Below are 144179 nucleotides of genomic sequence, written 5' to 3' on the forward strand. Positions count from 1 at the left end.
CATAAGGTAAATCATGTTTGAGCTAAGAAACTCCTACTACATATCCAAAACATTTATTTAACTGTGCTACTAATAAGTAGGTTTTTTGTAAAAATACAAATACACATTTACATGAACGAAAATACTACATCTATTTAGGAAAAAGCTTTTGAGAGCTTTCAGGTAAATACTATGTATGTTTTCCCATTCCATTAGGGTAATATATTTTCTTTTTTCTTTTTTAGAATAAACAAAATACAAAGGTCCAAATTCATCTCTGCAGTAGTTCTATTGACTTCAACTGAGTTTTACCAAAACCAGGAAGGCAATTTCACACAAAGGGTATCACAAAAAAACTCTACTGCCAATGATTCAAAGGACCAATTTGCAATGTGTTGTGTGCAAGCAGTTCTTCCAAATCAGCATGAAACCCTTCAGCAGCTTCAGAGGAGTTGAATTGCACATTAGGCAATATTCACATTTCTAATGCCAAAACCTAGAAATCCATAGTTACTGTAGATCCACAGAAATTCATAGATATCATTCATAGATTGCAGTAATAATAATAATTAGAGAAAAACTGACATTCAAGTTACATATGAAGAACCTTTCCTCAATAAAATAGTGTATTAAAAAAACTCTGTGGGGGCACATCCACAGCCAGTGTGACTCTGCGGTCTTCAATTCAAAGTTAGCCAACTCCTAAAGAATAAAAAAGGGGAGAGAAAGCATGTGAGTGATGTACAGTTTTATGCCTCCCAAACTAATAGCTGTGCAGTGAATTAAAATCACATAGTCTAGGAAATCAGTCACTGTCACGGAAACAGTCTGCTAATTTATTTGTTTGTTATTAGTCTATTTTCTTATTTATTTATTTCTTGCCAATTCTTAAGGATGCCCAGTAATGCAGTGAGTATAATGCAAACCCCAGCAGTATCCCTTTGGCCTGAGAACCAGACCTTTTTAGGTAACCAGCATGACAACCTAGTGTAATGAAACCCTATGTTTGCGCTAGATGAAGCGGTTCCTCAGCTCTCTTCACACTTTTTATTCATTCTGCATAGGGGAGAAAACTGGTCAGAGATGATGGCTGGAACTTGTTTTTCAGAGCTGAGCAATGTCACTTCCATCAGTGACCACTTGGGCTCAGCACTTCTACCAGTATATTTCATCAATGTGTTTTTCCTGTCCCTATGTTGTGTTCCAACCAATGTGGATTTAAAGGCATGAAAGAGAGGGAGCTGTGCCTGTTCAGCATTAGGAAGAGAGGGGAGCTCATCAATATATATAAGTATTTGAAGTGGGGATGTCAAGAGGATGGAGCCAGGCTCTTCTCAGTGATGCTAACCAATAGGACAAGAGGTAACAGGCAGAAACTGATGCACAGAAAGTTCCACCTGAACATGAGGAAGAACTTCTTTAACTGTGCAGGTGACTGTGCTCTGGAACAGATTGTCCAGGGAGGGTATGGAGTCTCCCTCACTGGAGATATTCAAGAAACATCCGGATGCAATCCTGTGCAATGTGCTGTGGGATGACCCTGCTTAAGGGAGGTTGGACCAGATGACCCACTGTGGTCCCTTCCAACCTTACTCATTCTGTGAGTCTGTGAATACCATACATCAGCATGGCACAGAGTAGGAAGGACTGAGGTTTGATTTGCTGGGGCCTTGAGTGGTTCCAGTACTGTAAGTCCACATTATGGCTTCAATGGCAAGGAGGTGTGGATGAGGTTCCAGTCCCAGGCACACACCACCTGTGCACAGAGGACAAACTGGTGGAGGATCCTGCAACCATGCTGTAGGTGGACCACACAGATTTTGTCACTGTGTCTTCAAATTCTTCCAGTAAAAAGGGAAACTTCAAGTGTAATAGTGTGTCTGAATGCATGCTGTATTGCTCCATGTATAGTCATAAGGCAAATTTACAGCCAAAAGGAGCCCTCCCATTTACTATATTGACAACTCAATGGAGATTTTAACCTTCTCCCTTCTTTCTTCCCTACTCCTGGTGCTGGTTCTGGTATGGTTGTAGCACCAGATGATTTTCATGTGTTGTGCTGCTCTATTTCTTCCTTAAATCCTTCATCCCATGTGTGAGACTTGAGAAGACAGAGAGAAGCAATGCACAAGGGTGAGAATAAAAAAGCAGAAGCTTCTCCCTGACAGGAGCCGTGCCATGTAGACCAGTCCCCTTCACATACCTCTCTACATTTCACAGGTACTAATTTTCAAAGCTCATTCAAACTACACTTGACTTTCCAAAGTGAATAATAAATTCTGATCTGAATGAGAACTGCAGTGGAATGACTTCAGTCACAGCTGAACTTGAACCAGAAGTATGCTAATCCATATCCCTCAGTCTCCTTTTCTTGGCTTGCCTTTGTTTTCTCCTTCCTCAGGTGAAGTATTTCATCACATCTCTACATATTTGCTTTCAGTTTTCTATCCCATTTCTTAATCTCAAAAAAACCACAACAAACCAAACCCCCAAAATAGTACATTATTCTAATAAGTCTGGAGATCTCAGAGGTCTTTTCCAACCTAACTGATTCTATAATTGTGTATTCCACAGCAAAATATACCGGTCCCTGGGACTCTTCTTTCTTCCCCTTCCCCTTTTTGCAGTGGGGAAAGATGACTGATCAACTGAAAAGCACAAAATTAACAGGAGGGCCAAAAGTGAATGGAGATGACAACATGGAACTGCACAGCCCAGAGAAGAGAAAGCAGTTCTAATCCAGTGATCTGAATCTTACACAGTTTTGGTCCTGAGCTTAGTGACTAGGGAAAGGCAGCTGGGTGCCTGAGCTCCATTGGGCCATGGGAAGATCTGAGATGTTAAAAAGGAACTGTGCTTTGTCCTGTCAGATCCAGCTCAAAGTCTGGGCAGGCTTCAGTCTCTCAGAAAGATCAGACAGACACATTCCAGTGGTTTCAGAATGGCCCTTGAAAGCCTGCTATTTTCATCAGCATCATAAGAAAGATTGGTATTTTCATCATCTGTAGTGACTCTTTTTGCACAGCACTTCTATCTGAAAGCAAAGTAATAAGCAGGTGATAAGGAAAAAAAATTAAAACCACCATTGCTTTGTGACTGAAGGTTCTGTTGGGTCAGTCATGTTTAAAAGGTACCAATGAACACATCTTACATAAAAGCCTAATCTCTTCTGAAAAAAAAAACCCACAAATAAAAATGCACCACTTTTTAGTGGTTTATTCACAGCCTTGGAGCAATGAGTTCCACAGTTTAAATATGTCTTTTGTTTTAATTCTGCTGCTTGACTTGGGAGTCACTCTTACTCTTTGCTTTTGGTTAATCTTGTCTTCTTCCTTGATCTCACTATAAACCCAAATATTTTTCCCATTTTAAAAAAACCCCTGCTCTTCAACTGTCACCCTATTTCTTTCTTGTCTCTTCCATTTCAAAAATCTAGAGTTTTTCCTGTTCAAAAATTTTTCTGCATCCTGCAATCTGACTTCCACACCACTAAGGCTGGAAAATTGCCCTTGAATCTCCCACAAGGCTATTCTGACCACTGAAGCACTGTATAAAACAGAAGCAGTGGCATGAATTCCTTTTCCAGATGTGCTTTCTGTGGGAACAGCAAATTTTCACAAAGCTGCACCTTATTATTCTCTGCACAGCCAGCCTAGAATTCTCCCTTTTTTTTTTTTTTTTGGTGAAACCTACAGCAAACAATGCTAAGACTGCAGCTTGTTTTGATGTTCCATTTAACTTCCTTACATCCATCTGCCATATATTCTTTCATCCTCTGAAACTTACTTTGAAACATGTCTTTTTGTTCTGCACTTGTGCCTCTCCTCATACACAGATCTCTGCTGTGCAGATGAGACTCCCAGATACTGCCAAGCTGCAAGCAGCACTAATAACTTCACATCCTGAAATCATTTTTTTGAATGTGGAACATGTACAGATTTCCTCTTCATATGCAATGTGATTAAAATTTTGTCACAGGTAGAATGACACGCTTAAAAAAACGCCAGATACCTATTGGTAGGAAGTTTAGTATAAATGCCAGCATTTTTAAGAAAGTCAAATGCAAGGTGCTGCACCTGGATTACGGCAATCCCCAGTATATACAGGTTGGAGAATGAGTCGATTGAGAGCAGCCTTGCTAAGAAGGACTTGGAGGTGCTGGTGGATGAGAGCCTGGACACGAGCCAGCAATGTGCGCTCACAGTCCAGAAAGCCAAATGTGTCCTGGGTTGCATCAAAAGCAGTGTGGCCAGCAGGCTGAAGGAGATGATTCTGTCCCTTTACTCTGTCTCATGGGACCCCACGTGCAGTGCTGCATCCAGGTCTTGTGTCCTCAGCACAGGAATGACATCGATCTGTTTGAGTGAGTCCAAAGGAGGGCTACCAAGTTGACCAGAGGGATGGAACACCTTTCCTATAAGGAAAGTCTAAGAGAATTGGGATTGTTCAGCCCGGAAAAGAGAAGGCTTTGGGGTGACCTAACTGTGGCCTTCCAGTACCTGAAGGGAGCCTACAAGAAAGATGGAGAGAGAGTTACAAGAGCATGTAGTGACAGGACAAGGGGCAATGGCTTCAAAATGAAAGAGGTTTAGGTTAGATATTAGGAAAAAATTCCTTACTATGAGTGTGGTGAGGCATTGGAACAGGTTGCCCAGGGAAGCTGTGAATGCCCCATCCCTTGAAGTGTTTAAGGTGAGGTTGGATGGGGCTATGAACAACCTGGTCTAGTGAAAGGTGTTCCTGTCCATGGCAGGAGGGTTGGAACTGCATGATCATTAAGGTCTGCTCTAACCAAACCTGTTCTATGATTTTATTCCATTCAATCACTCATTTTTACAATATTTAAGCCCTCTGTTCATGAAAGGGATGAAGTCGAGATACTTTTCCTCCTCTAATAATTTTGGTGAGAAGTAAATCCACTTTTTGTTCTTGCTGCAAGTTAAGGGCATGGTCATTGTGACTGCTTGACTGAGGTTACCACCAAACCAGAGGCTGAATTAGGGCATATTGAGATGCTTATCATTCAGCCAGTTGTTGCCCCTCTATCAAAGAACAGTTGTCCCTTACCATGTACCAATTCTACTTTATTATGACAGAAGAAAATCAGGGTGCTTAAGACAACAGTGGGCCTCCAGTCCTTCATCAACTCTCTGTCACTGTTCTGTGGGCTCTACTTAGTCTCTAGAATGCCTAAGTTTCATTCTGCCTGATGCCTAATTTTGCTTATCTATCTGTGTCAGTTGTGATTGTCACAGACCTTTCTACTTGTAATGCATTTTATTTTTCTGTGAATTTGGAAAAGATTCAAATACAACCACAATTATCAGCTTTGCCCCCAAACACAGAAATAAATTTTATAAACTATTAGGTATTGGAACCACATTATTTACATACACACAATGAAATACATGTATTAATCTCTGAAGTTCAAATTCTACGTAAGCACAGAACAAGAGTAATAAAATTATATAATGAATAAATCGGGGAAAAGAAAGATGTAAATACAGGTGCGTGTGTGGGAATTTTTGACACTGAAACAAGAAAACACTATGAAGACTGCAGACATTGGTTTGAATAACTCAGGTCCTCTGTGTAAAGATTTGTTTCAGCACCTGAGGCTCTGAAACCAAAAACATGAATTTTCAGCTGATTCCTTTCCTTTAAGAAGCCACCATAATTAAGTAAAAAATGTGCTTGTAAGCATAGTAATACCATAAACATCAATGAATGCTCATTCAAGTTGGACTTTTAGTAATAGACTTGCAAGTCGCTGTCAGATGATTTGTTTCCATAAGATGGCTCATTTTTCTTACATAATTTAGGCAGCTCAAGGCATGAGCATTATCTTGATCTAAAAGGAAAAAAATCTCCATATACAGAGTTTTGTCTAATTCTGGCAAAACTCCCCCATGAAAGAACTGATGTGTTTCAAACACCCCACTAATGGTACAGTAAATTACATTTTCACATTTGGAACATTGTAATAGATTTCTCTACAGAGTGATTTATCATGCAACAATTAGGAACCCTAGGGAATTAGATGACCATTTTAAATTTTATCAGCTTGTTTCAATAAACTGTTAATGTGACCCTAATGTTTGGGAAGCACTTTAATATAATCAGATTTCAGTTGTTCAATCTACTGACATTAATGGCTACCTCATTAATCATAGGATTCTCACTGAGACCTCAGAGGCTGTGCTAAGTTCAGTGGACCAGTTCTTACAATAATAAAAACAACAGGCAATTTTCAACAGGGAAAAAATCTCACTTTAACTGCAAAACATTGGTTTTTGTTATCCTCCAGGAGTTGACAAGGTCATTTAATAACCCTGAAAGCTTCCAAACCCAACATTTTTGTCTAGTTCAGCTTCATTTGTAAATTGGTCAATTAAAAATTATACAGTCATGAGAACTGCAATCTCATGCAGTAAACAAACAGTGCAACCTAAGATGTAAAATACGGGAGGAAGACTATGTAATAGCCTGTGTACAACTGGATGTTATGGTGCAGAATATCTACCCCATGTACCTAGGGACAGTGATGTTTCCTCCCTGAAACAGTTGTATTCCACGGTGATGGCTCTCCCCTTGCCGAATACACCACTAATTACTAATAAAGCTTACCAATGTAAGGTATTAACAGAATACTGCAGTGGCTTCCCTGCCACTTGTTATCCTGAGGAGCTTGATGGAAGATCATACCAAAAGCTTTGTATCAGATAGGGTGTTAGAATTTGTGCCTCAAGGTCTAAGGAAATATTTATGACTGCCCTTATAAAGGCCTTGACTGCAGGTTGTCCTTATGGAATATATTAGGAAACACAGAGTGATATTTCAGTGCAAACCCTGAAGAGATATAGGCATGGTCTGAAGCAAAGTTGAGTTCTTTGCATGAACAGATAAAAAACCAAACACCAGAATACTTATTTTCTCTCATTCAAAATGTTGGTAAGAAAAAAGGGGTGGGCAAGGGATGTGAGGGGATATTAAAACAATTTCCGAGAAATCAAAACAGAGCAAAAATTACTAGTATAATAAAATACTGTAAACTCAGTTCAGTAGAAGGACCTTTTCCCTTCTAGTTGCACAAGCAGGTTTAGCAGCTGCTGACCTGCTTGTCAGCCTTCGATGGACAGCAGAATGGTGGAAACTTCCATTGGCTCTGAAAGAAAATATTTTTCCTAATAAAGTATCTTCTGGAAATGCAGGAGCCAATAATTGCTCATAACTCTAACACACAGTCTGAGAATGTCATACAGTAATCAGTAAGCACTGAAACAGTTAATTTTAAAAGCTGATTTTAATAGGTCTTGGTTTATTTATTGATAATGCAATCTAATTCTAACTTAGGTATATATAATTGATAAGTTATTCACCTGACAATCAATACAGTTAATGTGTACTGGTTTATTTGCTGAGTTAATCTGTCCAAAAAAGGAAAATGGTTGCAAGCCAAGAGGATATGTATGGTATTGATGTATTTATCTAATAGTTTTTTGGGGCTTCAATAAAATTAGTTTTACCAAGTTAGAGTGTCAGTTCTTTAGGACATTAGCAAGGATCATGTATTTTTATTCCTACTTTGTTTAGTAATGAAGTTAACAAAGACCACTAAATTAAGACTATTTTTCTAATGCATTTGAAATACAAAAATATGACTTTGATCTTATCAGATAGATGTGTTCAGAGCAGGAAATGTTACCAGCATTTTAAATAAACTGGAAGGCAGCAACACAAAGCCTTACAGCAGACGTGATTGTTTATTTAGCACCCAAGAAGGAGATGTAGCTTTCCCAGAAATGTTTTTTCAAGGTCAGTGAAAAAAAGCAAGGAACAGTAAAAATCCCATGATCACTAAGTCTACATCCTGGCTGTCACAAGCACCACACCAGGCCCTTTCCTTAATGTCTGTCTTAAATAGGGTCAGATTTCTTGCTACAAATGCTTCCATTGAAAGCTACTCCAGTCCTCCTGCTCTCAAATGATTAGAAATCTTCTTAATAACCAAATAAAAGTTATCTATGGTGAGTTTTATCATTGTATTACTCTTTCATAAAAGCATTACCATACTTTTTGCCATTTGACTAGCATTATCATCCAGCTTAAATGTTTTCCTACCAGGCATTGCCATTCCCTTTGCATATATCCCATAAAACTCCAAGTCTTCTGTTCCACTGCCATAAAACTATATTTCATCCTATGCTTTCCCTTTTCTATTCTAGATTCACCTAATTCTTCTGGAACACAGCTGACGAGTCTTGCAGAAGTGGTCTCATCAGAAGGGAACCTAATATTGGTGTGCAGAGAGCTATGACAAACACATAATGGAGTGGTGGATTTATAATCAGTATAGAAAAGAGGACTCTGATAGTAAAGACTGAGAACTGCTATTCTGAACTAGCCAGATACCCATACATGTGGCTATAGCAGAAATTGTACAAGGAAGACAATTAAGAAAAGTAAACTCATGAGGTAAGCTGTTGTATGACAAGCTCTCAAAAGCTTATCTTTTTTACTTAGGAAAAATCCTACAAAAAAAACCCTGATAAAATTTAAAAGGGACAACATGAATGAGTCAGGATTAGTGAGGGCAGAAGTATGGCAGTGACAGCCACCATTAGAAGCTCACTACAAAAGCTTGAAAGCTTCTGTAACACAGGACCTCTCTATAATGTGCAAATGCAGGAACAAAATGGAGGGAAAGAGCTTCATGAAGGAGACTGGGGAGGGGAAAAAGAACTATCAGAGAACACAGCACAACTGGAGGCACAGGAGATCAGAATGAAGATACAGGAAAATGAATGGCAGTACAAGATTCGGAGAGACTGAGTCATTTTAATTTTGATTAAAATCCTTATAAAAAATTTCAAGCCATAATCTGTTAGTGATTATATATGTGGCCTTGGCTGATGGTCCAGTGGAGGAGTTACCTGATGTATGGCTTTAGTGTGAAATGTGACATTTTTAGTACATGCTATCAGCAGTGATCCATCACAGCATAATATGTAAGATTACCGACTGGAACCCAGTATTTTTTCTTTAGGTGATTTTATTTATAGTTTTTGCAGACACAGATGCAGCAGTGAATCTAGGCTAGCATTGTAAGAGTTGAACAAATGAAGCACCTTCCTTCTTGATCAAGCTTTGAGACAGAGACGGTACTGTTAGTGGAGTATCCCACGCAGAAAAGCTACGGAAGGCTTTAAAGGGACACTTAACTCCAGGACACAGGTCTGGCTGTTTGCTCTGGGTTTTGAATAGGAGGGAGAATAGTTAGGGTTGGTGTTTCAAGGAAGGATGGCACTGCTTGTATTTAATTTATTTTGCTCTTTCTGATTGCTGTTTGAGAAGGAATGGCTTTGAACTCTTAATTGTATATTTTGTTTTTATCAGAGCACAGACCCATCCTGTCCTTCCTCACTCCCCTTTCCTTTCTCCTGCAGTCCTCATTTTACTGCTTTCTTCCTTCTCTCTTGCCTTTCATCTTCCACTCTGACAATAAACAGTCTGAAGCTGAATCCAGAACACAGAAATGGCTCTGATTCCCTTTTCATCCAATATGGATCCCAATAAAACTTTAAAATGGCATCCAGATCTTAGCTTAGGGTCTGCCTCTAGCAAAGAAGAAAGAAACACATCATGATTAGCCAAGGAGGGAGATTTTCCTTGAGTAATCTTCCACACTAAAGAAGGTGCTCCCATGTTAGTAGGAGTGTTTTTGTACAAGGAAATGAGCACTAGGAATGGAAGCAGCAGCGGCTTGGGAAGGGGTGGAGCCTGTGAAGAAAGGATGATGAAGATGCTAAGGATTAAGAGCCTGGATGCCTTATGATGCACCAGGTATTTATGTCAGTAATTCTCATTAAGTTTAATGTGAATAACAGTCACAAATCCCCTGGGGACCGAGAGAAGAACAGATTCCTTAATGTTTCTATGAGGAATACTTTGAAACCTTCATAAAACATTCATATTTGATGGAAAGGAAAACCTACTTTAATAAAACATGTTTACCATTATTATACAATCAGCAGTTGGTATTTTATCTAGTATTATCTTGAGTATAATGTATAACATACTTGCACTACCATTATATATTATTAGGTTAAGATTGCTTTACTTCATATTATTGGTTTGTTTATCTAACATTAACAGTTCATTTTACTGTAACCCCAAAATGGAGCATTTTAACTAAGTAAGCCAGAATGAACTCAAGTTGACACAACAGGTTTTTTTTTTCTTCCTCTAAGACCCTATTTCTGAATGTGGCTTCAAAGACAGACATCTGTACCACAGAATTGCTGAGTTCAAAGTTATTGTTTAAGGTTTATTTTACTGCCTTAAAGAAGGTCAGAATTAGGTTTGAGTCTCTTGTTCTGGGCACTGAATAAATGCAGCAGACTTTCAGAGGGCTAGCTTTCTGTCTACAAAGGCGTGTCCCAAGACACCTGATGTGCCCTAAGGTATTTCACTTGGCTGCTTCAGAAGGCAAAATATCCTACAGGTTCTGTTCCTTATGTGCCAGTCCTGAGGGGAGGCTCCTAATACACCACAGCATGCATTAGATGCCTATGTTCAGGCAACTTAATCCCCCAACTTTAAAACGTCTGCTGCTTCCAGAATACATCCAGAGACATTTTGTTTGTGACTGCACACCCTCAATGTCCTTTGACTATAGAATGGCACAGGACATCCACAAAACAAGGCACATAGCTTCTGAAAATACTCGGGGTTGCATATATGCTGGTACGGAAATAGATACAAACAATTCAGAGGACAGCTCCATAAAAACCTTCCTCTCTCCCAATGCAATTATCTTCATACAATATTCCAAGTCAAACTCATGGATATCTATTGTTAATGAAACATAGTTAGCATAGGTTAATTTTAACTCATGTGTGTACATTTTAGAAATTGAGGATAAAATCTGTTCAAGTTCCTGTGCAGCTGAGTAAGTACAGGTGTGTGATCCCCAGTGTTTTATATACCTTCTAATGATTGCTGGCATTTCAACCATTGTAAAAATAAGAGTAGTACACACTTAAAGCTTACATATCATGAGTAAAATCTGCAACACTTCTTGAGGAAATGTTAAAATGTTCAACATCCATGTTCTCAACAAGTAAATACCACATTATAGGGCTACATTATGACCAGATTATATCTATTAGTTACTGCTGTGCACCATGTAAACCTCCAGATTCCCCTGGGAAATGAGAAAAATCATTTCAGACTTCAATAACTAACAATCAGTTATTGCTCTGGGCAATAATAAAGCTGAATGCAATTACGTAAAGTGAAGTTAGCAGTGTAACAAATGAAATACAGATTTCTTTCTCTCCTAAAATAAATGTAGCATCTCCTCATCACACACTACTGCATGGTATAATAGGGTCTTCTAAACAGTGTTTTGTCTGAACAGCCTATTTCAGATTTGAAATATATGTAAGTAAAACTTATAAAAGTTACTTTTTATGACATCACTTGCATGATTAGTGCTGGAAAAAGACTAACGGCTATGAAACTGCAAAAGTAAAGCAGTCATTCTAGGAAAACAGATTTCAAAACAAGATTCTCTGCTCCGAGTAGTACTCCTCTTTGCACAGTAAAGACAATTTATCCCAGAAGGGAAGTAGAAAATTTCTGTTCATAAAATGCCTTTGATCAGATTTTTCTCAAAACATGTTAGAGCTGTAAATGCAGCATTTCAGTCTTCATACTTATCCTACTTCCTGTCACATTAATTTATTATTTATTCTGCTAACATGAAAATGTTCAGTCTGTCAAGGAGGAAAAAGCGTTTTTATTTTAAGCTGATTTTTAAAAGAAATATTTGAGAACTGAAGTCCCTAGAAGCTAGAACTTTTCTCAACTTAGCACTGGATTGTATAATATAAAGGACATACATAAATGTTTGCAGGATGAGGGGGTTTGCATATAACTCTGTAATGAATAATATTTTCAGCAAGAGTGAAGAGATTAGATACCGGATGGAAGAAAAATATGTACAAAAATATTAATAACTAAGAATAATACTGTTTACAGCTATATTACCTTTTGCCTTATTATGGAGAGTAAGTATTAATTCTCTATGCTGAAGTATTGCTAATTAATTATTTGCATGTACTTTCTTTTTGTCACTACAGAATTCAATTACTCTGGAAAAGATTTCCCAGTAGAAAGTTAATCCTAATTCCTGATCTTTTGAGAAACCAGCTTTTAATTTATAAATACAGATTGGGCTTGAACCAAGAACATTCCAGTTATATCGAGCTACTCAAGTTTTTTTTTTACACCTAATGTTGAAGAAATAGCTTCTTATTATGTAACTGCGTGATTTTTTTTTATACTTTACCCTAAACCGATGTTGACATCTTTTAGCAGATCCTTGGAAGCTGATAACCCCTCTTTCAAATTGTGTCCACTATTTTGTTGTTGCAAAGTAGCTCATTAGTGTTACACGAAGCTCATTTTCAGACATTTTCAGGCAAAGAATATCTTTCTTGTTGTATGTGTACATGGTGCATAGTTTGACATAGTATTATCAGTGTTAGTAACACATTTACAAAATGTGTTGAAGCAATTCTAGTCAGATCTGGCTGCCCTTGATTTCAGTATATGCTCTATTGGAATAAAGATATTGAAAAGATGACTCACTTTGGCTGTACTAATCGTGAATACCCTTTTTAAGTAATTTAGTTTATATTTAGATCATTCTGATAATTCTGATACAAATCTCATAAAAAAAAAAAAATTAAATCCAAGCAGCCATTAAAGCAAGGCAGCATCAAGAAAAGCCCTGATACAGAGCAGCTGGGATAACACACTACAGCAAGAAGCTGCATCATTTTAGTTCAGTATTGTCTCAGTTAACTGGAACTGCGTTTGGCAATTATTTGTAAGGTTTGAGAAGTTCCAGCTTCTTACTACTCTAGTCTTACTCAACCCTTGCAAAACAAGGAGGAGAATAGGGATGCTCTCCATGAATGCTGTCCATCATTATGAGCTTAAGATTCATTGTCCAAACTCTGGGTCTAGTAACATTTAGATAGTTTCCACAGGGGAGAGTGAAACTCACAAAGCCCTACTGCAGTGAAGGGGAATTAAAGAACTCATTACCATACATCTCTGGACTCTTGGCCAGCCAGGAAACACGGGTTATGCCTGTACTTACTTTAGTGGTTTGAAGTGCTGACAGAGAAAGCATCCACATTATTCTGGAATTCAGGCTGTGCAAAAATGCCATCTGCTTTTCCTCACAGGTGATGCCAGCATCTTTCTAGGAAGGATCCTTCTGTCTTGTGTCAATCATTACCAAAGGGAAAAGGTGCTGGGACGGACAGCCTTGCCAGGCACAGCATTCCAGCCACGTGGCTGCAGTGCAATTGCCATCTTTCCTCCCAGCAGCAAAAAAGGACCAGTAGCAAACACAGTCCAGAGGACAGTGTTGAGGTCGCTCTCACACTTCAGTGGCCTGTAGCCACAACGCATCAAATCAATTAGGCAAAGGCTGTCAAATTAAAAGACCTGCTCTCTAATTGTAAATTTGTTATTAAAATTATTAGGGAATTTTGGCAGTCCACTTGTGTTTGTGGGAAGAAATGGTAAAGCATAACTTTCTTAATAACAAAACAATAGAGCACACATTAAAGATATTAATAAATAGATGGTGAACCAAAAAAGTAGCTATTATTGAAGATACACTTTTAATGAGGTTTTTGCAGGGAATGACAGCAGGCCACATGTCCTTTAAGATTTTTGCCAAAGCCTCAGCTAGGAATATAAGTTTATTTTTGGACAAAAAATTAGAACAAAAAGGTTGGCAGATAGCAAATAACACTGAGGATGGAATTAATACAGTGGTAAGAATCTGTTGTTAATCTGGAACAATTAAACCATTTTTTAATGAAGTCAAACAAAGAATTATGACTGATACTTAGAAAGGTGGGAAGCTTTATTCTGAAAAATAATGATTTGAAACTATTAAGGTCACTGCTCCCAAATGATTCAAGGCAGTTTGCCAAAGCAAAGCTTTGACAAAGCACATACTTAGTTGCTGGATATAAAACAATGTAATAAAGTAATGGCCAGGGTTAATGATATGATTTAATTCTGAATTTGTCTGACTGGATCATTTTTTGAATAAATTATGTCTTCTATCATTTGTATTTTGGAAAGAATTTTGATAAATTAGACAAACCACAGCAGACAGCTGTAAAAATTATGTGAGAGCTGAAGGGAATGCCTAGCAGTAAAAAATCTCAGTAAAACTTCCCAAATCTCAGTAAGTATAATTTATTAAAAGGAGAGTTAGATTGTGGTCTGATTACAGTGTATAAGCACCTTCACAGAGAAAAGATGCACAAGAGTCAATGGCTGAAAGAGGGAATCAAATAGATTCAAATGAGATATTAGAAACAGCTTTCTTTGGCTGTTATTTATTGGTTTTTTGATCTTAATTATGAATGAGATTAATCATGGGAACAAACCACAAAAGTAGAAAAATGTCTGATTCTCCATCTCTAGACTTCCATTGCTCCTTCGCAGAGTGTACAACACATTTTGTTCAGACTTGTGTCCCTGTGCTCAGCAACCCTCAGCACAACAGTGAGTTGGCAAGTTTTAATAGCACAGGATATACAGACTGTGAGATCAAATAACCTAACCTTCTCTTTTCACTATAAACTATAAATTTGGGGAATGTAGACACCATTGTACACCTGTCTGTGACGAACTAAACTTTCTCTGAGATACGTGTAATTTGTCATGATGAGTGAGACAAACCTCTGCAGGAGACATACTTACTGAATCATTTAATCATTTCATTGAATGATCTTGTCAACTGTTCATAAAATTTACTGATTATATAAAAGTCTAACATTGTCCACATAAAACAAACATTAAGTGGGAAGAAATATTTATAAGTGGGAAGAAATATTTATAAGTAGCCGTAACCACTAACTATAATCTAAATGCTACTCTGCTGGCAGTAACCTTAAAGTAACAGAAAATCTTTTGTAAAAAAGAGATAAATGTCATTTATCCCCTCAAGGTGCAAACCTATACATATACAGAGTTTTACCACACAGTAAGATACAGAATTTCTGGCTAAATTATAATTTACTTACAAAAGCAGGGCTCATCCATAGGACACATAGTCCAACAGCTGGAGGAGGCTGCAGAGCAGGAATTGGCTTCGCCAGCAGGACCCAAAACCACAGCATCTGTCATGATGGGTGGATCTGGGGAGATAACTGGGTCTACTGACCATCCCAGACAAGGCAAAGCAAGGAAGCAGATCCACAGTCCTGAAAAGATTTTCTGTTTTTAACTTGCTGCCTGATTTTTTTTTTTATTTGGTGTCCTCTTCTTTTTTAGTTTTAGGAAGCAGCAAACAATTTCTCCTTATTTACATTCTCTGCAAACAATGACTTTGTTTCCCTCTCTCATGTTATCTTTTTTCCAGGATGAAGAGTGTTTATCAGTTTAATCCTCTCTTTTACAATAGCCAAATCTGATCATTCTTGTTACCTACCTCTGTAATGGTTTTATGTGTCTTTCCTGAGACAGGGTTACAAGATGTAGTATTCAAGAGGCATACTGTTGTATAGTAAGGACTTCTGTTTTGTTCTGTTCTCTGTTCCTTTCTAAGCAACTCTGATTATTTTATTTTGATTTTTTGACCTGTGCTAAGCACTGTTCCAATACTTTTAGATAACTATCTACAGTTACCTCAGGTTTTTTTTTCTTGACTGCTAATACAGACATAGAAATACAATGAACTCTGCCAAAGGCTGATTCTGGGCACTTGCATTTGATCATCTGTGTTGCCAAATAGCTACAAAGTCCCAAGCACAGCGTTGGCCTATGCGAGCCAGCTCTCTTCCAAACTATTCTCAAGCACGGTTCAAGTTTCCCGAAGCACAAGTCATCATCTAACAATTACTAACAGGTAACTGGCATTGGTAGCTGGTAGTGGACACACTGTTCTAGAGGGTTAGAGGGAACAGTATTATGGGCATGTGCCATGACCTCAGTGTTAAAGAAAAGTCCTGAGCAAAACTAATGTGCAAGTACGTTTAGGTGACAAAAGGAAGACTAGGGAAAACGTGGGCCCATTGCTCAGAGAGACAGATGCTGTGGTTACATGGGACATGGTAAAGGTTGAGGCACTGAGGGATGCCTTTGTCTCACTCTTTACTAGCAAAATGAGCCTGCAGGTCCCAGAGACCAGGGGAAAAGACTGGAGGAAGGAAAGTCTGGAGCATTTCTTCCCCTCTTTTTACTTCATTAGAAACAAAGACTAGATTTCAGGTCCCACCCTTGCTAGGATAGGGCCCTAAGGATTCTGCTGTTGGATAACTGGGCATATGACAAACAGCTCTCTGCTTATTCTGCTGGTGTGTTCAACTCTGTATTAGCTAATGGAACAGTACTGTATAAAGGGGGACTGCATACTTCACTTAAGGCACACATCTGGGATGGGGGAGAATTAAGTTCAACTCCAGACTTAACAGAATACTTTACTATTTGTACAGAATAGGGGAGAATTCTGTGGGAAACTGAGGAGAACTGCATCAATCTAGTAATTTGGGGCACTATCATGCAATATGGAGAATATGGATCTCAAATTATATTACAAATAATTTATAAAATTGTAAATACATTTTTGTTTCCTGGATGACCACACTAATATTTGGAGGCAGAGTATTTGTTTGGTTAATTTTGTCATCACAAATTCCATATTCATTGTTTGAAGCTGAGCTTTTTGTTTGATCGTATAATAGATAACTATTATGTTGATACCTTATGGGTTACCTTTTTAAAAAATTAACCAAAATAGCATCACAGTAATTTAAAAGATGTTATGTTTTTCCATAATGAAATATATCATTGTAATTACCCAATTAAATCAATAAATATGAAAAACTTATTCCACAACACAGATGACAGTTGCTCAGGTGTAAGAACTGTATGTATTACTCAGAATAATATTTTCAAGTACTGTATCAGAAAAAATATCATAAATTATAATGTTATCAGTCTTCAGTTGGTATTGGGACATGCTTACCTATCTATCTCCATATCTATATATATCTCTAAAATTATCATTTAGGTGAATGAGGAAGTCAAAGTGTTCAAATTCAGTTCATAAGAACAGAAAATCCCTATCATATAGGAAATCTGTTAATATTGTAGAATATAAATAAGGGTTTTTTCCTTTATTAATTCTGCAATGTCCCCAAACAAATTACAGCTCACCTCTGCCTTGTAATAGGGCCTGTTCCAAAGACCTCTGAAGTCTCCAATTGACTCAACAGGCTTTGGATCTGGCCCTAAAGTAGTAAAACCTTTGAGGAATGTTTATAGATAACCACTTAGTCAGTGCTGGCTTAAGGAAAGCAAAAGGAAATAAATTAAATGCATCTTCCAGTGACATAAGTCTCATGAAGAATTAACTAGGATAAGCACTTATTGTAGTTGGTGCACTGTCAATCTGAACAATGCAGACAAAAATAATAATTAAAACATAGTTTCATGCTGAGATGAAACTTTCAAGAGTGTCTACTGTGTTAAGCTTATGATTTTTCTGGTTTTGTATTTGCAAGCATAATTATGTCTCAGAGGCAACAGGAGCTAGTGCTTGTCAGTCCCCATTTACCCTCTGATAGGAGATTAATTTCTTTACACAGAAATCCAAAAGTTGATGTCAGAGCAATAATAATAATAAAGTAAACAAGTATTTTATTCTTTTAATCTGGAATGCATAATTTTAGGGCATAGTTACATAAATAATGAAAATATCACATCTACTTCAGACAATTAAGGGTAAACTGAAGGTAACATTTAATGTAGTATTGATTGACCATACCAACAAAATGACAGCAGACATCTGTATGGATGAGAGCAGTTAGGAAAATGCTACCAAGTCTATCAATACAGATTAAGTAGGGGTGGGATGGAGCAGACTTGATGGCTCAGAGTCCTGGTAATGGAATATGGAGCCTTTCACCTCCAGCACACTGACTTGAGCCAGCCTAGGTCAGTCTGTCACTGAAAGTCATTACCATCAGATGGTTCAGTGAAATGAGTTTGTCCTAATGGCAGGCTGTCTGTGTCACAAAATACACCATCTATCATGACTGACACCACGTTGAAACTTTCATCTGGAAGGCTGGAAGGAAAGAGGATGGGCTCCACATTCCTTCTATCTCTGTGGGAAGCACAGGACAGTTATCTGGGGGTTAAGAAATTTTGAGGTTTTAGAAATGTTTGATTTGAGAGACAGTGGTGCCAACCACTAACCTGACATAGAGTGAGAGGAAGGTACTTGTGCTGAAGAAATTGCAACTGAAATGTAAGACAAGACATGAACTAACAGGTAGAAATAGTAAATACGGGAGAAGCATGACAGGAGTCGGCTCAGCACACTCGCAGCATGAAGTTACAGTAGCTATCCCACTGTAGGTCTCTTTTGGATGGATTTGAGAGTAACAGTGTCACAGGGGGAAAGCAAAACAGGATTTTAAAAAAAAAAAAAAAAGTGCAATGAAAACCAGAATTCTACATTAGTCAGAGATGAAAAGCTCATATATAAAAACTAAGTGAAAACAAGAAGAGATAGCACTAATGGATTTCAAAATGAAGGTGAAGTGTACACAGAGCGGGCAGAGAGATGGGAAACACTGGATAGATGCAAAGTGAGGAATTACATGGATAAAGGGATGAGCTAAGGCGATTATTTCTTTCAGCAACAATTCTGGTTGGATATGAGAAGAGCAAGACTGTATCTGTCAAAGCCACCAGAAATTACATTGTTAGGAAGTGACAGGAGCATAAAGAGAGTTTTAGCTTTGTTGTTAGATGGGGAATATTGTACCTTTTAGAAGTTCTGGAGTAAGGTATTCCCTGAAAGATTTAATGATAGCCTGAACAGCAGTCCTAATTAAATAGCTGTTTTATTGGCAACATCCAGGCTACAGTTCTGGATGAGAGAAGGGGCAAAACTCTTACTCAGTGATGGCAAAATTAATAGAACAAAAATAATTAAGAACATTCTTTCACATCTTTGGGCTTAACCTGGTAGTTAGACGTACATAAGGAGACATCAGGTTAGACAGTAGACAAGTCGTTGCATTTTGGGGAGATAGTTTTCTGTATCTGTGTTGTCAACTTGGAACAAAGATGTTGAGCATCATTTTCCAACCTTTTGTCTAAAACTAACTAAACTCTAAAAGCTCAAGAACTGCTTCTCAGACCTTTGCAAAAGATAAATAAAGAAGCCTACTTTCAGTGGGCTTAACTGAACTTCTATTAAAAAATCACAAATCATAAACTTGGAAACCACTGCATACAAGAACAAAAAGGGACAGATTCTTGTCAAATTGTCAGAGTAAGCTGAAGATCTTGTGAAGGAATGAAAAATAGGGGGAAAACCAGGGAAAGAGTCACTGAAAACAATACCTGATACATTTTCTTCAAAATTTTGTGAGATAAAACCATTTAAGTTAAAAATACTTTTGGAGTTTTAAATTCATCTGCTCAAGGGATATGACACAAATTGATGAGTGTAGCAAGATCAATAAAAATTACTCTCTGATTGACATACACTTCAGTTATAGTTACATAATAGTAATGGTATCCATCCTGTATTTATACCTGTTAGAGAGATTAAAAATATTTCAAGGGACGTATACTTCACCCAGGCTGCTTCTTATCCCACAAAAAGAAGCAAGTCTGTTTGTAGTACTTCATCTAAATGTAAACTGCCATTCTGAACAGTGGGAATGCCTTCTCTGCAGAAGAAACCTTGCAATGGGAAACATTTTTCCCATAAAATGAAGATTAAGAATGAAGAAATGAAACAGTGAAACTAAAAATGAGAAAACTTCTCAGGAATCCTTTTCATGAAACTGTAATTCCTTGACTTCTTTATGGATTCAGTTTCGAGGCTGCTGGGCATACATAAGTTTATTACTTAGAAGAATAACTTGATGGTGAAATTAATAGTGTGATTAGGTGAAATGAATATTGTGACTAGGTGAAATTGTGTCCAGTTTTGGTTACCACAATATAGGAAAGATATTAAGCTATTAGAGAGTGTTCAAAGGAGGGTAATGAAAATGGTAATGAAAGGGCTTTGAGGGGAAACCATATGAGGAGTGGCTGAGGTCAGCTGGTCTGTTCAGCCTGGAGAAGAGGAGACTGAGAGGAGACCTTGTCGCAGTCTACAACTTCCTCAGGAGGGGAAGAGGAAGGGCAGGCACTGATCTCTTTTCCGTGGTGACCAGTGACAGGATGCAAGGGAATGGCCTAAAGTTGTGTCAGGGGAACTTTAAGTTGGATGTTAGAAAAAGTTTCTTTCCGCAGAGGGTGGTTGGGCACTGGAACAGGCTCCCCAGGGAAGTGGTCACAGCACCAAGCCTGACAGAGTTCAAGAAGCGTTTGGACAATACTCTCGGGAACATGGTGTGACTCTTGGGGATGGTCCTGTGCAGGGCCAGGAGTTGGACTTGATGATGCTTGTGGGTCCCTTCCAACTTGGCATATTCTGTGATTCTGCAAAATTAGGTGAAACTGAACTAGAACCAGATGTACTTTGCTACTAGAACTCACACAGACAAACACCTCAGCAGTGGTTTAGATAAAGCAAAATCATGTAACTGAAAACACGGATTCTGATATTTCTTCATATTTATTTACTTTGGTTGTGATTACGCAGTCAAAATTCATGTATTCCAGCTATTTGAATGTGATTGCCGTTTTGAACATAATGCTATATTCGAATATCCATGAGCATAATCATGACTTGAGTTTAATTGAATCATAATAAAACAATCAAGAAATCAAAATAAACTATTAAAATATTTTATATGTATATGATTCCTGGCTTACTATTAGGAGTATGAATGAAATAAATTATTGTTCAGAATTCTGAATACAGAAGTTAGAAAAATCAGAGGAGGTGCTCACAGTGGATGTGACAACACCAGTCCCAGAGGGGGACAAGATTGCTTGGGAAGAAAATGTAAGGTTGTGTTCAGTGAGCCACCATGTTCAAAGCAGCTAAACACCCTTAGTGTGAAATTTCTCGGCAAAAAAATATGTACAAGAACAATTTTGTGTCTCATCACTCAAAATCAGGACAGTCTATCTTTCTAGGAAAGCTGTATCATTTGAGCTATTTATTAAGCTTGCTACAGAAATGACTGTGGTTTGGTATGCGTGTCAGATACAAACTGAGTCATCAACTTTTCTGTAGGCTCGCTCTCCACTCTGTATGCGTGTCACCTAGAAAGATGGGAAAGTTCAGCTGGGTACGGTTTTCACTTCCGAACTTGCAGAGGTAAACAAATGCAAATATTTCTTTTTCGTGTATCTTTCCTTACAGGGGAGTGTTACACTTGGTTATCAAGTGCCATTTTGCAGGAACCAAGGCATGCACTAGCAATACTAATCAGTAAGCTGTTCCAAGAGTCAGTGGCTTGCTTCTTGCACCGAAGTAAAGCAATTATCTGTTGCAGAGGACCTAGCATCATCTCAAGGTGGCAAAAAAATTATCTGACAGGGTTCATAATTTGCCATGTGTTATGTTTTTATGACCTTAAGTTCCCAATTAAGTGGGCTTGTGATGGTGACCATCGCGGGATGAAACTAGATTATCTTTACGGTCCCTTTCAATCCAAACCATTCTGTGATGTTAAGGTGTTTAATTGCTTTTCACTCTACCTGTCTGGAGCAACAATTCGGACACAAGTAGGAAATAGCAGTAAAAGGCGAGCAGAGGGCGTGAACGGGGTATGCTGAAACACTCCACGGCTGAGCTTTCACCCTCCCCCAAAACACTCTCCCCACAAAATCCAAAGAGACAACCGAGGGCCGCAGGCAGGCGGGAACCTTCCCGTCGCCGCACGTGCCACGGAGCCGGAGCCGGGGCCGGGTCCAGGGCCGGGCAGGGCGGGCGGGAGCGGGAGGCGGGGACGCTGGGGCAGGACGCGGCGGGAGCCCCGCTAGCACAGGAAGTCGCTCCGCCGAGAGAGGAGGGAGGAGGCAGGAGGCGGAGCTGTGCCGCTCGGCCCGAGGTACCGCGCCGCGTCCAGGGCAGGGCGAGGGGCCCCAGTCGCCGGGCCCGCGGGGCTGTCACGGCGCCCGCCCCTCCCGCGCCGCGGGGGCGCCGCCATTGGCCCCGCGCACGGAGCGCCCGCCAGCGCGGCCAGCACGCTGACCGCCGCGGGGCTGCGCGGCCATTGGCCCGCGGGAAGCGCTCCGCGCCGCGATTGGCCGGAGCGCGCTGCCAATCGGGGCGGCCCCGCCCCCGGAGCGCGGGCTGAGGGGCCGGGGCCAGGGCCAGGAAAAGCTGCCGCGCTGTGCTGTCCTGGGGCTGGGGGTGCTGCCTCACCCGCAGGGAGCCTCTTTGGCTGCCTGGGCTGCTTTCCCCGTACCAGCGAGTGGTGCCGCGCTGGTCCCTCACCAGGCTACCTGGAGGGAAACAAACCCCCCGTCAGGGTCTCAGCGGGGCCTTGTTGCAGGCCTGGCCCGGGCCCGCCACTCTGGCCGAGCTGGCTGAAGCCCGCGATGCTTCCGTGGGAGAGTAGCTCGCGGTTTTCCCTCGAGAGCGCGACTCCGCCCGTGCTGACGACCAGTGGGGTGTGGTTGGTGTGAAACCCCGCCTGCCTGGGGTGTCGCGGTGGCTGGAGCTCGACAGTCCGCCGCTCAGTGTGTGCTGACCCCACGCGCTCAGTGCGGCCGGGACGTGCCGGAGCCGCAGCACGTGCGGTGTGTGGCGGTGCTGGGTGTGTTTGGCCGGCTGTGGGTGTGCAGTAAATCTGATACAACCCGGAGTTGCTGAGCTGGCTGTGTTTACCTTCCAGGCGTGAAGCGTTCCGGGTACATTGGGCTCCTTTGTATTTTCTGCAGAGTGCGCCGGTCATGGTTGCGCTCAGAAAATCCTGGACGGAATTATGTGAGAATATGTGAGCTGCAAAACTTCTGAATGTGAGGTGTTGGCAGGGGATTCTGCCACCGTGTTTGTGTGACTCGCAAGCTGCTCCACCTTCCATCAGCCTGCACAGTTACAAGGACAGAGCACAGCAGTACCAGAAAGCCCCTTTGAAAGACCTTATGGTGTAACTGGGCTGTATATACAGCACACATGTTCACACTCAGTAATTCAATTACATTTCTTGCAGGTTTTGAGTTCTACCCTGTTGGGGACCAGGCTCATTCCTAAATAGCTAATCAGAATGAAAGAGTACCTGTTACTAAAGATATATTGACTTTCATCCAACCTTTGCTACTGATATGTGACTTCTATAGTGGAAAACTGTATAAAGTGATTTTTAAGGGATACTCAAAATTCTACAAATACGGGGAAAATTGAACCATTTTTTAAGTATTGCTGTTTGGCATGTCATCCTTGGCTGAATCACTTCCTGTTGAATCACAAAACAGGCTAGGGACAAACTTCGTTGTTCAGAAAATAGTTTGTCTGTTCACATAAGGAAAAATTTGGCAGGTTTTTTTGTTGGAATGATCATCTTTGATCATGAATTAGTACTATTTACCTTGTGGGACTTCTTTTCTGTCTTCATGGAAGCAGTGAAGTTCTAAGTCTACTTCAGGTCAGTTCTGTGAGCATAGAGGAAACAAAGTGTTGACTTTGAAATAAATTAATACAAACAGTTGACAGTTTTTTAAAAAAAAGGTGAGTTGCTCACTTTTTTGTTATTTTTCCCTCAGTATGTAAATCCCTTTTGTAATTTATTTTCTAATTTGTAATTCTATAATTTATGTATAGTCTTCTAGCTAAACCTGTTTGAGCAGGGATAGATGAGCACAAATAGATTGCCTCAAGAGGTTCTTTTCAATATCAACAATCCTGTAATTCTGTGAATTTGATTTATTAATGTAGCCAAGTAGAGATTACAACAAGGTTCTACAATTGACTTCTTAGTCTGCTTAAGTTAGCATTTTGTATCTGCAAAAACAATACAGAAAATACTCAGTTACTGTTTCAACGCAGATGTGGGAGCTCTTCAGATATCTAGGTTTGGAAAGATTGCTTCAAATCAAATGACTAAAGCAGAGATTCCTGTTAACATTGGTAAAACTCCCCATATAATTAGCTTTAAATCTTGTATCAAATTACATACAAAGACGTATATGTCTTTCTGTTAAGTCACATAAAAACAGGACTATTTCAGAGGAGCAGCTGAATTCCAGAGTTTAATTACTGCATTACATTGAATGACCATGATTTTTCCATACATCTTTCCTTAAGAACATACTTTAGCAAAAGGTAATATGCAAGGGGATACATACTTTCTTCATAAAACCAGGAGTAAAGGCAGTGATTTTATTACTGGGGCTTTTTTGGTTGTTTGGTCTTTCTTTTCATAAACTTTAATGACACAGAATAAGCTTATATGCATTCGAAGGTTCCACACTGACTTCTGCCCGTCCTGTGACTTCATAGCTCTCGCTGTTACACTCTGCGGCCTTTTCAGAGATGGAAGTCAGTTTGTGTGCTAGTTTTGTAGCAGGTACTGGAAAATCCTCCCTGTTGGTCACAAGTACAGAACGGAGATTAGTCATGTAAGCTAGTCTGTCAACCTGTGGTACTGCCCAGAGTATCTTTAGGATTTACTTAATTCAAATATTTCGGCCAAATCCCACAGCCCAGTCTAAAGGGCAGCTTAAGCTCACTGTACTCTATTGCAGCAGCTCTGGGAAACCTCTAGTCTACACAGAAAACAAGACAAGGCTTTTATATTTTTTGCTGTGCAGTGCAGGTATTTTCCTTGGATTTTTCTGTGAAATTTGTTTCTTGAGACCATGAATTAATATTGGCTAGATAATTTTAAATGTCTTTAAAAATGAATCAATACCATCAAGATTAGTTATAGTTAATTGCAGTTAGATTTTTAGAGTTTCTGTGAGATTCTTCTCATAACTAGGAAGTTGCTTTGTGGGTTTTTTCCTTTGCAATATTTCCATATTAATCTAAATTTTTCATTAGGCAAGACAAGCTGTGAATTATAGATGAGGATAGGATACTTTGGAAAGTCTTTATATGTTGCTAAAGTGTTCTAATGTTACAAAATTAGGTTACTTGTTAAAAAACCCTAAACCAGTTGAATATCATCTTGAAGAACTGAGCCACCATGTTAAGTACTTAGGAAGAATAAGTGAATTGTTGTGTTTACACATTATGAGATACATAGAGAGATTGCAACATAGATGGATGTAAGGTATAAACAAAGAAGCCAATGATTTCCATTTGCAGTAGAAGTCTCCCTCAATCCTCTGACTCATACAATACTACTGTTGTAATGCAGTTACACCTGAGAAACAAGACTATGAATGTCAATGTTTTCTGACACAAATGCTGCTTTAAATTTTTCTGCTCTTGTGGATTTTTTCATTTGCTTGCAGGTTTACTTTTGATTGAGGAAAAAATGTGAAGAGATTTATGGAATAAATACTAACTGTCATTTTTTTTAAATAAAAAATGAAGTGTATTTCAGTAATAGCTATTCTCATTTCAGATGAAGTCTGCAATGATTAAATATTAAAATGATCCATGGTTCAAATTAATATAAAAACTTTTCAGGACATTATTACAAAGATTAACATTTTTAATGTTTTAATACTTACATAGTTTATCAATCACAGACACAGTGAAACTGTTTTTAGTTATGAAGCTGATGATTCCATATATTATTGCAGTATTATGTACAACATATCTTATGTATCTTATAGCTCTTTAATAACCAGTTTTATTCTTGACGTATTTTTTGACACACAGAATAAGCAGTAAGAATTTTTTCCGTTTTGAGAAGAAGATAAAAAGAAAGGGTATTTCCGTAAAAACTGTGGTGTTTGCCGTTGAGGAAGGAACTCTGTTTCACATAATGACAAACATAGATGGTCACTGGTACAGCAACAGAAGAAGAAAAAGTTCTTGCTTATGTTTCCAAATAGGTGTTGAATTAATACAGCTTTAATATCCCAAAATTATCTGCAACAGCCTATGATTCCTGATACATTTTTATTTGTTAGAGTTATGTTTGAAGGTCATGGGAAAATGTCAAGGCATCCCAGGTGCTTTTGTATCACTAGCTGTGCAAAGATGCTCCTGTAGTTGAGTAGGTTGAGTAAACACTTCAGGCATTCTTGACATGGACAGTGCTAATTCCCTTGTTTCTCATTTCTTTTGCATTTTTTTTAGCCACAGGGCTAAAAATCAGCATTAGTGATTTTTAAGTTTTATTCTGCCTCTCTAACTACACACTGCAGTGATACAATGGAGCTTTACACAATACAGTTTATTGTGTCCCAGGACTTTTTGCAGTTTGAAATATGATAATTCATACGTCAACAAAATATTGTTTATTCATGTGTTGTGATTGTTCTTGTCATCATCTTTCACTCAGTATGTTTTACCATCAAAAACAAGGCAGAATTGGGAAGAAACACTGTGGTGAATTAGCCAATGTAAACCCAATAGCAGTTGTAAAGAAGGATGGGAAATGGGAAAGGAAGGGAAGGGTGCAATAGAAATCCAGGAATGGATGTTGACCCGGAGAAGTGAATAAATGGGGAAAGACTGTTCTGACAGCAGAAACTTATGGTGGGAGAAGTCCTTTACAGCAGAAAGGACAAGTGTGAGAGAGGAAAAGAGCAGAGGTTAGCACTAATATTGAGAATAATAATTTAACATTGAGAATGGTATTGGGAAGTTAAAATCCAGAGGGTAAGCTGAAGCACACATTTTGTACACAAGTTTATTGTCAGCTATTAATTTTATTTCTAGTCTTAGGTAAGACAACAAAATAAAAGGTGGCATTTGTGTCATCTGTAGTTGGTTGCCTCTAGCCAGAAACCAAATTTATCCTCATGTATTTCTGTTGAAATCAAATAAATAATGGAACAAAATAATAACCTTTTATGTCATGAACTGGTTTTTATACTGGGAAAACAGATTGGGTTGGAAATGTAGTAGATTTCAAAGTTTCAATTGTTTTCTCTCCGGCTGTCTTGTGTGGTGTAAATGAAGAAAAGGTTAAGTCTACCCATGATAATTCCTTCTCACATTTATGTTATCAATCAGCCTTTGTATCTTTTTGTGCTTTTATCTGTTGTGTTTTCATTGTAATCTTTACATGTGAAGTTCTCAATTCTACAAACTCTTACACTGAAATTTATTCACAAATGGCTCTGACAGATGTGCTCTGGAAGCCTTAGATGCTGTGGTTTAAGATGCTGCCAGCTGGTCTCTTATCCCCACTCCTCAGACCGCAGTCTGTAAGGAAGTGCCAGCAATGTCTGTGCCTCAGTTCGCTTCCCTTGCCTGAACTCACATTTCTTTTGGGTGACTTGTGCTGATGCAGAGGCTGGGAATGGGATCCCAGGTCCTGGGGGCAGATCTTACACCTTCTTGTCCTTTCTTGCAAGTTACTCACTTCAGCAGAAAGATGATTAAGCACCTGGGTCAGCAACATCTTACAGCCTCTCAGACACTCAAAGTTTGTTTATGAGACCCCCCTGTATTTTTAAGTTGAACATGTTTAAAACTTTCTATTTTAAATTACCTGTATTTTCAATTTGTTACTGTACCAAGTCAGTGTGGAGGACATTTCCATACTTGGTTTTACCATACCAGTCTCTACTTAGTAAACACCCCATGGTTCTATCTGCTCTTAAAAGTGATCATGCCTAAAATCTTATATTAAAAACAACAGATCTTTCTTTCATATAATATGTATGCCATAGAAATTGTTCCGGTTTTAGTGTTGCTCTCATTGTGTGTGGAGCTGATTATGTTGCCTCCAATTAAGATTGCATCAGTTACTGCTAGACCAGTTTTGTATTACTTATGCTCTTGCCAAAAGGAAATAGTTAACCTGAAGCAGTGTTTTGTTTTGTTTTTGTGTGTTGACTGTCAAACTGAAAGTACATTATTTATATAACTAACATTTAAATTTGATTAGGTCCTTGATTTACTGTTACTCAACTAAAATTAATTTTAAAATTAGGACTGTACAGTAAAATAAAATGGATAAAGAGCTGGTGAGCTGCCAGCACTCAGAAATAATGGGTGGAAGGCCACTGTCGAAGGTTGAGAGTGTTGAGGACTTTCCCCAGTGTTTGTGTCAAGTGTGATGTGCTTTGCAGTTTTGGTCAATTGTCTGTGTTAAACATAAAAGCAATAGTGACAAACAGGGGATGGTTCAGTGATTGCTGGACTGATAAAAAAAAAGGTGTTTAAAGCAAGGCTGAGATCATGGTAACAGGAGTCTGTTAAAGTGCAGTTTATCTAGGTGTGTGGAGGAGCAAGGAACGCTGGAGGTGTGTGCAGAATGGAAGATTTTTATCTTGTAAAGCTGTGACTGAGGGAAGACTTGGGGGTTAGTGAGGAAGTTCCTGCAGCCAAAGGGGATTCAAGTGCAGGACAGTGTCAAGAAGAGCTGGTGCTGCCTAGTAGAGGTGAGAAGAGAGGTAGGAGCATGGTTTAAATCCCATTAATAAGACCAGGGCTGGAATGTTGCATCTAGTTTTATTTCTGTGAAAACCATGTCCTGAAAAATTTGAAAGCATGATGAAGGTCCCGAAAGACACAGACTTAGTTCTGTTAATAGCACTGCCCTTGGTAGGTGGGCTTGAGAGTGGGTTCTGGTTTGTTGTGTTCGTTCTGACCCCAGGTCTGCCCTACCTCACCCACTGTGGACCTCAGCAAGCTCTGTTACTTCTAGCACCCACCTGCCTGCTTCAGAGGCCCTCCTACATACATATTTTTGAGTGTCCTAAGTGAGGCTATGCTACATCTGTGTGAATTTATCGTTTCTTCCCTTTTTCAGAGGACGTGAAAAGCATTGTTTCTATTTTGTTGTGTATATATGTATATATATATATGCAGCATGGAAAGCTTTTTAGAATATGCGTTTCAACTAACTTAAGTATGGTTATAATGGAACCACTAAGAATTGCAGCAGCTGATAATTTAGTGAGTTTTTTAGTTCTGAAATCACAGGATGGTCAGAGCAAGGGTGGATGTTGCTTTCTTTGGAATTTTTTGACATGTTATTTAATTTATGAATGAATCTTTCTGTAAATTGGAGTGGAAAGGTTAATAAAGCATTCTTACTTTTTAAAAAAAGCTGCTTACTTTTTTATCTGAAAGATAAGATAATTTGAAAGCCTGTGTTATTTCAGTATCTTTCTGGGTATATGAAGCTAGAGACCAATAGGCTAAATAGGAAGAGGGTATTGGAGGAAAATTATTATAGAGACAAAATCTATTGAAAAGAGCTTAAGACTATTTTCATTTTAAGTACACCAGTGGGGTTAAATAATATTAGTAACTTCTATTAGAGTAACAGATCATAATAATTTAAAACAAAAGTTCCCAGCGCACTTGCTAATATCCTTTATGGCTTCAGTAAAACACATATGAAATAATTTACAAAGCAAAGCTTCTGGATGAATTCTTCCAGCTCTGCATGGAAAGAGTGCCTGTTTATCTTCATGCATGTTTATAGAGACCCGTGGAAATTATGATCTAAATGTGGGTACCGTACTAAAACATAGCCATATATGCAGAGTAAAGAATTCAAAGCACTTGCATTCTGTCATTTATTGCACACAAGTAATGTATATTGTATAGGCTTGGTTCAATTCTGTATTCTGACCATAGAAGGACTCTATAGAATATGTACTGTATCTTGAGAAGACCTTCAGGGGGATGGAGTGGTGTGTAGGAAACCGCTCAGGACAGTGACTCCCTGACCAAACTTGTTTTTTGGCTGATTTTGAGCCTTCAGACTTAAGCACTGTCATTGCTGAAAATAGTGAAGAGCTGGAAGGATGTACTAAATTGTTATACATTTTCATTTACTCACGGTATTAAAATAAATAAATAGATCAGTGTGGAAACAACTGGGACAGCTGTAAAGCTGAACGCATTGGATAAAGTATTTCAAAAAGTAAAAGTGGAAGCAACATAGCTAAAGTCCTTTTCAGAGTTGACCCAGCTCTCCTTAAACTTTTAAGCTTCGTTATGGAGCTGTACAGCTATTGGGAGAGTAGTGGCCAGATGGGGCAATTGTAGCAGGAAGAGAGCAGACCTGCAGTTTCTTGTGATGTTGGTGTGTTCTAACCAAAACCAAACTGAACTCATTTTACTGTATGCTCTAGAAGGTTTTTTTTGTTGTTGTTTTTATGTCATCTACAAGGCTAGATTTCAGGCACTGCATCCTCCTTCTCCTAATGTGCAGGAAATGTGCAAGTGGGCTTTTGTGATGTTTTTTTTGTTTGTTTGTTTTCTTTATGGCAGTGCTGAAGCATAAATACTCCTTTGACTCTAGCTAAAGGCATGTGCAAACTCCTAGTGCTTAGAGAGATGCACTCAGGAAATTAGAGCAAATGGAGTGGATTGTCATCTGCCTTTTTATCTCAGGCTACCGTTCCTGAAGAAATGCTTGCAAGCTACTCATTGAATAATCTCTTTTAGGAGTCCCATAACTATTCCATTCATAACTGGTTTGAGGTATAGGAATCTCTAATCAGAAGTATTTTTTTAGGCCAGAGGAGGCCAACCTTTCACATGTCAGAATCCAGGGTCTTAAAAAGATGTGCCATCTCCTAAAGCAGCAACCCATCAAAAAGTGTTCAATTTTGTATTTCACTAATACTTTTATAGTAAGTAGAATTTCATGTGTACCGTATGACTTGAAACATCCAAAGTAATATTTTTTTTTTGTCAATGTGTTTGTCTCAGTTGGTGTCATCCTTTCCTTTGGTGTTTTTCTGGACAATGAACCCTGCAGCAAAATGTCTTCCTTGTGACACATGCACACTGTTCAGGAGCAGAGGGAATAGATGGGGTCACAGTCTCCCCCCACCCCATTCCCATCAGTGGGAAAAGCCGTGAAAAGATCCCAAGCAGACATTTGCACAAATAGTTGCATCCAGCACCTTCAAACATTCATATGACATTCTGCTACTTCAACTGATACTTTTCTGCTGGTTGATAATTTTCATTTTCGCTGCCTTTCTTCCCAACTGCACTCCATGCTTTTCTCTGTCTTAAAATGAGGCAAGTAAGCACTTTACCAGACTTTCTGATGGCTATCAAAGCTTATTTTTTTCATTTGGTGCATAGAGGTTTTAGCCTGATTTTGATCCATGCCTTTAGTTCAATTTGTGTTCAAGATTCAGATTTTTGATGGATATGAATGATCTTACATTCTCCTCTTTGCCCAAATAGAATATAAAGCTCCCAAAAAGCTTACTTTATTATTTATTTTAAAAATCATTGCCTTTAATGGGATCTCTATGTAGGTTTCAGGAGAGCCAAGTCTTGAGCAATTTAGATATAATCTGCAGAGTGTGCTTGGCCTATTGTTTTGAACTACTTTGAAACTACTGAGCCAATATTATTTGAGCTGTATTAAACTCTTCACCCAATTATGGTGTAATCCTTCAAAACAATAGAGTAGGACTTGGTTTTGAAAATGCTGCTGCTAACATCTATGGGTCTGTTCACTAAGCCTGGCTGTTAAGCTCATTATTAAGTGCTGCAGGACTGAACTTTACATTTTATATGTTAACACTAAGTTAGCTACTGGTTTATCTACTGGTTTTTGCCTCAATTTTAAAGAAGAAAAAAGTACAAAAAAAAGATGTATCATGTTAATACCAATGAAATGCATGTCAACTTTATCTTCTGATCTTTATGGGGAAGATCTGCATCTGGACTCAATCCTGTGCCATGTGGTCTAGGAAGACCCTTTTTGAGCAGGGAGGTTGGACCAGATGACCCACTGTGGTCCCTTCCAACCCATTCTGTGATTAACAGGTTACACTATGTTTAGTCAGTTACTGAAAAATGGAGGAAAACATAAATGCCAAACCCACCAAACTAAAACTCTTTACACTTAATGTTTCTTTTGCCTTGTGACTAGAATAGATTTATTTTTTTTTAAGCTGAGTTGCTTGTCTGAACGCCTAATACAGCACGTGAAACAAAACATAATGCATAAAACTATTTTCCTTCCTTCATAGATCAGTCTGTTTAATACTTATTGAGCTGTAGTAGTTTCAGAGAAAGGAAAAAAAATGCGCATTCATTCTGAACACTGGATAGAAAGATTACCTTTTAAGTCCTTTTGAATACCAAGTTTAGTAATGGAACCAATAATTCAGTTTTGCTGAAGTGTTACGATTAGGTCTACGTGGACTGAAGTATTATTTGCTGCTGTCATTTGTAGTGTGCTTTCAACTTTTGTAAGCTTGCTCAGGCTAAGAAGTGTAGCAATCATTAGGCTATAAACATGATGACCAGTTTTAGCAATTAGAATGACTTGAAGTCACATGAGGGAACATTGTGTCATATTACAGTGGAATATGTCACAGAAGGGCATGTTTGTCTGTCTCCCACCTTTGTGCCTGTGTGGCTTATTTGTGGCTGTTTTCTCTTTTGGTTTTCAGCTATTAGGTTGATTTTATTTGCTGAGAGTTGGGTTTCTGCTTGAATGATAGACAAATTCAATGAAAATGGAGTCAAAATAGATGGAATATCAATATTAGAATTAATGGGGAAAAATTAAGCTGAAACTTAGCCTAACATACTTCAAAAAGCATTTTTTGTTAAAACAGCATGAGAAGAAAGGAAAAATTCCAGCAGTTTCAAACTGTCTTGTTTTGATGTATTACTTCTGAAAAACTACTTCAGCTTTTATATCATTCACTCAGAAATCTTGTGGTTTTAATAGTCCAAGATAATGCAAGGGAAAAGAAAGGCACAATATAAACAGAAAGCATGATCAATTTTTGTGTATGTGAATAACTTAAGAAGTTACAAGATTTATTCTCACTGAAGGTCGTTATCCCATTTTACAATATTGAAAACTTTGTGAAACTGACTGTCCTCTGGATGGTCGTGAACTGTAGTTTAAGATTAATATGCTAAAGAGAAGGATAATTATTCCCTAAGTATTTCTTCTCACTTAAGGAAGAATCAGAATTTCATTTCCATCAAAATGAACCTAAGCTTAAAAACCTACAACTGAGAAATTAACAAGTGTATATAATTAAACCACTCAGGCTTATAGCAAGCTATGTCTTGTGGCAGTCCCAGGAAAGAAGTATCATCTAGGAAAAATGGAATTTTTGTCAGTTCCCCGAATTAAAGGGAGAGGAGAATAGAGAAGTTATTTTCTCATTTAAAGAAGGGAAATCACTCTTTCCTTTCTATAACACCTTTTTTTTTTTTTCTTGGTTTGGAATAAGACTTCAGGAAAACCATGTAGGATTCTATTAAATTCAAGAATGGCAACTTCATAACATATTAGAAGTGAAGTGCTCAGCAGACTTAGCTGATTTTGAAATTTAAGGTCTATGACCTCTAGCTTTATACCTGTTATTTAAATTATTCCCTACTTCATCAAAGGAAATGAGTGCTGAAGGGGTGTATGATGGGCATCAGAGAGGGAGTAAAACTGCCTGGATTTAACTGAACTGCAGAATGTTCACTTTTGACGCTTCAGTTACTGAGGTGGAGCAAATAGTTGTTTCTCATTGTTGCTCTTGACTCAATGAACTTCTAACTCTGGAGGCAGAGGGTGTGTGCTTCATTTGTGTCTTGTGCAGTTGAGGTGGTGGTGATGTCCTCTGCACTTCCCCTCATACCACAGAGGTGGCTGTACAGCATCTGTGGTCGCTCCCATGAAAGCTGTATCCATGCTTGGCAGATGTGCCTCTGGGCATTGGGATAGTCTGGATGTCTATTCTCTTTCTACCCTTTTTAGCTCTGATTTCTACCATAGTCCTGTGTCTATCCCCTGCACCTTCTCCACCCTGCCCTGCTCCCTCTCATAAAAAGGAAGTTTAGACAGATTCTGTTATTTTGAAGAATGTTATTCTGAAATACTGCATATGGTGTCATTTATTGTGTAATTTTCACTTTAGCAGATATTGCTCTGGGAAGTACTGCATTTTGAACTGTCTGGCAAGGCAGAATTGAACCACATGTGTGCTTTTTTTCCTTGATGAACTTCTTTAAGGATATCTTCTTGAGACATCAGTGCCATCATAGATTCATAAAAATGAAAAAAAAGTTCATCCTTGAATGTTTGGAATTTTAAATTTGTTAGATGAAAATCTGTCTTCATATTAAATATATGTTTCACAGATGGTATAGCTCTACTCATATCTGAAGTGAGTAGGGAATTTTTTTCTGAAGACAAATAGCATCCTAATAATGAAAAATAAACATAAGGTACATAGAATCACTACAAGTAAGAATATTCTTCTGCAAAATGTCATGCTTTTTATTACAAGTATAACACCAATTGCTAAATAGGTATCTTCTGTATAAGTAATGTTTTTATTAAGTGAGTTTTGGCCTAGTACATTTTGATTCTTCTTCCTGTAGAAGCTGTGACAAACTATATTCTACCAGGAATGGAAGGAACCTTTTGACATTTTTAATAACCTATTTTTGCTTAAGAAAATGTAGTGGGTTGACCCTGGCCAGATACCAGGTACCCACTAAAGCCGCTCTTTCACTCTCTGAAACTGGACAGAGGGGAGAGAAAAAAAAACCAGCTAAGAATTCGTGAGTAGAGATAAGAGCTGGGAGAGATCAGTTACTGATTACCTTCACAGGCAAAACAAGACTCAGAGGGGGGATAATACTTATATTTATTACTAACCGGAGAAGAGCCAAAGAGAGAGAAATAAAACAGTCTTAAAAACACCTTCCCCCACCCCTCCTTCCTTCCATGTTCTCCCTCTTCCCCCCCAGCGATGCAGGGGGACGGGAATGGGGGTTGCAGTCAGTTGTTGTTTCTGCCGCTGCTCAGGGAGAGGAGTCCTTCCCCTGCTCCCATGGGGTCCCTCCCAAGGGAGACAGTCCTTGATGGACCTCTCCAGTGTGAGTCCATCCCTCGGGCAGCAGCTCTTCCCAAACTGCTGTCCCGTGGGTCACTCCTCCATGGGGTGCAGTCCTTCATGCATCAGCTGTACTGATGTGGGTCCCCCACAGGGGCCACAAGTCCTAGGCAGGAAAAACCTGCTCCAGCGTGGGCTTCCCTCTCCGTGAGCCGCAGGTCTCTGGCTGGACCCTGCTGCATCTTGGGCCTCCCGCAGGGTCACAACCTCCTTCATGCATCCACCTGCTCCAGCATGGGCTTCTCCATGGGCTGCAGGTGGGTCTCTGCACCCTGATGGTCCTCCATGGGCTGCAGGGGCACAGCTGCTCCACCATAGTCTGCACCACAGGCTGCAGGGTCCACAGCTCCCGTGCCTGGAGCACCTCCTCCCCCTCCTTCTGCTGCGGTCCAAAATGGGAAAAGGATCACACGACAGCACAAAGGGGTTTGAGCGAAGTAGAAGGTTGCTCTGAGCTATCACATTTTATTCTTGTCAGGAACTCACTTATGTAGGGTAGGATGGGGAAGGTTCCAGAACTGGGGGTGGAGACACACCATATATGGAAAGGGTAGGAGGGGCTCAGGCCTTATTAGGGTATAGGGGAGGAGAAATGTCCAAATACAGGCATTTAGGGGAGGAACAATACCATATAAGGAAATACTGCAATGCAGTAAATTCTAGCCAATCAGAAACAAGGAATAGAACATAAGGGAATAAACATATTAGAATTTGATAAAACTGGGGTACAAAGCTTTTCAAACCATGCATTAACAATTCTATAACTGTCCTTTGGTAAAGTTAGTTTCTCTTGTCTGTAATGACGAGGTTTTAAAGCATCAGCGAGGGTCCACATGCCTCTGTCATCTTTTGTACACTTCTCGCCATCTTTGGAACTTCTCCTAGTCTTCTCTTGTGCCCACTGCATCCTTCTGCACTGACCTGGGTGTCTATGTCGTTATTCCCATGTTCTCACTCCGCTCTTCCCTGGCTGGAATTTCTTCTGCACAACAATCTTTTGTTCTTAAATATGTTATCACAGAGGCATTACTATTACTTCTAATTGGCTCAGCCTTGGCCAGCGGCAGGAAGTCCATCCTGGAGCCGTCTGACATTGGCTCCACAGGACAGGGGAAGCTTCTAGCAGCTTCCAACAGAAGCCACCTCTGTAGCCCCTCCCCCTCCACACCAAAACCCAGCCACAGAAACCCACTACAGAAAGAAATTTTACATAAATACGGAGTCTTTTTAAAAAATCTTGTTCAGGTTTTGCAACTCCTAAAATTATCACTTTGTTCCTGGCTGTGAGCAAAGTTAATGATAATCTTTTCAACTCTTCAGGTGTTTAAAAACATTTAGCAAAAGTATGTAGATTTTTGGTAAAGGAGCAAATGCAAATATTTAGGCCTAAATATTCCCACCAAATTTTAGGCACCCTGAAGAGGTTTAGGAGCATAACAAGAAAGCAATATTGCCGGAGGTGATTTGCATTCCTTACCATTACATATCTTTCTTCAGCCATTATAAAGGGAGCAGAGGTGGCCTCCTGTATAACCTGTGTGTCTCATGTTCCTGAAATTTAGTGGAACTAATCAGGGCTGTTGATGAAATTTATTTTTCATAATATATTGCCTTAAGATTTTGAAACATTCAGGAGAATACACTGAAAATTCATATGAACCTGTGTATTACTTTCGTTAAAAAAGTGCAGAGCTAATTTCATGGGGTTTGTAGGTACTGTATAGCTATCAAACAACAGAGCGAGCTGCTTTCCCTAGAGTGCAAAGGGCACTTAGTGGAAGTGACAATATATGTTTTGTTCCTAATGCTTACGTGAAGCTGTGAAACAGCCTGATATATATCAGAATAAAAGTTATAGTTCCTTTGTGATTTGAATCTTGGGATGTGGTACAGCGTTTGTTGTCCTTGTGTAGAAAGTTAAGATTATTTTAATATCTGTTCCAGCTGGAGTTATGGATCCTGATTTTTTGATTAATTTTCCCAAATTTAATTGAATTTAAATCACCTCTGCTGCTTTCCAGATTAAATTAATAAATGTTAAATTCCTTTTATTAAAAGAAAAATAAATAAATCCCAAAATAAAGCAAAAGTAGATTCTGCAAGAGGCAACATGGGCAGGGTACTCTTTCCTTTGAAATAATAGTCTCATCCTTTGAAAGAGACTTTCCAGAGGAATGGTGAAGACTGCTGTAAGACTTATCAATAAAACATGAATTTATTTTATTTTCCAGTTTTTTTATTTGTGCAAGGTTATTTTAAGTAGTGGTGGTAAAGATTTCTAAATTCTTTCTCTTGGTTGAAGTATGGTTGAAGAATTCAACTGCATTGTTCTTGCAGTTCTAGTTGCAGGCTTCTTCCAGTGCTATACTGATAGACCTTAACTACTGTACTTCAGCAGTATACCAAAAACAAACAAAAAAGGAATTATTTTTAAGGTAGATAGCTATTTGCAATTAAGGATGAGCACATATAGAGATGCTGAAGACTTGGTACAATAGTGTTACATTTGTAGTGGTTCTTTTCTATCCCGAAGTTTTACTTGCTTTTCTCTCACTGACTAGTAATACTTCAGCTACAGAACCAGTCATTTCATTGATTATTTCTTTTACGTGCCCTCTGTTAGGTAACTTACTGTTGAAGAATACAGACAATACTATCAAATATCACTGCTAAGAAAGTTTGTGTGCATGAACATATGTATGTCTTTTGAGTGTTCACTGGTTCACATTTTAAGCTTTATCACTGTTATTAATCATTTGTATTGCACCAATGATGTTCAAAATGCAATCTTTGTGCTATATAGTTCCTATTCTTATTTTTATTAGTGTTTTTACAATCATTCATTATAAGTTTTCTATTTCATTAAAGAAATGCTTCTTCATTTTCTTTTTTTTTTTTTTTTTGTTGATGTACAAAATACTATGTATATATCAAGAATAGTGAGCTGGGATTCAAACACTCCTGTAGCCAGACCTTGAATGGACATTCAAAATTAGTTTTTATCTCACAAAATACTACTGGTAGTTGAAGGTGATAGTAGGCAAGCTATTATGTGTTTTAATTATTTTCAACCACTACTTAGGAATAAAAGAAGACAAAAATAAAATCACGTGTTTCCCTGAGAGTATAAACCTTTAAAGGTGAATTCCTAGAGGGGAAGTGAAAGGGGGTGAAAAAACAGTGAAGGGTACCACAAAAACAAAGATGTCTTTTAATCTCGTAGTATCTCTGAAGCCAGAAATAAAAAAATCATTCGTTTGGGCCTCACTTTATTTTCTTAAAACCATCTTATATAAAAGCTTGAAAGTTGAGGACAGCTCACGTTGCCTTCATATTGTCTGAAATTACTCTTGAAGTATTTTTAGTTGCCAGTAAAAGGAGCAGTGGCAAGCTCCTTATGTGTTTTTTAAAATTGTTATGTAGTCATTAAAATTTCAGGGAGTTGAAGGCTGCTTGGGATGCATGCAGCATGGCAGGCTGCCTATCCCTTTGGTTGGTGAAGAAATTCAGGAGAAGCCAGATCCTCCCCTTGCTGACGTCAGAGATAGCAAAATGGCCAGAGACTCGAGTGCAAATCTCATTTACAGTGAAGATGACCTATTATTCTAGAGTGACCACTGTTATTTTAAATGGGGAGAATTAGTTTTGTGACTCATAAAGGTTTCAGGCTTTTCCTTTATGTAAAAATGGTCAGAATGTTACATTGAAAACCACTCCTACAGCAAGGTTCATAAATAATAAATATTGCCTCTTATTAATCCATATTTTAGCTTAAGTCTGGCTCATGGCAAGTTGCTTCCTCAGGGAATACGGGATTCTTTACAAGAGAAGGTGATGAGCCATAGTCCCCAAGGAATTAAATTGTGAAAACAATCTCAGTTTTGTACATACTAATATAGATCCGTTATTCCCTTTCCACATCTATCACAACACGTTCTAAATTGTGGCTGATCTTTTATGCAAATAGCTGTCTTATTAGACATCGGGCTGCATGTGCCAATGTCTCCATGGGTTTCTCGGGCCTTTGCTATCTAACCATCAAAGCAGTGGAAATGAATGATGATTACTGCATCCCTTTGAAGAACAAAGAGTTGAGGTTCTAAATGTGGGAGTCGGTGACACTGATCCATGTAGACAAATGCGAGTATCTCTGTGGCTCATATTAAGTCATAAAGAAATAAGTCATTAAGAAATAATTTTTGCCTGTGTTTTCTTCTTGTGTTTTATTGGCATTACTAAAACTGCAAACGTCTTTCACAGCTGATGTTTTGTTACAAAACATTAGTAACTATTGAAATTGCAAAAGGCAAGTCAAAACAGTCTCTAACAGTGGTGTAAAAAGGCCAAGAACTAGTTTTACAGTGTAAAAATGTATCTGTTGTCTCCTCAATTAGCTGAAAGTTCAAATAGTTCTTTTATTAATTATTATGATGTGAACGTTATGTGCAAAATGCGGCTCAGTCTAGAGAATTTCTGGGAAGTGTAATAGAAGGAAAAAAAACCCAACCCAGTGGATTACAGTTCACCGCTTATGTGTTTTACATAAAACAGGGAGTATTCTCTGAATTCGACGAAAGTAATGTATGGAAACATTAGAACACTATAATTGAATTTTCAGTTCAGAATAAAAAATAGTAGCAGTCTTCTGTACCTTGCTATTATTCCTGAATACATTTAAAATGGTTGCTGACTTTGGAGCATCTAAGTTAATTCTATGCCCTGTGTCCCACATGTGAAATTAAGGAGCCTGGATTTGTTGCTTTTCATTAAATTCTAATAGTTACTATAGAATAGATAAATACAAAATAATAAACTTTGTGGTTTTAAAATGCACAAATAACTGGGCGAATCATTTCTGCAGCTATATTTTAAACCTTTTTTGAAGCTATGAAGGAGATAACGATGAATGTTTAAGCTTGGGATGCTGACAGTAGCCTATTCAGCAGTGCTGTGGCATGCTTTTTGGTTCATGATTTGGCATCTCAGTACCTTCAAGGGCTGCACTTCCCAGACAGCGTGCCTTGGCAGAGACTAGGGAAGCTTGTCTTGCTGTAACACGGCTGGTTATGCCTAACAGAAAAGTACAACTCTTGCAGATACTCTAAGGCCATATGTGCACAGTCTGCAGATGGTTTATGGCTATCCAGGGTGATTCAGCCAAAGTTTGCCCTTTGCATTGTGCTCGCCAAGGCTGGTTGGGAAAAGGCAGGGGTTGGCTGCTGTGCGTCTTTAGTGCTTGAACTACAAATCTGACACTTTTGGAAGATGTCAGTCCTCTCGTGAGTGCAGGCGTTGATGTTGGGACTTTTGTGTCATAGAGGCAGTCAGATGGTGGGGCTCATCATCACTGTGGTGCATAATGTCTTCAGCCCAGTCAAACTGGTTCAGTCTCAGTGTTTTGAGCAATAAGCCAGTTATTTCTTAATTAGGGAAAAAGAGGTGAAATTAGCGTGTTTGTAGGATCTTTCTGTATCCTTTGAGTGGCAACCTTGTGAGGGGATGAATACAAGACCATAAGGTTTTGCATGTTATAAGGTACATTGGAAATTTGCTAGAACACTATTCAGATGATGCTTTTTCAGATACATGGGTGGTGTGGGAGCACCATGTACCAAAAAGAGCATCTTTGGATGGATCAGAGTACACTTCTCTGTGCAATCCTAGTGTCACCTGCTTGCACTGTGCAATACGTGAGAAGCCCATTCAGGAGCTGGGATGGTTGTTATGTAAATGCACTGAAGATGATTTAAACTATCAATACCATGGCTGAGAGGTGTAAAATGGACACAGACCCAGCTCTCAGTTTTTGTTCTCCACTTTCTTTTGATTCACAGATATCTAGACGCCATGGCAGGAAGGTAGGAGAGTGTGGGGTTGCTGTGTTTTAGGTATCTGTTCCTCCCTTTTGCTCAAGGTGGCTGGAGGGATGTGTCTGCAGGTGGGTTTCCCGAGCAATTACATCTGTGGGCGCACACATGGCTAGTCCTGCCTCTGACTCCTGTGTGTAGTGCCAATATGTTTGCCAATAATGGAAACAACTCTCAATACTGCATTCACTCCCTGGTTTACTAAAGAAACAAATTATATAGGAATGTAATTCAGTGGTACCAAATGCGGAATTACAGTGCAATCAGTTTAAATCCTTTCTTTTTTCTTTATTTTTATTCAAACTAACAGGCATTATGTAATGTTAATAACCCATGCAATGGAGAAAAAGGTATGTTTAGAATGTATCTAATAGTCTTCAGAATAGTGATGATTAACTCCAATGTCTCATTGTACTCTGGGAAGGCTTATGTCTTTGTGTATAATCATGTAAATGTTGCTTGTTACCATTTTTTCTGATATTATAAGTAATAGATTTTCTTAGTAATTTATTTAGGAATAATGTTGTGCTTTTGTGGTTTTTTTGTTGTTGTTGTTTTTTCTAATGCAGTGATTTTTTGGATTGAAAACAATGGGTAGAAAAGATGCCTCTACATCAAGGACTCCTGTTGACCAGTACAGGAAACAGATAGGTAAGAGTTCAAAAGAAAAGTTTGTCTGCTTTAAAAAAAACTTTTTTTTTTTCCAGTCAGACCAGCTAGTTTAACAAAATGTATTACTCCTCTTCAGAAACTTAATTTTGCAAATGCTGTTGACTGATTCATTCAGTAAAACCTTTTATGAAGGCAGTGTTTTGAGTAACTTGATCAAGTTCATGCTCTGTGTTTGGAAATACTAGTGAAATACTGCAGTGAAGTGGCTTCACAATGTTTCTGAACTGTAGGAACTTTCCTTATTTTCCTGATTGTCTCTAATTTCAGATATGGGCATTTGTAACAAAATGCTCTTCCTCATTCATAACAATTTTTGAAACACTGAATGACACAGACCTTTACATTGTATAACTGCATTTATTCTCACATTAATGGAATACTTTAAACATGTTAATAATTTCTTTCCTTATGTCTTTTTCTGTCCTTACTTGTTGCATATGTAGGTAACATGTATACAGAGTACGCACATGCGCACGTGTACGCTCATATAGATACTTACATAGCAGGCTCAAATCCCTATTTCTTTGCTTAAATGCAAAGGTGACTTATTTCTGAAATCCATACATGAGGATTCTGTCTCTACGTGTTAAATAATATTATAAAGCAGTCACTGTATTTAAAAAGTACATATATAAAATGAAGTGCCTTTGTCTATACTCAGTTATTTAAGTAAATTACTTTGTTTTACAGTTGCTAAGCACACACATCTGTGTTTAAATATGCAGAAAATAGCAAGTGTCTGGGAAAAAAAAAGTTGTTTACAATGTACATTCTTATGGTGAATGAGCTAGGGTTATGTGAATAATTTTATTTTTATCATGTCTCAATTTTTTTAATGTTGCCTCATTATTTTAATATAACTCTTTTAGTGGTCTTTTCAACTTCCTGTGAAGTTGAAAGTAAGGGATTATTTTGTATTTTATTTGTTTTAGATAACTGTGAAATGGTCTATGTTTCTTAATCTTGGGCAGTTTGTGTGGCTGACTTCTTGGCTTATTCTCTGAGATACTTAGAAACATGGCTGAAAGCTTTTGAGTGCAGATAAAATGGAAAAATGTTTCAATAGATGAGCTCTCTGCTTTTGTGCGATTTAGATTTTTGTAGAAAACCTTGCAAGGAAACTGTTACCCAGTAGATGACACCACAAGTGTTTCACCCAAATGGGTTTGGTGAGAAATGGGAGCCCTGCAGCTCGTCTTTGGGACAACTCGTCCTGTGTAACTGGGTCATTTGAAAGAGGATGATTGTATCAGCTCTCTGACATTTTCTCCATGTCCGTTTCATCGCAGTCACTTCTTTTTCAGCCATCTCCTTTAGGGTTGCTTTTTTTTTTTTTTCTTGTGAATGCTTTCAGGTGACCATGGTTAGAGTTGTTTATTGAAGTCCTCTGTAGGGTGGCAGAGTCTGGTGATCAGTGGGATCACTGGAGAGACCCGGAGGATGTAAAGTTGCATCTGAGAGTCAAATAATTACCTCCTGCTCTTCCACAATGTAGTCTGTTTCTTGCGAATTGCTACCATGTGGCACAGTGGTTGGACATGTCACACCTGTGAGGTGCCAGGACTGATCAGATGTGCCTTGAGCAGGGGAGAGGACACTGTGCTTTAGCAAGGGGCTAAGAGTAATTGTATTGGGACCAAGCACTCAGAGGGACCCTGTTATGTTGCTGACTCAACAGTTTTGGCCTGGCGTGTTGTCTGAACAATTTGGCACCTTCCCTGTTATACAATGCAGCATCGTGATCCATTGGGTACTGCAAAATACAGTGGGGGCTCATAATAAGCTAATTTTGTTTAGATGCGACACATTGCTCTTAACTTGGCAAAAGCAAGTGTTAAAAATTATCAAGGGGAAGAATCTCATGCTGGTAGGCAAATAAACCACATAACTTAGTAGGTGTTTCTGTGATTGTAGTATACCGTAGAGGACAGAGAGCAAGAACTAAAATAGACTGTCCTCTGCCTGTCCTCTGCTGATGGTTGTTTCAGCTCCCACTCTGGTCATTCACTGATACAGCTATAGAGTTTGCCAATGGAAATTATTTCTCTGAACTTAATGAATGTGAGAGGAAGAGTTTTAAAATTATGGATACTGTTTTATACTTTAATGTTACAGGTGTGTGAGTTTTATGTATAAGCATTTTGAGCTAGCTTTAGGCTTGGTAGCTGAGCTTGATGGAGTGATCCCTCTAGTCTCATTATGCCTTTAGGTGTATTATAGGACAAATAGGTGTACTATTGACAAATATGGTCCAATATTGCCCTGACAAAGATGGAAATATTTCAGTTTTTTTGCCATTACTTCTTGGTTTTTTGTTCTTATATAGTTTTGCGTAACTGGAAATAATTCATCCGTTTATCACAAGGTTGGCGAGGACCAAAGGAGATCATTTCATCCAACCACCCTGCTCAAGCAGAGACACAAAGAGCTGATTGTCCAGAACAGAGTTCAGATGGCTGTCAAGTATCTCCAAAGATGGAAACTCCACAACCTCTCTTCCTATGTTTAACCATCCTCAGAGTAAAAGGGTTTTTTTTAATGTGTTTCTGTTTGTGCCCATTGACTCTAGTCCTGTGACAGGGCACCACTGAGAAGAGTCTGGCTCTGTCCTCCCTTCAGGTATTTATATACATTGATGAGGTCCCCCTTGAGCCTAGTCATCTCCTGGGTAAACAGCTCCAGATCTCACAGCCTTTTCTCATAGGAAAGATGCTCTAGATTCTTCATTTTAACTCCTTGTCATGGTTTGAGATAGCCCCAACATCCAATTCCCTAGCTCCATCCCCCCTCCCATATCTCAACCTAATGCGAGATGGGTTTTTCCAGACAAAACACACCAGACTCAAAGTGGGGAAAAGGGAATATATTACAATGACTGTACAAATAAATACCATATCACATTATACACATGATCATAACTATCTCTACCATGACATATGTATTTACAATGGATCAGATCTCTTCTCTCCTCCAAATAAAAGTCCAGGAGGGAAAGAAGGACAGATCCCTTCCAGTCTTTAAACAGCAGCATCTTCTGAGGCAGCAGGTTTCTTCTTCTCATGCATGTAGCAGCTGATAGCTGGCTTTCTGCCAGCATCCACGAGGGAGGTATTCAAGCTCCCCCGGCCCCATCGCCTCACAACCGAGGGGTCTTTCGTGGACTTCGTAACCCCAGACAAGGTCGTTTCACCACGTCATATCACGAGACACAGGGGGGTCTTCGTGACGGTCTGGTATCTCCAGGAGATTCAAGCTCCTTGCAGGGCCTCTGTGCCCTGTCTCTCAGGCTGCCACCGTGGCAGCAGTGCAAGGGGGGGAAGCCAAGGTCGCTTCCATCTGGCCGTCCCGGTCCAGCTGCGGGAGCTCCGAGCTTCTCAGCTCCTCTCTCTCCGGTGCTGCATGTCTAAAACTGCTCTCCAAAATAGGAGTCCATGTCCCTCTTCTCCAAGAGGGATCTCAAGGGAGTTTTGGGGGAGTGTGGTACAGTCTTACCCCGAAGAACTCTGTAGCTCTCAGTTGCTGGCTCTCCTTTCCTCGGCTCTCCTTCCAGGAGTCCTTTCTCTGGTGCTGCATGTTGCCCTGCTGCTCCTTCAGTTCAGGTCTTATCTCTGGCTCTCTGCCAGTTTCTCTGGTCAGCGTCGGCTGCTGCTCTGCGCCCATGGAGAAAACATCTCCCGGCATAACTACAGGCACCTAGCCCAGCTTTATGCTGTTCCAGGTCCCTGCAGCCCCCAGCCAGGGGCTGGGAGGGGGCCAGAGGCCCCAAGGGGCTCAGAGCCCCTACCTCGTGGCTCTACAACATGGCCACCTCTCCCAACAACCAAAACTACAACTCTTCTTTTCCGGTCTGGTTGTGATATGTTTACATTTCTGCAGGAGCGCCCATTGGGCAGAATTTCAAAACTTCCAGGGGTTTCCACCCCTTGGGGTCTACCACTTCTCTTAGCCTCTGGGGAGAACAAGGTTCAAACCACTACACTCCTCTTGATTCTTCTCAATCTGATTTTATTCCAATACTTATTAAAACTTATACAGAAAGAATTTAATTTCTTTCTTAAAATACGTTCATCCAATAAACTCTAGATTTGACAGCTTAGGTACTTTCAGGTGCTTTTATAGGGATGCTTCAGAGTGAGGCTGTTCAACAGATGACTCCTCAGAATAAAGAATGCCCTAATGCTCCAGACTCATTTGTTTTGGAGATGGACATTTGATCACCCTTTTTGAGATAGGTTATATCTAGAAACAGTGAGCAAAATGAGGCTGCACAGGGCCTGTCTTTAAAAAAATTAACTTATCAAATGCATTTAAAGTTCAAAATGTATGCTTAGAGTGATTGCTATCCTTCCTTTCCAGGCATTTGGTATCTATGGATTATTGAAAATATTATGATAGATGCTAGCTGAACAGCTATCTCTTGCTGACTAATGGTGTGATGTTATTTTTTAGCTCACAATTTAATGTTTTCTAGCCTTGCTGGATAGAAGGTAACCAGATTGAAACGTTTTTCATACCTTTTTTTTTTGATGGAAAATGGCAGCCTTCAAGGAACAACATGTCACGAAGTCGTATCAACTTCAACACAATTTTCAGTTAGATGTTTAGTGGAGTAATTTGAAATAAAAGCAGATTTTTAATTTCATTTTGTTCCAAGCTTTCTGTTTTGTTCTGAGTTTCCATACGGCATGCCACATGTTTGCTCTGTGCCACAGTTCAAGTTCATGTTGATCACTTCAGTTCAGCCGTTTGCCTTTTCCTCTCCTCCATGAGAGGAGAGGTGTCTTGTTTGCCACTGTGCCGCTAGCAGTTGCTGTTTGCTTCAGTAGCATTTTCAGAGGATTCCCTCAGCGCAGAGATTGATACTGCTCTTCTCTGTCAGCTGGCTTTCAGCCATCTCTCCTGCCACCAGCCAAAATTTGTCTGTAGTGCCACTTAAGCAAGTGCTCTGGTATCTGACAGTGGCATTGCCCGTTCAGTGGGGAGCAGAGGCAGTCTTTGAGTTACCAGACCAAACTGGCACTGGCTTTGTGATGCCTGTCCCCAAATGGGACAGGAAACAACAGCAACAACCTTCTCAAACTGGCGTAGGCTGTGCGTGGAGGAGGGAGGATGGCACTGAGGGAGTCTCTCCCCATTCAGATCTCCGTAACAGCCAAGGCTGTGAAAGAAGCATGAGCAAAAGTAATTTTAACACTTTTTATTTATCTCTCACTCACATACCCAAACATACACCTGCAGTGCAGCAGCAAGCAGGGCAGCTCCTCTGCAGAGCGTTTCCTTCTCCCTGCTGCTGTTTGTGCTGCTGTGCTTAATTTGCTGGAATCTGTGGAAAGGTGTGAGGCAGTATACATCCTTCTGCATTTATGCAGCTTTGCTCCACAAATGCTGTGAAAATAGCAACAGGTTTTGTACCATATTTGCTTTGTTTACTGTTATGTGTGCTTTAAGTTCCCAGAACAATTCCACATGTATATTTTCCATCCTTCTTCATCTGGTGTGTCGCTTGCTCGGCATGGAAGCCGCAGGATTTGTGGGTAGTGTTCATGACTCGTGTGATTGTGGGATCCTAAGCAGGCATACTGAGAGGATTATAGCATAACTAAAACCTGGTCTACAAACCAGGAATAGACATACTTTTGGCTCCCATTACTATTGTGTTGCTGTAGCATAATTTTTCATGAGGGAAGGTTGTTTGCCAATCATTCAACCTTCAATTTGTAGACTCAAAGGTCTGCCTATTGTCTGCTCTGTATCTCCTGACTTGCCAGCTTGATCCTTTAGGAACTGGTGCTTATATAGGCATAACCCAGGGGTTCTCTGGAGTAAACTAAGCTACTCACATCCCCTGGAAAGGAGTAAGAATTATGAATGAAAATACATTCTCTTTTTGTTTTGAAAGCACAGGGTGGTAGGCTGAGCATGGTGACTTGGTGATGGAAGTGGTACTCATTGGCATCACATATGCAGAGCAGTGGAGTGGTAAAAGGGACTGGGTGGGAGTACTGAGACGCTGGCTGTATCAGCTCAGGAGGGGAGAGAGAACTGCCCACCTGAACCGACAGATAAAACTCTGTAGGTAAAGTCAGCCCTTTCTTAAAACTCCTTGGTGTGGAGACTGGTGACTTTTCCAGAAGAAAGACACCTCTTCCTAGTGCCAAGGTTTATAGTCTTACTGTAGCCCTGATGAGATAGAGAAGAGCTTGGAGGCTAGTGGCAGCAAAAGCATCCCTGGAGTTCCCAACCCCAGCTACCAGCTGGAGCCTGGACCTGTTGTCTCCCTGTCTCTGGAGGGAAGCCTTTCTTGTGACAGATTGCCATCTCCACCTACTCTACTGCTAAAAAAATTGTCTTTACTCTCTACTGCCTCACCTTTTCTCTGTTTTCTGTTATTGTTCGCCTTCTCTGTGTTTCTACAGAGTTAGTGTGCCTCCAAGTTTCTTATCCTGAATAGTGCTGTTACATACTCAGAATAAACTGGCCACTAACAGCCTTCATTTTCAGCTTAAAAAAAGGGAAGTGTTATATTTTGATAGTTTCTTCTGAAATATATTGCATACTTTGAAGTGAAATGTGATTGTTCGTTTTGTTTTGGATCAGGAAATGCTTGTTATCAGCATGAAAAATTCAGATTTAATTTCTGAAACAACAGTAAGAGCAGCAAGAGTAAAAAGTGTTTGGACTGAATTTGTGCTGAAAATTTCAAAATTTCACCATTTGTCACAAAACAGGTGAAATTCTTCTCTGTAAAGAAAAGGCAACAGGACCAGAAGTCAGCATTTACATCAAGATTGCTCTCCACTGTCACAAGCAAAAGTGTAGCAGGACTGATATCAATGGAAGAAAAATGATCCGGTCTATTTTTTTAATTAGTCATCTTTTTTTCCCCCGTATTTGATGTCAGTCACCTATTTACTGTGGGAAAGAAAGGGAGAGGAAAAGTACGTAAACAAATACTGACTACTCTAAGTTGAGACAAAAAGGGGAGAGATCTCTCCTACTATTTATTTACAGTGTAAGAAAACCCAAGAAATAAGCAGTTCCAATGTACAGAGGGTTTTTTTGCATATGGAACATTACATTTGCTCTCTTGAATTTTTCTAATAAAAATCTACTATTAAGCACATAATAAAGAGAAGTAAAAAAAAAAAAAAGCCTTCCTTTTGCTATTATGTGTGACTGTTGGCAAGTTTCGGAATCTGAGTTTCATACTTCACAGTGATATGCCACTGATACCATGTGTAGTCTCTTTTTTTTAGGAGGAGGTTTTATGAAGAATGAATTTTGGTATTACAAAAAGGGAACTAGGTCCTTTGGTCAGTGATTGCTTTTTGATTTTAATTTTATGCCAGTGGAATCACTTCTTGGAAACTAAAGCAGGAGCAGCTGAGGAAAACACTGCTGTGAAGTGAAACCTAGTCTGGCTATACTAATTTAATCCACATTTTGTGACGATTGGGATGTTTTAAATATGTTCCGTGGAGACTGATGATGGATTTTAAGCATATACCGTTTGTGATCATGTATTTTTTAAGTCCAAAACAGTAAAGCTATATTTTATTGCCTTAGCTTAGAGCATAAAAGGTGATGGTAGATCTGTATATGTACTTACGTTTGTGTGGATATTATTTAGTTTTCGTTTGCTGGGCAGACATAGTCCCAGCCTGAGCAAGGATGGGAGGGAGGGGCAGCTGCAGAGCCAGGGTGTTGTGGGAATATGTACATATACCATAAAGAGAAGCTAAGGAGAAAGGGGGTGTATCTAAACCCTTACCTCCCATCCCCTCTTCCACAGCAAAAGCTGAGTTTCTTTGAGCTTGTTTGATTATATTGCTTTTACTGTATGTTCATACTTCACTTGTTTAGTACTTTTATACCAATGGAGGCTCACAGTCTGCTCTTATTTTAATCTCATCAACAATATCACCATTTCACTCAGCGGAGTTGCTACAAATTTGTAATAGGTGTAAATGAGAGTGAAATTTGACATGTTTCCAGTTGGTGAATTGCATATTAGCCTGATGTTATTTCAAGAACTTGCAATTCCTGTAAGGTGTCCGGTGTCCATACCAGCTCTTGCAATGATACATATTTGTGTGTGTACTTACTCTCATTTCTGCGGTCAAAAAAAAAGTCAACCTAGAAAAAGCTCTTACAATCCTTTACAAAATACATAAAATTTTCACTATAGACACATAAGCATGTGTATATTACATTCAGAGACAGAGCAGTTTAACATTTTTAGAAATTCTTTCACCAAGCTTTGAAAATCTTAGCTCATATGTGAAAGCTGGACTTCACAGTACTTACTGTGAATATGTAAATTAACTTCAGACACCCATTTATAAAAAATCTTAGACATAATTTTTCTATGTATACAGTGATCATATATATGCATTCTCTTCGTGTAGTGCAGGTGCTTATATTTGTAGGCAATATTACATCAATATAAATTCAAGGAGCGTTGGGCACTGAACTACAAATATGATTTCCTCTCATTTCATCATAACAAAGCAATGGAGAAGGCATAAGAATGAAATGCCCAGTGCAGATGCATCTCTCAGGATGTACTTGATAGATGTTTAAGTTGGACATAATTAGTAGTTGTAACTGCATTTCTTTAGTTACAATGCTATGAGATGTAGCACTAGTTTTTTGTTGATTGCAGTTAAGTTTTATCCAGCCATTGTCCTGCCATGGAGGATGGTGGTCTGTTAACCTTCTGCTACTGTCTGGGCCAGCAGGAATAAAGGCAACAGGGAGTCTGGCAAGCATTGCAGGGGTAGTGGTCTCAGAAGAAAGACATAGAATCACCTTGGATCAATTCAAGAGGTTTAACTGAAGAGATTGTTGTATTTCATGCTTCAGGATGTGGCCTGTGTGTTATGTAGTTCATCAGGCATTGAACTTAGGGCCTTAAAAGAATGTGTTAGATCTCTGTGTTCAGGGTAATTATGACCATAGAAGAAGTCATCTGGTTTTTGTAATGAATTTGTTCACCTTTGTGATTGTTGTCATGCAGTCCATTAATTGAATGTTGTCATGGACCTCTGTAACTGAATTGTTTTAAAAATATTTTTTTTTCAGTGGAAGCTTTTGCTTATATTATGCCTTATTTTGGAAGAAAGCTAGGAACTGGATACGTTGTGGTTTCCAGGGTCTTGAACTATTTGTGGGATTGTCTGCTAGGTTCTACATATTACTTGCAGGCTTTTAAGTGTTGGATGAGAAGAAAAGTTACAGGGCAGAAGCAAAATGATATTAGGAAGCTCAAACTGCTAGAATGAAAATATGAAAAGGCAGTTGCTTGATTTGAATTACAGGTACAGAAGTCTCAAATATCGTGCAAATAGCTTTTGCTTTTACTTGATGGTAAAGGCTGATTAGAATAAGTACTATTGAAAGTATTCACAAATTCAAAGTTATTTTGAGATTTTTCATTTGCGTAGCAGTTGAATCAGTACAGAAAAGCACCATGAAGTGAACAAAGAGCTCTACAATAAGTGGAATGTGGGAAAACAAATAATTTGCCCTGGTTTCAGTTAATAAATTTACAGATAATATAAGGCAAGTCACTAATATTTTGCTTAATCTTTGAAATACTTTACTTGAAATCTGGTCCTTGTCATTATCCCAGCTACACAGATACCCTATTTACCATGGGACTGTGTGAATTTTGCTCTGCTAAGCTATTGATGCTGTTCTACAATAACTCATATATTAAATAATACTATTTTCAAGAATTTTGGCTGCCTGTTAAATAAGAAAGGTGGAAAAGCCTGCCTTTTCCTTCATTTATTTTCTGTGAATATCTTATCATTATCAGCATATCTGCTGTAAGATTTGTAGCAATATTGATTGCGATATTTGATTTTTCATTAAGAAGGTAACAGTAATTTTAGAATGCATGGTGTTTTTATTGTTAGAAATAATTTTCCTGTGATATTTTAACCAAATACCTGTGGGCAATTCATAAGACTTGGGGTTTGCATAATCTAGGGTATGATAGGTAAGAGGATGTGACACAGCTTGTCAGTAAATCACTTGCTCAGGTTCAGCCTGGGTGATAGTCATGGGAAGATGGTAACTGCCTGGCAGATGTTGGGTGGCATTTATGATGCGTTGTTTGTGCATTCAGTTCCTAGTGGAGAAGTGTTGAAAAACATCATTATTTGTTGGCAGTCAAAACAGAGAGGAGCTGGATAATGAACTAGCATATGGAGTGAAACAGTGTCTCAGCATTAGACATGGTCCCTTCAGCTCAAGGTTACAGCATACTGATGAGGTGTGCCCAGATTCACTGAAGCTGTTTTGAGTAAGTCTGAGCTCACAGGCTGCATTAAACCCCTCAATTTTGAGCTTTTTGAGCGTAGAGCTCATGTTGACCTGTCTCGTAGCAGCGCTAATTAACTTGGCCATGATGCTCTGTATTATGGCAGTGAATCTCCTGCTTGCACCTTGGCAGTTCCCATCACAGGCAGAATGAGTCTGCAACTGTCAGTTTAGACCTGGCCTGAGAGACCTTCGATCATTGTAAACTGGAGAGCTGGAAGAAGTTTTAAGTTAAAATAGAATGCAAGTGAGGCCTCCTAGGAGTTTTGCAGGCACTGAGTGGGTATGTGTAAGAATCATCTCTACAGGCTTCTGTTCTAATAGGTGAAGGGTCTGAGTTTGGGCTGGTGATTTTTGTCTGCACTTGTAGGTTAAAGCAGGTGTAGCACTGCTTTCTGACAGAGGGGTCAGCTGGCATCGAATAACCTAGACCTACTATTAAACTCTTTTATCCCTAAAACCAAGCAGCTGCTTGCAAATTGCTTGTGGAAAATTGCTCCAGACAATTTTCAGTTCACTCTTGAGCCATGTGTAGAAAGTGTTTGGGAATAGGCTACAACTGTCAGGGACTTCTGTAACAATTGGAATGCACATACCACTGAATTCAAGTTTCTATTCGCATTGTCTAATATATTGGTGCAAAGTGACCTTTAGCAACACCTACCTCTTTCTACTTGTTCACCATGTCGCAGTGTATAGTATACCATCCTCTTGAGTGGTGCAGCTGTTTGTGTGCCATTTTGATCCAGCTTGAAGTAAAAGATGTGCTGGGCATTTTGTGAATTGAATGAATGCCCTGATTTGCTTCATCATCCAGCTGCATGCACAAACTGAGCTACTACACATCAAAGACAGGACAGCACACTGCAGGGACTGAAGTGTGTGGCTAAACTCAGGCCAACAAGTGCCATAAGCCCGTATTGCTGTTCAACACATTGCAAAGCCAAGCTACACCTCAGCTGAGCCTAGGAAGAATCTTTATTCTGTAAAACATGCAGGTTGAACAGATTAGGAAGTGCAAGAAGGATTCGCTTCCTGTGTAGGTTTCCCTCAGCTTCTCAGAATCGGTTTTGATTTCAATTCAGTGGCGTCTGTAGGTCAGATGAGGCCTGCAGACTGAGTTACTTCATGAATAATAGCTACAATAGTTTAAATCCATGTATTTTTAGAGGTATTTTACACTGTCTGCAGTGAGCGATGATGTTGCCTTTGATACGTGTGGAAGGCACAACAAAACCTGAATGCAGTTCTTTTTTTGGCACAACCTTCTCCTTTATGTTCAGGTATAGTGCACTGGTATTTTGCCTACTGAGCAGTGAAAAGAAATGGAGTGAAATGACTAGTGGGGTTATCCTTGAAGAAAATTCCCTGAAGAAAAGATAGACTGCAGTCCGCCCTGTCTTTTCTGGAATAGAAGAGGACTGTGCAAACTAGAATGAACTGCACAGGGAGAAACATTGAATAAATTGCAAACCAAATAGAACTGAAGGTACAATCCTTAACATACTTCATAGTGTGAAGTGTCTCAGAAAATCATCCTGTTAAGTACAATACCAGATGGAAACGATTGGTAGAGTTACAAGAAAATCAGACTCATGTCTGTAACACAGGAGGCTCCGTGTATCTTCACAGGCAACTTGGAAAACCACAGACTTCATAGCATATATATTCCACGGAAGAACTTCTGTCCAAATAGCTTGATGGAAGAAGGAAATATGAGCCATTGTGTTTGTGTAGAGAAAAATTACCAAATTCTAATGAGTAATCATCATGAAAAGGACAAAGAGGGAAGTGCTTTCATGTATTCTTCAGAGAGGGAGAATAAAACATTTTGGCTATGACAAAAGCAGAAAAAATGTGCCCCACAGAGAGTTGTCTTCCCCATCTTATTTCTGTCACTGATGCAAAAAGAGAAATTAAAAGCAGAGTTAAATGTTATGTTTTTTACTTTATTCAACTACCTTTCAGGTAATTTTTAGTCTGAAAAGAAACACTTCCTACAGTCAAGAGACCATGAGTAGGAAGGCTGGATTTTCTGGTGGTGAAAATTTGGGACAGGTATCACACTACTGAATTTAGCAGTTATTTCAGAGGCTTATCCTTGTAACTGGGAGCAAAATCCAATCCATAAGTGTGAAGTTGGAATGAATAGCATTTAGATAGAAGAGCTAATTATGTTTCTTCACAATTTGTTGGTTGTCTATGATCGAAATAGTATCAAAGAACTACACACATTGATGACCAGCTAGTTCACAACTAGCTAGTTCACAACCAGCTAGCTGATGTCAATTCATCAGCTGGAAATCTTAGAGGAAAAGTCCCCTTGTTTCCGTTGATCACTTCTGGTCATGAAAAAACTGTGCTTTATCCTTGCATGTGTTTAAAGTAGTGATAAGAAATAATAGAGCCATTAAATGGGGCACTGGGGACAGTGAATTTGAAGTACTCAGTACTGCTTTGCTCATCCATGTTTAAGAAAGAGGAATTGAAAGAAATGCTGAAAGAACTACTAGGGTGACCAAGAAGAGCCTTGTTTAGCACAGCTGAACATGAATTAAGACAAATATGGTTCTTTTCGAATTTCCCAAGTTAACATTTGGGAAAGACAACAGTCCATGTATATCCAGTCTGTAACTGCGTATAAATTGTCCACAGAGCAACATAACAGGAAATAGAAGGCAGTTTCTTAAGAAAATAGGAGATTGAGCTTCTTGAGTAATGTCCTACTTATAGAACTAAAGACAAAAAAAAAAACCAAAAAAACCCAAATCCAAAGCTCTAACTTGTTTTCCAACTGATCATTGAAAACAATCAGTTTTAAAGAAAACAGGATGATATATGTGCCTTCCCTAGGAGAGCACTGGATTTCAGTAGTTCACCAAGTCCTTCCTAGTCATATGTTCCATATGGACAAAGTTTCACTGTGAAGTGGAACAGCTTTCTGAGATATTTATAGCTAGAAAATGCATTTGGAAGGATTACCATAACTTTCTTACTGAAGTTTTACTTGTGGAAAAATTAATACTGAGTATTTTTACCAAAATCAAGATTTCAGGAGAACTGAAAACATAATTTTGAATTTCACAGGCTTTTTCCTTTTTGTTGGAAAGAATATGAAGTTTGTGCTGAAAATCCATGCTGAAAAGCAGAGATGAGGGAAAAGGGGCACATTTTGATTAAACTTTGCTTTTCAGTGCCTGTGCTCTCAACACAGTGTGACAAAATTATCAAAACATTTCCACGGCATCATCTTTTTTAGTTTGTTTTGGGGATTTTTTAATAAATTGTTGAGTGTACGTTTGGTGTTACTGCTTTTTATGTTCTTTTTATTACAGAAGTCCAGTACTTAACAGTCTACTAGTAAGTGTAATGTGCAGTTTCTCAGAGGATACCCAGTTGTACATCTTTGACAGGACTTTCATGTGTTACCCCTTGGGTCTAGCTGTTGCAGCATGTCCCACTGGTAGGAATAGGTTGTGACTCAGGCATTTTATGATCAAAAAATCTCAATAGGAAACTAAAAAATGGTTCTGTAAAACTAAATTAATACTTCTAGCAATTAGCACATCTCCAGGCCTCCCTGGATGGGAAAGAAAAATACATAGTGTCTGTAGGTTGACAAGGAACCTGGGAACGTATTTCGTTCAGTAAGTAAATAGGAAGAGTTTGGAAACAGTTTACAGCAGGTACCAAAGGTGGTAGAATAAGAGCATGGTAATATGGTCTATCTCCACCTATCTATTTATATATGCAAAATCAGTAATTTCCCAAGAATTATTTGAACCTAGCTTATCACATTTTGAAAGAAATTCATGCAGATGTGTAGAAGAAAGCATTACTGAAATCTTCACCATGGAATTGATTGGATCTTGGAAGTGCACACCAGTATGGGGGACACTGAAAGGGCTTTGTTCTCAGTAAATCTTGGAATAGGTTGATATATTAGTTCAGAGTGGGTGTGGTGGGTTGACCTTGGCTGGATGCTGGGTGCCCACCCAACCACTCTATCATTCCCCTTCCCAGCTGGACAGGGGAGACAGTAAGATCAAAAACAACTTGTGGGGTGGGATAAGGCAGTTTATTAAAGCAAAAGCAAAGCAAAAGCTTGGCGCATGCAAAAGAAAAGTGAAAGATAACAAGGTTTATTCTCTACTTCCCATCAGTAGCAATATCTGGCAACTTCCCAGGAAGAAGGGCTTCAGCGACGTGTAATGGTTCCTTATCATTCATTGGAGACAATGAATGCCTGCTTTCCTGCTCCTTTTCTTAGCTTTTATATCTGAGCTGACATCATATGGTATGGAATATCCCTTTGGTTAGTTTGGGTCAGCTTGGGTCCCATCCCAGAAGGAATGTTACAGTGCTGATGCTGTGTTCAGCAGTAGCCAAAACACTGGTGTGTTATCAACAACCTTCTAGTTACCAATGCAAAGCACAGCACTGTGAGGGCTGCTGTGGGGAAATGAACTCCACCTTAGCCAGACCCAATACAGTGGGTTATAGCTGAGTAAACACCTGGAGTGGAAAGTGAGGAAGGCACATGTATTTCTGTGGATCATTGGTCACTAACGTATCACATTCATGTATCAGCTAAGGCTGCTATTTGATCATGGCATGGGATGCTGGCCTCAGAGAAGAATGGGGTAACATTATTGCCATGCGTTGCCTCATCAAATCTCTGCACTTTTCCTAACCCAAAAGAAGGAAGACTGTTACCTAGGACTGCATGTTGGTGAATCAAAACTTGAGTGTCTTGTCCAAGATCATACCCAAAACATGTAGCTGAGAGAGGGAAATATACTCTTGTCTTCATCTATTACCCCAACCATAAATGCATTTCTCATCTTCCACGGGTCCCTTGCCTCATTTATGACACATGCAGCTTGATCAATCTGTCTTACTGTCCATATTTACACAGCTCCTGAAAGAGGAAGGGGCTTCTGAGCAGCATACCTTATCATAAAATGATAAAAATACATAAAACTCTGTATTCTGGTATATATGTTAGAGCAGACAACTTTATTCCTTGACTTTTCAGTGCCTACCTTTGAACTTGCCAGTATCTGTACTAAAAACACAGGTGGGTGCCTAAAGACTCTTCTTATGGCATTTCTATGAAGAAAATAAAAACTCACCGAGTGAGTCCATTTGCTGCACTATAGCCTTTTTATCATAAGAAAAAAAATTACTGATGGCTTTAAACTGAAAGAGGCAGGTATAGATTAGATATTAGGAAGAAATTCTTCACTATGAGAGGGGTGAGACGCTGAAACAAGTTCTCAGAGAAGCTGTGAGTGCCCCATCCTGGAAGTGTTCAAGGCTAGGTTGGACGAAGCTTTGAGCAACCTAGTTGAATGCCCCTGCTCAAGGCAGGGGACATTGGAACTAGATGATCTGTAAGGTCTCTTCCAACTCAAACCATTCCATGCTTCCATGATTAAAACATGAACATTAAATTAGCATTGTAATTCAGTCACACCTTTGGATCTTGCAGCAAAAGAACTTGATGTAAATTTCCACTGTGTGCATGTTTCACTCAAATGTTAGTTGCAGTAATACTGTTTTAATAATTTAGTCTCTTCTATTCTACATATGCAAAATCCCTTTGCTAAATTTGTAGAACCTGGCATAATGAGATTCACTGGCTTTTTCTTGGATCTAGGAAAAGCATGTCTGTCACAAGGACTGTGTTGTTACTGAAAGTGAAGTTGTGTCTCTTTTCTTCTGAGGAATGGAGCTGTAGAAAAACAGGCCATAGGGAGGGTGTGTGGCTTTTTGGTGGTGGTGTTCTGTGTTTCTATATCTATTTATCTATCTATGAAATGAGACATTCAGAAAAATTTTTCACTCCAAACGTGAGACAAACTTCTTGTTGTGAGGAACTGAAAAATGACTGAAAAAAACCTGCGTTCTTCACTCTGCATGTTATGTTTAATAAATGTGTCCTTTCTGGTATGGTTAAAGAACAGAATCAATCAGATTGAGAAATGTCAATAGAGGACCATTCAGAGAGTTTACAAATAAACTCTGTCGTCTGTGCTGAGCAATGCCTGTCCTGTCTGCTTGGAGCCCACCACCACGGGAGGTGGGGGGTTCTCTCTGCTGATGCTTCTCATCGGGACTGTCTCGCAGGAGATGGAGTTGAACATCACTGTTGACACATCACTGATGTTCTGTGTCACATGCCAGATTACACTATGTGACCCTAGACAGAGGAACTTCTTCAAGGGAAGGTGGGTGATGGTACACAGGACCTTTGTGATTGGAGCAATGTTCACATACAGTTTGTGAGGAACAAAGCACAGTTAAATTTTGTTTAATTCTTTTTAATTTTGTATGCTTTTAATTCCAGAAACTGAAATTGCATTGTCCATGGGTTTATAAATATTTAACACACATTTTTAATGAATAAGAAATTGACTGTAAGGGTCAGGAGCAAATTCAGTTACTTTTTCAGGTACTTTTTTTAATTGTTTCTCATCATATTTGTAAATGTAATTTTAAAATCTTTAAGAAGAAATTAATATAGGCCATCAGAGAATCATCTCTAATAGATAACATTTATTAGTGTTTTTCACTTCTATTGTACCATTAGACCAGGATCTCAAGAGTTTTTGATGAGTACCAAAATCTTTCAAGGAAAAGAGATTTCCCAAGGTCATGCAGTAATTTTGTGGAAGATTCAGGAATAGAAAACAGCTCCATGCTTTATCTGATCTAATCAAATAGTTTTCCAGATAGTCAACTATTTTCCTCAGCAGTCTCTCCATCTTTTGTATGTTCCCTACAAGAGGCAGCATACTTGAAAGATCATCCTGTGGAATAAAGATTTGGAAAAAACTATGCTGGGAGCAACCCTTGTTTCTTTGAATAAACTGCCCTAGTACATCACTTTTACTATTTAAATAGTTTATAATATAGTATGGTCAAAGTAAGGCTTACTGAAACCGACTGATTTTATCCATTAAAACATCAACAGAGCACTGATGCTGATGCAAATGGTGAAATAAAATCAAAGGGTCTCAGATAAAACTCATTACCATCACTGATGGCGGTTACTTGACAGATTTATACGCCTAAAGAGAAGGTGTGAAGTGAAGCCTAACTATTCTTCACGGTATGTTTTAAATTGCAGTATTTGTAAAGGATACCAGACATTCACCTGTCAGGCAGTAAGTACAGTCCTGAAGTAAGGAGTAAGATGGCACTATTTTACTATGCACACACATGTAGTTCCTTTTCTGTGAGCTTTCAGAAAGGGAAAAGAAAAAGATGGAGTAGTATATCTGGAAAATTAAAAATAAATTTAAAAGTTAGACAGGCTCCTCTATCCTATTATCTTAACAGCGATCTCATCACTGACTGTAGCCCAGTTTGACTCTTGAAAGTAAAATTGTGTCTTCTAATATGCCTTCAAGACATTACTACACCTTTAGTTCTGAGGTCCATAAGCCATTACTCTGGGTGCTCATAAATATGCATTTCCTTTACACTTTTAAATAAGCTGTTATTGCTGTCATTCACTGCTAGTTAAGACCTGTCAGGTGGTGTTTCTGTGTAAGGAAAGAAGTTTAAATTATGAGCGAACTGAAGATATGTAGTTCTTAGGTGTGCTAAAATTATGAGTGAGTTGGAGAGATTATTCCTCACAAGTAATTTTAGGATCCCAAGGGATAATGGTGATGTATACAAGAGATGTTCCCTTCTTGGCTAATTCCATTAAAAGCCTCTGATTTCTGCTTTGCTGGAGTGAGACTCCAAAAATCTGCTTTTCCATCTTACATAATCACTTTCACAGTATCCTGTGACATCCACCTCTGCTACGACTGTCAGTGCACTGACTTCTGGAGTGACAGTGATATATAGGTCTGACAAAGCATCCCTTGCAATGTTCTTCATTGAAGTAAGAACTGCAAATGCTGTCAGTATTACTGGAAGCCTTTTACTTAGGCAGAATTAATAAATTATAACTTGTATTTTGGGTCTTGTTATATACAGCTGGGTCTTGTTATATACAGCTGGTCCAGAATGATATGACTAGTAGGAAATTGCTGCACCTTGGCGGCATTCAATTTATTTTCAATTCTGAGAAAAGTAATATCCACTGGATAAGACACTGGATCAGGAGATAAGGTATCCAGGATTGCAGTTGTACCATAATTCTGGTGCCTGACTTCATGCAGATCTCCTCACTCAGATGTTTTCTCTTCCTTCCCAGACTTCTTCCTTTCCCTCTTTAAACACGGCTGTGATCATTCATAGATGTCCCCTTCAGCTCTTGCAGCTTTTCCACTCCTAGGTGAATGACATGAATCCCATACTTGGACTAAATCGTAAATTTACTTTGTTCCCCGCAAGTTCTAGCTTCAGTCCAGGCTTTGCTTGGTTCAGACCTGGGAAGCTTTTCTTTAGCACATTGTGACCGGTGGTGAATTAATGTAATCTTGGCAGCAAAAACTTAGGCTAATGTTAAAAGGGATTTCAGCTCAACAAAGCAAGCATTAGAGAGAAGTGATTCTGGCTTCTCCTGAGCTCCGCTGTCTCTGAGGCTCTGTCCCTGGTTCATCATGCAACTTTGCTGCAAGGCTTCATTTGTTTTTCGTAAAATCAGATAGATGATTTAGTTCTAGGTGATGTTTTAATACTGTTCAAATACTATGGAATATGAGAACAAAAAACTGAAACTGATAGAAACAGATGTGATGTGGTATTTGCAGTGGAAGTCCTGTACTCTGTTTCATAGGGCCTCATCTATTCCCCAAGTTGCTAAGGTTTTCTGTGCCACCTCCAACCTCTCTGTTCCAATTGGGAAAAAGAAACCTATGGGTGACAGGTTGTGTCCCTGCCTTCCTGGACTGGTTGTCACCATCCCTCCTCTAAGCAAAGCCCCATAGTAGAACGGTTGGTGAGGTCTGTGGCTCCTGGGAGGGTGCTTGTGGAGAAGCAGGGACATGGGAGAAAGGAAGACTCCAGATTCGTGTGGTGCCACAGTCCCACTATGACATTCCCCCATGGACAAGCCTCAGTCATCTAATAAGGTTGGACACATCAGGTAGTGTGATGTTAACTACAGCAGAGGGAGAGACATCGTCTCCTGAAACACCATGACTCTTTATCCAAAAGGTTTAATACTGTTGTTACAGTACTTGGTGATACTGTGGTGCTTGTTCAGCAACCACTGTTGTGAATGAGTTAGTGGTGTTTCCTGGCAGGACAATGATACACTCCAGAGTAAATCAGAAATCAAATTACTGGTGTTGAAAACATTTTTCATGCAAGGGGTGGTTTGATCCTGCTTAATAGCAGAGATGTGGTCTGGAAGAGTTTCTTCCTGGTTCAGATAGGCTGAGGCTACTGAACAGGTTTTGTCTTCAGTGAGGAAAGAAGGAAGGTGGCATTGCTTTCCTTTTGATCGTGGTCTTAGAATAATTTACATGTGTGCTGACTTTTTCCTAAAAAACATGCCCCAGTGGGGTATCCTTGACTTCTCCTGTGATTTCAGTTGCTCCTGTTCCGTTTAAAGTGAAAATAAAGTAATTAATATAAGACAATGACAGAAATTTCTGGTTATGTAGTTGCAGAGATAAGAAGAACAAAGATGTTTTGTGGAACATCTGTTACATTTATATGCTTTATTATGGGAAATTCAATGGGATGACCTGGTCATCAATCTCTGTGTTTTCCTTTATTGTCTTTAAGTGTGCTTGGTGGACAACTATTACTAGTATTTTCCTACCCTCCTGCCTAAGCACAGGCCAGCTTTTACTGGAGCTAACCTCTGGTATTTATAAAGCCAACATCACAGTAACAAGCAAACAGATGGGACATATAATATTCATAATTATTGAACACACCTTCCTCATCCTTCGCAGTAAGCTCTTCAGGACAGGGGCAGTGTCTCGTAAGCACCTACAGTACAAAAAGGAGGTCAAAAACAGCCAATGTGGTTTGTTAAATCAGTTCTATTTTCTTCTCTGACAGAGTAGCAAACTTTCCATTGATTAGGAAGAGGTGCCATACAACTTGACCTTATCAGGGCTTTCTGACAATGTATTCTGGTAAACAAACTAGAGATGCATGAATATGAAACTACTGCAAGATAGGTACCAAAGTGGTATGAAAGCTGTTCTCAGTAGTTACTAATGCATCCAAAGTGGCCTGTCCTGGGCCCAATATTATTATTGCCACTGGGATAATGAAAAATTATACCAGTATGAGAGGCGGTAAAGAGATGAGTTTAAAATTAAAATTCAAACTAAATTTGAGAAATCGGTGAAATGGCTTGGAAAAGTAGAATATAGTCCAACAGAAAAAGGGCAAAATTCTTAACTTTGGTATAAATATTCAACCTAGAAACTGAATATGGGTAAGAAATGCTTAGGCAATAATCTTGGAGAAAGGGTTTGTAACAGTGAGTAGAGTCACAGGCAGACTATGATTGAATGTGCAAGAAAAGTGTGTACATAAAACATACCAATATGGTCTATTTCCACTTTTTTTGCAGCCAACAGTTAATAAAATCACTGTAAGGCAAATTGTAGCTGGGTGCAGCCTGTCTCAGAGAGGCAGAAAGACTCTTTGTGTGCTGTATGTCCCTCTTACCACACCTTATGCTGCCTTTTTCACACCTCTTATCATGAATGAAATAGTATGATAGTTTCTATTGTCCAAAAATTATCTAATCAAATGTTTGATCAAAATATGGCTTTTAATTGCAATGATGGTGGGTACGTCTTCAAATCATAGGATGGTTTGGGTTAGAAGGGAACCTCAAAATCATCTAGTTCCAGCTCCCTGCCATGGGCAGGGACACCTCTTACTAGGCCAGGTTACTCAGAGCTCCATCCAACCTGGCCTTAAACACTTCCAGGGGTGGGGCATCCACAGCTTCTCTGGGCTGCCCATTCCAGTGCCTCACCACCCTCACAGTAAAGAATTTGTTTGTAATATGTAATCTAAACCTACTCACTTTCATTTTGAAGCCATTCCCCCTTGTCCTGTCAATACATGCTCTCGTAAATAGTCTTTCCTAAGCAGTAGTATTTTTTTGTTTTCTTTTGTCATTTTCAGAATTAATACTAAAATATGGTTGCTTATATGAAAATGTAACTGCTAGTAGTTGTTCCATAGCAAAGTAATAAAAGTGTGCTCAAAACTAGGTTTGCACTTCAATGTATGTATATATTATGTAGGTGGAGAAGAAAGAAGTGAAACACCTACCCAGTGATCTGTTTCAAATTATTTGTATTAATTTATTTTTAAGAAAGGTATTTATTGTTTTCGTAATTGTTTGTTTGAGTGGAAAATATTATGGAGATTGTTGGAAAGGTTATTTGAACTGCCATCATGTGTGTGGAATCTACTCCTTTGGCATGGAGCCAGTACTTTTTAATGGCTGTAGGCATGCACCTGTTGGGCTTGAGCATAACATTGCAACAGATAGTTTAGCACTGAAAGGCATGAGAAAGGACTGCCTATCAAATTATACCTAGTAAGCATCAATATTTTAGTACTCTTCTTCAGATCTTTTATTATAGTCTTGCAGTTGAGTATATTATACAGGTATTGAAAACAATTAAATTACCTGAATAATTAGTTTATTTAAAGTACTGATGTTATTTTTTGTTCTGTACATTATTGATAGCCAGTTTCCTGAATTACTTTACTTAAATGCGTATATCAATTTTTAAAATACTCCTTAAAAAAGTATCAGAAAAGGTGCTACTTTTAAATATGTTCTGAATTACTGATTACAGTGTATGCCTTTACACAAATTTTAAATGTAAAACATATTTTTTAATGAAATGCTGCTTTTCATGGCAACTCATAGCAAATTCTGAGGGATTTTCTGTTTACAGTTAGAATGTTATATTTAACAAATGTTACCAGACTACTGGTTTGAAATGAGGGAAATATAGCAATAATTAAATGGGTATATTTTAGTTTATTAAGAATGTATTATATTCTGTGTTTTTTTTAAATCTTGCATGCAGCATAAAATGAACTTATTTTAATGCATCCTTCTTGTTGGCTTAAAGCTGAAATATAGTTGCTTGAAAATTAATTTACCCCTCATGAATGACTGGTTGGATTATCTTTGTAGCATTAAATGTCAACCCTGAGCTCAGAGCACATTGTGTCTACGGTAAAAAGTTGTCCCTGAGCACTTAATGTTGTGTTAAATGATGATGTGTCCTTTGCAAATGTATTATTAGTGTCAAGCTGTTCTGTCTCTCAAGATTGAAAAATGGTCAGTGATTTGAGCTGCCATTAAACCTGAATAAAATAGAGAGGCTGTGGGGGGTTTTCATGCCTTTTCTGAGTACAGACATACTCTTGTGTAGATATAAGACAGATCAAAATCTTTCTGTTAACCTAAGACCCAAAAACTCCCTTTGGAATCACAGCAATTAAAAATAAGAAAATCTCACTTCCGCTTCTCAGGAAAAGAAAGCTCATTGAATGCATCTGTGTGACACTAATAGCACAAAAAACCAATAATAAATTCTTGAGAGCTTGGTCTTGTTTCTGTAGATGTAAGCTGGGGCAGTACTGCTGATTCTCAGATGTAGGTTATAAAACTGTTACCGATGTATGATTTTCTGACTGATTTTTAATAAAGTTAGGCCTGAAATTCCTCTGGAGTTTTGTTTTTCTGAGGTTCCTGAACATCTCAATAAATAGTTATTTCCAGTTTTAGAGTGTTATGAATGAGGCAGGCATGTTTAAGATGTGTTGTGTGTGAGTAGAGTTTCACAAAGTTTCACTGGATTGAAGTTCTGTTACTCAGTGAGTATATAGTGACTGGTTTAAAGTCTCAAAGATCACAGAGTCATATACTTACACATGCACCTTAGGAGCTAGGTGCCTAGGTACTTTTATGGATCTGGATGATATTACAAGGCACTTCAGAAAACACTTCCCATGCCGGACACCTAACTTGCTGGCATTTAGAAAGGCACTTAAAAGTTCTACTACTATGCATGAGCTCAGTTTTGAAGAGTCCCAGGGCACATAGGAAAAAAAATGCTTGTATTCCCTTCTACTAAAAAACAAACTATGTAAAGTTATGAAATTGTTGATAGTACAAATTTGAATTTTTAGTCCATTGACTTGCTGTTTACAGACCCTACTGAATTCCATTGATGCACAATAGTTACATTAAGGTACTTCAGGCAATGGGATTTTATGGCTAAATTCTCCCTCAGTTTTCAGTCATTTAGCTGGTTCCAGGGAAGTGGTTCCTCAATGATTTGAAAAAGGTAAATGCCATGCTCATCTTCAAGAAAACTAGATGGAGGATATGATCATACTAGAGTGAGTCCAGTGAATGGTTGAAATGTCTATCTGGAGCACAGGATGTACAAGGAGAGGCTGAGAGAGCTGTCTTTTCAGCTTTTAGAGAAGGCTCAGCTGAGATGTTACTGCTGTTGCAAATACTTAATAGGAGGCTACTGACAGGGTGAAGCCTTAACTTTTCTCAAAGAGGTACAGTGGTAGGACAAGAGGCAAGTTAGAACATGGAAATCCCGCTAGGTAGGTGGAAAATATTTTTACCAGAAGGATGGTCAAGTGTTGGAAAAAGTTGCTCAGAGAGGTTGTGAAATCTCCACATTTGGAAATGCTCAAAACTCAACTAGATAAGCTCAGCTAGACTAGCTCCCAGAGTAACTTGAGCTGACTTTCAGGTTGAATCCAGTTTAGAAGTTGGCTCTGTTCTGAGCAGAGGGATGTACCATATGACCCCCAAAGACTGTAGCTTAAAGCAGGACCACAGCTGGTACACAGGAACAGTTCTGAAGAAGCAGTGTGCTAATTCTGGTATATCTTCACCACAGTGGCTCTGTAGTATGGGCACAGGTAACTGGCTTGGGAACAACCACGTCATAGCTGAGCTATGTTCTGTGGGATTTTGCGTAGGGTTCTTGAAACCTTCACTAATTCATATCAATAATCATGATAAACACATTGATTTTGGTTTAACCGGGTATGTGATTTCACACTTCCAGTTTGACAGTAAAGCTTGCCACAGTCTGCCTCTAATTTCTGATTAGCTGTGTATGCATTTTAGTATGGGTTTCAGCATCCATTACATTAATGTACTTTAGTTAAACTACTATTGGTAACTAAAATTTACCCAGTACTTGTAGTTTTATTACATCTTAAACAATACTTTAACATATTAAATGGATTGCTGCTCTATGGAAAATGTCTTACTGATGTTTTGATTATGACTTTAATACCAACATAGAAAGATTGAGGACAGCAGTTTGTTGGTGAAAGTGTTGAAAGGAATTTTAAATCTGTAATGTTGATTAGCAAATTTTACTATCTGTCAGGTTTTTTGGCATGCTGTAAATAACTCATTTTCAAATTATTTGTCTGAGTAATTAAATTTAGATTGCACATTCCTCATTTCAAATATTTTGACTCTTATCTATTTGGTTTTCCATTGTGGCTTAATTGGTGTGGTCTATATAAATGGACAATAAATTTATATACCTTTGTTATAAAGATCAGTCATTGAATAGAACTTGGTATTCATCCCAGACAGAATTATGATTGAATGTATTTGCAAGATTAAAGCACTGAATTTACTTTTTTCTAATTAAAGGCAATTACAGATTTGCAGACACAAATAAAAGACAATGAATTGAGGAATAAGTGTAGGAGCAAGTCCATTTGCAGGTGAAAAGAAGTGCCTTTGAAGCAGAACCAGCTGTATTTTCACTGAAAGAATAACAGTTTAGGAAGCTTTTCTGCATGTGCTTGCTTGATAGCATAATGTACTCATAAGCAGCTTATGCAGTACAGTATTCAGAAAATAGCAGTGCATTAATTTTTAAAGTAGCAAATGCAGGCGAAGAGCAATGCTGCCACATGATGATAATGAAGGTGGATATTGTGAAGTCTGCTGAGAGAAAAGAAAGCAGGGAGCTCCTGAAATGTGAACATTTATAAAACAATAACTAGATATTCATATGATAATAAGCTTGGACAGCAGCATCAACAAAGGCCAAAGAAGCAGTCCTGTTTCTGCTTAAGCCTGATGAATTGAAAAGCAGAGAGACAGTCTTCAGTCTGTTATTCAATTCCAGTAATGAGCTATTGTTAGAATGAAAGAATTCTAGAAATATCTAGAAGGGTTGGAAATATAATGTTTTTTCTTGTGGAGTTATTCTACAAATTTGTTCAAGTTGTATCTTAGACAGCAGCATCGTTAAATACAATCTTAAATGTAGTCAGTTTTCTTAAATGTTGTTCTCAACATGCTGTATTCTCAGTTACATGTATAACGGAGCTCAGTATATATATGCAAAGTACAGTGTAATGCATACTACCTGGCAGTGTCACAGTATTTCTGTAGACTGAAAAAAAATTAACCCAGAACTTAATGAACTTGTCTAGCTCATACGTATTATTGAGTTTAAGTTTTGCATTTATCATTGCGTCACTGGAGGTTTACTTAAAAAAGAATGCTCAATATACAAGATCAGGTAATCTCTAATATGTATTAAAACTATTGAATAGAAGGTATATATGGGATCTCAATTTCCCTTCTAAGCAGAGTTAAATAAAAAAATTCTTGTGAAATCCATAGATTATTATTCCTAGTTACATGAAGAGAAGCAAACAAACTCATGGCGTATATTGTATGAATCCCTAATATTCGCCATGAAGGAGACATCCTTTAGCATGTTTCACAATATAGCTGTGTTTAGTAGCTAAAAACTCTCTGTTTTCACCCTTATCTTCACCCTTTTCTAATCCTACAGCTAGTAGAATAGACTTCATTTCTACCTGTGGGAAGTTTTCCAAGCGGGATCTCTAAATGGGGCACACTCAGTTCCAGTGCTACTGAGGTTACTTTGCCACCAAAGGAGAGGAAAAAAACTGTGCAAGAAATATGGAAGGGAGGGGCGAGGTGCAAGGTGAGCTCTGGAGAGCCTCCAAAGGGCAAAGGGTACTTCAAACACTGAATGGAAAGGTGGATGATCTTTGCATCTGGTCTTGAGAGTACCTGGCAGGAGGCAAGATGAGCAGAGTGGTAATATCTGTTACCCTATCATGGACTATTGAAAAGTTGCCCTATCATGGACTATTTCTTTGGCCTTAAAAATGAAAAGGAAGTGATGGACTTGGAAAAAGAAAAAAGTGGCACATTTAAAAAAACAAAAAAGGAAAGAAATTGAGATAATAAAAAAAAAAGGAAAGCTGGCTTTCGAGTGATGACAATAACAACAATGAAAAGTAGAAGAGGAAAGAACTGTGCTTAAGTAATAAAAAAAGTAAGATTTTGTCTGGAAATTTTCCAATTCTATCTTTTGGCTTCTTCTTGTCTTCATATGTTCCCTCAGGAAAACTCAGTGTCTCAGATAGGCATTGGGTAAAGCAGACAAATGGGGCTTTGTCTGATGAGTCCATCTTAACTGGCTTTGACAATCACTTCCTGGGAAGAAGAAATAGCTTAAGCTGATGACTCTGACAGATAAATGTACAAGAAAGCTTACAGGATAAATGAGATAAAAGTAGAAAACATTGAGAGTGTGAATATAAGTATTCCAACTGGTTGAATTTGCAAACCCAAAAGAGGGGAGGCTGTAGGAAGCCTGTATTATTTATTTCTGCTTATTTTCCAGGTGGCAATGATCAGTATTCACGTGGCAGGGGCTTTGCATTTCATAGTTCTTTATAGTCCTGTAGTGCAGATGTCTTTCCCAAGGCTTCAGAAAGTTCACATGTTTTAGGAGTCTTTTTGTACTGTTGATGAATCTGGTTTTCATTACAAAGAAGTCCACAGATGCCCTTTTTAAACTTTTGCATTTGGTGGACTCAGACCGTTTTCCTTACCACAGTTTGTTTGTTTGTTTGTTTTTTTCTTTTGGCTATCACATTTAGCAGTGTGAGTGGTAAATTAATGGCAGGTGCTTGGATTTGGAGAACTACCAGCATTAAAATAGCCTATTTGTTATATAGGGGGGTTAGTTGGTCATATCAGACTTAATATAAATCTAGAAGTATTCTCTAGATAAGTAGAATCCAATTTTAGTTGTAGCCGTGATACTGGAATAAACAGTAGCCGGGTGCTTGAAACCAAGGGAAAGAGCACCAATAAGCTTTCCCTTTTCAATGAATAGATGTGGTCTTGCCAATAGATGTAGCTCACAGACTGGGTCTCCTGTGCAAATATTTACCCCTGCTTTTGTCACCTTCAGACTTGAGCCTTGGAGAAGAGGAGGGAGAATGGACAATGGTAGGAAGAGGAAGTGGGTTTCACTAGCTGACTTGTTTCCCATTGCTAATGGACCTTACAAAGCTTTCTAATTTTCATTATCTGATGCCATTGTCACTGGAAGGGAAACCTCTGACTGTCCTAGTTCATTTACCCGAGATGGGAGCAAACCTGAATGATGAGAACCGAGACTGAACTTAGCGCTTGTCAGTTATATACTTCTAAATGAATATATTTTTCATGCTTCAAACATCTCAGATTGATAAATTTCTATGGTTTGTTCACAAGTAAGAACAGCTGCACCACTTACAAAAGTTGGCTCCTAACAAACAAACAAAAAAATTCAAGGCTTGGGTATATCTATGCCAAATTTCAGCCTGGAGTGTATTTTTAAGAGTTATAAACTGCCATTTATAATGGAAATTCTGACAGGTCTTTAACTATTTCATAGCAGAAGCATGACTGCAGGACTTCAGGGAGAAGAAACATGTTCTATGTCTGGCTGGCTTCATCTCATGACTTAGCCATTATTGTGGTTTCTGCAATTCTTTCCCTAACTGTTCAAAAAAATGTACTGTACTTCTTATGCATCCTATTATCAGATATCATATATATTCTGAAGAATAATGCTGTCCTGTCCTGCTAATGAGGTGCATTGACTGGATGAATATGTTGGAGCATCAGACATAAATCATCATTCTGTTATCTTTTCTTCACTATGTCCTCTAAGAAAGTTCCTTGGAGATATTCTGCTTTTTTTTTTTCCTAATACACATGGTTTCAGTTATTTTTCCTTTTGTCATTGAGTATTTTTAAGTTATTTCAAGTCTTTTATTAATAATACCTGGCTAAAGGATAATACGGAGACCTTCACCATATATAATCCCTAGGGTTGAGGAGAGATTATACAATGAAAGCAAATTTGTAATGCAAGTTCAGCATCCACAGTATCCTACAGAGAGGATCTCTGTATTGAGCATGAGCAGAGTGATAGGAGGAGTAGACAAAGGCAGAAGTCTGTTTCCATGAATTCTCAGTATATCACTGGAGAAGACCTTTCCTTTCCAATTCATGTTTCAGAATTTCACCACTGCTCTATAAAACCCCAGCTTTGAAGATAACCATAAAATAAGAAGATTGGTTATGAATGTAAGATCACATCTCATTGGGCAAATAGGACACAGGTTTAGAGGAAAGGTTATTTGACTGTAACAGTAATGAAAGCTAATGTACAGATAGGTAAAATTAGTGATTTAAAAGTGGGAAGACATTCTGCTTTAAGCATTGTAGCCCAGCTTTGGAAATAGGCAAAAAGGACAAAAAGGCATGTATGCATTAGGAGGCAAAAAACAGAAAGGACTCTTTTGAAAAGCCAGAGTGGTTGTACTGAAGCTGTACCCCTTTGAGCAGTTTCTTCACTGATTCCTCTTCTTCTCCTTTTCTGACTGTATCTGTACCTTGGCTTCTGTTAAAGAAGCTACAGTTCTTTACAGAAGCTACATAGTAACAGTCCTTTCAAACAGCAGAAATATCCCTGAGAGTTATCAAGTGTTTTATGCTTCATTATTAAGTTGAGATAAATGATTTATACCATTTCTAAATACTTGCATGACCTCCTCTAAACTCAGTTCATATGGACTCACGGTAATCAAGCACTTGGCTGCACTCTGTGGCTGCAAGAGATAGTCCCTCTAACTTCTAAAATGTACATCTAGAAGTTTCTGTATAACATGTTTCTACAAGCAGATGATGTCGGGCAATGGTCTGCACTTACCTGAACTGACCTGCATATCTGTAAGTTCTGATACCTGCAAATAATGTTCCAGTTCAGAATAATGAAACATTTACATTCACGAGAATGGCCTGTATTGCACATTTATGTATGCATTAGAGATGACTAACCAACAAAAATTCTAATGAAAATTTTTGTTTTGATTTAAATCAGAGGGAAAAACATCATGCACCTTTAATCTACTTCTTTGCTGTCTGATTCTTACTGAACAACTTAATAAACATTGTAGTAGTGGGTATCTATCCATATATGTATTTTGATGTCACTCTGGAGTAATAGGTTCTATGCTGATTTGTCGGCTCTTGCTTGTTCCTATCATTGTCTGTTTTAAGGATCATTGTTCTATGGATCAAGTCCCTGTGTTACAGAGTAGCTTCTGTTTAAAGTGATGGACTGTAGGATGTTTTCAAAATGTTGTATCTGACTTTTTAACTGAAATAAATGCTCACATTCTTTATATTCTTTTTGCATTATTTTCATTAAATATGCTTCTCTACTCTAGGAAAACAAGATTATAAGAAAACCAGGCCTATGTTAAGAGCCACAAGATTAAAAGCAGAGGCCAAGAAAACTGCACTAGGCGTAAAGGTAGAGATCTCTTTGATAGCTTAAACCACCTTTGTGTATATGTTGTTTCTTTTCCCCATAGATGTACTGTGTGAATATTGATTTCTGAGAGATATTGTTTATGACACTTCAAAATCTAAGTAAAATGCTAGAATCTAAAATATTTATGATGAATTGCTTTTACTTAACCCTAAAATAAATTGAATAGTTGAAATGCTGAAAGATTTTAAGTAGTCCGTGTCCTTGTTATGATGCATACTTACTTTAAGGTAAATAAAGTATTGTGTGCTTAGAAAATTGATCTTTTTGGGGAGCCCGTCTAAACACAGGACAAGTTATTTAACAATTTCATATAGTTAGACAAATTGCAATAAACATCTTCCTTCTTTCTTTTCATATCCTATACCTAGTAGTAATTTTAAAACTGGGTTTGTTAGGTATTATCAATTCTCAGCATTATTGTCTCAGTCCTGCATCCTTGTGTACTGCCTCTGACTTGGAAAATGAAGGCTTAACTAACTGCAAAACATATGGAAAGGTGCTAAACCTTATTTTGAAAATATCTCTTTTTTCAGGGAGATAGGAAGTATAATAATGAGTGACTGATCATGGCTGTGAGTATGACCAAGGAGGACAATTAGAAATATTTTCTGCTGTTTACTACCCAGTGTGTCATCAAAATGGGATTTATCTGAACACACATTGTTTATTTATGTTGCCTTCAGTATTTTTCCTTCAAACTTATTTTTTTTAATCTAATTGATACACAATTAGCTTAGCAGCAAGGGTAAAACCTGAGTAAAATAAAAAAAAGTGGATCAATTAACTCGGTATTCTAGTGAAAGAAACTTCAGAAATGTTAAAAGGAGAACATTTTCTTGTTTCTGGCAGATGAGAAATCAATTTTTTCAAGTTATAGCTTATAGCAAATGCCAAGGTATTACTACCAAGCTGTAACAGCTGTTGAGCTACCAGATGATGTATTTGGTTGTCTTCCAGAATTTGCTATTATAATCACGAAACAGTGCTTTCTTTTTGCTCCTGATTGCTGGTCTCGATCAAGCATTACCATGCGATGCAGTATGTTTTCACAACATAATCTCCTCAGTTAGTGCTGTGTGTCAGGTTTTAATGAGAAAAAGTAGATTGCCTGTTTTGTTTAAAAGATAGATTATTAACCTTTTGAGTTCCTTTTCCTTCCTTTCTTATTAAATTTTACTTTTCATTTTATTTTCAATGATGTGACCTTTTAAAAGTGATGTTCTACTTGGAGACTTAGTGTACAGCCTAGTTTTGTAAAATGTACAAGTTTTTTTGTGTGTCTTTCACAAGTGAGAAGAATATGAACCTTGATCTTTCAAAACATGTTTCGCTTCCTTATTTTCTGAAGTAATTCTTCCTTAAAAATGAGAGAGAATAGGAAAGCATATTTGTAATAATATATGTAATCAAGAATTCATCATGGCTAGGCTTCGCGAACGAAGATTTGGGAAGGCTCTATCCACATTTGCTGCAGGCACGCTGGTGGCTTATGAGGCCAATACGTGACAGACAAATCCGATTGCAAAAGGCACAGCAGAAAGACTCCTTAGATGGTGTATTCTGCAATACACGGTTCTTTCTGCGTTGCCTTTTTTCCTCGAGGGTGATCCTGCGTGTGTTCTCAAAGGAGACAGCAGCGTTATAGATGGTGTGTCTCCAGGCCTCCCGATTTGATGCCAGAGTAGACCAGTTATGGTGATCAATATGGCCAAGGTTGAGATGTTGTTTCAGGGAGTCCTTGTATCTTTTCTTCGGGGCTCCTCTCATGCGGCAGCCAGTGGCAAGTTCACCGTAAAGCAAGATCTTAGGGAGGCGGTGGTCCTTCATCCTGGAGACATGACCTGCCCAACGCAGCTGTGTTCTCATCAGCATGGCCTCGATACTTGTGATAGCTGCTTGCTCTAGAACAGATGTACTGGTCACATAGTCTGACCAGTGGATGTTTAGGATTGTTCAGAGGCAGCGTTGATGGAAGCGTTCTAAGAGACGCAGGTGGTGGAGGTAGATGACCCATGATTCAGATCCATATAAGAGAGTAGACAGCACTATGGCTCTGTAAACACTGATCTTGGTGCTTTTCTTCAAGTGTTTATTACGCCATACTCTTTTATGGAGTTTTCCAAAAGCACTATATGCCTTTGCTAATCTGTTGTCTATCTCTCCGTCAAGCTTACCATCTGAGGAGATGAGGCTACCGAGGTAATTAAACTGTTGGACTGATTTGAGCTCTGATTGACCAATGGTGATGTGGGGATGATGGGGGACATCCTGAGGTGCAGGCTGATGGAGGACTTCTGTCTTCTTTAAGCTGACCTCCAGACCAAAGAGCTCAGCAGCATCTGCAAAGCAGGATGTTAAACGCTGCAGAGCTGCTTCTGTGTGGGCAACAAGGGCGGCGTAATCAAGAATTAGTGAGTAAAGATATCAAGAGCAGTTTATTTTGTAGAATAGTGTTTCTACATGTTATTGCAGAATACCAGCTAACTTTCAGGTAAGATTGAGTTTTGCCATCAAGGCGCACACATGCTGTCCAGATCATAGGATGTTGTGTTTATGGGGTGCAGGACTCCGCATTTGCTTTTGTTGAATGGTACTTGATGATTCTTCTCTGCCCATCCCTCCAACCTCCCAAGGTCCTCCTGAGGGGCTGCATAGCACTCTGGGCTATTGGACACTCCTTCCAGCTCTGTGTTGTCAATGAAGTTGTTAAGGAAGGATCTGCCCCTTCATCTAAGATATTAGGACACTACTAGTGACAGGCCTCCAATTGGACCCTGTTTACAACCCTCTGGGATCTGCTATTCACCCAGTTCTCAATCTACCTCATTGTCCGCTCACACAGTTCACACTTCCTGAGTTTGCCTGTGAGGATGTTGTGAGAGACAGTGTCAAAAGCCTTGCTGAAGAGGTAGACAATATTCACTGCTCTCCCCTTATCCATCCAGGTAGTTGTTCCTTTATAGAAGGCAATCATATTGTTCAAGCACAATTTCCCTGTGGAGAATCTATGCTGACTGCTTCTGATCATCTTCTTCTCAGTTCTGTGGATAAAGATGGCCTCCAGAATGAGGTGCTTCATCACCTTTCTAGGGGTTCATGGAAGGCTGGCAGGCTAGTAGTTCCCTGGGACCTCCTTCTTGCCCATTTTGAAGACTGGGATGACATTTTCTTTCTTCCACTCCTCAGGCCCCTCTCCTGATCTCCACGACCTTTCAAAGATGATCATGAGCTGACTCACTGTGGTGTCCACCAGCTCTCTGAGAACTCAGGGATGCATCCCCTCAGGTCCCATGGGCTTGTGGATGTCAGTTTTTCCTAGGTGTTCTCTAACCCAAACCTCCTTGACCAAGGGAAAGTCTTGCTTCCAATATTCCTTTAACCTGGTCTCCTGTGTCAGAGATTCCTGAGAGCAGGTCTTGTCAGTGAAAACCAATGCAAAGATGACACTCAGTACTCTGCCTTCTCTGCATCCTCTGTTACCAGCGTCCCCCCTCCACTTAGTAACGGGCCCTCATTATCCTTTGTTTTCTTATTTGAAGAAACTCTTCTTGTTGCCCTTGACATCCTTGGCCAGATTTAATTTCAGGTGGGCCTTGACCTTCCTTGTCTCATTTCTACTTACTTTGACAACCTCTCTATATCCATTCCAAGTGGCCTGACCCTGCTTCCTGTGTGTTTGCTGCTTATGCTTGAGTAATGACAGGAGTTCTTTATTCATTCTCTCACAGATCTCTTGCCGACTTTGCCTCATTCCTCGCTCATTGGGATGCATCATTCTTGAGCCTGGAGGAAGTGCTCCTTAAATATCAGCCTCTCTCTTGGACCCCTCTTCCCTGCAGGGCCTGTTCACATAGGATTCTTCTAGGAAGATCCTTAAAAAGGCTGAAGTTAGCTCTCCTGAAATCCCTGGTTACAGTCTTGCTGCCCTGCTTCCTCCTTGCCTGAGGATACTGAACTCCACAATCCCATCATCACTGCAGCCAAAGCCGCATCCAACAAGATCTTCTCTGTTTCTTGGTATGAGGTCGAGGAGCACACCATTCCTTGTGGGAACCTCCACCACCTGTGACAGGAAGTTGACATCAGTGCTTTCCAGGAGTCTCTTGGACTGTTCGTGCTTCACTGTGTTGCTTCTCCAGCAAATGTCAGGGTAGTTAAAGTCCCCCACAGGAACCAATTCTTGTGATTTTGAGGCTGTTTCAAGCTCCCTATAGAAGGCCTCATCCAATTCCTCCTCCTGATCAGGCAGCCTGTAGCAAATACCCACAACAGCGTCACCCTTACTTAGTCTGCCCTTTAATCCTAACCCATAAGCTCTCTACTTGCTCATCATCCACTCTAAGACAGAGCTCAATACATTCCAAATGTTGTCTCACACAGAGGGCCACTCCACCAGGGCACCTTCCATGTCTGTCTTCCCTGAAAAGCATGTAGCCCATCATGACAACATTCCAGTCATGGGAGCTGTCCCACCATGTCTCCATAATTGCAGTGAGGTCAAAACCCTGTGATTGCACACAGATCTCTAGTTGCTCCTGTTTGTTCCCCCTACTGTGTGTGTTAGTGTACAGACACTTTATGGAAGTATTTGATTGTGTCAATGTCCCAGTGGGGGTGCACAGGGACACCTTATAGTCCTGTCTTGTGGTTATGTCTTTGGCTGCTTGTACTTGCTGAAGGCCTCCCCTCTTAAGCCTCCTTCTGCTACTTGGATGGTCACTATAGATCTCCTTTTCCCATACCTCATCTCTGTCGAGCCTGCTGATGTCCCAATCCCCCTTCAAATTTTGTATAAATCCTCCTGAACGAGCCCTGCTAACTCCTGAGCTAAGATCCTTTTTTCCCCTTTGAGACAGGTGGACCCTGTTTGTTGCCGGTAGGCTCAGTGTCATATAAACAAACCCACAATCAAAACCCCCCAAATTCTGCTGGTAACACCAGTCTCAAAGCCAGGTATTTACCTGCATGATTTTCTGGGGTTTTGCCTCATCATTCCCTGCAACTTGCAGGACAGAAGAGAACACAACTTGTGTTCCAGATCCCTTGACCAGTTGCCCAACGCCCTGAGGTCCCTCTTGATTTTCTGTAGTCTTGTTGGGACTTCATCAGTACTCACCTGGAAAAGCCCAAGCAATAGTCAGTGGGCCATACCAAGCTGGGAAGTTTCTTGGTGATATCCCTTACCCGCGCCTCATGGAAGCAACACACCTCCATTATAGTTTGGGTACAGTTGGCATGTTATGTCCTCCGTTCCTGTCAGAAGGGAATCACCAATGATTACCATCCTTCTTTTTTTCTTAATTGGGGAGCTTGTGATGTTGGGGGTAGGTTGCCCTGCCCTAGGTGATCCCTCCAGATTGAATGGACTTTCATTGACATTCTCATTTCCCTGGTCTTCAGATTCCAAGGCCTTATACCTGTTGCTGAAGGGATCCTGGAGAGGTGAGATAGGTCAGGAGGGGATTTCCCTGCCACCCTGAGGAGAAACCCATTTCCACTCCTCTGTCTTTAAGGTCTCCTCCTTGTGCCTGGTGATGAATGATGGTGATAAGCAACATGATTCACCTTCCACAGGCTGGGATTTTAGTCTTTTTTTATTATGTGAGCCCCAATTCTGTGCTGTGACAGTTGATTAACTTCAATCTGTGTTGAGGGGAAAAAAGAGAGATGTAACTACAGTGTAGTATAATAAGTAGACACTTTAAATAGAAATGTCCAAATAAATACCTAACACAATAAGCACCATACAGCCACTTAAAACCGTAGGATTTTTAGTGTCATTGATAACTCTAGAGTATTTTTGTTGTAGTGTCCTGAAGAATTTATATACCTGGCTGTAAACTAAAACATGCTGTAGTATTTAGGGGGGAAAAAAGACTCCTAGAAAATAGTGAAGGTATTTTAGTCCTTAATTTCTATGAAAATAATGAAATTCAACTGTTGTGTTTTTCACCATGAGAGCTGACAACATTAGCTAAAAAAAAGCCCCATAAATGACATAAAACTTTTCAGAACCAATCCCCTGGAGATCCTTTACATTTCATCGCTGGCATACTAATTAGCTTTTCTTGTCAAACTTTGATTGCCTTGTCATTTTAATGTAAGGTTTGAAGTAACAAAGTTTCTTTCAGTCACTGGCATTTAGTACTTTTTAATTTCCCCAATGAGAGATTTTATCTGTGTTGATAATGTCAGAGAAGCAGCTGAGCAGTAATAACTTATCAAAAGTTAGTTCGAGCAGGGTGACCATGCTAGTACTTGGTGTGTAATATTTGCTCTTTAAACGTGTTTACAGATTAAATATTGTAGCAGAGCTGTTGTACTGGCTCTGTTTGTATATGTGACACTAACGTAGACAGTGCCAAAATATATCGTGTCTCTTGGAAAAGTAGGACCCCTGTCTTGAGAAACAACTCCAAGAGAAAGCAGTATACTGTATGTGTTTGGATAAGACAAAATTCTTTGTAGAAGTACCAAAAAGGGAGCCTCTGAACTTTCTCTGTGTTCCCCCATGAGGGGCTTGTGCTGGTGGGAACCCAGCTGCTCATCCTTACCACACAGAGCAGGAAGGGCTTCGTACCATGGGTGCTAACTCTGCTCTCAGTGGATGAGAAAGAGCTGCCAGCAGGAGGGTGACAAGCAGAAAATGGTTTGAGGAATATGGAAGCTTGGCCCCCACATAGCTCAAGTTTGGTATGCAGAGGCCAAAAGTAATAGGAATTCTTGGGAAGAGATTTTTTTCGCAGGCTGCAAGAACAGGTCAGTGGTCCGTGGGACAGATGATGAAGTTTTCTGTCTTGTTGAAAGGTAGACACAAATCTGAATAGTAGTATTTGCAAAGTACTTGCAAAGACACGATTGACTGAAGAATACCACTCCATAGAGAATTATTAGCAATGCAGTACATTGATTAAGCTAAGGAAAAACTGTTTCCTAAACAAAGTGAGAGCTTACTGTCTGTCATTCTTTTGCGTATGTACTTAATCTATTGTTTAGCTACCTCGCCATGAAGAGTTTCTCTCATCTGGAACAAGTTATGTATGAACAGATAACAAGACATTCCTAGTGTATTTTGGCAAAGGATATTCTCTGATTTCATGCTGTTCATAATCTGCTAAGTTAGTGAACTACATTTCTCAGGATACAGTTTCATAAATTTGCAAAAATTAAGGCCACAAGAGACTATTAGATCATTTGATCTGAACTTCTGTATGTTACAGATCATAAAAGTTCATCCAAATACTTTCTACAAGTCCAAGCACTTTGTAATAGCCAAAATACTGGGTCTTCAAACCAGTTTATGTGCCTCACAAAGTGTAGAGCATCTTAATGTGCCACCCATGAATATAGTGTGGTATTCCCAGTGATCCTGATAGTCAGGCTTTGATTCCTGACCTGGAAATGAAAGGGAGAGGAAGCAACACGTAAAAAGAGAACAAAATCAGACCCTGGCCTGACCTATAAATGCAGTAATCACAGTGGTTTGAGCATGAGAAGAAGATATACCAAGCAAGAGCTCAGGAGGATTTTCTGTACCCTCCAGAAGCAGTAGTCCATCTTTCTCAGGCCTACTTATGTCTCTACTTATGACTAGTCTACGTAACACTTCAAATGGAAAGGTCTGGGTAGCTAAACAGGAGGTGTCATAACTTTTAAAAACCTGATACTTCCGGGGTTCAGAATATAGCACTGACTATGTAAGTAATCCCAGTCTTCCCAGGGTCCTGAAAGAGAGGAGTAGCTGGAAGGGCTGTGTTCACCAACTCCAAGGTTGCTGGTCAGGACCTACTTTTCACACAAGCCCAAGTTGAAGTACTCTTTCCAATTGCTAAATAAAAATGTACTTTTTTTGAGAGAGATCTGATGATAAAAGACTCATAGCTATGGAAGGGCATATTTTCCCCAAGAGGTAACTGGAATGTTCAATCATTCTTGCTTCTAGGGAATGGTATATTATTTCAAAACTGAGTTTATCTAACTGCAGATGGACCTTGAGAGGTTCTTGTAAACAGGATAAAAGGACCTCACTCTACGAAGGACCTTACTTAAATACAGGTGTATATAGTTATATGCTTTAACCAAACTGCCTCTCATTCTTCTCTATGATAAAATAAATACCAATCATCTCCCTACTGGAAATCCCTCTGCCTTTGTACATCTAGAGATCACACTGATGGAGTAGTTACATCTGAGTTCCAAAGACCTTTTTAAGAGTCATAGTTTTTTAAGGCAGAGTACTCCACTTTGTAAGCACTATCTACATCTTTGATACCTGTGTATATTATTTTGCATTTAGCTATATTAAAACAAATCCTGTTGCTTTGTGGGTGAATGGCCAAGCCTTTTAGATGACTCTGTAAGAGTACCTCGTTCTCATTATTTGAGACAATAACGATCTTTGTTCTGTCTCAAATTTTTATGGTAAAAAATTATTACATAAGAAGTGCAGATAAAAGTTAATAAATTATTTTTATGACCTTCTGCAGAATGTCCTGCATTAAGGAAGTAAGCATCCATATTTAAATATGATTGTGTTGAAACTCTAAAAAATGGTCACAGTGAGTGTCCAGATAAAGTCTTCAGTTAAAAATTATATGAGATAAAAAGATTGATTGTCAAGTCCATATATGTTTGTTTTATTTCTACAGGTATCCTTGGTCAGCATGTTTTTTTTTTTCATTCCTTTTCAGAAAGAGACAAGGGATAGTTTAGCATTTCAAATAGAGCAATTTGTAGTACTCTTTCACCTAGTTTTAAGCTGCGTTCAGGTAAAAAAGGTATGATTATCTCTGGAGGACAATAAGAAATATGTAAAAACACCCTAAAATTTCCTGAAAGTATGATGTTTCTCTATATGTGCAGGGTATGATGCTACCATGGTGTCCGGATTTGTATATAGTTATATGCTGTCACTGTATATATGTAACCATGTATATTATTGTAGCCAACATTTTTTCCTCACTCCATCTCCTGATTAATCTTGTTTAGATCCCAGCTCTGCCACTTGTTCCATCAGGGTGAGTTTGAGGACATTATCCAAGTATTTTGGCGTGAGAGACATAAAACTGACAAAAAATGAAAGGAGAATTAAATCTACATTATACTGTAATGGCATGTGTTTCCTGTATGAAAAGTTTCTGAAAAACTTAATCAAGCTGAAATCAGTAGGGTTCTTCAGACATTATTCTAAGAGAATATCATAGACAATTCTGTTCCTTTTTAAAGGCTTCTTTGACCATATTTTGGGATTTGAGAGCAGAGATGTTGTTTCCTAGTGGTTTGTACCATGATATAAAAGAAAAAAAAAGGAGAAAAAGCCGTGTGATCATTTTGAGTTTATTTCTATAGGACTTCTTCTATATTCTTTAATTATTCATGATGAAATCCTCTGAGTAAATGGATTTTGCAGAGGGATGATGGGGATGATCCATAAAGTACAAGAGAAAGGGAGCTATATATGCCAAGTGGGGAGTATTTTAACATTTCATTTCTATGCATGACTTAAAATACAAATAGCAAAGTCTGATAAGTATAAAACAAATTAAAATGACAAGATATACTGTTGTTGCAAGTACAGTATAGTAGTGTAGCCTTGCATTTGCTATTTACCTTGCAAAATTTATGTTTATAAAAGTTCATAAACTGGATACAATTCCTAAGAGACGATGTGTCTCTAGCTGAGAACCAGGTATACTTTGTTAGGCCATTTATTTGAGATTTTTGTTACTCTACCTTTTTCAGTAACTCAAAATTAACGTTCTTGCATAATTTTGAAACCTGGAGTTTCAATAAAGCTTTTCATTCCCAGGGATAATAAGTACTGATCCAGCCACCCAGTTCCTAATGGCTGTGTAAGGAAAGTAGTATTGTTATCACAGTGTTATTAATTGTAAAACTTAGGCAGAGGAATTAAAAAACTGCTCCCATCAAGCAGTTACTGGACAGCCTGAGAATAAAACTCATGATTTTCCCGATTTCACTTCCTTTGAAACAAATCTTTAATGCCGAGATTCCTCAAAATCTTGCTGCTGCTACCACAGCATTTCATAAGGGAGACTGAGAAGGGAGGGGAAAGGTGAACCTATTGTAAAGCAGTAAGCGTGGTAAGCGTGGCATCCAAACAAGGGAAAAAACTTTTTAATACTGGAATGAATTTGCTCTCTGTGTCAAGTGTGAACGGTGCCTGCATTGTGCGGTTTTGTTGTCCACTCTCCCGAGCAGATGGAGCTTGCAGTTGTATGTCACTTGTTTATTACATCCTCTTAAGATTAGTAGCTGTGTGGCCAGATGGGTCTGGGAGCACAGCTGTGGATACAAGGAAATAAATGAAACCTGTCTGATGCTGCCATGCCCTTTTGTGAGATACTGACGTGTTGCAACTGCAACAAAGCAAAAATCACTTTCCTTTAATATATTAGTGAATTAGATGTACTTTCTCTTTTTTTTTTTTAATCAAATCATATGAAATCAGGAGGATGAAGTTCAGAGGATGATACAATTCTAATAGGAAAATGTAGTTGAAATCTGTAGCCAACAGCCTCAGCAAATTTCCAGAAGCAATTTTAATGAGGTAAAATAAATTTAAAGTACATCTCAATTAATCATCCGTATAAAATGTAAAGCAAAGGTTTCTATAGAACAAAAAATATGCTCCTATAGAACATACGCCAACTAGGTAGTAGTATTTCAAAATTTATTAGGTGGCATATGTTGAATTATTGATCCAACATTCTGATAAACTATATAAATGCATTCATGTAAATGCAAATGAAATGCTGTTCTATAGAAGAATGCCAGATTATGGGCTAGACTTTAAAAAATGAAATGCACAGTTTTAACTCCTTCAGAGCAGTGGACAAACAAAGCTGATCACAAAGCCACCACCAACGTGTAGAGCTGGTGGATAGGATTCATCCTACAGTGCACACTAGAGGTACTATCTACACTCTCTTTCTGGTCCAAGGGGAGAAATGGGCATTTTTGGGAAGAATTCACCTGGCTTCTCCTAGAGGACACAGTGAATCTTACACCAGAGGGTCAGATTCTGTCCTTGCATGGTAAACAGTGTCTTATTGTCTGAGTGAGGTGTAGGCATCTCCTTTCAGTCCCACTGGTGCAGAGTAGGTTTCATGTGGCGTCTTCAGTACCAATTTAGATTAGTTGTTATAAAGTCACTGAACTGTCTTTTTTCTCTCCTTTAAAGTGTAGAGCAGAATTGTTCTGATGTAGTTGTTTTATACCTTAACATGAAGCAGAGATTTGGAGCGGAGGTTGTTCCTTCTTTCTGTAAAGGGAAAATGGGGTTTGGAGGTACAAACTAACATGTTCCTTTGGAGAATCTCAGTGCATGATTTTAAAAATACATCATGATGATAAGGAAAATCTGAACTAGTGTAAAGTGTGCTGTGCCTTACAGAAAAATAAATCTTAAAAATGTGAAATAGTGTGACTTTGAAAGAAGTATTGTTATAAAGGAGATGATCATTTATTATGAGATCTAAAGTCGGAGCTTAACAGAGTCCAGCCTTAAAGATGATAGGCAGTCACATAATGAGTATGACATGTAGTACAAAAACATTTTTCTGCTTCTGAAAGCTGCTATAAATCATGTATACTTTGGAAGACTCTTTTATGTTAATTAAGAAAGATGCAGCAAGATGCAATATTTTATGGGAAGAGAGGCAAGTGCAAGTGCAAATTGTTGTGCTTTTTGCCTTATTGCAGAGAGGAAGGAAGAAAAGTTCCAATTCTGAAGGATTTTGTAGCTCCATATTGTAATGCATGCCAGGAGGTTGGGAGGTAGAGGTAGCAATTTTCATTGACTTCCACCATACTGTGTTTGCTTCATTAAAAAATTACAAATTTGTTGGCAAAAAGCAGTAACATATTGCTAGAAAACATCAAAATTCACAGTGTAAATTCATAACTTAAATTTGTGTTCAAAACTGTGGTTTGTGAATTCTGTCTGTTAAAAAAGTAGGAATAGCATAATAAAAGGATATAAAGCTCCTATTTCTAGGTCAGACTAAAGATTTTTAAGCCAAATATCCTCTTTCTGGCAGTATATCAGACTCACCAAAATCTTTATTAAGTGAGTGGATTTTTTAATATTTGAAATGATAATCACAAAAAAGAAATCATTAAAGCATCAATGCCTTATGCAGTTATATATGTCTGATATTATTTTGATTTTATTATAGAAGGGAAATAATATTTATTCCTGATTACTCTGAAAATATGATGTTATTTCTAACACATTTTGTTTTTCTTTTATTTCTACAGGAAGTTGCCCTTGTCCTTGCAGCTATACTAGTATTTTTGTTGGCTTTCTATGCTTTCTTTTATCTTAACATTTCCAATGAAGTTGACCTTGATCTGGATCCAGATGAAAACTAGCAGATGCAATGAATCTATCATCAAGATTTCTTCTGCTTCAACAAGACTGCATAGGAACACACAGTCCCTTCAGCGTGAGACCGTAAACGATGCCATTTCTTGCAGTCCAAATTCATAAGAAAGTTTTGCAATACGTCAGTCACTTCTACATTCTAGATCTCCAAAATAAGAACACTTATGCCTGGCCAAGTGTATTTGATTAACACCAAGGCCAGGAGCAACAGTACAATACATGAAATTTATTGTTTACATTATTTTTGTCTCAGGCAGAGAACTTTGATGTCAAAAGACAGGTGCTATTATTATCATGGATATTCATGCTGACTTCACAGGAGTGTCTGCCTTGACCAAACTTAGGAATCAAAGCTTCCTAATAACCAAATTAGTTTCCTTTTCCAAAAGAAAACAGAAATACCAAATAAAAAGTCTTTTATTTAAAATATATCAAAACACCCTCATCCTCCCTCTCCCTTTTAATCTTTCTTGGGCATGTGTGCACACGTGCGTACATGAAGATGGAAGAAATTGTAGGGGAAAAAAATCCTTTTAGAAGCAGTCTGTCACCTTCTATATGGACTTAATTTTATGTCATCCCAGATTCTGTGTGCTCATATATCTGCAGTAATCTTTTTCATTCTTTTGCCAACTGTTCAGCACACATGTGTTCTGTTAGAAATGGCACCTGGATGACAGAAGCTCTAACATTCGCATATGCTTCTGAAACACAGTTCTTTGCTGCTGTGCCGTCTGAACTAGTGTAAATAGAAAGTTCAGTTGATGTTGGTTTTAATTAGTATATTAGTCTATTATTCATATAAAGTAAAAATTGTATTTTAATTATACTCTTCCTGATGGTTGTGGTATCAACTTGCTCTACCCGTTAGGGGAATGTTGTAAAAAAACGTTCCTTTCCAGCTATACAATCATTTTAATCATCAAACTAATGTAAGAAGTTGTAAGTAATAAGAAAGCACTTTTTTTTCCAGGTGTACTAATAATTGGGTAAATCTTGGCTCCATGACATGCTTCAGTTCTTGCAAAGTACCTTTCAAATTATGCACTGTAGATAACATTTCTGATCCCTTTGATAGCCACAGGTCGCTTGAAGGAGTTGGTATGTCAGAGCAGCTGCAAGGAGCTTTAGAATTCTGGCTTTATCCTGTTCTGCTTCGAGTTTGGCATATAACTAAGCTTGTGGATATAAAGGTTCAGCTTTGAATCCTTTAAACATGTGGTCAGTCTTTGTCTGGTTCAGATTCAGTTTGATATCAAGAAAAGCATAGAGCCATTGGTGCTGAATGTGGCAAGGAAGTTAGGCAGACTGACTTCCTGAAAAGTTTTCATAATTTTTAAGTTTTATTAGCGAACTAGCTTCACTTTACCTTTGGTACAAATTTCAGGGCTGAATGTTAGGTTTAATTGCAACTGAGGTATTTACTGTCTTGTTCCCGAGATGCCTAAGATTTCTTGTAGTGATTTTGAAGACAAAGGGATACAAATCACAGCAAATATTATAATGGAAAATATATTTCTTTTAAATTGACACAGTCCCATTATCACCACTTAAGAAACTTAGATCAGTACAGTTAATTTTTAAACCATACAGTAACTGTGAACATATACATTATGAGTCTCTAAAGATTCACTTCTTATCTGTCATACACCTTACTCACTTTATGCAATGCAAAAAACAACTCCTCTAAAAATTAAGAGTACAACAGTCTTCCGAGAAGAACACAAAAGAGAAACGTGTATGTGCAAATATTTCTCTTACAGACACAAAATTCTAACATGTATGCATGCATGTGACTTATAGTCTGATACTACTTGCACACATGACCACACATGTAGCAACATGGTGAATTTATGGTGAAACATTATCTGACACATGGCCTAATTTTCAGTGGAGGGAAAAGTGTATCACAAGCTGTCTGCTTGGATGTGACATGCCTTTCGCTTCACCAGTGCCCCACCACATGTCACAGAAGCTGCACACCTTTCCCGTTACTTTGCATTAGCATTTTTCTTGTTCTATAAGATGCTGGAAGGATTGCTTTCTTAATCTCTGCATAGAGCTCTCTGGGTGATGCATGGCCTGAGAAAGATGTGTAGTTACTCCCTTCACACAGGTTGTCTTGTAACCTGCTCTCTGAATTGGTTATGATAACAAGCAAGCAATTCTTACTGTCAGATTTATTAACATGAAGTTCCTAGAACAGGAAGATTGCCTTTCCCATAATTATGAATCAGACAAAAACTAAAGCATATATATATTGTGATTCTAGCAAGTTCCCTGATGTGCGGCTCATAAGTCTGTATTGCCCACAAGTGCCATAGTTTGCAGTGTGTTTGCTTTGCTTAGATTAGGCATTTTCATTTATGTGAAAGATCATAAACTTGTAGAATGGATCATAGAATCATAGAATGGTTTGGCTTGGAAGGGATCTTGAAGTTCATCCAGTTCCAACCCCACTGCCATGGCCAGGGATACCTTTCACTAGACCGGATTGCTCAGTGCCCCATCCAACCTGTCCTTGAACATTTCCAGGGGTGGGGCATCCACAACGTCCCTGGGCAACCTGTTCCAGTGTCTCACCACCCTCAGAATAAAGAACTTTTTCCTAATGTCTAATCTAAACCTCCTCTCTTTTTGTTTGAATCGATTCACTCTTGTACTGTCACTACATGCTCTTGTAAAAAGTCCCTCTCCATCTTTCTTGTAGGCTCCCTTCATGTACTGGAAGGATGTCCTCATGTAACAGGAACATTTCTTTTTGCTTAGGTAAACTGGATAGACTTCTATTCAGTGTATGTAGAAATATGTGGTAAATGTTGCAGCAAATACACTTTTTTTTCTTATCAGTACAATAATTTCTACTGGGACACGTGGTTTAATTTGCTCTTAATTATATCTGAGATTGAAACATGCCTCTTGGGGTTTGGATCATCTAGCTTTGTATGAGTTGCTCAGTGTCTTTTTTATTAATAAAGAATTTTTTACTATTTTGGTTCTCTTATTAATGTTGAACACACTGAATTATATATATAGATTTGAAAGGACATTAAAGCAATCGAAACAGCACAATGTTCAAAAGTGAGCAGTGATATCAGTTTTAGAATATCTGGATTATTTTAGGCAGTTCTAACCCCTAAGCTCATATTAAAACTAAATGTGGTCTATGAATACTTAAAAGACAATGAAGAGAGCTTCCTTTGGCCCGCTATCCAATACCAATAGAGCAAGGCTCTTTCTCCAGGCATGGTTTATCCATGTAGTTCTGTCCCTTCAGACAAATTGACTTTATTATAAAAGTAATACTTTTATACACTTGTTTCAGAGAAAGATTGCTGATCAAATTCTTTACATGGCAAACTTGGCTTAATGGGGCAGGTTTTCTCAAGGATATTCACCTCTAGGGGAAGGGTAGACATCAGTAGTGTTGTTGTCCTCTGCTTGTGGAGTAAACTGAATTTCTTTCCAGCAGAGGTTGTGGAGGAGATGCCTATACTGAGTCCTTGTGCTGTGGGTGGGAGCAGATGTCCTGTCTGGAAGAATCTCTGGCTAGGAAGGCACAATAGTCTTCCAGCAGTGATTTTGCTCAGTTAATCTTTCCTTGGTGGTTTTCCTTTTCTCTTTGATCCTACAAAAGCAGAAACAGCGTGTAGACCATCTCAGTGAAGAACCCTCAGTATAGTAGTTTTACTAGTGCTTCTAGTGAACATTGCCAAGGAAAGGCTCTAGCTCTACTACCTAGTGTCTCTAAATATATTTTACTGGAAGCTTAGGAGGCATGTTAAGCATTTCCCTAGTAGACTCTGGAGATACATTTGAACTTTTCTTGAAGAATGCTTAAGTTAAAGTTCACTGTTGCATATCATATAGACATCATGTGATTCAGGATCAGTCATAGCTCCATCTGTGCATCAACCAGCTGTAGCAGAGACAACACTGTAAACTGTGAGATTATGCCAGAACACGTAACTGCAGATAGCCACAGCATGAGCAGACTCATCTGTTTGCTTAGGTGTCCTCTGGAGTAGTTGACCTAAAATTAGACAATGCTACTAAACTGTCCTAAAGAAAAACAAAGTGAAAGCCCTGCAAAACTGCTCATACCATTTCCATGAAAATTGCTACCAAGGAAGAGGCTTATCTGCTGAGTTAGGGCCAGGTTTTGAATGCTGCCCTTTCAAGAAGGAAAATGTTGCTAGCACCTCCCAGTAGAGTGATAAGTGATGTGGGATTGTGTCTGTAAGGCACAACTGAGCCAGTTGGTGAAGGCCAAATGCATTTAGGACCGTTCTCTGTAAAGGACTGTACTTGAAATGCATAATAGGCAAGTTAGGGTGCCAACAAACAGGATACTACAGATCTTGATTGCATTTCAAGTTTTACTTACAGTAGCGTAATAATTAGTGGTGCTTATGACTAAGTAACAATATGGCACATCAGTAAGACACCAGAAATGTGATGTTGGAACTGCTTCTTAAAAGATTTTACAGTGGATTATGCCTGTACTTTGGGAAATGAAGCCATGAGATGAATAAACTGGCAAAGATTGTCTTACAATAATTTTCCCTGAAAGAGCCGATGGAGATATTTTGCAGTACTTTTCCCCATCATCCTCTTAGTTTTATGTAACGCATTTTTGTAGGTGTATTTCTACACTTTCCCAAGAGTGAAAAAAATATTTTGCTTGTAGTTCATCAGTTCATTTAATTGACAGAATCCTCTACTCATCCTTTTATTCCCCCTTAATCACAATCAAATTGGTGGGGAGACAGCCAAAATGTTAGGTACCAGTGTCTCTCAAGCAGATGTCACACCACTATTTTTTAGCTCGTTTAAATGAATAAACATGTTAAACTGTGAAGTATTACATTTTAGATTTTTTCATTAAAAAAAATGGGACAATCTGTTTACTGTCCTTAATTGAGACAACAATCCTGGCGGTTGCCAGTTTTGGCAGTTGTAATGATGAACTATAAATATTGGGACAAATTAACTAACTGATGATTGTGGAGGATAGTTCAAGCACAATTCTCATTCTGAATGAACAATTTTTTCAGTACTATATTTTCTCTAACTTCCATAACTGTTATATTGGTTTTGCATGTTAAAACAACAAATAAATATCTGACTAGTCAATCAATAGGCTTGATTATGTTGTCTTATGCTTGATAACTAAAAACAGCAGATAAATGCTGACCACCCTGGACCACAGTTCAAGCTTTGCCCAAATTCTCCCTAGCGAGTGTGTTCAGATCAATTATAAATGTGAAATACGAAGAGCTTCATTTTGCTGAATCATGGAAAAACTGAGCAACATACAGATCTTCAGGACTTTGCCATTTCACAAAGAGATTGTAGGAATTTAAAAGAGCACAGCCGAAGGAGGTGAGTATGGAGTTCGGAGTTTGGTGACAAACTGCTGTCATTCTCCTATCACAGTTCCTCCAGAAACAAGAGTGGGAGAAAATAAAAGTAAAACAGCCAATTCTTGCAGGAGACAACCACCTCACAACTCACCTTGTTGCTCAAGAGCTAATTCTTATATCAAATCAGACCTACCACAACTACTTATTTTTCATAGGACATTAAAAGGGCAAGGATGAGATAAAGGTGTCTAGAGCAAAGCAGCTTCTCTTTGGATGGATGGTTCATTTACTTAAGTAAGAAATAAACAGGATTTGGGGGATTTACGCGTGTCAGGTTAATTGCTGCTGCCTTCATTATAAAAAAGTCACATTATGCCAAGTTAGAGAGTCTTTGTGTGTCTGTTACAGAGTTAAATATAAATGTACTAATACTGAGAACGTGTGCATTTCTCTAGAGGCACCTCCTTCTTCTGTCATAGTATCAGCAAAGAGGAGGAACATGGAGGGAAATGGCAGGGGTGCCCTTTTGCTGATTCTGCACTCCTAAAGCATCGCTCCTGCTCTGTGGGGAGCTGCTGGTGTTTAGAGTAGGACTGCAACCCTGGATTGCTTTGGAGAGGCTACAAAAAGAACAGAGCAGAGCTTAACCTACAGGGTGAGTCTCCTACCATCACTAGTGCCTGATTTGTTACAGCAAATAAATAGAAGCTGAGGCATTCAGCCTTTTTACTTTTATTTATTAGTTTCTCAGGGAGGTGCCAGAAAAATTGTCTTTTGTTATCCTTTTGAAACTTGTTTCTGCATAGTTGTTTCCCTTATTGTCTGTGGGACTCCTTTCCAGTCAAGGAATGCCACACTCATACCTACTTCTTTTGGTAGTATCATGCCTACTGCATTATCCTTTTGCAAGGAGGCACTGGCTAGTGACCTGCTGTCTCCCCTGCTTTTGCATGGCTGAAACTGAAGAGGCCTCAAGTAGCTTTTACTGTGTAATATAGTAAGACTTGCTCTGGTTTGGCAAGGGCAGCAAATTCTGAATTCAGGGCAGCTTTATTTAGCCTTTCCTGCCTGAGGAACCTTCAGAGCATCAAGCATGGTGAAAGTCAGGTTTTTGCCTACTTCTCTTTTGATGACTTACTTACTTCTCATTTAAAAGATGATCTAAGGTGCTATGCTTGTCTACTTAAAGCAGAACTGTTTTAACAATAGTATCATGGGGTTTTGCTGCCCTAAAGAGCTTGTGATTGTTCATTCTTAGAAAGCAGGTGACCATATTTGTGTTTTTCTGTTCATTAATCATAGCTTTTCTCAGGCAGTACTTTATCGTTGTTCCACTCTATCTCTACCACTAAACAGAAAAGAGAGTAGAGCAGCTTCTTCAGATCATTACCAAAGACACGAATTAATTTAAATTAGGCAATGTATGTGGGGAACATTTTCCCAGTGCAGTATATAGATTTTTATGTTGAAGAGCAAGCCTGTTCACATGAACGTTTGTGAGTTCACATTAAAATAAGACAAGGTATAAACATGATTGTGTGACATGAGATTATGTCTGAATTTTTTATTTTCTCATAAACTGGTCTTCAGCTGCTTTTAATTAATAGAAAGTGGCCTTTGTTTGCAAGTGGTACAGTTTGGTCAAATGCAGCTTCTCATCTGAAATGTTACAGAATGATAATTACATCCCCTGGGTTAAGGGGTGCCTCAGAATAGGAATTCTCATAATACATATGACTTTTTCCAAAGACTGTGATGCTAAAATTTGGTAAATCCTCCACAGAAATATGAGATGTATGACTTCAAAAAGAGTAATAATTTTGAAATTTTTCCTTGTCTACGAGTTCTGCCTTCTGTATTAGGAAATTTTTGAGTCAATATCATGATAGAGTGGGAAATACCTGAAAGACAAATGGAAGGAGTGAAATAAATGCTCAGGAGACTGCATTATTCAACATGCATTATTCAACCTCTTATGTACACACCTTTGTGACTGGGCTGTGTCAGTGTTATGGAGTGATGGAGAGGCAACACATCTGAGGCAATCTACTTTGCTTGTGACTGTAGCACCCTCAAACCCACATTAGCAGGTGTTTCTTCTACACTGTAGTATGCTCCTATACACAGAAGAGATGTCTCTTACTAAATTAATTCTTATCTACAGAAGAAGATAAGTTCTATTTTATATGTCTTCACAGATGGAAGAAAGAAAAAATGCTCCCCATGAGCCAGGGCATTTGGAAACAAAAATCATTCCTGCAGCACAGGAGTTGGGCACAGACATAAAACATGCTCAGTATAAAAGATAATACAGATATAGAAAGGAAGTTTTCATTGATCCACCATTCCTTACAGTACAGATCTCTAGAACAGTTTCCACAAATCTATTATTTCCACTATTCTGTCACTAGTTTGGGGATCATCATTGCCAACTCAAAATGAAAAATGATCTTTTATTTCCCAGAACTTAAACAAGAAAATTAAAGTATCTTTGTTATTCAGTTCCTTTGAAAGGGTCTACCAGAGGGTATGTACAATAATGTATAACTCAAAGTGATGTAGAATAACAGAAAGAAATTATAACTGACTTTCAACCTAGCAGCTAACTATGGAGCTGGCCTGGGGGGCCTTCAGCACTGCCTTGCTGCTTCCTTGCAAAGCCTGAAGGAACAGATCTGTCCCATCCACTCATCAACATTTATCTCAGTTACTGTCTTAGTTTTCCTGTCCTTTGCAAAGAATTAAAACTTCAGGGTCATTGGTCTGGAGAAGGCTGATTTGATCTTTGCACCTAGATCAGGCCTTCCAGCTGGCTCAGATCAAGGCTCTTTGGCAAATTTCTTCCAGAGAGCCGTAAGCAGTTTGAAAAGAGTCTGTGTACTCTTCCATCGGGTTAGCAATGAGATAACACAGGTTGAAGACACTGAAAAACTGACACAGCCTTCCTTGGAGAGAGAAGTATTTGCTGAGGTTGTCTGGCAGTGGGGTACCAGATATGTCAAGCTCTGTATGAAGGGAGGAGTGAGTCTGGGCAGACGGATCTCAGGATGTCAGCAGGGACTTGATGCAGATGTTCTGCCAGGTGCTGCTTCTTATGGGCTCCCTCCTCCAATGGCACAAACCCAAGAAAACTTATGAGAGGACTCCAATGCAGTCTTTTCATCATCCTTAGCATGAGACAGACTTCTCATGATCTTGATTCTTACCCCTGAAAAGTTGTTCAATTTATTAATAACTCAGGATTATAGGAACTACAAGCGCTAAAATAAACCTTCCTTAGCCTAACAGCAAAGGTTCATTTGTAAAGCTTCACAAAAGCCCAGGCACATTACAGATAAATAAGCAGTTTAATTCTTGTAATGAGGAAATTGATGCAGCTGGATATGAGAGAAAAAAAGTGCAAAACGAAAAACCCCATTTCAATGAGAAATATGTTAATTCTGTTCCAGAGGACCTACAGAGGCCCTAGCTCTGGTGGGGTCTGAGGAAGGAGTCATGTACACTAATGATGTCTCCTTTCATCCTGTGCTAGTAATAGGGTAACACATCTTTCCACCCAGCCAACAGGAATACTTTAATTAAGTAAAACAGGATTACAAAACACCAGGCTACCTAACTGCCCCAGTTTAGAGAGCTGCAGAAATAAAGCTCTCAGTTCATTAATTTATGGCTTATATAGATACCCCACTATTACATGCCTCACAGCCAAATATCAAAACCAGATCCACCAGCAACATATTCATGCTCTGTCAAGTTCTCCTTTGTCTCAGAAGTCTCAAGGAATACAGAGACTGTCACATATGTGAGAGATTTTGTATTGCTCCTCTCACAAGGTGTTCCTTGACCTTAGCGTGGGCTGAGAGATGAAGTTGGCATGCTAATGAGGAGGAAAAAGAGGATATTCTGTAAAACCCCTACTTTATGGTAGTCTTAATTATTTAGAGGCAGACATCATAGCTGTCCTTGGAGGTGGAACTGGGATAAAGTACTCTGGGAAAGACACTGTTCCTCTTTAGAAGGCACAGTGAAAAAAGCTTTGGGCCATCTATGCCCAGTGGACAAATAATCTGTGATGTGGAAGGCTGAATAGATGGCATTGAAATGAGGACAGCAACCAACAAGCAGAACAGCCCCTTCTTCCAGACCTCGAATTAACGGCAGCGCCATGGCTCAGAGGAGCAGCACTGCCTCTCTATCCAAAGCCCAAGCCTTTGGCCAGCTCACTCAGCTTGGGAGCTTGGGAAAAACAAACCTTGCATGACCCTTCACAGCAATTATGCAGGAGGCCTCTGCAAGAATGAAAATTTGCTCACACAGGAGAAAAGAGTTTGAAAAACTGCGTAATACTGCCACCCACCAACACCCACTATTTGTGAATTGTATCACTGGATTTCATCCCTCTGAAGAACAAAGTTGATTTGACTAATACTGTTATGTTCCTAATGAGTTGTTTTTTGGATATACGGCAGCTGCATTAAAGGGAAAAAAAAGCTCACGCAAATAGTGGCTTGATTCAATGTGGCTGGCACAGATCACCCTTGCTGATAGAGGTGGGTTCAGTGTCTCTGGCAGGGCAGCTTGTTTTGGAGTCTGTTCATGGTTATGCCCTCATGACAGACTTCTCCCAGTGGTATTGCCTGCTCTGGGAGTCTGGAGTCCCCATAGGGCCAGTGCAGCTGATGTGCTCCCAGCTGCTGCATCAGCCTTCTGAGCAGTTCTAGTACTGACAGGGCTTCTCTCTGCAGTAGACCTGAGCCAGCAATACCCTAGAGGCAAAATCAAGCCAGGAATGCACATGAGCAGAAGCCACAGGGGACACAGAGCCTATATACACTAAGTTGTCAGGAGACTGGTGTCTAAATCCAACTCCAGTCAGAAATGAAAGGAATTTAGAGGTTAGTTTGGTTTAGGGTTGCTTTTAGGTTCAGCTGATCCTGAATGTACAGTGAACAGCTGTCCACTCCAGAAGTCTCTGGAGAGCAGAAGGCAGTCTGGAGTTGCAGATGTGTGAATATGCCACCGCAGGACTGCTGCCCTCTGGGATGTCTGCTCCTTGTCCACAATGGGACCACAGGTGACTTGCAACCGCCTGTCTGGTAATGCACTGACCCACTTCACGCCATGGCAATATTAAATTTACTTGTGGGTGTGCTCAGGTGTGTGGGCCTATGATCTCTGAAGGGCTGTCTCCAGCTGTCTTCAGCTGCTCCCAGGCTAGCCCACGGAGGGTGTATGGAGGGTGAATATACATGATTATGCATGAATGCATTGAGCAGGACTTTGTGGTCACATTCACCTAATCACAGAATGGCTTGGGTTGGAAGGGACCTTAAAGATCATCTAGTTCCAACACTCTCTGCCATGGGCAGGGACACCTTCCACTAGACCAGGTTGCTCCAAGCCCCATCCAACCTGGCCTTGGACACTTCCAGGGATGGGGCATCCACAACCTCTCTGGGCGACCCGTTCCAGTTGCCTCAGCACCCTCTCACTAAAGAATTTCTTCCTAATATCAAAATCTACCCTTTTTCAATTTAAAGCCATTGCCTCTTCTCCTATCACTAGTGGTGTAAGTGTTGTAGGTTTTCTCTGGCATAATTATATCCTTTTTGTTTATGACTTGTGATTTGTTTTTTTGCCAGTGTTTTTGACACCACTGTATCTCTAAACACCACTGAGATTTTAGCAGAGCTTTAGGGGGCTGTATCACTTCTTGTCTCCCACATGTGTGTGTGTTTTCTTGGGGTGCACTAAATAAGATGTTTTGCACTCACTATATTCTGCAGCAAGCCAGTATGACAAAATTTCAACTTCTAAATAGCGCTGAATTGCAAATATAGGGAAAAAAATAAACCTAGGCCATTATTTCCAAAAAATAAATTGAATAGTATACATTATTCAGTCATGGATTAAAATGCTTATTTCTAATTATTGAATCATTAATAATTTAAATGCTTTTAAGTATTTTTAATTGAATCTACTGTGCTGAATAATACCAAATTCATTAAGATGAAAGCAATACATTGGAATGAAAATAGGTACCTTAAAAAGTGGATCAGTTCGCTCACTGCATGGTGCTAACCGTCTTTGTCCTGAAACCTGCTCAGGCAATGTTTCGCAGCTGCAGTGCTTGTTTGTCACACTCAGGTTTTTCCATCCTCTAGTGTGGTGTTGGGATTGCTGAACAGCTTAAGATTTTGCCATTAGAATTAAGAAAAACTCCAAAACCTAATAATTAAAAACACCCTGTAGGACTTTTCTTCAAAGTAAAGGGATTTGAGCTGTGGTTTTCCTACAAACCTGACCTCAAATAATTTTCCTTTCATTATTACTTAGTTATAGTACTTATTTCTTCTCCTGATCTAATCTATCATACAGGATTGACATTACCCATGTTTAAACAGATGTTGTGATTCATTATAGAGGTGGCTGCATTTCAGTAACTGGATAAAGTGGTTCCACTGCATCATTTTGCAAAGTTTGTAGAATTATTTCAGGGAAACATTCTATTTAAGTGTACATTATTTTACTATTATCATCATTATTATTATGAATATTGTCATCAACTACTAGGAGTGAATACTAAGAATTTATCTATCCACATTAGGAGTAGAAAAAAGCACACAGGAATACAGCAGAAGTGTTTGTCTACCTATTGCTTACTGTGAATGAATTCATAGTTTACTATCAGCTTTGTATTTTTTGCCTAACTGCGGTAGTAGTAAATGGAATGAAAACAGTTCAGAAGTATTTGTCTGAATACAGTAAACAAGTTGTTTTAAACAGATTTGAATATGAATTTCACATTATGTCTTCATTTTCCTGTCAGACTTTATTATTCCTTTGTAGGACATCATTACACTGACTGTGTGAAGCACTCAGAGAAATGGTTTACAGGTGCATCTCACCTGTTGCTCATTGGGATGAGATTCACATCATAACTCGTCTAAAATGTTCTGCATGGAAACGCATCACCAGATTATCTAAACATAGTGCATACAATTAATTCCTAATAAAATCCGTCATTATAAACAGTCTGTTCTCCGACAGGGGAGAAAAATCTGTCTTTCATACCTTTGAAACGTACTGGCCATTGGCAGAAAAATATTTGGAGGTTCCCAAATACAAATCCCAGGATTTAAGAGGATTCAAGACCAATGAAGATTTTACCTATCACAACACTGTACTGCTGTGTATGCAGTTTCTCAGTCCCTGATCCTTAATTGGGTGTTCAGGATCCATGAACAGCACATGGAAGTGCCAGAGGGTGGAGCCTGCTTGATCACAGGATGTGGAGACGTAGAAGTCAGGAGCCTGTCTGAAATCCCATACCCTTCCCCACTTTGGAATGGCTTTTTAACAGGCTTTTCAATTGCAGTGCTATCAAGAGTACTTGTTCCTTTCCCCACCATCTGAATGCTCTCTTGGTGGTAGTAGGTGTCATCTCTGTCAAAGGTGGAGTAGCTGTCACATCTCTAAATCACAGTCCTCATGGAAATTACTATTCCTTTTCTGTGAGAAGGGATGAGGAAATCTCACACTGACTTCCAAGGAGATGAACTCTCCTGACTAGAGTATATCAAAGAAGGAATGAGCTCTGACTGGGCAGAGTGAGGCATTGAGCTGTATCTCTCATATCCCATTCAAATACTGCAGTAGCTTAGACAAGGGGAGGACTCCAGTAGCCATATTTCAAAAGAAATCAATAGCTGCTATTGTGTTTTATGAAAAATCCAATTTCAGAGCTGTTTGGTAGGAATTTTCAAAGCACTCAAAGCAGCCCTAGGGGAAGATAAACAGAGGAACATATTTTTGTGTCCCAGCTAATCTGGTGCCTGAACTGGATGTTGGGTAACTTGACCTTTATTAAGACTGAAGAGCTCTTGGGGATAACCAGAATTCAAGTTGTCTGGGAACCTTTTGTACTGGCAGCTGAACTCAGAGTTTGGAAGCCTCCTGAAGCAGACAGCTGAATGTCTGTTTTGGATGTAAGCACATAAATTCCACCTCTGCTAGGGGTTAAGCATGTAAGTTCTTTTCTGAGTACAAAGCCATGACAGATGTACAGCCACCCTTCCATCTGAACTCCAAGTGGCTTTTTTATTCTTATTGCACAACTCAGGAAACTTTTAAACCTTACCTTGTCTTTGATGTATGTTGAACAGCTTGCTGGTTTTGGCTGGGGTAATTTTCTTCACAGTGGCTAGTATGGGGCCATGTTTTGGATTTGTGCTGAACACAGTGTTGATAATAGAGATGTTTTTGTTATTGCTGAGCAGAGCTGATACAGAGCTAGGGCCCTTTCTGCTTTTCACACTGCCACGCTGACAAAGAAGTTAGGGGTGCATGGGAGGTTGGGAGGAGACACAGCTGGGACAGGTGATCCCAACTGACCAAAGGGATATTCCAGACCATATAATGTCATGCTCAGGAGTCAGCAAGTGGCTGCATGGAGCTTGGTTGCTGGCTGGGGTTAAACCACAGAAAACAGCACTTTTATCTTGAATTTTCCTTCCACCATTTCTTGCTAAACTAGCATGCAGTGGACATGAAAAAGCATGACGGGTTTCTATAACAACCCTGTGAAATAATAAATACCACAAAGCAACTCTGCAATCTCCAAATGATGTAAATGTTTTTTTCATTTAATTACTATCCACGTTTGTGTCCAGCTTCAGAATAATACAGCTGCAAAAGTAATTAATTAATATAGAAATGCAGTTTAATAACAGCACAAGGGTTCTGTGTTCACCGGTTGGTTACGGGCACTAGCTAGCATGCTGATAACAGGTTGTTGCCATTGTTGCCACCTCATTAGAAAATCAGCATTTAATTAACTTAGGAAAATATGGAACATTTTTGATATGGGAAATATTTGTACACGTTGTCTATTGGAATTAAAAGCTTCCATCCAGCAAAAAGCGCAGCAGCCTCTACAGCTGGTGGCTGTTGGCCCACAGAAACTAAATAGACTTTCTGATCTGTGCAGCTACAGCCACTGCCTTTGATTTGGAGGGAAAGGGAAGCTGTGAGATGCACTCTAATCTGAGGCATCAGTTGAAAGGAATGATCCATCCGTGACATCAACACTCTCCTTGCAGGCACCGTAGCAAGTCCCCAAAAGTATTAATCCGTGGACAGTGCTGGCCTCTGAACTGTTAAGTAAAAGTTTTGAAGAAAAGATGGCTCTACTTCAGCCTGGGCTTGATGCAACCTCCCCTGAAGCCAGTGGGAGTTTTCCCACTGGCTTCATTGAGCTTTGCATGGCACTACTGGGGCTTCCTGGCCCAAGAGCCCCAGTGCTGACTTGAGCCAGATGCAGGGAGAGGCAAGTCAAGCTGCATGAAGGTTAACTAACCACTGCTGGTCTTGGGGGGCAGAGAGTGGGGAAGAGAAGGGGACAGTCAGAAAGGGAATGGACTACTGAAAGGCAGCTGGATTTTCTTGCTACTGCATTGTTGCAGTTCACACGATGTGAGTGATCTGAGGTTTTATATGTTCTTGTGGATCCTCTGAAAAGATCCTCTTTAAATTGCAGTGTGGAAAAACAGCCTTAAACCTCCTGCTAGCGAACACAAAACATAAAAACATCCCTAGTTCCTAGGGTGAATTGTTATTCTGACCAGACCTATGTAGGTTGATGCAAAACCAGAGAACAGTCAGATGACATTGAGCCTTGCTCCTGCAGAGTGAGGAATTCACACCTACATGTGCCAGCACTGCCATGCACATCTGTGGGGGATTCATCCAGGCAGGGGTAAATGGCTATATCACTTCTGTCATCCCTTGGGCTTGGGAGCACATACTGCAAACCCTCTGCACGTGTTTAATGTTGCACATGCAAAGCCATGGAGTCGTGCCAGCATCCCACAAGTTTCTCTCACTGACGTCCCCACAGCTGCAGCTGCAGCAGCAGGATCTATCCTAACCCCAGGCTGAACCAGCACTCTGCAGCAGCCAGCCTGCCTCAGCTGCTCTCACAACCCTGCTCCAGCATCTCCAGGTACTTCTGACAGAGATGTTCCTGCCATTACTAGCAAAAACTGAGCTCCCAGCTCTTTGCTTGTCCTTCCCCAGTCCCACCAAGTAGATTACCACCTGCCAGGAGTGCTGTGGCAGGACACCAGGGTCTCACTGAACAGGATGGGTGGGCTGTATTGTGAAAGGCTGTCTCCCCTGGGGTGATCTCACTCCTGTCAGTGCAACGAGCTGACAGGTAGGGACTGACAACACCCATCAATCACACCCTTAACAGCCTGAAATGCTGCCATTTCTCTTGTGGAGAGCAGCAGCCAAGCCGACAGGCTGCGTGGGGCTGTCAACGAGGCAAATGTCCTCATTGAGAGAGCTGCTCCTGAGAGGATCTCCCACAGTTCCTGTTTTTCCCGAGCAACTGCCCCCTGTTCTTCCTCCTGTTGTGAGGTGAACAAATAACAGAGCTGGACAGATTAAGAATGATTGTGTTGTGATTGGCGCAGATGCTTTTTAGGGCAGATGCTGAGGAGTGTGACACTGCTCTACACTGTGTGTCAGGGCATGAGGCAGGCAGATAAAATGCAGTGGTATTCCTTCAGCCAAGGACAGACAGACCTAGCATGGCAGGGATGAGGAGTGCATACCTGCATTACATGCCTTTAATTGGTGGCAGCAATTAAAGTCTCTGTGCATGTGAAGCAAGGGATGTAGATGAGCATAAGTACAGAGGCTTCACCATTTCTTTAAGGGGAAAATGATCTGGGCTTAAGAACTGCAGCAGCATCTTATCACCCAAAAATCATCTGGTGCATTCAGATTAAGATCAGTGCTGAAGGTCAAAGGTGGAAATAATGTAGCTCAAAGTCCTTTCAGTGCCCAGCAGCAATGGTTAAATATGTGAAGGGAGAGACATGTGGTGTTTTCTCCTGAAGGCCCCAGCCCACATCAGTCTGTGTCATACAGTGGCTCATCAGGTCCTGCCAGACAGGGTACCACCCTTCTGCTTTCCCACTGAGCCTTCAGGAGAAAATTCCTGTGTTCATGCCTTGCTCTCACTACCAGTAATTTGTCTTTGGTGATATTTGGATCACCTACTTTTGTGCTAAAATTCAAGAATATGATTTAAAAACCTACAGGTGACTATAGCTTAACCCTGAGGCACCCACATCCATTTTAGACCCCAGAGCTCCCAGAAGCAAACACCTTCTCTTCTTGGAAACATTCTGACATTTAAAGGAGCACAAATTGGAGCATAGAGCCATTGTCTTGTTGCGTGCCTGTTCCATATACTCTGTTCCCCACACTCCGAATACTTGTGGGACATAGCTGCATGAGCAAATCACACCAGACCAGAACTTGATTGTGTCTCCCACAGTTGTCTGAGGTGTTTCTTTGTCAGGTTTCTCCCCAGCAAAATTTGTGCCTGAGCCCACCTGCTATGGCCAATCAAGATCTGGTGACAATCTGGGACACTACGTCCATCTTTGCTCATCCTTTATGTAACAACCACCTCTGCCGTCCCTGGGTGCAGACATGCAGTAGCTGAATCCTTACAGCCCATCCAGTCCCAGCTCTCAGAAAATATATAGAGAATTACACTTGAACACTGATGAAATTTCAGGTAGTGCTAAATTCTCCCCGTGCCACAGTACCTACATTCTGGCATTTCACTAATTTGAATTGCTGATCTATTTAAAATGTAAATTGCTGATCTATTTAAAAGGCTACAGCAGGAGCACAGTTTACATGGAGATCCAGCTGGGATAGAGGGTCAACATTCAAGTTCAGTGTTTTCTTTCTAAACAACTTGGCTGCTAGAACAACACCTCGAGGATTTGAATTTAGTAGATCAAATTTTCTTCACAGTACATTCCCACTGACACCACTTAGGTCAATGGACCAGCTTGTGAACTCAGTTAAATCAGCATGTATTGGGAGTAACATTACAAAGAGTAGTGGAACTATTCCAGATTTATATTGGTAATAATGAGACCAAAATTTGGTCCAATGTACTTGCAGAGATCTGGGAGCAAAGCATTCATTTCAGTCCTCAAGTAAAATACACTGCCCTGCAGACTTTTTAAATCCTTGAGCACAAGTCTGTGTGTAACAATAAGCATAAACAGAGTGAACACTGTAGAATAAAAGAATAAAACAGTAGAGTATAAAAGATTAAAATTTATCCACTAACCTATACCAAAACTAGTAAAACCTGAGAGTGTTCTTGCATAGATGCAAAAAAATATCAGATAAACTACATGAATTCTCAAATTGTGAGTTTGGAAATATTTTTTAAATGTTCTCATTTAACACAATATTTTGAGATGAGAAGCATAATTCAAGGTTCCAGCCTTGCAAAGGCAGAGTACACTACTTTTGTTACTGGTACCAGCATCCCATTTACTTTATTAATATGTTATTAATCACACATATGATTCTTTGTGCTTCTACACTTAAGACTTCTGGCCAAATACCTGTCAGTTCCTTTCCGTTTACTCTCTCCACTTTAGTATCTTTGTGATTTGCTGGCTTTTTAAGCAGGTATTTTAGAAAGTGTTTTGGTTTTGTGATGGTGGGGTTTTTTTCATTATATGCATGAAAATTTTATTATTGATATCAGAATGATTACCAAAATCAGAAAAGATTAGTTCAAGTTCTTGAATGCTTATTATGATTGAAGAGACTTCCCCTTTTTTAACTTGTTGGAAATGTCTGTATTCTTCCTGTTTGGACACTGAAAAGTGATAACTAGCACTCTGATAGCTAAGCTCCCAGTGTTAATACATGTGTGATGGAGTCGTAGAAACCAATGTACCGTTCAAAAATTAAAGTATAAACTTGAGAACAACCAGAACAGCTCCAACTTCTCCAGCATCAGTAAAGCTCAAAAGACCTGACCTATTTGAGCAGAGGAACAAAAATATCTGGATATTGCTTTCCACCACATTGGTTCCTTTTTCCTGGTGATAGTCTGAAAGGGTGGGACAAAAACCAGCAGGAAATATTTTTTCATAAAATGAAAAACAGTGAAAGAGATAGATTTAGCAAACACATTTCTGAGCTGTCCTGTCCCTTTCCTTTCAAATTAGATGAGAACACAGAATGGGGTTGGGGGGAGAGGGAGATTAGAGCAGGGGAATAGGGGAAAGCTAAAGGAAGGTTTTAATTCCTCAGGGATGCCTCTGAAGGAGGATGTTTCCTGTCTCCCTGCTCTGGGAGTCCCATTTCTTAGGTTTTGTCTTTTTGTTGTTGTTGTTGTTTGTTTGTTTTGTTCTTTCTTCTTTTACAGATTTATCTACATGTACTGGGATTCAATATAGAATGCATATACACAAGCTGGAAGCTCAGCTGTGTAAACCACTACAGTTTTCATAGGAATCAATGAAGCTGTGCTGATTTGAATGACAAGAGGATCACACCTTTATACCTGGTATTTAAACTGAAATAGCAAACTACAGGTGGCATAATTTTTACAAGGTTTGTATTTCTGTTTTAGCCAGTTTCTGATACGGACAAGGCAGAAAAGCACACAGAGATCTTTATTATCATCTCTAATTAGAATCTGAGCTCCAAACTTGATAGTATGTGACTGTGCATAACATTAACTAGACGTGTCTGTTAGCAGATCTGAAGTTGTGCCTGATTATATTCTGCATGCATATTTGTTTTCAGTCATATTTACAGGGGTGCCTCTATCCTGATGCTTCAGTTAACTGTTACTTTGAGGAAATAAACAGAGGTGAGGGTCCAGTCACCTTCAGCTGTTGGAAGTTAATAAGGTGTTAATGAAACATTGGCAAATAGCAGCAGTTTAGCACTTGGTTGACACTTGATTTTTAAAAGAGACAGAGTGTAAATAAGCTGTGTTTGCAGTGAAAATTAGAAAAAGTGGAAGGTGGGGAAACGAATAACACCCTCACAGCTTATTGGTTTTAAGCAGGAAATACTCAGTAGACCACATCAGGGAGAGTAACTAGCATGCTGCAGTCACTGGCAGCAAACAATACCCGATGGCAAAGGAGTCTGTTTTCATACATGCCTTTTTAAGACGCTCTTCTAATATATGACCAACTGATGCACATAATCAGTGTAAGAGCACCCTTGGCACCTCTGCCTCTGACCTCTGGAAGTGCTCTATGGGAGCATCTGGCCTGCTTCAGACCACAAATCCTATGAATCCTTGTGCTTATTTATGAGGGATGGGCAGTCTCTTTCCGCAGGACACCTAAAGCTGTCAAGGAGCTTGAACTCTGTTGTTCCTGCTACATTGAGGACAACAAATGACACCATGAGAAATAGTAATACTCTGAAGATATATCAACTAAGATAGTACAGCATCATTCTGAGTGAAGCTTTTCACCACTTGAAGTATAAAAGTGGGTACAGGAGATGGTATAGCCAAGCTATACCTGGTATCCTGCTTCTAGCTCTGAAGAGGATAGTGATGGACCAGGATGGAGTGAGAGTGGAATTAAACAATGGTAGTTTAGCAAGCTAGCACCACAGAGAGATGAGGGAGGAAGCCACGTTTCAGAGTGGCTTCTTGGAATAGGGATCATTGACATCAGTACCTAGCATAGGTCTAGGCTCAGTAGGAAGAGGAATATTTGTAACTGGAGCACTGCGGATTTTCTGTTTATGCAATATATCCAGAAAGATTCCTTGATAAAATGTTCTACAGTAGAAGAGTTAATGCCAAGGCAATTCAAAAAGGGTACATCGCTTTTTCTGCATAGTTAAAAAGACGTTGTTTGTTTTGCAGGTGAGTAGTGTGTGAGTGATGTTTCCTTGCCAGGCTAGAGAGATTGGTGGGTTCTAACGAATTATCAAACTACTTCTGAAATTACTTTAGCAGCGTAGAGTTGTTATAGTTAGAAACCTGAGTTACTTGATGTATCTTTTCTGCCATTCTCATGTGTCACATTCATTCACAGCAGCCTGTACTATAGGGTACCTTACCAGCATAAGGCAGCTCCTTTGGCACACATACTGTATAATAATCTCTTACAGTACATTACAATTGCAAATTAGAGCTAGCTTTAATTTAAAATGTAAAAATTTCATTTTCCTGAGGTAAGCATTGTCAGAGGAATAAACCTGTGGGTGTAAATATACCCATGGGTATTAGCAATTCTGAAGTTTTGAATAAATGGAACACACAAAGCCTATATTTTTGTGTAGGGTAAATAATGCCACACATAAATATTGAAGTATTGAACATAAAACACTCTATGCAAAAACACAGACTTTGTTTGCTTGATTCTCCCTGATGTGTTAGAAAAGGTTTCACCCAAGGGGGACTGTAAGTGCAGCCTTTAAAATTAATTCAAGTGTTGTGTGTTGTCTATAAATTTCTGTATTGAATTACTGTCTTATTTTCAGTTTGAGGCAATATATAATTTTGTTTATGAAGACTACAGTGTAGCAGGTATCTTTTTGGTATCAGCACACTGTTAGGTAAACATCTTGCAATATGCTTGAAAGAATCTGAAAATCCACACTTCCCAAATCAGACAGAATCCCATGTTCTGTAATGTACTTCCTAGTAGCACTGGAGTTTGGCGGCACTCAGAGTCAGGATGTTGGGCAGGGCACAGGGGGTGTCCTAAGCTGATTGTGAAGCAGTTTGGGTATGTGGCCACTCAAACACTGAGGACTTGAGGTCAGGATTTCCCTTGACAGGCTGGCAAAGAACATTGAGAGCCCTTTTTCAGCTTTTGTAGTATATGGTCAATTTCCTAGGATAATCCATTTTTTCACTAGCAGCTATTATGAGGACATAAGATACCAGGAGGTGCACTTTGACCTCTCCTGTTATCTTCTGTCATACACAGAGTATTTGAAGCTTTTGGCCTTTTGTACCAAAGGTCCAGTTTTGTTGTAGGATGTCAAGGCTCCTTTTGTAACGGGCACAGACCATAATTCCTATGATGCTTTTGTCACAACAGTGTATTTGTTTTAATGACAACTAAGCCACCTTTAGCAAAAGCAATTGACCCTTGGTGATGGACTGACTTTCTTGCCATCAGAGCATGGAACGTTTGTTTTGACATTAATGCAATAATACCAGTACTGCTATTTTCTCTAAGTATTTTTCTCTGACTGTGTATCCAAAATTCGTGAATGCAAAAACTGCATGTTCAGTAGATAGAATATAGAATCTGGGTGAAGAATCTTTTGCCAATTGAATTTTCATCCTTTTTCTCCTTGTTTAGCATTTAAAATAAAGAATACAAGGTCTGTTTTCTTCAGATCCAGGTCAGTGCAACAAAAGATTGTATAACCACTTATAAAAAGAGTCATTTGAGGGTATGAAAAAAGGAGAGAGAGAAGATGAAGGAAAACCACTATAATTTATGGTGTAGCAGAAAGTAAAGAGGAGACTGAGAGGAATAGAAGGAATAAAGGAAAGAGCACTAATATTTCCAGAATGAAATTATTTCCTCTAGGATATTTTAAAGGAAAATCAAAAAGTAATAGGAGATTAACACCTGAGGAAGAGCTGTTCTCTGGTAGTGCTGTGAGTTGTTCTTTGCTCATAAAGGCTGAAAGTCTGAAAATGACCCATTTAGATTAGTCAGGAGCTAAAAAATTCCTGCTCAGACTTCTGCTTGATTGCAGATCTTGGGGAAGATTATTCCAGGTGTAGCTTTTCTTGAACCCATGAAGACAAATTTTCCTAAGCTAGGCTAGAAGTTCAGGGCTGTATTCAATCTGAGATTAAGACGTGCATACTTGGGTACCTAGATGTCTTAATCTAAAACAAGGCTAAACCATCTGACCCTCCATGGCTATTACAGACAATTTCCATTTATGCTCCTTGAACATGAATAGTCCTCTCCAGAGGAAATGGATTCCCAGTCTGTGGTCAGGACTTCAAAGTGAGTGGAACAAAACTCCTCGATATGCTCAGATGGCTAATTTGGATTAGACACTAAGTAAATTTCATTAAGGTGGTTTCTACCTGCCTTTAAAATTAATTTTTCAGCTATTCCACATTCCTGACAGTCCCTGAGATCTTTGAAAAACAGGTTGTCCTGTATTAGCATTCATGGGTGTCATGCCACAAGGACATTGGTGATTTACAGATGCATTTGATGAGCAGGATGCCGCACTCTCCTGGGGACAGGTTTTGGCCTGAACAATAGCATGCTGGACATGCAAGACTTCTGCTCTGGACAACTCTGGAGGAACTTACGGCCTCGTGTTGCTGATCCGTCACTAAGTTTGCTTACGGTATGAAATGAAGAATTGTTGTTTCCCATGTTCTGATCAGGATTGTTTTAAGCAGTATCTAGAATGTACTGCTTATTTTGCTGCCCTTCTACACTGTTTGTGAAATGAGCTTGTGACCACTCTTTGGTGTGAGGTGTTTGTTAGCTGGTTTTCCTGTTAGCTGTGACACGTGGACTACAAATATAGCTTGCATTCAGGCTACTAGCCATCTTGGGTAACTTGTTTGGGGCTTATAAATATCTTGCACAGGTCCAGTACCCCCATGCATAAATCATCATCACAAATGAAGAAGGAAGGCAGATCTGGACAAATAGGTCGAGTTCCTAAACTGGCAGTGATGAAAAGGATGTTGGGACCTTTCCGCCATATGTAATAATACCCTGTGATTTCTCTCACTGTGGCTTGTTTGAAGGTTACACAGGAGATTTCCTGATGGATACCTTTTAGGGTACTCTGATCCCAAGTGACTGGACCGCTAAAGCTGGAAGCGCTGTTTAACTGCATTCTTCGTGTCCAGATCAATAGTCGTTTTGTTATGAAGCAACAAGCATGACCGTGCAAAAAGAGTTGAGTCCTTTTTAATTAGGTGCTCCCATGATGATTATTTTCCTGGCATACAAAAAAGGAAAATTAACCTATGCATAGTTTGCCTCCAAGCACTCTTCAAGGATTTAATTTAATTTGTCAGTGATACAGAAAGAGGACTAATTTCTTAGTAGATATTTATCTGGAGGGAAGAAGGTGGTAAATAGTTACCCAGGCCTGTGAAGTGCAGGTGTTCATTAAGTGTACCCTGACATAAATATCTTCCTTTCTTTCATCTCTTCTGTTTGTTTGCTCTCTTCTGTTTTATTCAGGAGCAGCCAAGTGTTACCCAGCAGGGATATCCACCTGTGGCCACTGGTCATTTATGTCCTAAATGTTCCTGGAAGCCCATTCAAATAAATCTAACTCCCAAGCAACTTTTGATTGCTTTTGAGCATTCTCTTAAGAAACTCTGTAGCCAACATTTTCTTACATCAAAATATGACTTTTTTTCTTTTAAATGCACTTGTCTTCACTTCAAAAAGAACTAGTTGTGCTCTTTTTAAGAAGTGAGAGTTAGAATTTCACCTGTAATTACAAGACCATATTTCCTTAATAGGCTACAACTAGAGCCTTAAAAGAAACTCAATAACAAAAAAACCAAATCAAAACAAAAAAAGACCCCATAACCAAAACCCAAAACTTCAGAAAGCTTGAAACTTTGCTCTGCAGTTTGCATTACTAAGTTATTCATTGTTAAAAAACTTACCAGATAAAACCTCTCTTTTTCACATTTTTCTGTCTGGCTGTCTGGTTGTGTTTTTCTGCCTCTTAAATTATTGGGAAACATTGCAGCAAAAGCATGTTCAAATCAAAAGGGCCTTGAAGTCAAAATTCCAAAATAATTGTACTTTGCGTTTTTCTAGGAGTTAGTTTCACATCTTCCTCCTCTTCAAATATTTTACCTCCAAATTTCAAAAGCCTTCATTATGGTTCTGATCATTTACAGTAAGCTTGAGCACACGGAATTGCAGCTACCTTGGTGGTTTCTGAGTAGAAAGCAATTATTTATATGGCAGTGACTTTACCTGTTATCTTCTTTAAAGATTAGAATCAAGGCACTGACCTCATGCAGTTAGATTGAGAATTAGATATGAGCACACAGAAACCCCTGATTTTAGTGCCTTTCTCTTGATTAAAACTCTAATTCCTGTGTGCAGTTTGAAGTATATCTTAGGATTCCTGATAGATGCATGAAGCTTTACCAAAAATAATTTGATTTGTTAAAAATCAAAGATACTATATAGTAAATTTTTTTTCATGTTTTATTAGGAGTTATCATGTGTGATGAGGTAATAAAATCCAAATAGTTCAAACAGAAAACTCAAAGTGTCTCTGCCATATTCAAGTTTGCACAAAGGTGTTAAGGGATTGGATGCCATTAATTTTAAAGCTTGTTGGCGCTTAGTCAGAAGAGAATAATGATGATTTTGTTTAAATGCATATGGTTGTGTCTTTATTTCACTAAAAAATAGTGCTAAAGAGAAGAATAGAAGCAGTAGGCATTAAAACTCAGTTGTGACCAACTCTAAGATAAATTTTTCAAGGTGGTTCTCAAAGGCAGGCAAAGAGGACTACAAAAATCAAGACGGTGTCAGCAGTTAAGATCTGGACATGATGAAATTTAATCCATCACAGCTTGGAGATAGGATTCTGCAAGGCCTGGAGACCCAATGTTGTCTACTAGTGGACATTGCCCTTCCAGCTGGAGAATACCTGGCAATGATGTTAAGTGTGAATCAGCTACTGATACAGATGTACTGTCCACAGTGTTTCTGCCTTCACATAGCATACAATATGTAGAGTATACCTGCCAGTATGACACTGCTCTTTTCTTCCTGTAATAGGCAACTTCCCTAGCCATACTTAATTGATAATTAAACGTTTGGTCAGCAAACAGATATTGGAAAAGAATATTTGTCATTTAGATAGTCAGATAATTAATATTCAGCATATGTTATATTCCAGTGGGGAATAACAGGATGGTGTGCTTAGGGATGAATGCATAAACCATTCAGAATCTGTTTGGAAATAATTAAGGAAATAAGATGCCTAGTGTATATAAAGTGGGCTTTTAATTATAATAGAAAAGAAATTCTTCAGAAATAATTTGTGAGATAACTTACTTCTCAATTATATTTTGGCAGGATTTCAAATAATGTATCAGATAGTGATCACATATTCTGTGACAGGATTACAACTAACCCATCGTATTATACAGGCCCAGCTACCACAGCTCAGCTCCCATCCAAATTTAATGGTATCCCGGGAAGGTATTGGAAAAATTCAATCTACATTCAGGTACTTTTGTGTGCAAGATTTTCTGATATTGCATCAGAGGTAGAGAAGCATACTGTTTGCTCTGAACTATAAAATCCCGATCAAAGGATGTTGATAGGATAATCTCTGCTGGGAATGTGAAAAGCACTTACTCCCCTTTGCAGGAAGGTGGTGACTGCACAGTATAGTGTCTGGTCTGTTAAGTCCAGATGTGATCCAGATCAAGAATAAGTATGTGAACATTTCTGTTAAATTAGCAAAAAAATGCACTACATGGTTTAGACTTCATGTTTTTATTCTGGTTATGTCCCTCCTCTGGCAGGACAAAGAAAATGGCATTATGGCTGTCAGTAAGTTTTGTCACAACTTTTGCATTAATTTGGTCTGAGAACACAGTCCTGAACATGGGAAGCCCAAGCTCGCTGTGTCGGTTCACTTACCATTAATATTGTAGTAACACTTACAGAGAAGATAGAAGAAATTCAGAAAACATCACCTTAGATTACAAGCTGCTGATTAAGGTGTTTCCACAGGAAGATGAAAAGGAAGATACGTTGGATTTGGTATATGAGCTACCACTCGTGGCTGTGAGAAGGCACAAGGTCATGTACTGTAGCTGGTTGTATATCATTGTTGCATGCCCACCACCTGCAATGCTAAGTATTAGAGAATCACAGAAGAGATGAGGTTGGAAGGTGTCTCTGGAGATCATCTAGTCCACCTTTCCCCCAACTCCAATTTTGGGAATATTCCTGCAGAACAGGGAGTGAGTCCCACCTAACTTTATGCTTTTGAAACCTCTAAACCTGTGATAGTCTTCATAATATAACCTTTGCATATAATACACTGAAAGTAATTATAATAAAATCTCTCTCTTTTGAAATGCATACAATTCTTTTGAATTCTCTACCTGGCTTGGAAACTAGTGTAATATTTACAGTTTCTGTAAACTGCCCTTTGCAAATGGTTTCTTTTCTTCAACTGTGAATCGGGGTGAATACAAAGCAGAGGGTATAGCCCACAGTTTGCATTAAGTAGCATTTGATTAGGTGGTAATAACATTAATTGGCACCCAGAATCAGTTGGCTGTAGGTGATCTGAAGCGATAATGCACTAGAGCCTCTAACATTCTAAGTCAAAATGCTCCCTCAGCCTGGGGAAAGATGCAGGTGTTTGGGATAAAAGAGTGTTTTGTAAATGAAGAATTTTAACACTGTGATTCCACTTCATTAGTCTTTCTGCTGTTGCTTAATATAAAATAATTATTGCCACTTTTCTTCTATGTTTTAAAAGCATTAGAAAATTAATCAGTGAACCCTAAAATCTGACCCAAGTATTTTTTGGAAAAAAAATTCAAGTCAAAGAAGAAAAAGGATATTGAATACCTACAAAATCATTTAGAAACATTCCTGATTCAAACCAATGTATCTGTTACTAAAAGATTTAATAATTCTTGATTATCTTGCTTGCCTTTGTGACAATGAATCCCTCAAAACATTGGCCTTCCCTGAAAGACTATTTCACCTTTGTGGATTAGGGTCTTCATGGAGATAGAATATATGTATGCAGCTGGCAAAGCAAGTGTCTTAGTGAATGGTAATTGTTCCCCAATTCCCACAAATCCTTTCATAACGTCTAGGACCATAGGCCTTGTTCTTTTTTAGTGTTCTTGCTTACATTTCATTAGCAGCTGAGCCATTGCTGAATTATACTTGATACACTCAGGAGTGAAGCTTTAGTGAAAGTGGTATTCAGCAAAGCCAACTGAGGGATTCTGAGTGCTCTAATAATTTTACACCCTGGGGAAAAGGCAAAAAACATGAGCAAAAAATTATGAAAGCCTCTAAAATTTGTATACATTATATATGGCCATGTAGAATAGAGGCGTAAAACTAAATTTGACATTGTTGTGAAACTGCAGGTGTGCATTTCACGTCTTATTGCTTACTCTGAAAACTTTCTTTCCTGTATTTTTCAAGGTCCAGGACCATGGCTGGAAGAAATGCTCTGTTAGAAGTGCAGTAACAGGGCCAGAGCAACTCTGGCAAGACCAGGGAGGTTTTCTACAACTAGGGGCCACAGCATTTAGTTCCTGTGCCAAGAGCCTGTGTCTGGCTTCAGGCAGACTGTGGCATGGGATGGTCAGGCAGTAAAGCAGGAAATATGTCTCTGGTGCCTTCGATAGTCTTGTGCAGGAGTGTGGTCTGCAGCTCATGTTGTACCAGTGGACAGTGCTCCTAATATGAGGTGGAGGCAGATTGTATGATCTATAGGATTAAACACAGTTTTCTCCTTTTAAACTTATGCACTGTATTTGTCTGTAGTCTAAATTATTCTTGTGTATTATTCTGAACAAGGTTTTAGTGTCCTCAGTTGTACCCAAGAATAAAATTGGCTTTCTTTATTTTTAAATAACAGGGAAGAACAAGAGTGGATAAATCTGTGCGTAGAAGAAAGCAGCATTTAGACATGTAGATCAGTATTTCTTAAGTTAAGCTATTGGAACATCTTGGAGTTCAATGGGCAAATCATTTGTATAAAACACGTAAGAGAAATGTGTAGCATAAACACAACAAAGATCCAGTTCTTTTCTTTATGCAGTTTACATAGCTTGTAATTCCCAAACAAGAAGGGTTTTGTCAGACAGGGAACAATGTGCATTGCTGCAGGCATGAGAAAGGAGAGTTGCATTTGAAAAGTATTACAATTCTAATGGGAGTAGATTACGAAGTAGATAATTAATGGTAGGGATACTGGATCTTCCCTTCCCACTGAGATTCATTCTCACTCTGTTGGTGTAACTTATAGCCCTGAGGAACACTCTTTTAGTTTCAAAACTCTCTTTTCTAGTCTCTAGGTCTTTCAGTGTTTTATTGCGTTGGTCAGAAAAGTTCAAGGAGGTCACTCCAGAAGATATTCTTTCCAAGGGATTAAACTGACTCGGAGGAACAAAGTAATTTGAAGTTTTGCAGAAGGCTTCTTCCACCTTTAAACTACAAAAAGTCTTCTCTTCCAGTCCTCCAAGACCATTTCTGAAGTGCTATGCCCTTCTGATTTATATCATTCTTCTTTCAGGAAGATCAGAAAAGAGTATGTAAATCTAAATTGAGTGCACAGTTATATCTAAACAGTAGAAACAGTGTATTAAAAATATACATGCTTGGAAAATTACTCTGAATGATGAAATCAGTTATTTATATTATTACTGATTAATATAGCATTGTTCTTTTTAATTACATTAAATAAAATAGTTTTCTCTTCTGAAGTATCTTTTGTTATGAAAAATAAAACTTTGGCTGAAGAAAACTGATTTACAGAGGATGATACTTCAACTAATTTTTTTTTTAAGTCATTCCAGTACAATAGTGTAAATTAAAGGGCTGGTGTGAGATTTATTCCTGAAACACTTAGAATAGTTGTTGAGCATAGTTATTCACATAGTTATTAGACTTAAGAAAGCAACACAAACATTACAAGCAGAGAAATCATTCTTAAATTTTGAATCGTTGACTGGTCGAGTATATAAACAATGAATAAGAAGCATAGGTTACTATATTCTTTAGATTATCTGATACAGATTATTGTTCTCTTGGTGTCTGGCCTGTAAATAGAAATCTTCCAATTTGTATGCTAAGCACATATATAAGAACAAGAGAGGACTTGTAAGTGAAACACAGCATCACCTTGAAGCGCTTCAAAGTTATTCCGAGTCATCAAAACAGTAACTCAAAGTATCATCAAAGCAGTAAGCATCATAGCCTCCATATAGCAATATGTAAATAATTAGCAGAGAACCATCTGTAATGCATTATGAGCAAGTGTGTTCTTGTTATTTATCTATTAACACACATATATATTAATGTGTTCAATGTGTTGAGATATACCATGCTGTACATAGTGGTAAAATAAAGAAAAACTATATTTAAAAAACTTTTAATTTGTACTTTTTTCTGTGTGCACTCAGGCATTTCTGCATTTTTTTTCTTAAATAATAATATTAAATGTAGCCTTGATTGATTATGTTTATGTGAAATAACTATGTCTTTTAGTAGGCCAGTTGGTATGGCCTACTGATATGGGTATAAAAGGCTTTTATCTAGTGAATCCCTTGTGGCCTAACACGCATGCATATTGTCCATTCAATTACTATATTTCAGCGTAGAGTAAAAAAAACTGGGCAAGTTTTATAATTGCTGAAGTTGCTGGAAAAAAAAATGTATATATATTCATGAAGTGGGCCCTGTACTTTGATGTTTTACATAATATAAGCCCTAGAAAATCACCAAAAGACAGTCCTGCTTAAAGAAAAATGCTGACTATATTGTTTAACAGGAAAATAAAAAATATTATTAATTTTGTAGTAAAATTATATATGCAGAACCTAGGTAAGATTGAATCATGTCTAATTCATAGCTGATTCTATTTATTTTGCGGGTTTTGTGCAGTTCAATATTGTTGAAAAAATAGCATTTCTACAGACTCAAGCTTAGAGTTGTGATATGATAAGGTTGAATAGTATTGAAATATATAGGTAATATCTTAATATGCATAACATTTGTGTTTTATAAATATCAGATAGATATAGTTTCACCAAGTCCTTAGATAGTGTTTTTCTTTAGCAATACTAACAGATTAAAAAAAATAATAAAATATTATTTTAAAATTTTGCATTTCAGATTTCTTTACTCTAAACCTTTTGCAGTATCTTTTATGAAAAGGAAAAAAAAATGTAACAGTCATTTAGGAGAAAGAAGCTCATGTTCCAGTGTTTCTGTGGATGAAGCTGAAGAAACTAGACAGAGAGACAGAGAAACAGGTGTAATTATCATTATGTTATATATGGGGAAATGACCGGGAAGATAAATTGGCCAGCACAAAGTTATTTAGGGAAACTTCAATATAACGAAAAAGCAGGTCATGTATCTGTTCCCAAGTCCTATTGCACGTTCTTAACCACAAGACTAATTTTCCTTTTTCAATTCCAAATTAATAATAGCATTCTGAAATCATAATTTCACTCAGCTTTGTTTCCTGTTGTGCTGGCTGGTGGTTTTCAGTGTAGCTGGTATCTTGCCTCTTATTTTTCATTAATTGGTTGGCATTTGATTAGCCACCAGCCTCCTGAACAACAGGGAATTTTGTATCTGAGCAAGCTGAGGTGAGAATTGAGTCCAATAGAAGTCATTTGTGTGCAGCTGAGCTGGAGATTCAAGGTGTTAAGTACTTACTGAAGACTGTTCTTATAAATCAGGTCAGTCTGTGTATATACAACTGTGCAATTTGAATTAATACACATATACATATTCTGTATTTTAATAGAGCTAGACAACGGAGGTACAGTAAGGAACTGAGCAACTTAGTGAAAACCTAAGTTACCTTAATGCCAGTGGGAAAAAAATATTGGCATATTTACCTACAGTGTAATCAGACTTTTTTTTTTCTTTTTGAATTTGCATGTTTGTCTACCCTGAATGTGAAAATGGAGTGAGGTAATGTGGGACACTTGGTTTGTTGATGTGCTTTTGCTTCTGTTTAGCAACTATCATCTTGCTTCTCTCCCTCAGCAAAATTGAGTTTAGGACAGCTTATAAGAAAAGAAGTTCTACAAAAGCCTGCCCTCTTCCCTAAGGAAAGATTTGGTTTTAAGCTGTTTTTTTTTTTAAATATATGTATATGTTTATATAAAAGACCAAAGTGCTCCAATTCACTTCTGTCTACTGTTGAAAAGGGCTTCTTACAGTCTGTCTCTTTTTATGTTTCATACCTTTGGCAGTGCCCTTTTACCACTGGAAAATTTACCATATATCAGAGGAACACAGATCCCAGTAAATGCAAAACACACAGTTTGCAATGTTTTGGAATCAGAATACTTTGGCACGAAAGTTTCCTATTTTTCCAGCATTATAGGAATGAGGAGGGTCCATAAATTTGTAAAGCAAGTCATTGAGCTTGAATGTCATATGCACTATGCTTGTCATGCAAATTTAGAACCTGATTTACAAGTTGAAAGTGTTATCAGTTGAGCTAGAGTATTATGTAATACCTGAAGTAACTGCTCACCCTGCATTATTCAGAGGCATGTATTTATTAAAGAAAAACAAATTGAGCTCAAGGGTTTTTTGTGTTAAATTTAAAAAGGGGAGCAAACTGACAACTAATCAGTCAGAGCTTATAAACATGATTTGTGACTAGAAGAGGGAAGGGAAGTTAAAAAAAAGACGAGGGGTGAGGTAAACATTGTACTGTGAGGACTGGTTGTGCTTTATTCTGGAGCAAAGTTGTTCAAATGCATTATAGATGTTGTAACTCAATAATAAATGGGGAGCAGGAGAGTACAAGCAATAAAATTACATGAATGCATAGAGTTCTCTGTATTTTAGTTAAGTGGTGCTGTACTGTGGTAATAGAAGTCTGTTACCTACATACCCTGTTTTAATGAACATTGCTTCGTTATACTGCTGTAGTGAATGTTTCTCATTTCCAAGAACATAAGAGGGTATGTTATTGTGGGGAAAAAGATATACTCATTAAAGTGCAAGTTGCCAACATGCCGTTCTTGATATATACATACACACACACACACACATATATATATATATAAATATATATATGTATATAAAGCATAAAATGATTAAAACGTTCCTGAATACATGCATACAATTTCATTTCTGTAATATTCATTTCATCTCTTGTCAAGAAATGCTGTTTAATTTGACTGAGACTGAATTTTGCAAAATGAGGTGGTAATAGCATTTTACTTAAACTTATGGCATCTCTGTTCATATTGTATAGTTCAGGAATGGTTTCTTCATAATTAAAGTGTCAAATATCTACATTTGAATCAAGAATGATGAAATTCATTCAGGATCATTTGCTAAAGAATAATAACTTTAAACTTTCTCCCTTTAAACAGAATTGTTTAGGGCTTTCTCATCAGTTGTCCAGGGTTCTCTTATTTCCTTTTCTTGTCTCTTACAATACTTCCTTTATTTCTACATGCTCTGCATATTATATACATTTTATGGGTCAATTATTGGAGGCTGTTGTACCAATGATTTACATGAACATCGATAAATATTTTTTAAAACTTTCCTGAGTAAATAAGAAGATGCAAAATATTACACCTCTGGTACAAAGGGTGTAATCAGTAAAAGTCTAAATTTTTGCAGAAATGTGGAGGCTTCCAGGAATCCAAGTTGATAAATATGAATTTATCAGCATGTTGAACTTGACTCCACAATATTTGGCTTATTAGTTCACTGCTGAGCACAGGATGGTACCTCTGGCCTTGATTCAGCAATATTTAAATAAATGGATAAGTGCTCTGCTGAACTGGGGCCAGTCAAGTGCAGTGTCAGTGTAGGGCATTTTGGGTGAAAGAAAATGTTGACCACAGGGGGTTGATTTCTTCTTTCCTATAGGGGAACAAATCTGAAATAAATCAGGAGAATTGTCTGTATATAGAAACAATAGCAAGAAAGAAGATGGACTGAAAAGCCTTAACTAAAAGTAACCTAAAGTTATGTGTTTAGAACAGCAGTGGTGTTCTGTGAGATGGAAAAGATATGCTTGATCTTCGATATTATTTTTTTAATTACTCACTGGAGTTGTATATAATAAGTGTGGGATTTGCTGCACCTTAATGGCTATCTGAAAACTGTCTAGTCTGAGCTTGTCTATGTGGAAAGAGACAGGCTCTCTCTAGGAGCTGATTTATCCCATCCTAAGGTACTTGTGGTTAATTATCCCCAGAGATGATGCTGTGTGGAGGGAAACTAGTGGACTCTAATCAGATAGGAGCTAGGTGAGATGAAGAAGATGCTACCTGACTAAATAGAAAAAAGGAAAGCTTATTACACAGGTGTCTGTCTTGTCTCTTGCCCAGCAGAATTAAGACATGAAACAAAGGGAAGAAATTATGTTTACAATTTACCTCTGTGCCTGTGTGAAGCAGGTGTCTGAACGCGAGCCAAATAGCCAGCCCTTAGATCCAGCTTAATTTCTGGAGAATGACTGCTATAGAAAACGTTCCCAGTGTTCCTCACATTGACCTGGTTTTCAGTGTTATCTAGTGACTCTGTGTTAATATGACACGGTGTTTCTTTGCTGCTCACTGTCTGGTGCATTTAGTTTTTTTCCTTTTTGTTTACCATTGGTGTCTATACTCACCAGGCGTCTAATCCTGCAAAGTGCTAAGTCCCACTCGGGAGGTATGGGCTGTTCTCTTTTCTCATGTAGCAGGAGTCAGGCTGCCCCATTTCTCCTAAGATTAGACTGGATAAGAGACAGGTAACCATAAACAGCATTGTAGCTGGTTTTAGGATTGTATGCCAGCAAAGGTCAAGCATAATGGTGCAATGAAAATAAAGCATTTTGAGTCATTTATTCCTTTAGAAAGGTTTGTATCATCCATGCAGCTGCAAAACCATAATGCTTTCATTAAAAGTCACATCTGTGCTGAATTAAAACACAAGCCTTTTGCAGCCAAGGCGTATTTGTCAGGTTGAAAGTTTTTCTCATAGCTCCTGAAGGTTTTTTCCAAAATCCAAGGACTGAGACAGAGAGCAGACCTTGTCACGAGCTGGTACTGAGGTTTAAGTACATTCCTGCTATGTTATTCACCGTCTGGCTCCAATTTGGAGGTACATCTCCCTTGTGTTCACTTTATTAACCTACATATGACTGGCTCTTTTGTTTAATGGGGAAGTGAAAAAAATAGACCCTGGGCCCAAGAAAAGTAGTCTGAAAACATCTTTTTCCAGATTTTTTACTCCTTGTGGCACATTAACCACTTGCATGGAAAATTTGGTGGATAAAACATCTTTTAAAAGATGTTCTTTGAGAGTAGAAATTTTTAGCTTTAATTGAAAAGATTTAAGCAATCATAAAATCATAAAATCTCCCTTTTTTGAGCGCATTTACTACTTTCTATCAAAACTGACTTCAAAGATAGAAGTGTACCAAATCAATGAAAATTTACTAAGCAGATAGAAGAGGATAGCCAAAATTAATACCTCAACTGAGAGTGTGTCTGGAGCATGAGCCCAGCAGCTGTGCACTGTGTTTGGACCAACAAAGGAACAGATGTACATTCCTCAACAAACTGCTGTATTCCCAGTTCACAGAAAGCCACCACAAAAGCTACTACTGATTTGTCCATCTGATGGGTATGAGACCCAGTAATAAGTGAGGGAATAACTTGAAGGAGGAACTGGAGGTATTGTGGGAAGATCTGTGGTGGATGTAAGTGTGAGTTGCTGGGAAGTCTAGTTTAGGACAAGCAGCTTTGCCAGTTCTGCTGCTCATAGGCCAGCTGACTGAGAAGAGGGATGGAAAGCTTCAAGGTTTATCTTCATTTCGGTGTGACCACTTCAGTTAAAAAAGACCACAAGCAGCTGTCTGTATGACAACCGTAAGCAGAGAGCTCAATGAAATTGGGTTTCTAAAGCTCTGCAAATTATCTTTGTTGGGTTAGTGAATTTTTATTTTTTAATGCAAAAACAGCAAGGCTTTGAGAAGTAACTAGGAAGAAAAAGATGGGTGCATCTTTACCAACACAAGTGATACCAAATAGTGCAGTGGGACAAGAAGGGTAAGCTACCTTTTATGCAACTGTGCTGCCAAGGAATCTCTGGTATTATCCAGGATTCCTTGTGCTGATCTTTGAATGACTGAGAAGAAAAAGTCCCTGCCCTCAAGGATCTTAATCTACTTTTTCTGGGTAAAATAAACAAAATTCCACAATTAGTCAGGTTTTTAATGTCTAACATACATAATATATGCATAAATCAACTATCTATCTATCTACACTTGTGTATACAGAACAATTCTGAGTGCATCTTCAGTCCTTTAGAAAGGACAACAAGTGAAGAGATCAGATTTTATTTTAGAAACAATAGCCTTTCAACTGTTTTTTTCCCTTTCTTACTCTGACACCTCACATCGCTGATGTCAGTGTCTTACCCAGTCACAGAATTATGCTTTCTTATTTTTACCAGTAAGGACTGTCATCTCAGAGGGAAAGTTGTACCAAGGTTTCCTCCAGGTTTTTGGCTGAGCTGCTTCACGAGGGAAATATTTTGTTTGAAGAATATGTTTGGATGTATTACAAACAGTGTGAGGAGCTTCCCTCTCTGCAGAGGAGAAGGGGGAAACCACCTCCAATTCTTTCTTTTTCATGAGAAGTGGCAGATTTTCAGGATGTGCTTAACAGTGCTGTGCTGGATCTCATATCCTGGGGAGAAGTTCTGGCTCTGTGGAAGCTCACATCGATGCTCCTGCCAGCTCCTACGAATCCAAGCAGAGGCAGGACTCCCGGGAGCAGGGAGGATCTCATTTCTTCCTCGATCTCTGCAGTAAGGTTTGTGGGGGGGCGTTCCCTCTGGAGCCTGCATCATGCCAGGTGTCTGAGCTCATACAGCCACAGCTCTCCCTTCCTTTCTGTTGTGGAAGAGATAACTTGTTTCCATTGTATATTTTTTTTGGAAATAAATTTAAGGAAAATACCCCTGAAAGTAACCTTTGATTTAGGTGTTCCCTCAGGGTTGATTGCTTAATCTTCTCCTTGTGCAATTGTATAAAAAGAGACGAGGATGGAGATATATGTGAGGGAAAGTAGTACTTTTCTCAGGAAAACCAAGGGAATTGAAGAAAAAAAAAGTTGTAAAAAAGCACTTCTGAAACAGTCCAACCTGGTTTTGCAATGCTGCAATTTCCCTCACCCTGTAAGGTTTCACTGCCTCCTATCTCTTAGGAGCAGAGGAGGAGATGGGCAGACTTTGCCTGTGTTTCTTCCAATAGATATTCTTGGAGAGGTGGTGGCAATCGATATTGAAGCACACTTTCATATTTCCAGGTTCCAGTAATTGAGAGTTTCTGAATTTAGCTGTCAGGTGCAAACATTAAAAAAGGATGAAAGGATTTCATTATTGCCAAGTTGCAATATTGTTCAGAACCCACTGTCTCTGGAGGCTGACTGGGCTCTTGTTCCACATTCCTTGCAAATTAAAGGAAAGAGGGCTTTGACGGACTTCCCCACTGCACAAATTTTGCCAGCTGAGAACAGGCATCTAGAAAATTAAAAACAAGTAACATAAGTTAAACACTTTGACATCGGTAAACTCATAGCAGTGGAAATTTGTATGCTGAAAAGCTGTTAATTCAGTGTTTGTCTTATCTTACTGTATATTGGCTCATTTTAATTTTCAATATATTTAGCCTTTAGAACCTCTGGACGCAGAAAGAGCTCATTATTTATTTAACAATAAAATCATTTTGTTTGTGACCATCTTTCTCTTTCTGCTTCTTATCACACAGGAGGGTGGGGTGGTGGGGCAGGGTTATCACTGTAACCATTACTTCACTGAAGAGGAAATGCAGGTGATCTCCTGGATCTATTCATTATTACTCATTGCCTTGACTTATTAGCCATTACGAATAGATGCAATGTGGATACAGGTGTCTGATGCAATGTTGCATGATGGAATAATGTGTGTTGAAGACTTGTGAGAAATGACTTTCTGCCAGGAAAGCTTAGCATGAGGAAAGCACTGGGTAAAAAGCTCGACAGGGCTTTCCTTTTGAGTGTTCAAGCCATAAGGCATTTCCCTACTTACACCCAGGAAGGGAGAGGTCTGAGAACCTATAGCACATGCACAGGGGAGTATTTATGTGTTTGCAGGACCACAAGTTCGGTGCCTAAAGGATCTAGAAAGTGGAGGTAGAAGATCCTGATAGCTCCAGGCCATCAATGCCGAGGACACTGGTAGTGTTTTGGTTAGCTAGCCAGGAAGTCAAGCAGAAAGGGGAACCTATGATCTTGAACCCCAACTTTTCTTTAGGTAGGAGATGTTGGTTCAGGTCTTCTTCACCTGTCAGGTTACTGACTTATAGGTGGAAATTGATATGTTCGAGATCATTGCTTGTCAGTTAAAACTGGCTGGAAGCGGTCAGGTTAATTCTTGGCAGCAAAGGTGCCAAGGGGTAGTGCCTTTAGGTGCTTGGGCAGGGTTTGTGGGATTGCTATTTTGAACAACAGCATCTAGACTAATCTAGTTGATAGCTTTGAGGTTTGAATTTGACTACAAAAGCACTTACTTTTCAAAATTTCATGTGCTTTCCCTGCATCTCCAAGTGCCAGCACAGGTCCCTCTCCTCAGAAATGCAATGTTTCATTCACTTGCTTTGCAGTTCTCCTTAGCTGTCATCTTCTATGAATGTCCCTTACCATTTGTATATATGTCAGACAGCTGCGTTCCATGATCAGGATTTGAATTTCTAGAGACAGAAAGGTGATGTTCTTTGTACCTTTTCCTATTTATAGGCTGTACTTTACCATTGGGTTTCTCATAAGAATGCTTTTGACTCCCATTTAGGTTTCCTTGCAATGAATTTTTATCTCAAATTAATGCATAGTGAACCAGTAACCTGCTTAAAGAAATAAAAAAGAAAAGAGAAAAACAGAAAAAAGCCATCCTAACAACAAAGTAACTGCAACAATAATAATAAAAAAAACTTTTTTCTTACTAGGTTGCAATCTCAGTCCAATCCACTTTGACTGTAGCTGTGGCAAATTGCTGTCTGAAAATGACTGCCCTATTCATCTGTTGATATTGTTAGAAAGAAAGCTACAACTGTACCTATCAGTGTAACTAAATTAGAGCAGGTTCACATAAGGCAGGCACACGTAAAAATGTACTTATGAAACAGATGTATCCCTCAACAGGAAAATGACAGCAATTCTGATAAAATGCTTTTATTATTTACTTTCAACAAGTATCTATTGCTGCAGCTTGACTATTTTTAAATCATTTCAATAATCTCATTATAGGCCTGGCAAGAAAAGGAAAAGCACTTCAGCACAGTAAAATGGCCTGGCTTCTGCCATCCTTAGTGGCGTGTCAGTGATATGGTGATATTTTTTTTTTTTAACTGTCAAAACAAACAGCAGCATTGTTTATCCAGGTGATGAACTGCTTAGAAACAGAACATTGCTTGTGGCACAAGTTGGGCCCTGCTGATGGGGAATGGATGGACGGATGGATGGATGGATGGATGGATGGATGGATGGATGGATGGATGGATGGTTGGATGACTGGCTGCAGCGTGAGGGAAGCATTGGTTCTGCTGAGTGCAGGAGTTGTACCTGTGTGTCTTTGAAGTAAACACAGCAGTGTGAAGAATTACACTGGAAAATTAAAAAATAATCTTGACCTTAAACTAAGCAAGTGCCTGCCTGGTATCTGAAGACTTCTGCTTCTTATATGCCATAAAGTTTATGGTCCACTTACAGGCTCCGCTAAAACTGGTGCCCAGAGCTTGTCCTGTTTCAAATCTAAAGTTTTTTGGAGATGGGTTGTGTACATTTTGAGAATGGATGCAAAAGGAGATGGATAGTTAACATTTTCACATTCAGTGTCTTTCCAGATTTTCATAGATTTCGGAAGAACTGTGAGATGATAGTTAAGTATATGCACAAAGCATGGCAGTTGGCAAGTATAGAAGTATCTTTTGCTATCTATAGGAACACAGAAAAATAGACTCAGTGGCTTGAATATAGTCATGTAGGTTGTTTGTGGCAAAGTAAGGAATATCTTTAGAGTATTTAATTTTAATCTGCTACAAAATAACATTGATTCAACTTCAAAACTGTGGAATAGTTTATTTTCATCTGTTCTCAAACTTGCAGAAATTTTCACAGCTAAACAGAGAATGAAACTCAGAGCATTTCAGTACAGCAAATCTTCGTTCGCGAAGCCTAGCCATGATGATGATGATGATCTATGAGAAATTATATGAAATGCAAAATCTAATGTCACAAACCTGTTCTGATTCTTCTGTTAATTCTGGTAATTTCTTCAGGTGAGTATAAAAACATTCTTTAGCAGAATAGGTTAAATTACAAGCTCTGGTGATGAAAGAGTTAAGATTTCTGTAGCAACATGGCATTGCTCTTACATTGTGCATATTATTCTAGACAGTAAAACCTTTATTTTAAATTTTCTGAATATTTAGTGTAAGAACATACTGTAACTGAAGTCTTAAGCTTTTTAATCTTTAATATCTTTTGAGGATCTTGGAGTGAAATTGGCTATGTGACTTTTGCTTTTTATGATTGTTTAGATTTATATTTTTTCTGCTATGTTCATATCTCTTTAATAATATTTCTTTTCACAGTTTGCTTTAGTATCTATTGATTGAGAGACAAATAAATGTATTTATAAAATATTTGTTTAGAATTCATAAGTTTTTGAAACTTTTTCCCCTTGCTCTGAAACACACTGTGATTAGATGCCACCTAAAGGAAAATAATTATTCTGAACATTAGAAATAAATCCCAATCTCATTTCCTTTTTGTTTTCCTTTCATTTCAGACAATGGGAAGTGAAAAAGTGCTCCATAGGTCAAAAATATGCAATTTTAATCTCTGTTATTCCAAGAAGCAAGATAAATTGTTGCATTTTGAACTGTTGCCTTTGTGAGGACCACATACTTGTATAGTTTGATCAGAAGTTATCACAAATATCTCAGGCAGTTGCCTAAGCTCTTCCTATGCATGCTTGATGAGCCTCTGCCAAAATATTTCAGGCAGCAAATGAAATTGCTTCTCCTCTGAGAGCTCCTATTGCCTTTTTGCCTTGCTCAGCCTGAGAGCCCCAAAGGAACGGTTTGAATGGGGAGATTATAAATATCTCAGCCGAACAGACATAAAACCTACAGTGAAAAGGTAGTGGTAGAAGGAAGGAGGGAGATTGGAAGTTAGGGATTTTTTGGGGAACTTGTTTTTTTTTTATCTCCATAGGGAGTTTCCTGTTGGCAGGTGCCCTGCTGGTTCCAGTTCACCTTAACTAAGGTTTCCATCTAGATTTCTTTCTCTAATCCACTTCATGTAAACATCATTATCAATTTTACCTGACTCATAGTTCAAAATACTTTCAGCACTATAAAGATATTTTCTTTTAGTGACATGAAAATTGATTTCTGGTCAAACCAGATATTCTGAAATGCCCATCCAAAGCCCCTACATGGAGAAGCCAATATTGTATCCGTAAAAGCTGGCAAATGTAGGGAAAAAAAGATTTATTCATTCTGCTACCAGAGCTATGTAAACAAAAACAAAACAATCTTTCAGGAGAGAACATGAAGAACTGGCAGGGAAACAAAAGTGTAATGGAGAAGATTTCTAGGCCACCCAACTGCCTAATTGCTGGCAGCATCTCTGGATTTTTACGGCATGCCTCTCTAACATAGTCCTTTGGAAAACAAATGTCATATAATGCAAACAGTTACAAATCTAAAGCATTTTGTGTCCTGTAGACTTCAGCTTTTACCTACAGTGGGGTTTTTAAGACTCTTGTACTGCATGTTGAGCTAAATAGAGCAATCTATCTTTTCATGACATATTAAAATTTAATGATGAGTGAACTGCAAGTCTAGTTTCATTTTCCAACTTGATCCAGAGGGCAGTGGTGGCATTATTTCCAGTTTTCTAGGGACAATAATGAAATCCCTGGATTAATACCACCTCGTACTTGCAGTGTCTATACCGTGCTGTTGTTGCTAAATAGATTTAGCCATTCCCATGAGTATTGGGATCCCATCAGCAATGTCAGATATCTGATTCTTTAACAGTATTATTATGACTTGATGGGGTGGAACTAGGTTATTTTTGAGCGCTGCTAGCAAACTGTATTAAGATGAAATACAAGAATTAAAAAAGAAAGCAATGAAAAAAACCCCTCAAACCTGCAGGGACAATAAATAGGTTTTAGTCAGCTCCCTGAAGCTGTGGCCTCCTTATAACTGGAAAAGACCTTTGGTTGTTCTAATACTGCATTTCCTATTGTAAACATACGTATAAAATATGTAGGTAGCCAAATGCCTCATCATCTAGTTAGTGACGCGCATGAATGGGTGAATGAGATTCCCACTGTCCCTACCTACTCTCCGGCAAAACCACAGCCAAGGGAACGGGCTTGGCGGAATCAGCTGGGAAAGAAGACCCTCTTGAGCTTGACTCTCGTCTGGCGCTGTGTAGAATAAGTGGGAGGCCAGGTGCTGGCTCGGCGATGCAGGGCGATCAGCCTGCCAACGTCCCGGCCATCGGTGAAATGCCACTACTCTGATTGTTTTTTCACTTACCTGCTGATGTGGGGGGGTGGGACCCGAGGGGGGCTCTCGCTTCTGGCACCAAGTGCCCAGCTTGCGCCGGGCGCAACCCGCTCCAGGGACAGCGGCAAGTGGGGAGTTTGACTGGGGCAGTGCACCTGTCGAAGCATAACGCAGGCGTCCTAAAGCGAGCTCAGGGAAGACGGAAACTTCCTGCAGAGCAGAAGGGCAAAAGCTTGCTTGATCTTGATTTTCAGTACGAATACAGACCGTGAAAGTGGGGTCTCATGATCCTTCTGGCTTTTTGCGTTTTAAGCAGGAGGTGTCAGAAAAGTTACCACAGGGATAACTGGCTTGTGGCGGCCAAGCGTTCATATCAATGTCTCTTTTTGGTGCGACAAAATGTGTACAAAATAGTACAGATGTATGTAGTTATAAGAGTATTTAAGGTTTATTTATGTTTCCTTGTTTTGAATCTTTGCAGTCTTTCTGGGTTTAGAAAAGCATGTTGAAAGTACATTTCTTTATTAGGAAAAGTCTTTTCTTTCCAGATCTGAAAAAAAGCACTACTCGATTTTTCCTTTAATCACTACTCTTCCATGATGCATTGTTGATGCTGTTAATAGTTTTTCTCCGTATTAAACTTTGTTATCACAGTATTACTGGGGGAGTAATTGCAATCCATTTAGCACAAGCAAAAAAAAAAAAAAAAATTAGGTGAGTTACTGCTGTCTCCAGTGACTAGTGTTAATTAACTCTGGCTTCATCTGCACTATAAAAATGAGCACTTTTTAAATGGTTGTGAAATAATCTTGTGACTCAACTATATTTATAAAATGTATTTCCATTTTTAATCCAAGAAACTATCCAACAGTTTGAACATTTTACAGATCATGCCAGTTAAGAAAAAAAATGTATTAGTCAAGAATGTTACATGTAATTCTGTTTACAAGAAAATTTCAAAATTTTGTTTCATGGACACAGGAAGATCAAATGACTTCAGATTTTTTAGGGGGTTTAGTTTGTCTTCTTTTACTTGTATCTTTAAGCCTGTCCCAGATAACAGCCTTTGCTCCATATGGGCTTTTCCACTGAGCCTCACTGCAATCCTAATTCTGTCACTAACAGAATTTGCCCCCAGTGCCTCTAAGGGTGTTTCTTTTTAGCTCATCCTCATCCATTCCTACACACAGAGATCAGTAAAGCTTTGGCATCCATGTAAGTTAGATTCCTGAGGGGATTTGCATATTTCTGTATTTTGCATTAGAAAGCTGTGTCAGTCATTATCTGTTTGCCCAAGTATGTTTCTTGCCTTTTCCCAAACATCTGACCATCAGGTCAGTAGCTACATAAGCCATAACAATGTTTAATCCAAACTGTAATGATATATTATCGTTTTCTCTGTTCATTGGCAGGTAAGACCACATTTATTGGTGCTTATAAAAGCATATATAAATCTTTTTAGATGTCTAGTTTCTGTGCATAGCATCTGTAGGTCCGAGTTTGCAAAATTATTGTCATCTAGTCCCCATCCAATGCCAAGTAGTTCAGCACAGGAAAAAAAAATCTCTTGTAATGAAGGAAAAAAGAAAGCAGTAAAGTTAGTGCAGACTGTTCTACCACAGAGTGTATCCTGCTAGTGTGAACTGACTTGTATAACACTTTTAGATAGAAGACACAAAAACAAACAACTAGCAATGGACAATCTGTGGTGAACATCCCAATATATTCACAGGCTGAACTCTGGCAGATTCCATGATCTCCAGAGTATCAAAGAGATTTTAGGGCACAAGCTAAGTCCAGAAGGAAGAAAGTTTGGTACTTTGGCTGATGGTACTGTCTATATTTTCCTGTGCCTGATTGTCTAATCACATTATTCACTCAAGGTCATGGCATGGTAATCAGTGCGTGTTTCAGAGAAGGAACTCTGAACTCACTGTCTCAGGTGACTAAAATTGTCATTTCACTCTGTCCACACATATTGATTAGTTATTCTCACCAACATCAATTACGAATAGTACTGCTGTGGTCGTTGCCAGATAAACATATCCTAGGGTATCCTCAGCCTTTAGCCTATTAATCCAAGGCCTTACCCAGTTCAGATACAACATGGTTGCCCAGACGTCTCATGTGTATATTCAATTAGATCAAATGTGTATCAGTGGATGGTGACATGCACCAAACCTGTGAACTGCACTTCTATGTGTGTTGCTCATTCCTTTGTGATGCTGCAGTGGTACCCTTTAGTGATTTTAAACCTTTAGAATGCAAGGGAGAAAAAACGCTTGCAGTAAGTACTGTTGATTTACCAATTGCTACTCATTGTGCTAAATTTTTAGCATTTGTGCGTAGCTTGCATAGAGTGGGTAGCTGTGTTCTGTCTCATTCAAAAACAGAAACCAGAAAAATATTACACTGCTGCCGTTCAGTACTTGTATTATCTTGGATTGCTATGACATTGCCACACATAATACAACATAATGGCAACAGAAAGCAAGAAGCATTCTGGCCTGTGAGAGTGTTGGTGTAAATACGTAATGAAGCTTTCTGTTGTGTACAATGATAATAGCATAGCGATGGAAAGATCTTTATGCAATAGCAGTTTTGATTTATTTACTGGGATTTATATAAGGCATTCTTCATTATTCTCTCCTCCTGCACAAATAATTACATACAAATTCCTCATGCTAATATATCAGAGCCGTTATCTATTGTAAGACATTTTGCACTTGTCCAAGCCATTTAGCCACTGAATAGGATAAAGCTTTTTTAACTGAAAAACTCCTTGTGATCCCAAACTTTTTGAGTTGCTGGCTTTTGGACCCTTTTTAATCAGGCAAGGGGATAATTTCATTCAGACTTTTTGCATGGGAAGTACTGTCTTTTCATGTGAAAACTACTGGTGGGCATCCTGGAAGTTGCATATCTTGTGGTGGACTTGCTGCAGCAGGAAAGAGATATTTTCCTTTGGTACTCAAGTTTGGGCCAATGTGAGAATAATTTTAGCCACACCACCCAAACCAGCAACAATCCAGTGAGTGAATGTCAGTTGCAGCATCAACGTCGTACTGAAGGCTCCATGGATGGTCTGAACATGCTGAGAGACAGATGCAGTTTTTTCCTGCAGGATGTTGAGAACTGACCCGATTCTCTGGGCTCAGACATACTGCAGCAGTACCACAAGTCCTCCTTCCTGACTTCTGGCAGCTCTGCATCTGTTGCCTCTCTCTGCTATCCATAAGTCGGTGACATGCTGACTGATTCCTATAAGGTTCTCATGGCATGAAAGGACCTCAGTTATCCTTCAAGGTTACCTTTGAGAGTTCAGAATTGCAATGTGGACAAGTTTGCCGAAGACTATAGGACATGGTATAGATGGAGTTCGCTGTTAAGGGACCTGTAAGGTTAAAACTATATATTGGAATAGAAACCATCTAAGTTTTCCATCAGCTGAAGTTGGAGGGGCTTGAGAGCATGTTAAGTCTCCGCAGGGAGTAAAAAGGTTGAAATAATTTGAATTGGGAGCTCTCCCCCTCCCTAACCAGTTACAATCTTAAGCAATTTAAGGCTCAATAGAGCAATGGAAATGCTTTGCATTGGCCTCCAAAACAAACTGTAAGCTGGTGCAACTTGAGAAACTCTGCTGTGAGTATATTCCCTGTTTGCTGCAGCAAATGATTATATGAGTACTCTGGTCCCAGAATGGGAGTTTCAAATTCAGTAAGAGTCCTTTCCATACCCAGACCACCAAAAATCTGTGAGTGATAAAGTCAATGAGACAAGGAGAAAAACTGCGCAACCCACTCCCACCTCCATTCTAAAATTATTTTTCCCCTTAACATCCCTTTCTCCTTTGGTCATTTTGATCACTGAACTGAAAATTCATTATTTGCTAATATGATTTAATGATTTGATAAAATTCTGCTTAACAACAAGGAGAAAGTTGTCATATCAGCTGTCTTATGCATGGGACTTTAGGGGTGCTATGATACTGGGAAATGGCTTATTTATCTCTGTTGCAGAGAGACTATATCTTTACAGAAACAATTTTTATGTTAGACTGAGAAAAGAAACTGATGCTTTAAGATATCTTCTTGATTCATTCAACATAAGTTATCCAAAAAAATAAGCTTACTCAGAAGCATGGTACAAAAAGGGAGAAAAAGAAGGTAATAACTGGTGATAAAGATACTCTGCAGCCAAAGCTTTTGGAAACATCTGGCTGGACTTTTGTGGTGGCCTGGAATTCTCTAAAGAGCTCTGAACCTCATAGGTCTGAACCTCTGGTCTCTTGAACCACAAAGGAGAAAACTGCATGGTTTCAACAGGAGCTGTTATGACAGTTTTACTCCATCACTCTTTGTGAGTCTTTAGATAGATAGCCTAATAAAAAAATGCAGACAGCAAAAGACATTAGAAAGAATTGTCCCTTAAAAGCTGTAAAATGCTAATATATATATTTTCAGCCTCCATAAGCAGTCTGTATATTATGCAATTTAGTATGTATCTTTGAGTGATATTAAAAATAGAATTGTGATCATATGACAAACCAGTTGCTATAGTAACTACATTTTTGCTGTAGAACAGGAAAGTAATAATGTGTAAAATGTGTAAATTACCAATGTGCAAGAGCAACTGATGTGTCTTCGCTCTGCTATTCTGCTTTAAAATGAATCTTTCTATGAATATCTCATTCATGTATTCTCGTGACACTCCTGTTGCTGGCTCCATCTCTTACGTTGGCCACCCTTGTTGAACTTAAGCGAGATGTGACATTTTAGCCAAAAGAAAAAGAAGCAGGAGAAACACACATAATGGACTTGATCCAAAGGAAAAAGGGTTATGCTGATTTCAATAGACTTTGCCTTGGGCCTTATGCAAACAAAGGTGATTTATGAGGGATAGCAGAAAAAGGCGGAGTTCACTCATTTCTTTGTGGCTGTTACCAACCAACCTAATTCTGCTGCTGAAATCTGAAGAGATGTTGCACACTGGGGAGAGGTAGGATCAAGCACTAACATGTTGGAGATTCCCATAGCAGGCTGAGAATAACTCAGTGAACGTGGAACCAGTTTTTGAGACCTCGTCCTCCTTCACCCCAGATTCCAAGCTTCTAGATTTACATGCATGTCAGATGTTGTTTTGCCATTTAAATTTCTTAGGATAGATAAGTGTTACTAAAATTTAAGAGCAGGTGAAACACTTGAATTAAAGTCTTGGCTTAGCTGAAGTCAATGGCAAAACTCTCATTGACAGTATTTCACCTTTTCTGTTTAGTGTCACACTGAAGAGGGCAGTGACCTACTGCCCTGCAGGAGGTTGCAACCCCCCAAAATGCAACAGAGATATTTATTTTGGACTCCAGAGAAAGTAACAGTGTTTGTGGCAGTGCTGGCTACAGATCAGATGTATTCCCATCCAGGGGGATTTATATGGTTAACCAGTAAATCTTTTGGATCACTCGCTTTAATTATACTAGGTGACAGTGATACTTTATTTTATTGAGCTTTCTAGTTTTGCTGTAGTACACATTTTAAAGAAAGTTACTTGAACCTGAAGTCATTCTAATTTTAAGGTTTCAAGGCACTGTGTTTTTTTCTTGTTGCAACCACAGCGTAGATGTAATTATAATCTGCCTTGTAACAGCACCTGCCTAGGTGGAGCAGTTAGTTATTTACTAGCACTCCAAGAGGAACTCCAGATTGAAGGAGATCACCTGTGTCTCTGAGCTCATAGGTAGCCCACTACTAAAATATGCCTCCAGATTTACTGTGTCTGAGCTTCATGATACAGCCCACCTCCTGTTCTGTACAACAAGACAAAGGTTTTTTTTCTAATGAGACAAGACCCATTTTTTATGCAAATACATGATCAAAAATAGAAAGTGTTAGTTTAAAATCAGAAATTATTTTTTATCTTAAGTCGTCAGCAGGAGTTTCTACCTTTCCCTTGGAATATTTGACAAGCAGAGCTACTTCTGTCTTAAATTCTGCTGTAAAATTATATTATGGGACTCCAACCAAGAATGCTTGTATTGTAACCTTTTGGAAAAAAGCTTTTTATAAAGTAGTGCTCTGAAATCTATATATGGAGAACAACAGACTTTGTACCAGACTTGTATTTGTGAAATATTATTTTTAATAGTTTTATGTGACACCAAACTGACATTTTCCTGTTTTTATGTCATTGCTGCAGTATCAGCTCTGTCATTTAGTGTCAGATTTTTGTATCTATACCAATAAATTGTGAAACAAGAATTTTACTGGAGATTCCTTTTCTTTGGAGTGGAGACTTTCAACTTTTGGCATGTATCAGAAATTGTCAGTTGGAAATGATATCTTGGTATCTACAGTGCTGTTCTTGCTTTTACGGACTTGGTGCTCACACGGACTCTCACAACACACTATAGAGGTAGCCAGAACTATCTGAAGTGGCCCAGGCTCCAGAAAAAGTGTGTGACTCTATTCTGTACATGATAATACGCTGTAAAGCTTCATTTAGTCCTACATTAATCTTGCTTGGGTATTTCTATGCTATCCCACAATATATTCTTGCTTTTTTATCTGTAGTGTGGTGGAGGCAAATGTGGTGATAGAGAATCCAGTCCAAATAAGAGTGGCAGAGTGAGGTGTCTGACTACAGTACCTAAAATGTGTTGCAGTGGTATTTCCGAAGAGAAAACCTTAAAAATTTTCCTTAAAAATGCCTCTGAGTAGAGTATTTGTGTTCAAACATTTATTTGGAATGCTTTTTCTTTGAAACTTGAGATCTTCAGGTGCAGATTTGGGGTTTCTAAACAAAGGAAAATCATTCATTTTCTCTTGTTTTTGTTTAAACAACCACAAAAGAGATTGACCTAAAGGAATTATTTTATGAGAAGTAATGAAAGGAAAATATACATCAGTGATTAACAAAATAAACATTTTATTAATTATTTGTAGTAGGAAATAGGAAATTTAAGTTCTCCAAAATGGTGGTCAGATTCGTTATTGTTTGTATTCCCACATTATTGTCATTTCCTCAAAGACTTCTTTTCCACTAACAATAAAAGATTCAGCAATACGTTCCTTTGCCTTTTTTAAGGAGCATGGTAAAGTGTTTTCTGGTATATGTCTTCCTACACTTCCTTGGTATTGAAGTTATAGCTTCTATTGGTGAATCACCTTTAACTTGATGAGTCATCTTGTGGAGTCAGAATTGAGTCATTTAAACCTGTTGTCCTTCCAGCGGTATGATCATTACTGATGGTTATGAAATAAGTCTCATAATTAAGAACTGCTCAGGAATTCACTGACAAAATAATTTTACCAGGAAATTTTACCTTGAAATTATAAAGGTATGAACTGGTTTCTTCAGAAAAGATTTCTTGGGTTCAGTTCTGGGATTCCTGAGCAAAACAAAGACCTTGTTGGCTACTCTTAAGTGGTTTACTTCCCTCCTGGAGTTGTGTCCCCTTTTGTATGAGGGACCACAATTTTCCTCAGTGGTTAGGGTATGCCTTTTTAATCCCTGGACTGTTGTAAGTACATCGGGATTTTTCTTTTAGTCCTCTTTACCATTCCTTCCTCAAAGCCACTGATTTTGCGCTATCATGAATTCATATGAACATGGAAGGAAGGAGATGCCAAAGGAGAAAATTTTTCTAAGATTGGAAGAGGAGTCCAAAACTTTTTGATCTCAAGGTTCAATCAACTGCATTAGGCTTGCAGGTATGAGACACTATTTTTCAAATGGGGAATAGAAAGCCCGCAGATGAACCCATTTTGTTATAAAACCCTTCACATGTAGCTTACATATGGTAACTTAAGTTATGCAAAGCTTTAGAAATCTATAGGAATATTCAGGGAATATTTCACAACTGAATGGAGATAAAGACAGCAGAATCTAGCATTCAATTGGCAAATATTCTGAACAGAAGCCAGAAGTCCATTTACATATAAATATATAATTTATAATGTGGAAGTGCTTCAAGGCCTTGCATGCAAATGCTTTGGATTTTTCTGTGGGAAAAAAAAGGAAAAAAATTCTTTTCATCCCCTTGTCTTTTGTTTCAATTAAATGGTGTTTCATTGTTGCATGCATTAAAATAAATTAAGAGGGCAACCTTTTCTCTCTTTGAATACAACTGGCATATAAATGACACTTCCTGCATGACATAAAAACCTCAGATAATTGTTTTATAATTAATTTAACTAAATTAATTTAACAGATAAAAAATTGCATGATTTTATTATAAATGTGTCCAATTCATTTAGAGAAAATAAACATAGCATAGTTTTTAACTCCAACCTCTTTCTTCAAAATACTGTTCCTCTTGAACAGAGTAGATGTTGGGTTTTTTTAGCTACTGCTGTATTTTTTTCTCCTTACTGTTTCCAAGTGTCAGTGCATTCTGGATGTTGGGTGAATCAAAAAAGATCAATATAAAAATATCAGATCTGAGAAAATGCTTTTGAAAATATCTTCAGTATTTTTAATTTGTAACTAAAAATTCATTTCTTGTTTATGTTCAGCTGTTCTTTAGTGTATTTATTTTGCTGGCAATAATAATGACAAAAAATTTGTCTGAGGAAAACAAATTCCATCTTTGGAGCAAGAGCTTCTGATCACAGGAATTTGTTTTTCAGACTATGGAAATGAGTAACAAATGTGGAGACATTTTACAATAAATTGTGTTGCAGTCATTTATTGAAAAACAAAAGTCATTCAGCAAATATTTTGATGAATGATTACACAAGAAAACCGTTTTGCTGATGGATCAATCCCGACAGCTTCCTGCCATTTCTACAATTCAAAAATAAAAGTTCTTCTTATGCATATAGGTCTCTTGAATGCATAGATAAAGAAATAGCAGATTTTCGAAGAATGGACACTAAGAAGAAGAAGAGTATTTATGCAGATTAAGTAGCTGGGGGGCTATAAGGTATTTTCTGTTTTACTAGAAAATGTGCCTTTTATGATAACTGTTTGACAGTAAATGTAGGTATCTAGGCAGGAACCTCGAGAAATACATTTTCCTGATACAGATTATGAAAGCTGACAATACCGAGATAAATGGAACCTAGAATCATAGAATCATAGAACATCCTAAATTGGAAGGGACCCATCAGGATTATGAAGTCCAACTCCTGACCCTGTGCAGGAACCCCAAGAGTCACACCATATGCCTCAGAGCATTGTCCAAATGCTTCTTGAACTCTATCAGGCTTGGTGCTGTGATCACACCCCTGGGGAGCCTGTTCCAGTGCTCAACCACCCTCTGGGTGAATATCCTTTTCCTGATATCCAACCTAAACCTCCCTTGACTCAGCTTCATGCCATTTCCTTGAATCCTGTCACTGGTCACGAGAGTGAAGAGATTAGTACCTGCCCCTCCACTTCCCTTCATGAGGGCATTGAAGACTAAAATGAGATTTCCCCTCAGTCTCCTCTTCTCCAGGCTGCACAGAACAAGTGACCTCAGTAACTCCTCATAACGGCTTCCCTTCCAGACCCCTCACCATCCTCATGGCCTTCCTTTGGATGCTCTCTAATACCTTAGTGTCCTTTTTATATCATGGTGTCCAAAACTGCACATAATACTCAAGGTGAGACATTCACCTCCTTTGACCAGCTGGAAATACTGTGCCTGATGCACCCCAGAACAGGGTTGGCCCTCCTGGCTGCCAGGGCACACTGTTGATTCACCTGAAAATGTGAAACCTGAACCTGAAATCTGAAACTTTTGACCTGAAACATGGTTAGAGTGAACTTGGGCTTGGAGTGTGGCAATCCATAGGAGTGGATGGAAAATTGCTCAAGGAAAATTAAAAAATAAAATAAAAAATAATGGTAGGGCAAGGCTCTAAATGATAACAATGTGATAATCTGTTCAGAAAGAATAGAGCACACAAAATGGCACAATGGAATAAATATGTCTTTGAGAATGTTAATAAACACCTTATTTTTCATGTGGAATAATAGTAAAGGTGGTAATCAGCACACTTAGATTCAGAATGGATAAACAACTTATTGAATAGAGGGAGTGTTACCAGTAACCTTAGGGCTGTGTCATTAAAGGAGACTTCAGCCACAGCTGAAGGAGCTGGACTAACATGAGTGGTTTGCCTGAGGCAGCTCTTTCTGGACATGGTAGCTGCCCTAATGCCACATAATCACTGGGCCAACAAGAAGTTCTGAATTAGTGTGAGTAAGGAGAGCACTACAAAAATTATGGTCTCAGGTTTAGAATAGATATTAGGAAGAAATTCTTTAATGTGAAGGTGGTGAGGCACTGGCACAGGTTGCCCGGAGTTGTGAATGCCCCGTCACTGGAAGTGTTCAAGATCAGGTTAGATGGGGCTCTGAGCAACCTGGTCTAGTAAAGATGTCCCTGCCCATGGCAGGGGAGTTGGAACAAGATTTGAGGCTCCTTCCAACCCAGACCATTCTATGTTTCTATGATTCTACTCCTGCAGAGATTCTGGGTAGACACAAGAGGAAAATATTTCAGAACAAGAACAATCAACCATTGGAATAATCTCCCCAGGGAAGTGGTGGGTTCCCCAACACTGGACACTTTGATATTCAGATGGACATGGTACTGGGCCATGTGGTCTAGGTTATGCGTTTGCCAAGAAAGTTTGGACCAGCTGATTCTTGAGGTCCTTTCAAACCTAATATTCTATGATTCTATGAAATAGCAGGAAGTTATTGGCAGTAAAGCTAACAAAAGAGCAATAGAAGAAGCCATACTTCTGTACAGGGGTAGAGGTTAAGATTTAGCTGTGGATCAAAATCAAAATGATTTTATTTTTTTTAAAGTTTTTGCCAAGGGCAAAGATATTGAATAATGATTCAATAATAAGTAATTATTGAATCATTATTCAATAATAACTAATATTTCAAGTTTCAAGATTCAATAAGAATTAATCAAGATATCCAACAGAAAAGAAGATAATCTGAAATCTCCACATCTGAGATAGAATCAAAGTCTGAGAAGTTTAGTTTCATCAAGTATCAGGAGGAAACATGCACTTAATCATCAATGTCCCGTGAAACAAAAATAGTTTGATAGCTCTTACTTTTATAAATTATTTTAAAAGGTAGAGACCATGAATGAAGAATAGGAAGTGTAAACCTATATTAAGAAAGGAGAAAAAGTGATCTGGGCAATTACATGTTCATTAGTTTTACCTGAACAGTGCATATAATTTGGAATAAATTTGGGAAGAAAGTATAAACAAAGATATGAAGCTAATTGATCCAAAATGCAACTTTTGTTTCCAGAACTAGCTTGATATTATTCAGTAAAATAAGTGGCTGACTTCACTAGGAAGTAAGGTAGGTCAAATCTCCTTGGACTTCAGTAGGGTACCTAATGTAGTGTTCCACTGGAATTTACTAATTGCTCTAGGGAGAATGGGGATCAGCAGGGAACTTGCAAAACAGGTAAAGAGCTGAATGAGGGCAAGATAGCCATGCAATGGCTTGTACTCAAAGGGAATCCTCAGTCTGGAAGGAGGTACTCTGAAGTCTTGAGGGGATCATTAGGGACTGATTAAGGATACCAAATCAATTTTCATGACTATCATGAGCAAGAGTGTGAGTTTAGAGCTAAAGCACAGTAGCTATTTCTCTCAACACACTTGTTCCTCAATAGCCCCTGATAAATAGGAGACAGCTCCTCTCTTTCACTAAAGGTAGGAGGATGCACGTGGGCAGTTGCTGTACAGTAAATGATGTGTTCTGGTTTTCCCTTTGGTAACTAGTTCATCTGCTCATGTCTTTCCTTAATAGCTTTAGTAATGACAAGGGCATAAAAAGTGGCAGTGTGGTAATGAGACAAAATTGGAGGTTTTGTCAATATGAAGAGGATCGAAGCATAATGCAGGAAGATGTGTTACCTAGAGGACTGAAATAGTAGAAAAGAACTGTAATTTATTAACAAAATGTGCAAGTGCAACCACTCATAGGGGCAACTGGAAAGAACTCTGATAAGCTCAATGGCAGGAAATGGGAGAGGAGTAGAGGGACAAAGGTATTCTCATCAGTTTCAGGATATATCTGAGACATCCAAGGGATGCTTCGAAGAAGGTGGAAGGCCCTGCCTTTAGATATGTCACCTGAGCCTCATGTCTCAGCCTAAAGACATAATATGACCATACAGAGACGGATTTGCAGTTCTGATCCCCTATATTAAGGTAGGTGAATTCAAACTGGAATAATGGTTGTTGGGGTAAAGGAAGGATTGCTTTTACAAGAAGAAATTTGAAGACCTAGGTGTGTTTGCCTCATAGGGCAAACTGGGAAGGAACATGTTATTGTCCAGATGGGGAATGAAAAAACAAGGGAAAGGTCTGTTTGGGAATATAACAAAACTGGATAAAGGCAATACTTATGAGCAGATCAGGCCATACATGAAGGTAGAACTGGCAATGAAAAGTTGCCAGATAATTGCAGAATAAAGTCTTGAAATTTCATGGCACATGAGTCCTCATGTAAATATAGGAATAAAACAAAAATTTTAAGAAGTTTTACTTTTAAAAGATTATTCAATTATTTTAATTTTTTTAGAGATTTAAAAATCACTAATGAGAAATTAAAACTGAGATTTTAAGAAAAACAAGAATGCAATGCATTTCATGGTTACTAACCATGAAATACCAATGTGATCTCATGGACAATTCAAGATTTCAGTGGGAGTCACCTGTGCTGAAAGGCAGGTGCAGTGGAGAAGAGTGCATGTAGATAAATAGTTGGAGACTTCAAGGTGTCTCAATGCACCATAGAATACAATAATACAATATTAATACAATAATAAGTTTCAGAAACTGGAACACTGACATGTGAAGATTTAAAAAACCCAAACCACCTGAAACACTGGAAACTCCATGTAAACAAAAAGTCACATTGCATAGGGGTTGAAAATGTGGCTTTCTGCAGGAAGAAACAATAAGATTAAAACATGCAGTGATCCCTGGGTAAAAGTATATAGTGACCTTACATACGAATCAGTGTGAAGGTGGAAAACTGCTTCAGCATCTTAGGGAAGTGTGGCATAGACCAAGAGGTTATGGGACAGGGGGAACTGCAAGAGAAACACAATTTACAGTAAGTCATTTGACAGAATAAAATATTTGTAAGTGATAGGTTGAATTAGGTTTGTGATGTAGGAAATCGTTTATTTGGAAAGATCCTTTAGCTGGAACATGTTGCTTGTCAGTGAAAACTGAAGTTAAAAATGTGCAGTTGTAAAATTTCAGGGGGTTTCTCTAACTGATTTCTTTTTCAGATGTCTAAGTTGGCATTGAGGGTATTGAATTTAGTTATCAAAATTGTGCCTAAATTTTCAATGGCACATAGAGCACCACTTCTGGAATAAACATCTAAATTACTACTAAATTACAGCTACTCAGGGCAGTAAGGATGCAGTGGACATTAGAAAAGACACCAAACAGAAAGAAGGTGGGTGCCTCTCAAAGTCACCAGAGAAATCTTCCAGACCTGTCACATCAAGAGGGGCCCTTGGAGGATAGCTGAGCTGAAGAGCTTTTGGAACAAGAAAAGGTGGGAGGTGACAAGCAGCAGATCTTGGCTTGGTGTGAAGCCATACAGAGCAGGACAGAAATTGCAGCGGGCTGGGCAAGGAGCTCTGGAGCAGCACGAGTGCATTGCAAAGATACCAGGCACTGCAGAGGACTGTTTTCCCCTACCCTTTGAACCAAGACTCCCATCTCCCAGGCCCCCTAAATCTCTGCTCACACCGTGTAGAAATAGGGTAGCTGTGCTGTCATCCCTCTGCAAGAAGCACTGCACTGAGCAGCCTATGGGGATGCTTACCAGCTAAAGTGGGTAAAATTTAATGACCCCAAGTTTTTCTGACGAATTTACATTCATTGCCTTTAACACATGCAACTATTTTAAGCTTCAATGTGAATAAAGCTATTTTTTACTAAGTGCCATTGTTTGCCATTGTTCTGTGTACCTCATCACATGTAGTGCGTAAAAATGCTCTCAGTGGAGATACCTGGATCAAAACCAATGAGGAAGCTACATGCATACTCCAAACACCTGCATATCACAAAAATTTAACAGTGCCAGAACCAAATAGTTCTGGTTTATCTCAGAAGAATGTTTGCAGCTAATCCTCTCTTGTGGACATAGATAAACATACTGCAGCTAATACATACTTATCATAATTCAGCGGAGACATTTCAGAGTGCACCACTTAACTGCTTTTCAATTTCTTTTCCTGTTTTGTCATTACCATTGTTGGGAGTTTTTTTGTTTGGGTTTTGTTGTTGTTGTTTTTTGTTTTGTTTTGTTGTGGTTTTTTTTTCAAATGATTTTGAAAAAAATATGAGGATTGTTTGGTCCTGTCTTGGAACTACACCACAGTGTACTTCAACTTTCTCTTCTTCTCACTGCTACTTCTCTTTGCATACAAATCTACAGAGCTGTGGGAGAAGTTCACACGGAGCACCTAGCAGTATTGCAGGTTTTTTAGACCCTGTGGCAGTGCTAGAGTCACTTTGGGGGTTGAAATTGAAATTGCAGGTATATGATCTATATTTATTCTTCTGTGGAACAGCTGGGTTTTTTTATTCAGATTTCAATTCTCATTTCCTAAGTATTAGGCTTTCATTCAAATCAATTAAATATTATTTGTTCTTTGCTTTTCTTTTAGATATAATATCAAGTTCAAATCCAGAGTTGGTATAGATCAAGGTATATTTACCAATGGACCAGTACTTTCTTGTCTTTGTGTTCCTGCTGTAACTTCAAACATGCTTTTCTTCAATTCTCCCCCTTAAGATGGTATTCTTCTCCTGCATGTCTCTCCTGAATTTCTGCTCTACAGACTTCAGCTTATCCTATACTGTTTGACTCTCTCCTCATGCATCTTGTGTCCCAGACTTTTCACTTGATCAGTCATATGGTTGTACTGTCTCTCATGTGAAGATTTTGCTGTGAGGAACAGATATTTTATCTCCTGCATCTTCCTCATAAGCATATCATGAGAGGGTTAATACCAACCTCCACGTAGGTAAGCAGGACAGAAGGCTGAATTTTGATGCCATTCTCCTAATGTATTGGCCAAGTAGTTCAATTGCAGAAGTGGATAAAAGAGAATGTGTTTGCCAACAGGTTTAGCCAACAGGTTTAGCCTACTTGAGTTTCCTCATCATCTGGAGACTTCTCTGAGACATCATCGTCCTCTTATGATTCCACAGTGTCTCTCCCCCATCATTGAACAAGCTGTTACATGCAGTACAGAGGCTTTTCCTTGTCTGTGTTTTCTTTGAGACTATGCTGAAGTTGCAAATTTGGGAAAGACAAAAGCAATTAAAAAAGGGCATTGGTTGTTCAGTGTAGCAAACTTCTGATCTAAGGAAACAAAGAGTTATTGATTCCACTTCCATAATGTGGAGCTCTCTGGTCTGGTCTGTCTCCACTGAATGGTTTATCTCACATGCTTTGGGATGGGTGCAGACTGAATGTTATTAATCTTTGGTTCAATCTTCTGAACTAAGAGCATCTAGGGGTCTGTGGGTTGATAGACTAGATAGTCCTTGACACCATGCAAATTTTACTGCCATGCAGCAGGGGTTTAAAGTTGTAGCAGGATAGAGTTTCCTTTAATTTCCTTCACCAAAGGTCATGAGAATGTAGCTTGCAGGAAAAGAGGGAGAGTATTAATTTGCCACAATACTTCAATCATATCCAAAAGAACTGTAGTTCACTCTTTCGCAGCCCAAATCTTTCCCTGTTCATGCATACCAGAAATTGGTTGTCTGCCTCTGTACAAACTCCTTCTAGCAATTGACCTGACCTTTGGAGATTTCCTCATGTGCCTCCATCTTCAAACTTTTCTGCACAACCTAACCCAATGTGTGATGCACGTAAGGCCAGGAATTAAATGCAGGGTTTAATGTATTCTCCTTTGAAAGATGTACATTTGAGAGTATAGCAATGTACCTTTGTTGTGGTTTAGGAATGGATTCCTTACACCAAATAAATGCTAATATTTTGTTCCCAGGGTGGTTTGATAGCCAATATTATTTTGGTGTGGGGACAGAAAGCATATCAGGGTGGAGTGTAGTTTTCAACTGAACAAGCCGATTTTACCAACTACGAATGATATAACAGGATAATCACATACTCTGATAAGATCAATATATACCTGGTTGTCTGAAAATTGAGAGTGGTTAAGCATCTCAGTGTTCTAGGATACTACAGCCTCTCTTGGTTTTCTGGTAGTCTCATTCATTGACTCAGTCTTCCTTTTGCCTTTTGATTTACAATCCTGGTAAAAATCCTTTGTAAACAGAGATTATATATTTCTACAATGGTTGGCAAGTGATCCCATTCAGAGCTGGAATTCTACTAAATAAGAATGAAACTATATTTTGGATGCTGGCGGGTATTCCTTCTCACAGATAGGCATAGCATGTGATATATAAGAGAGGGCATGTATATATGATTTTACATATTAAGTGGGTTTGAATCATTCATAGGCTTTAGGGAAGTGCCTGTAAACCTATTTCACTACCATGGTAGCCCCAGAGCAAATGCAATGCTAATACTCCTGCTTAGAGATTTTAAATAGTTTGTAAGCTGCTGTAAAAAATGTGTTGTCAAACTCTGCAACTAATTTACTTCTTCCAGTCTATAAAACAAGGAAAGGAAACATCTGTTTAAATAGAAATATAATGGCAGTGGGGATTATACTTTTCTTGTATCTGTTGTTATTCATTGTGTTCAATTGGTTTAAACATACAAAAATGAATGTCACTGATTAATAAGTAGTAATATTTATTAGAGCTTGAAACGCTGTACAAGCCTGTGTAGATGAACATTTTTGTGACACTGCTGGCATTTCTGAAACAAATTAAGCAGATGTGGGAACATTCCAGACATTGCTGAAGACATAGTTCACTCCACATGGATGAAGTTATGGCAGAGTTAACACAGATGACTGGAGCTATCAACACAACATCTTTGTCCATAAATTTTCTGCAGAAAGGGTTAACATGTTGCAAAAGACATATCCTGTATGGGAATTTTCGTATTCCTCTGTGTGATTCATTTATTTATATGTGCTCTATGTCTGTGTCTCAGATTATTCAGCCCCTAGTACGCCAGAATAAATGCTTTAGAAAGGTCAGCCCTGCTTGCAGGGAGCCAGTCTTGCCATCCTCCGAACTTGGAAAATGCAGAAACTGTTTCTTGCATGTGCTTTATAACACCCATGAAGAAAATACACTAGAACAGATTTCAGTGGAGTGTGAAAAGCACTAAAGGGTTTTACCCTGACCATTGTTTACTATGAAATGCAAGTCTGGTGCTTTAGCAAAGCACGGGCTTAGAGGCTGTACCTTGTGTGCTCTATTCTACTTGGTTTATATGGGGCTTTTTCATTTAGAAGCTAAGACAAACCCAAGTTATACTGTTGCTTACAGAAAGGAAACGAATAATTTGATATGAATGTTTTGACATAAGTGAGCTGAACAAAAATACTGGGTGCATATTCTATTGATCATTTCTTACTCTAGAGCCTGTGGCACTCTATTTCTGAGCCTTGAGGACCCCGGAAGAAAACTGGCCAAGGCACAAGTGGGTTTTTTGTAAGTTTATATGTAGAATGTAGAGCACATAGAATATGTAGGAATAAAACAGAGCTGTTTATTGATTCAAACACTTCAGCAGTATTTGTAAGAGCATCCAGAAGAACGTTCAGGAGCAAATGCAGTGGAACAAAAAACAGGTAGCCCTCTGCACTGGAATTCAAGGAAAAAGGAGTGTAACATGTAAGGCTGAGATCCTCCAGAGACACAGTCAGTCATAGCTCAGGGTAGAGTCTCTCCACTGTACAATGTACAATAGTGCGTGTACATTTCATGTGGTAATTATTAGAAAGACAAGTAAATCCAGATGCATTCATGGTTTTAGTATCCACATAGAAAAGCATAAGTGATCATGGTTCCTTTTAATTTGTCTTGGGTAGCTGGAGAGGGCAATTAGAGCTCTGTAAAATTGCATAAATGGATCAAAATTTCAGTATTTAATTTCTAATTTCCTTAGCCAATTTTTGTCTTTAACCAATATTTTCTCTTCATCAAAACAAAACAAACCAAAAAAATCTCTTAATCAAAACAATACAAACAAAAAAATCTCTTCATCAAACCGTTCCTAAGACTTGATTTGTGAAGTGTTATTTCTCTTCCATGGTGACTGCTAGAACAAAACCAATGGTGGAGCACATCTAGTGAGCCATGAAGTAAACAATGAGTATAGGCTAATGGTAAACTCTCAGTGAAATATCAGGACACTAAGTTTAAGACCTAAATCTGTGCAAGGCACAGTTAGGGGCCTAATTAACATTTTCATGAAAAATAAAAACTAGCTAAGAGGTACAACTGAATCTTTGAAAACTTGGATTTTCTGAATGAGGACTCAAGTGGCATTTCATGGGGTTAAAATGAATTTTCTTAGGCCAAGATCTCTTTTGCGCTAAGCAGAAAAAGACAGCCCAACAGACCTTTAAAACATGGATTATGTCTTTTGTTTTTATTTTTTAGATCTTTGTATGCCTTTTAATCACTCTTCTGGAAAGTCCAAGTATGGTGCTATATTGTGAACCTCATAACATCCAGCAGCTACCCTAGTTCAGTGGGTGAAATTCAAGGTTAAAGGTATTTACGTCAAAATAAAGTATATTTTTAAACTCAATGAAGACAATAAGATGAAAAAAAGGAACTTTGTTGTTGTTTTAAACACTCTGTTATTTACTTGAAGACTCATC

The 144179-nt window shown here is 38.8% G+C and overlaps 1 protein-coding gene across 2 annotated transcripts; it reads left to right on the forward strand.

The window, feature by feature from the left end:
- Window positions 1–22016: 22016 nt before the first annotated feature.
- On the forward strand, window positions 22017–86299 carry TRIQK (triple QxxK/R motif containing). 2 transcript variants are annotated; one of them, XM_027737374.2, is made up of 4 exons: window positions 22017–22061; window positions 41369–41450; window positions 71328–71413; window positions 83717–86299. In XM_027737374.2, the coding sequence occupies exons 2-4, from the start codon at window positions 41390–41392 to the stop codon at window positions 83828–83830; spliced, it is 261 nt and encodes an 86-aa protein (XP_027593175.1). In that variant the 5' UTR covers window positions 22017–22061; window positions 41369–41389; the 3' UTR covers window positions 83831–86299. The 2 variants fall into 2 exon arrangements, with proteins under 2 accessions (XP_027593175.1, XP_039236916.1); XM_039380982.1 differs by lacking the exon at window positions 22017–22061 and adding an exon at window positions 22358–23683.
- Window positions 86300–144179: the final 57880 nt, after the last annotated feature.

Source organism: Pipra filicauda, unplaced genomic scaffold, assembly GCF_003945595.2.
Source record: "Pipra filicauda isolate LSUMZ 115617 unplaced genomic scaffold, ASM394559v2 scaffold20_size4479445_pilon, whole genome shotgun sequence".
Taxonomy (NCBI): domain Eukaryota; kingdom Metazoa; phylum Chordata; class Aves; order Passeriformes; family Pipridae; genus Pipra; species Pipra filicauda.

What these genes read in the sequence shown, in the direction of transcription:
- TRIQK (XM_027737374.2), top strand. Translation starts at nt 41,390, where the DNA reads ATGGGTAGAAAAGATGCCTCTACATCAAGGACTCCTGTTGACCAGTAC. An exon ending in CCAGTACAGGAAACAGATAG is followed by an intron (nt 41,451 to 71,327) that starts GTAAGAGTTCAA and finishes TCTCTACTCTAG; the next exon opens with GAAAACAAGATTATAAGAAA. An exon ending in AAACTGCACTAGGCGTAAAG is followed by an intron (nt 71,414 to 83,716) that starts GTAGAGATCTCT and finishes TTATTTCTACAG; the next exon opens with GAAGTTGCCCTTGTCCTTGC.